This window comes from Centruroides vittatus, unplaced genomic scaffold, assembly GCF_030686945.1.
Source record: "Centruroides vittatus isolate TY-2023 unplaced genomic scaffold, ASM3068694v2 contig_549, whole genome shotgun sequence".
In the NCBI taxonomy this organism is placed as follows: Eukaryota; Metazoa; Arthropoda; class Arachnida; order Scorpiones; family Buthidae; genus Centruroides; species Centruroides vittatus.
In genome coordinates this window covers 1,953,495-2,081,096 of record NW_027122325.1, presented here as the reverse complement: position 1 = coordinate 2,081,096, position 127,602 = coordinate 1,953,495, and the positions used below count along the sequence as shown (strand labels likewise).

General features: G+C 32.6%; 2 protein-coding genes across 2 annotated transcripts; both read left to right on the top strand.

Annotated features, from left to right (window-relative positions):
- Positions 1-19,751: 19,751 nt before the first annotated feature.
- Positions 19,752-28,077, top strand: Rpp30 (ribonuclease P protein subunit Rpp30). Its single transcript, XM_067274378.1, is given in 3 exon segments — positions 19,752-19,772; positions 27,193-27,828; positions 27,830-28,077. Coding segments are annotated over 2 exon segments (804 nt in total). The 5' UTR covers positions 19,752-19,772; positions 27,193-27,267; the 3' UTR covers positions 28,073-28,077.
- Positions 28,078-45,169: 17,092 nt separating this feature from the next.
- On the top strand, positions 45,170-112,428 carry dtn (transmembrane protein 132C dtn). The gene is made up of 10 exons (XM_067274457.1): positions 45,170-45,563; positions 68,684-69,533; positions 79,523-79,675; positions 85,479-85,680; positions 91,566-91,709; positions 95,812-96,014; positions 98,521-98,626; positions 99,952-100,182; positions 107,671-107,862; positions 109,738-112,428. The coding sequence occupies exons 1-10, from the start codon at positions 45,509-45,511 to the stop codon at positions 111,052-111,054; spliced, it is 3,453 nt and encodes a 1,150-aa protein (XP_067130558.1). The 5' UTR covers positions 45,170-45,508; the 3' UTR covers positions 111,055-112,428.
- Positions 112,429-127,602: the final 15,174 nt, after the last annotated feature.

The following is a 127,602-nucleotide window of genomic DNA, read 5'->3' as shown; positions in this document are numbered from 1 at the left end:
AAAAATGATGCACCACTTTTCTGCTCATTTCAATTCAATAATTTTGTTTTTTTTTCCTCATTTAAATGTCGATAATAAAGTGACGAGTTTGTTTAGCATTCGTACGACGAATATACAATGCAATGTTACGTCAATTTGATGTCATCACACACTTCCATTACAAAGAAAAATGTAGGAATGACGTCAACAGTACGTAATATTACATTATTCTGACAAAACGGATACACCTATAATATTTATAGTGCCTCGTCTCGTTTTTTATCAATCAGTTCAGAAATATTTCATTAAATTCGGTGTAACCTATTTTTCGCTTTTTGCATTAAATTATTATTATTATTATCAATATTAATAATTCCTAATAAAGGAAGCAATTAAATAGGTTTTAATTTTGTATTTTAAAATTTTTAAAATAAAATTTAATGTTGTTACTCATCGAAGAACTACAGTAGGTGGCGACATCTAGCGGAAACTTTTACACAATTGTACGGTATTTATTTATTATAATAGGAATTCTGGCTGTGGATCAAACTTCTACACGTTACAAGAATTATATATAATAATAATTTTTTTATATATAAATATCGAGTGTCATTCCATATTTATTGTAGATTAGGAGAAATTAATAGGACGTTAAAACTGAGATTGCAAGACGTATCAGGGCCATAAAAATAATTATGTATATTATTTAACTACCAGGCATTGCATACTTGAATAATATACATAAATATCGAATATTTATGGCTTGAATATGGGAGATGAATTGAATTCATATAAAGCAAAAATTCTGGAGAAAGAGTGAAATAACTTAAATAGAATATTAAAGGGTCATTTACAACTTTTGTGATATAGAAAAAATATTTAATTGTATGAATGAAATTGATGATTTACAGTTAAATAATAATAATAATTGGCCATCTTTCATATGTACTAGGGGCGAAACTAGTTCTAAATTTCCATAGTCGAAAACGAGTGTTAGAAACCTCACGTAAGATTGAATGTAGTTTTTGGAAATGTTTAAATGTTGGCTTACGTGTACTTTTTTATTTTAACACTCATAACTTATCACACCCAGGAGCCCGTGCAACATGCCGTCCAACCAAGCTGGTCACTCAGAGATACATCTGGTCAAATATGAACAAAGACTGTCAGATGTGGGCACGATCTTGTGTGAGGCCCTGGATAGGTCTGAACCTCACTGAAATTCACGTTAAAATCATTTATTTTTAGGAAAAAATTATAATTCTTTCTTCCACTAAAAACCTTCGTAATCCAGCAGTAGGTGTTTCTACAACAGCTAACGTTTTCAACCCCCCACGGGGTCTTCTTCAGGCACAGTACACAAAAAATAGTTTCAAATTCCAGTGAATGGAACAAAAAACCGAGACCGAATTCTATTCCCTAATTTCGAATCATGAAATTGGAAGATGAGATGGAACCTAATAACCACAAATAACCTAATATTGGTTTGATTCAATATATATTTAAAGATCGGCAAACGTAATAACACGCATACGTAAACAACATCCGATCTCGAGCATAATGTTCCATCTCATCTTCCAATTTCATGATTCGAAATTAAGGAATAGAATTCGGTCTCGGTTTTTTGTTTCATTCACTGGAATTTGAAACTATTTTTTGTGTACTGTGCCTGAAGAAGACCCCGTGGGGGGTTGAAAACGTTAGCTGTTGTAGAAACACCTACTGCTGGATTACGAAGGTTTTTAGTGGAAGAAAGAATTATAATTTTTTCCTAAAAATAAATGATTTTAACGTGAATTTCAGTGAGGTTCAGACCTATCCAGGGCCAAAAGATATGAAGTTAGAAATAGTTTTTCTTAATGAAAACGATGCGAACTTTTAAACAATAGAACAATGGAGAAACGTAGTTTGTCTATCTCTGAATGGGAATCAAATTAAACTTCGATTTTGACCTCTCCCGCGCCCCCGAAAGGTTTCGAATTGTCACCAGGTGATGAGGTGAGACCAATCGGAAAGTGGAATCGGAGGAAAACAGATAAAACCTGAGAATTCAAGGACGCGACGGCTTTTTCTCCCGAAAGTTCCAAGTGACGGATCTATTGTTGTGTGTGTGTCTCGTGCCCATCTTCGTCTCTCGTCTCCCGACCTCGGATCGACATCTTTCCATCAACGGAAGTCGACAGCATCGTCCTGGAGTCGTCGAGACGTCTAGGGAACTGGCCATTCGCGACCCAGGGATACTCCTTCGAAATGAGACTATATCGGAAAAAAGAGGAAGACCCCGAGACTGCTACCGACCTAGAACTTCCGAGATCGCGGAAATCTTGTAAGCTTCTTTCGTGTCAAATAAACGGTTTCTTGTAGAGTCTGTCTCAGTGCCGATCGCCCACATACGACTCTTCGCGACCGCTCGACCCTCTTGACATAGTCAGCACCCTGTCGGCAACCCTACACTTGCATGGCCTGCCAAAAAGCGAAAATCCACCGACATACACGTGCACCTCTGTCGAAGTTTCTTGTTCCAAATTCACGATTCGAACAGGTCAACATCGACTTAGTCGGTCAATTACCACTCTCAGAAGGATCGAAATACCTTCTCACTGCAGTCGAGCGATTTTCTAAATAGGTGGAGGCAACACCCTTACCAGACCAGACGGCGGACACAGTCGCCAAGGCATTGATCCACACATGGTTTGCACGTTTCGGCGTCCCTACAACGATTACAACGGATCAGGGCAGACAATTTGAAAAGCCAGTTGTTCAGATCACTAAGCAACTACCTAGGCTTCCAAATCAACCATACCACTGCCTACCACCCCCAGGCCAACGGGCTGATCAAGAGACAACAGCGCACTCTGAAGCCAGCCCTGTCAGCGCATCTGCAACGGTCAACCCCTTAGACGGCGGCCTTACCGCTCGTCTTCCTAGGCTTACGCCATCAAAGAGGATATTGGAGTATCCCCAGCCGAGCTGCTGTACGGCTGCCAGGCGAACTTCTGGTGGATTTCCCAGTGGTAGAGAAGACAGAATTCATGCGACAGCTGCAACAATTTCTCCGCACGTTAAGGCCGTCTCCAACATCTCAACATGGGAAGCAAACAACCTTTGTCTTTAAACGGCTATCAGACTGTTCGTATGTCTTTGTGCTCAATCCAGCCGCACACCCTTCGCTTCGTCCAGCCTATCTTGGCCCGCACCGTGTACGCCGCCGCTTCGGAAAGTTTTTCGATATCGACGTTGCGGGCTCTCCTAAACGGGTTTCGACAGATAGACTGAAACCCGCATTCCTTCTAAGCGAAGACACCGCTACTGGAACTTATCCTACAAGCACGGCGACAGATCAGACTGCCAACATACAACATCACCCGCCAAGACGACTGGACCTCATAAAGCAAACTCTTGCCCTGCCCCGCCTATTGGCATTACAGGGTTCGAAGAGACTATGCCTTAATCATAGGCTTTGGTCTCATACCATTAGGTAGTCTTTGACTCTTTTAGTTGGGCCGCCAGGTACTTCTTTCGGGCTCCCATCCGTTCCTTTAGGCCCAACGCTCTAACTCTGGCATAACTTTTGTGTGTATATATGCAGCTTGCGCCGCATTTTAACTTTGCTCTGTCATATTAAAATATAAATCGTACAGACACCTAGATATAATTCGTACAGACTTTTAGATAATAGAAATACGAGGTACTTCTCCCTATGGAGAGAGAGCACCTCACCCAGTGTGGCTGCTGGGTTCTAAAGATCAAATAGATCTGAAATTTTTACCATCAATTCCTTTAGTTTCTTTAGGTTTCCTTTACTAGCTGCTAGCGTTCTAAGCACTTGTTCAGGGGGCATACTCCAGTTAACCTGGTCGGCCCCTAGGCGGAAGTCCTCAGTGAGAGGACAGTCAAGCACATAGTGCCTCGCGTCTCCGCGAGGACACCCACAGGAGCAGCTACCATCTCCTTGTCCCAATTTGGACTTGAAATGGGGAAACCTCCCGTGTCCGGTCAATATTTGCGTCGTATACCAACACAGACTCACTGGAGTAAGGCCAACATCAGGCACGAAGGCATAGGTTGGCCTACCTACTGCACTCTGAGTCCAGCTCTCTTGCCAGCATGTCATCGATCGTCGCAGCAAAGTACCTTTTATGTAAGTTTCCGAGGGTTCTACCGTCCTCGTTACAAATGGGCCTCTGGCCCCCGCCTTGGCCAGATGATCGGCACGTTCGTTACCCAGGATCCCGGTGTGGCCTCGGACCCATCTCAGAGCAACGTGTCGCTCGTGCCTCGCCCTCAGTACCTTGCCTCTGATCTCCTTTACCAACGGGTCTTTGTGGTATCCATCGCTCAAAGCCTGAAGCGCGGACTGGCTATCTGAGTAAACCGTGACCGGCTCTGGACCTGGATGTAGTAAGATCCACTGGGACGCCCCCGTCAGGGCCACCAGTTCTGCCTGGAACACGGACGCTTCCTCGTTCAGTCTGACTGACTGACAGTGCACTTCTACTCCGTCAGAGAAGACGCAGTACGCAGCTCCTACTAAGCTACCGTCTTTCGAGCCATCGGTGTATATTTCAACGCCGATATGTGTCGGTTCACCGACATCCCAGTCAAGTCCAATCCGATAGGCCGGATGGACCCTCAGTACGTCTGTCCGACGTCTAAGTCTGACCGGGTACATCTGATTACAATGCTTTGCCTCAACGCCCTCCACAGTTGTCCTATAGAAGGCTGCCTCTTGACTTACGACCAAGGGCAACGGGAGCAGCCCGGCCAAGACCAGGGCCGCCTCCGTTGACACAGTTCTGTATGCTCTGGTGATCCGCAGGGCAGCGGGTCTTTGAATGGTTAGCAATGTTCTGCTCTGTTTGACGTTGGTGGAATCTTTCCACCATACTCCACAGGCATAGCAGATAACGCGCTCTACACTCATCTTGTAGATGGATCGAAGCGCTTCTCCACTTAGCCCGTAGTCCTGTCTAGCTAGCCTCGATAGTGCCGCTATCGTCTGGTTTGTTCTTTCGCGAACACTCCTAAGGTGTGGCGTCCAACATAGTGTCTGGTCGATGATTACACCAAGGTACTTTAACTCGTTCACCCTTCTGATGGGGTTGCCCCGTATTCGATATATCGGTCGGCGAGCCAATACACCGGTCCGGGCCACCGTCAGGGCCTCTGATTTCTCAGGGCTGAAGGATAACTTGTGCAGCTGTCCCCAGCGAACGAGTCGTTCTATTGCTTCGTTGCCGCGGGTCTCCATCCCGCTACGGCTGTATCCGGCAACTATTAGCAACAGATCGTCGGCATATGCTTGCAGCTGGACGTCGTCCGGTAGGACTAGTCGCAGCGCCGTGTCTGCTAGAACGTTCCATAGTAGGGGCCCAATACAGGACCCCTGCGGACAGCCCCTTTCCAGTATCCTCTCATACTTGTTGCTCTGTGTTTCATAGACTACGCAACGGTTGCTCAGAAAACTTCTGGCAAGTGCAATGAGGGTGGTCGGCAAGTTCGCCTTCCGCAGCTCACCCACAATGGACGGCCACCAGACGTTGTCGAATGCCCCCTCAACGTCCATCGAAACGAAAGACGTGTGGAGGCCCTGCGAGCGATTCTGGTGAACCAGATTGATCGCTCGATGTAATGCACGGCAGGTCGACGTGTCCGGGCGGAATCCATATTGTTGCGGGTGTAGCATCCCTCCCCGCTTTAGGTGGTAATAAATTCTGTCACTGAGGATTCTGTCGAGAACCTTCCCCAGGACTGGCAACAAGCTGATCGGTCTGTAGGACCTAGGTTCGTTCTTCGGGCGCCTGCTCTTATGAATAAACACAAGACGCGCCCGCTTCCACTGCACTGGGAAGTGACCCAGGAGTAGACACTTCTGATATAGTACACGGAGCAAGCCAGGACGTTCATGTTGCAGAACTTGTACCATTTCGGCCGTGATTCCGTCATCGCCAGGTGCCTTCCTCTTCCTTAGGTTGCCGATGGTGTAGGCTACCTCAGAGTCAGTTACCGGCTCTGTCGACACGGCCTCAGGAACGGGCAACTCCGCATCGCTACGAAGCCGCCTCTGTTCCTCGGTGTCCTCTGACTGCTCATCGCATGGGAAGTGCGAGCGGAGCAGTACCTCTATCGACTCCTCCTGTGTGGAGGTTAGGGTTCCATCGGGCTTTTTGATGGGCCCCAAGACCGTACTACGTTTCAACTTGCCCACCACTAGCTTATAGGGTAGACAGAACGGATTTTCGTCACTTATTTCCTGACAGAATCTGAGCCATGAGGTCTTTTTAGCATCGTTTAATTTGTACTTGTACTCGGCATTGGCCCTCTGGAACTCCAGTTTCCTGGTTGCCCGAAGGTCATCATCCCTACAGCGCTGGAAACGTCGGCGGAGCGCTCTTGCGCGCTTCCGTAGGACACTCAGCTCCTGGCTCCACCAGGGAACTGACCGGTGGTTGCTGGGCCTACACTGCACGAGTGTGCGGTCTCCCGCTCCTCTGATTGCAAGTGTGAGTTCGGCCACAGCTTCCTCCAGATCCTCGACGCTCTCTACCGCGGAAACGCGGTTGATGAAGTCGGCGGTTTTCTCTACGAGGCATTTGCTAAATCGATGGCGGTTTCCTTCAGTTAGCTTGTAGCGCTTGCTCAACCACTGGGGCGAGCCGCACCCCACCTCAAAAGAGATGAAGCGGTGGTCACTACAGCTTTCTGCATCGATAGTTTCCCACTGCGAGGTCAGTCTAAGCATTGCTCCACTCACGATGGTAAGGTCGATCCAGCTCTCACCCGAAGGAGAGGAGAAGGTAGCTATCCCGAACGGATCGTTCAGGACATGCATACCCCAGCCCTCCACCGTATCCTTCATCGCGTTCCCGTCAGGATCGTCTACAGGTGAGCCCCACAGCGAGTGTTTGGCGTTAAAGTCGCCTGCCAAGACCAATTCACTGCGGAGCGAGACAACCCCTTCGAGTTCACTCAGAAGGGCTCCCAGATTTAATGACGGTGGGCGATAACTGGAGACCGCGACCCAAGTGCAGGTGGGCGACCGTATTTCTACGGCCACCACGAGCCGCGAGACGTGGAGAGCAAACGCGTCGACGTCTCTCCGTGTTAAAACGACTGCCGCTCGACAATCATCACCTTCTTGGGCGAAGACGCTCCATTGAAGTGATAGGCCACTAACCTTTCCTTGTACTAAGTACGGCTCTTGTAGCAAGAGAACATCTATCTCTCGCTCGGCCACTTCCACCCTGAGTTGGGCAGTTGCGGCACGGCACTTTTCGGCATTAAACTGCAGCACCCTGCAGTAACGTTCTTTGTCCCTCTGTGTGTATGAAGGTGAGGTATCGAACGCAATGATTGTTTGTTATCCCTGTTTACTGACCGTAGTCAGTCCTGGCCCGAACTCTTTGGAGTTCCCGCGCATAGCACGGGCAGTTGGCACTCATTGCTGAGTGGCCGGAATCCAACTGCAGGCCGAATTTTCCGTTAGCACTAGTGCAATTAATGCACTTCGGGGGATTCTCTTTGCACTCTTTGTACGAGTGTTCCCCCGAGCATCGGCTACATTTTTGAGTTGCCGCCGTACAACTCTTAGCGATATGCCCGAAGGCATAGCACTTGTAGCACCGGGTGCAAGCTATATATTCCCTTACCCGGTTGCGGGTCCAGCCCAAGTGGACTCTCCCCCTTTTCAGGAGGGTGTGGAAGGCCTTGGGAGTGGCGTCAACCACCCAGTTGACAAGCCCTCCCTTTCCCTTCAAAGGGAATTTGACCTGCAGGTCGTCACTCTGCAGGTCGAGGTCGTTTTGACCTCTTAAGGTCTCCACAAGACCTGCTTTTTCGATGTCTGTGCTTACATCGAATATTATGAGCCTCGGCCTGCGTCTTTGGGGCAGTCGGCAAGTGACTGCCTCTCTTAGCGCAGGTGGCCCCTCCGTCAATTCCTGCTTTAGTTTCGCGACATCCTGGCTCTTCGAAACCTCTACCAGGATGCCGTTGTTACGCACTCTGCGCACGTTCTTTATTCCAACGCCCAACTTCGCTGGATTAATGTGCGTCTTTAGGAGTGATCGAGTCTGATCACTATTCATCGTTTTCTCCGACTTAGGGTATACCAGGAGCGTGTGCTCCACGGATTGTCCCCTTTGGGCCTGTGTCGCCACTCGCGGCCGTTCTTGCCGTGGCTTGGCAGCCGAGCGAGCAGCAACAGTCGCGTAGGACGCGCGACTCGGTGGAGCCTCTTTTCCACCTTCAGGCGATGTGGATGGTGGGCGTCCATCCACTAATCTCTTTAGGGTGGCGTTCTCGGCCTTCAGCGAGGCGATCTCAGCCTCTTGTGCGCCGAGGATGGAAGACACCCTACTGAAAAGATTATAAATGACCGCGCAGGTTGCCTTTTGGCACCTGCTGTCCTGCTTTGCCAGCAGTTTGGTGAGATCGTTATGGATCCCATCCAAAGCGGCCCGCCTGCTCTCAACCGTCTCAAGCTTATCCTGTGTCACCACAGGTGCCGAAGTAGACGGTGTTTCAGCTTTGGAGGCCGGACTTATTTTCCCGGCCACCGCTGCGGTAGGGTCTTTTTTCTTCTTAGACCCGCCTTTAGTTTTGGCAGCGGGTTTCCTCGCCGCCATGGTCACCGCGGGCTGAGCAGCTACCTCTTTCGGCTTGTCGCCTACAGATTTGGCCGCTTTGCCTTTGGCCGCCAGTGCCCGCCTTTGTTTACGCCTAGTTCGAGCGTTACCAGGCGCGGGCTGCCACTCGCCATCTTCGCTAGAAGAGGCGGTTTCAAGTATCTCCCCACTGTCGGGCACAGATGAGTCCGAATCGGACTCACTGGCCGCAATGGGGATCGACACCTTCAGGGTGTCTTTGGCCTGTCCCTCTCAGGCTCCCGCTGGTCATTAGCGGGCTTGCGTTTCCGCAAGGCCCGCTTTTCCTGTGGGGGGTCCGTGCACCCACCTTCAGCGGTTTTAGTTTCCTCAACTTCTCCCTCCGAGAGTCCTTCTACGGAGAGTAATGCCACAACAGCTTTGGTTTGCTTAACGACATTTTCGCTTGGCACACCAGCACACAGAGAATCTGCACAACACAAATTCTTAGCCATTGTAATCAAATAAAAATAAAAAGGAGAGAGACTTCGGGGTGGTCCCGACCTTTCATGGGCGCCCCGACTCCTTTCAGACTTCAGGAAATGCGTTTAAGAGCCTGCTCTGGCTTCGGACTTACTGATGGTTCCATTTTGGCCATCTTATTGCCGGGCCGTCACTGCTTGGCCCGCTGCCGGGACAGCTACCCATTTAAATGGCCGCCTACCCAAGGTCACCCCAGCCCGGCTGGTTGCTTGGCTTGGGCCGCCCCATCCGCCCTACTAGGAGACCTTCTTCCCACTTCCAGTCCTCCGAGACCATATACGGCCATCCAACGCACCGTCAGGCCTTTAAGCACCGCTCCCCCCCCAGGACATAGGGAAGTTGGCCCTATGCGCCTGGAGAGCGGCTCTGCCGACTGTCCGTCAGGATAGACATCAGCTGGCGGGACCCTACCAACCTTCTGTAGGTGCATACATCCCTCCGTCACTCGCACACAAGACTTCGGCTTGGGAGCTCAGCTCCTCGTCTCGAGGCATGGTCATCAATGCAGTTCTAGACCCCAAGGCAGTACCCAGGGTGTGTGTGCTGCACACCGGGGCCTTCACCCTGAGAAGCTGATTCTTCTTTTACCGGACAGAAGGTATTTACGTGGTCTGCGCTACCACGGGCAGGGACGTTGCCGACTGCATTCGACCGCCCCTTTTTTTTCTACTTCAGGTAAATTTATTCCAGTTTTTTTTAACTCTTTCCGCCCTGTGGGCACTAAGAGAGCCTCTTATAGACGGCCCATTATGGGTTCGGCCAGGCCCACAATGGGGCGACCGGGTGGTGAGGGATGGGGCCCGACATATCCGAACGGATCACCCCCCAAAAAATTCCTGATTATTCGACCCGTTCGGATTCGATCCCGGGTCCCCCAGAGCGGTAGGCTGCCACCTTGACCGCTCGGCCATCCGACCAATTTATTCCGGTTAAAAGAATAAGACTTGGAAATTCTTGGAAGCAAGCGTATTTTTGTTGCTCCAAGCTTTTAGGACAGAATTGGCTTCATGAGCACTGTTGTTAAGCGAACTTTCGTATTTGCAGCATGTTTAATGTCATGTATTAAGGCCATATTTTGAATAAAATTTAGTGTTAATTTGATTTAATTTAGTAAAATTAGGCAAAAAAAAAAGTTTCGATCTAATATTAGACATAACGCGATTTCAATTTATGATTCATTGTAAAAAAAAAATTAATCAAATGTGAAGTTGCATGACATTAACGACCAAAATACGACTCGGGATCTGCATGTGCAACATCTCTGACTATTTGAAGATTCTGAAAACAGCTTATTTAAAGTTACTATTCTATGTCAAAACCAATTAAAACGTTAGAAAAGGTAAATGAATGTCTACTCAATAAGTAAATTTAATTTTTTGCCAAAGAACAAGCTATAACATTATCATGGTACCGTTGGGCTGCTTCATCATTGATTTCTATTGACGCTGACTACATCAGCACAACTTTCCATGCGTTTGTAGTTTTACCCAATGTTTGTATTACAACTGCCCCTCCTTTTGAGCGGTGGATACGTTGCAAAGAATGCCGCGTAATAAAGTACAGTACGTGCATCCTATAGAAAAATTCCCGATAGAAGCCACAACTTTAATAGTACGTGAAAATAAACAATTAACGAGCAATTATTTATTGTGACATGGTCACAATAAATAATTGCTCGTTAATTACTCGTTTGCGTTACCACGGGCGAGGCGTAATCGACTGCATTCGACCGCCCCTATACGACATCGTCCCGCGCCACCAGGTCCGATGCGGGAGTTCGTTTTGTGTGTCTTGGATTCCAGATTGTCTCCGGTTTCCTCGCTGACGCGGGAATTGAATCCAAGAAGCCCAGCAACCTCTGTGGCTAGTCAGAGGTAAACTCGTTGGATAAGTTCGACGATCATCTCGCTACAAGCAGACGATTTGACCGTTGCGAGTAGGGGGACTCGGGACCGTAACACCGAGGTGTAGGGTCCCTACCACGTTACAGCAGCGCCCCTATCGAGTGATGCCGACCAACGAACGCCAGAACTTCCATCGGCAGGACTACCAACTTTCGTCGGACAAGTCCAAACGACTACACTCCACATATCTCATCCGAAGACGAGGCCTCCTGAGACTCCTGTTCGTAGCGGTTACAGCGTTCATCGCCCAGCTCTGGACTTACTGAGGGCTCATTTTAGCCCTCTTATTGCCAATACTATTATCGATAAACCCGTGCCACGATCGCACCAGTCTCCCTTCTGTCTCGATGTGAGTCTTTGTGTTATAGGCCAATTCACAGCTTTATTTGCCATCCGCCCCAATCAGAAATAGGTTCCAGATAGAGAGAAAAATACGGAAACTCCTTCGGGGGCCGCGGGCGAACCCACTGCACTCTGGACGGCTTGCTGCCATGAGGCACATCACGCAGACCCAAAGCCTCTGATACTCTGACACCTCTGGAACCTTCGGCCCGAGTTTTAAAACTCCATCGGCGATCGAGGCCAAGACGTTGGTCTTCCGTCCCTATTTGCCTCTCTGAGACCGAGACTTCGGCCCGTGTCTCTCGCCGCTAGGCCCCCCACCGCGACAAGGTCGGCTTTCCCTCCGGGGGGGAAGACGACCGGAAGACAAACCTCATCAGGGCGCGCTATCCGACTACCTGTACGTTTCCTGGATGTGATACGTTCGCCCACTGGGGGTAGTGTGTAGGGCAGAGGGCGCCACCGCGATTTTGGCGCGCTGACCGAACTTGGTTCTCGGACGCTGTCAAGGAGAGACGTTTTTCTTTTCGTTCCGTGCCGACCTAACCTACTGTAAATACCTCTTAATAGTGAATGATACTACTGTATATATCTAGCAAACGTGACGAATAAAATAAGATACTTCGCGAGGATCAGTGTCTCCATTAATCCTCATAGACGAGCAAAGGACGCGCCGTCGAGATCGAAGCGATCATCATCCAAGGTAGGACAAAACTCGAACCAATTTTACCGAAACGCGCCGACGGATTTTAATTACATCGGTAAAAGCAATACACTCTCTATCGAGAACGAGAACGAGGACACAAATTAATCAAATTCAAATTTATTTAAGATAAAAAAAAAATACTTATGATTAATATGGTGCAGAACATATTTTATACAAAGGGTTGTTACACATTGTACACAATTTAGCTGTTCTTTTTCAATTTTTTGTTCTAAACGTCTTGCACACTTTCTTCTGATGTTTCCTTCAACTGAATGTGATCTCATATTTTGCCCATTGTTTTCCTTAATTAAGAAGGCTGCACAGAACATTTCATACGTTCAACTTTTCTTACAGCCGTTAGATTATATTCCAAAGAAACGAAATGTCTCAACAAAGGCATATCTTAGTTACGACCAGGGCCGGATTATCGAATAGGCAAAGTAGACAAATGTCTAGGGCCCATAATTCGGTGGGGCCCGGCTTCAGTGCAGAAGATTTCTCTGTTTCAAAACGAGTTTAAAATTATTTAAGAAATTCGATAGGACAGAAAAGGCTGTATTTAACAATTCCTACTAAGCTCCGCTCGACTAGCCATTACCAAAAAAGAAGAAAAAAAAAAAAAGGTCAACAGCCACCCGTGCGTCAGAAGTAATGTGCGCCACGAGATCTCTCGCGCCATCTAGAAATATTCCTAGAGCCGCCTCTCGTGGTAGTACTGATGTATGGTTATGATTTATTTTCCAAATCTAAACTTATACGTTGCGACATTGCATATTCGATGTAGCGTTCAAGTTGCTCGAGTGCGAAGATATTACAATTCAATAGAGTTTTATAAAAGAGTTAAAAAAGGTGACACTACGGTGTGACTTGGGGTGACACCACGATATCCGCACCGGGTGTCACCCATGGTAGCTACGCTAATGTCACATTATATAAGATTTGTTTAGAAGCAACTTATTTAAATGGGGCCCCAATTTAAATTTTGTCTAGGGCCCGCTAGAGGCTTAATCCGGCGCTGGTTACGACTGGTCTGTTTGCAAAGGATCCATGTGTTTAATACTGCTATCATAAGCAGTTCATAAAATATCTTTTTCCCACAAATTTTGACCTTACAATCGAAGTTATAGACACTGACACATTGGTCAGACAAATCCACTCCTAACTCAAAAATTGATTATAAAATGCAATTGCCTTTGGACAGGCTATGTAAACGTTTTTAGCAATTTTTTGACTCCTACTTACAGATGTACTTTCTGGATTGTGGCAATTGCTGAATAATACGACCTTCTTACTGTCCATCCATCGAGATGCTAATATTCTTGCATCATTATACAAAAATTCAAATTCTTTCTTTTAAGTTTGCTTACAAGTTTCCTGCTCATTTTTCGGTTATTCATAAAAGTGCTAGCAGCAGGAAATCTTATTGTATACGTGAACATTGCAGTTGTAGAAAACGGTCGAACTCTGAGAATACATCAGGATTGTTTATAGTAGAAAACAGTTTCGGGAGTACTTTCTGGGAGCAAAATGGTTTCAGATAATAACATTTTATTTCTTTGATCTTGAAAAAATTTTTAGTCTAAAAATAAGTTCGAATTGAATGAAAAATTACATTATAAACAAAGTATTATCAGAACATTGTGATAAGTATGTTCCGCTTTGAAATGTTAATGCGAAACATTTATCACAGATGTGAAATAAAGTGTATTATTTTCTTGCCATGGATTTCAGATTACGAAGAATTCTCGTCACAAGCGAACTCAGAAATATCAATACGAAATTCTAACGGTACGAAAAACACTTTTAATTATCGCAGAAAAAACTAAAAATGCATATTCAGACGAAAACAATAAGTAATTCAACTATGGCAGTTGCATTAGTGGTGAAACCTCTATAGAATTAATAGATAAATATATATCTAAAATTCTTAACCTTAGTGCATCCTAGTAAGATTTACCAGTGTCTGAGACATGTGAGTCGTTGGTAGCAAATAGGTTAAGGTTGAGCATTATTTGCCTTTTTAGTACAGAAAAGAACCAAAGTGCGTAGCGTACAGAACGTGATGCACGAGGTAGCGCATATGATGCAAAGGCGCCATGCTTTACTTAACGACTGACTAGAGCATCCAATAATGTGAAAATGTTTTATGAAATTAGAACGTAAAATATTACTAAAATACAAGCTTTTATACCACAGTAATTGGAATTGAAAAAACCTGATTATTACTTATTAAAATCCTTAAATTAAATAGTACGATATTAAATGAAAAGAAGGTGTAGAAATTATGCTACTCATCCTGATTCTACTGTCTGGCGTCGGGAAGAAAAATGTCCAAGTAAAATTCCAAGTTGAACGTCGTTAACCTGAAAGTAATATTCTTGTAAACATTTGAAAAAAGTTCTATAAGACAAAAGATGATAACTTACACAATTGATTCTACTTAAATTATAAATCAATTGATGACACTGACCCTGGCCATAGTGTTCCTTTCACTCTTTTATTTCACTTCGATACTGAAATTAGACTTAACTGATTAGAACGTTCCTTATTTTATTTATAGTTGACAGAATTTTGCTTCATGTATCGATTATATAATCAAGACGTTGCTACAGAAGACGCTTTCTTTTATTTTCTGTTTCGTGTTTGATTAACAATACGAATGATTTAATTAACAATACGAACAATATGTTAATCAATACTTCGTATTGTTAATCAAACCCGAAATATAGCTTAGAAGTCTCGGAATCAAACTACACTGCATAGAAAATTATAACGTACAGTACATAAAATATGTTAAGAGAACTAAGATTATTTTTTCAACTGATTTCTGTCTAAACAGCAGGGGTTCTCAAACTTTTTCGATCCACCGCCCCCTTTGTTCCATAAAGTTATACCCAACGCCCCCTAACCTATCAGTGACCCCAACTTTTGCCTTTGGTCACCGTTCAGTACCCTGCCTCCAGCGCCCCCTAGATTTACTCACTGCCCACAGGGGACGGTAACGCCCACTTTGAGAACCCCTGGTCTAAACTATTGCACATTTACCGCACCTTCATTTTAATAACTTGAGGGTAATTATCTCAATTTGAACGAAAAGAAGCTCGAGTCTAACAAAAATCTGTCTATAAATCAATCTCGCTAATTTAATTCAACAATAATTTGTATAAATATCTTAACTTGAAGACATAAATATGTTTCGGGTCGATGCTCTATTAGAATTTATACTGAATAGTAATTACATAAACAAAAACAAAGGATTACTTACTTCCGTGAGACTTGCCGAAACAGAATTCTGCCGAAAAGTTTCTGAAAAGAAACAATAATAAAAATCACATTTATTTTGGCTACAAACAATATGAAAAACAACAATTGTTAGTCGAGTATTACGTCGCATCAAGCGCGCCACTTATTACGTCGAAATTTGTACGATAAATCATTTAAATCATTACTACAAATATTCAATAAGTTTTCAATTTCGTATAATTCAGATACAAAGGATTATCTGTGCACGACATTTCAATCATGTTTACAGTTCGTAACGTCGTAAGGAATAGCGTAACGATAATTTTACGTCCCTTCTGTTAAAAACTTGTAGGAAATGCACCGGTCAAAGGCAATAAAAGCGTAATTTGTTTCAGAATGTTATCAAAAACGAAAAAGACAAATTGTTGGCGTCGGACTGTTCGGAGTTCGAAAGTTTTCGGGAAATATGTCACTGTGACTAAGGTTTCGAAATAGCAGTGTGACAAAATGTCGTCCTGCAACACACGTCGTGGTACACATATTGTCCGATAGAAAGCATAATGATATTGTAATATTGTACTTAAGAAGAGATTGTAATTGGAAGATAGTAATAAATTTGCGAAAAAATGTCAGTGTGAGTGGTGAATTCGTGGAAAATCGTATGCATTATAGAAAATTACAAAAATATCTATGAAATTTTGTTTCAAATATAGGTTACGTAGTTATATCGGAAGAGCCCAGAATAGGTCCCCAGGGGACCTATTCTGAGCTCTTCTGGTAACTCAACGAGAGCGATACACGGGACATTCGATAAGTCCCCGTAGCGAAAGGCAGTTAACAAACCTTAGACAAATCGCTGTTCTATGCTCCACGTTAAGTGAGTTTCGCTGCGGGGTAGTCGGTCGAAATGCGTCTGGGTTCCATGCTATCGATAGCTATTACGCTTTAACCAATCACAGTTGCAGCCGGATGGCCGAGTGGTCAAGGTTAGCAGCCTGCCGCCCTGGGGGACCCGGGATCGAATCCGGACGGGTCGAAAAGTCCCCAGGAATTTTTCGGAGGGTGGTCCGTTCGGATATGTCTGTCCCCGTCCCTCACCACTCGGCCGCCCCATTGTGGGCCTGGACGAACCCATAATGGGCTTGCTATAAGAGGCCTTCTTAGTGCCCACTGGGCGGAAAAAGTTACAAAAAAAAACCAATCACAGTTTAGTTAACATTGTATTTTTGTTATGTGACTGGAACCCGCCATTTTCAAAGTTTTTAGTATTCTGTAGCCTAAGATTTTGTTAAAATGTCATCAAAGAAGGGATAACACAGCCAGCGAACTACAACTTGTCTGTTCGAGATATTAATTAAAACACTTCGGTTCTAGCCAGGGTCGGATTTAGGTATTTCGAGGCTCTCGAAACCGTGTGAGGCCCCTTACCAACCCTTTACAATTTTAGAAGTCGATCACACAAAAAAGATAATTAACATAAACATATTAATTTTAATCATAAATGTTTTATTGTTAAAAAGTATTTGCAACATATTAGAAAATAAGGTACAATCAAAAAGGAAAACACTAAAAATTTCGTTTTCGTCACTTTTCGGTGACAAAAAAGCTGCTGAAAGTTAAGAAAATTTACCTATAAAAATTAAATAAATTTTATATTAAAAAGATGGGATCACTAGAAATATAATATAAACAATATTAGTTATTAATATAATTAAATACTACACAAAATAAAAAGTAACGTATATTTTGTTGGTTTGTGGAAAAACAAATTACAAAATTTGACTTCAATTTTCATTTTGTAGAAATTTTTGAGCTCCTTTGAAACTCGAGGTCCTAAGCTGTAGCTTACATAGCTTACTTGTAAATTCGGCCCTAGCTCTAGCTTTTTTCGTAATTCATTGCATAAATGTAATAATAATGGCTTCGAAAAACGACAAAGTTTTTTAAAGCTTGTATTATTCAGCCGAAAAGCATTATCTCGAAGACGAAAAACCAAGATTCATGACGTCCAATGCTAATTTTCTCTATCTCCAATTGCTCGTGAAGTAATATCATCCTTACACCTAAAGTCGCCATGTTCTTTTTACTTTCGTTACGTTCCTAAAAACTCCTCGAGAGTGATAAGAAAAGCTTAGTCATCGCACGTGGCTATAGGAACCGAAAACGAAACGTACGGTACGACTCAGAATAGCATTTTCACAGTTGATTAAATGCCAATCACGTGGTTTCGATAGAAACTGGTTTTTATCGTATTCGTTGGTTTAACGACACAACTCAGAATAGGTCCCCTGGATAAAAACATTGGAAGTGTTATACGTGTGTAGCTTCCACCAGCTAAACCGTGTGAGGTTTGGTGCTTTGTAAAGCGCATGGGCGAATGCGCATAATTTGACTGCTTGGAAGCTGACCCGGTTTCGACAATGCAGCGCTTCCATTCCTCCACTGATATTCGAATATACAATAGCAATCTTATCGTTTATTTCACATATAGTATAGAAATATAGAGTTCAATGTTTTGACTTAAAGTAAGATGGCGGTCGATAGTACTCGTCGTCACCACCAATAACGCTGTAATCATGGTCACAGCCACTCTTTGTAGGGTACGTTCGTTAAGTCAAACGAGTTAAACGAGAATGACGTCATCGTTATTCTTGTTTCGTTAGACTTTTTGAACGATTCGTTATAACTAAATGGCTGTTTCTAAAATCGAAGATATGAATGTTGCTAATGCAGCCTTATCCAAAATATTTTCTTAGGTTGCTTCGGATGGACAATTACGCTAAACAAAACAATTGCTATAAGCTGTCCAGTTAGCATTAATTAAATATTGAACAGTGTAGGAATGCGTAACTTTATTACTTGGAGAATGTGCAAATCCAATAGTGTTTTTTTCTCCTTTATATGAAAGTGTTCTTGGTGAAATCATTTCGTATGAAAAACCACACTGATCCGTATTGAATATGAAGTTACGCGAATAAGATGGCAATAAATTTTTTACTGTTGTTTGAAATTGCGCAGCTTTTACTAAAATATCCTTTTCGTTCGCTATTTCTGTTTTATTTACAAGTTTTGTAATCTTTCGAGATACTAATCTATATTGTTTTTTAAATTTTGCAACCCAAGAATCACTAGCTGTAAATTTAATTGAACTATTCAGTTGAAGAAATTTCTGTAATGCCCATATTTTTAATTGATTTCCTTTAACAATTTTATAGCTGCCTCGAGCTTCGTCAAACATTTGTTTAGTATGTTCTTTAATGATTTTTAACGTTTCAATTCTATGCTTTCGAGATTTAAATTGTTTTTCCCATTTATATAAATCACTAAAACGTTTTAATTCTTTAGCTCCTTTCCGCTGTAATGTGTGTAATTTCCATTTTGGATGTTTCTTATGCAAGTTAAGAATTTCTTCTTTTCGTTTTGTTGAGATTATATTCTTATCGAATTTTTCATCATCTGAATATCCTGATTCGCAGTCAGTGTCTGCGTTATCAATTTCTTTCTCTAGAAGCAGACGTGTTATTTTATTATCTGAAATAGGCCTATCTATAATCAAATTATTATTTTCCATCTGACAAAACTCTTCGTTATCTCTACTTACATAACTACTTAAAATATCGCTAAATGCATTAAAAAGCAGTTTGGCTACCTGTTTATCAACGTCTGAAATATTAGGCCTACAAATATTTTCTGTAGGCCAAACATTATCACATAAACGTTTAAATTCTGCTATAATGTTTTGAATATTTACATTTAATTCTCCCATTTTCGAAAACTACAATTCATTCATAAATGTAATAGCGCCGTCTTCCTCCGCGACCGTTTCACTACTAAAAATTTGCATGTTCGTGTTAACACTTTTAGTAAACATTACAAATTTGATATAGAGTTTGTATACTTTTAACGTAATTAAACTAAATTTTATTAATTCTTCTCCCATTTCCGAAAATTCCAGCATTTATTCTAAATGTAATATCGCCGTCTTCCTCCGCGACCCTTTCACTTCTAAAAATTTGCATATTTGTGTTAAACCACTATAAAATAGTACGACATTTGATTGCTAATAACTCTGATTAACACTTTTAGTGAATTCTAGAAATTTGTCATAGAGTTTGTATACTTTTAACGTAATTATTAACTAAATTTTATTAAAATCTATTAGATGACACTCCGACAGTTCCCTTGTTAGTGTCTACGGGACAGAAATAGTTAAAAAATAAAATAAAATTAGTGGTTTTTTCTTGTTGTTACCAAACATAATCCCACAAGTTAAAAGAAGCTAGAAAAATTGATAATGTACATATTTGAGATGTTTCTCTTTTAATTTTGATTTTTCTCGTTTTTCCGTCAGCTTTGAAAAATTTCTCCAAAACGGAAATGTTTCATTTCGCTGGCAACACTATTTAAATCTTATGCATCCGCTAGAGGGTGTTACGTCGTTACGTTTTTGGTGAGCGTGGAATTTTAAAAGTATTACTTTTTCGTCTTAGCAAATTATGATTTTTAATAGCTTCTTCTATGCGTAATCAGCAGGTAATAAATTGTAAGTGTAATATATGGCTATTATAATAACAATAATAGCAATAACAATTTTTATTTGTTACAACATCCAATTTTCCTAATGTAATAAATTAGAGGTTAATGTTACCTTAGGTAGCCAATGCCAATGGCGGCTCGTCTCTGATTCCAGCAAGGAAACAGTGGGACGCACGTTCTAACCTAACCTCTAATTTATATAGTGTATTTAATTTCCATTCTTGGAAAATGGGTATTTGTTTATTAACTATACACTAATGTTCTATCTTTTCATTTTATTTGCAGATGAGACACAGTATAACTTTGCTTAGATAGGTAAAATTTTACCCTTCCATCATTATCTTATTTTGAATTTGATTTAAACTTCAGTACAATCTTGGTAATCTGACAATAGTTGGACTCTCAAGTATTGAGCTAAGTCTTACAAGTTTCTCACTAGTACATAACTCCAGTTTCCATTAAATTTGAACACTTTCCCTCTGAACACAGCATGATATTGAGCTCAAACTTGAACACTTAAGCTTTATTACGATATTAAATATTGTTAGGCTTGTGAGGAAGTACGCGATCTTAGGAGTATTCCCCATGCGGGAACAAAACAAAAAGAAACAGAAATAAATCATACACTCCGTGACTCCAATGCAAGGAACTTTAAGTTTATCTTACTTCTTCCAATCACTACTCTGTCCTTCCACTATAAAAGACACAAAAACAAAGGAAACAACACAAAAAAAAGAATCTTGCGACTCTATCGTCTCATGTCCTCACTCCCTTTCTTTCTTCCCTCAAAGTCCTCTTTCTTCTGTTGAGCATGCACTATCCACCTTCTTTACCCTGTAGCCCACCCAAGGAGTTGGTTACGCAATATAACACGTGATCTTCAGACCACATATCTCCCCTTCTCCCATTAACTTTTACAACAACAAATGGGGAACTTTTACACTATGAGGGTCCATCCCTCCTTTACTACATGAACCACCCAAGGGGCTGGTTACAAGCGGGTTACACAACAGAACATGTGGTCTTCAGACCACAGGCTTGTCGCTGTAGGCTGCTTAAAAAGTATAGTATCTCGTACTCTTTGATTAAAGAAACGCCAGTTTTTTACTGCTTTTTTAGTGAAATTGATACTTTATTTCATATTTTATACATATTGAAATAAATATTTATAAAATAATAATAATAATAATACAAAATAAACTTTCTACAAAATTAAAGAATTACAAAGAAAAACATTCTGAAACATTTGCCATATCAAATTGGTGACACAAACTTGTATATGTCATTTAATATTGCTGTAAACATTTCATTTTTGGAATATTGTCTGTGCCACATAAATTCTATTAGATACAAATCTAAATGGTTACACGAAGATCTACCATGAACTTTATTTCTCCATTTCACTATCTCCCACAACTTTTCTATATTTTGAGTATGACAGCCTGTATTAGGGTCTGCAAAGTTATACTTATGATTTACTTGAAAATGGTCATATCCGGCTTCTACTAACATGTTTTTTTATAAGCTTTCCAATAGTCAAAATTAGTGTTACCACCCGTTCGGTTTTCACCCAGACAGTCCGAGTATTGATTCACTGTCCGGATGAACTATTAATTTTGTCCAGGAATTTTGTAGAAATTGTAAAATTATGATGAAACAAAGTTCTTGCAAATATTTTTATAAATTTACACACATTGTGAACTGCGAAAGACCTCAGCACTCACCGAAACTCATTTGCCATTACCGCCATGTTAGTCTGTTTACGTCGACATGTGACGTGCAACCTGCCTCTCGATCTTTTTTTCTTTGCTTGTACAGTACGTCCATACACATCCTCTATGGAGCTAAATTATCTGTTCTTTCTTTCTTAATTTAGGTTACATACGTTACTCCTACACACGTCCCTAGTCCCTAACTGTAACAGATTTAGAACTGGCATGCACGTTTTCCTTTACATTGTAAAATGACATTGTGCATGCATCAGGAACTTCTGTTCGAACAAAACTGACCTGCTGTCTGGGTCAGTGATTTTTTGTAAAGGTGGCAACATTAGTCAGAATATATGCTTCCTTCTTTAATGTTGTTTTGAATTTCCTTCATCAATGTTTTGGCAGAACGATCATGTACGGCTACGAAAAAAACACTCTGGTATCCTGGCATATTTCACTGAAAACCCACTGCTGCAGAAGAATGTGTCCCACATTATATTTTCTACATGTCTATAGATTTTCGTCTATCTACTATTTTGTTTCACCATCTATTTTTATGTTAGTTTGACAGATTAAAGAGTTTGCAGATACCTCCCACATATAGTTGTTCCAGTATACAGTTGTGCTGGGATTGATTCTAACTGCATTTGGCAGAAATCTTCAGAGGTTAGTTCCAAACATCATAGGTAAATGAACCTTACAGCATTCAAAAAAGAAATACGTGATCCTTCAAACCAATTATTACTATCTGTAACTGATTGTAGATTGCTACCATCATCATAATCCAACTCACTAATCTTAGTGACTTGGATTATTATGATGGTGGCAATCTATGATCAGTTACAGATACCAATTATTACTTCTAACACCCTTCTTTTCATGACAGGACTGGGTATGGCATCTCCATTTTGGGGCTTTGGAGGAGCAAAAATACAATGTCATTTTATGTTTTCTTGCACAGTATCTTTCACAATGCAAAATTTTTTTTTTTTGAAAAAAACAAAAAGCACTTTCTTTATCATTTGGTAGTTTCCAAAGTGTAAAATACATTATCAGTTGAAAACAAAAAAGTACATCAAAAAGAAGAATTACTAAGCCCATTGAACAAAATTATGCAGTTTCATACTTTGAGTTACTTCACTCCTAACCATAACTGTAATTTACATAATCACATTACATTAATGATGCAAATATGAGTCGCAGAACTATGCAAAGTAAGATGATAATAAATTACAAATGCTGATTTTAAATTTTATTAATTTTTTACTTCAAAATAATAATAATAAAAAAAACATTAATTAACTTGTTATGCATAAAATAAACAAAAAGATGGGAAAAGTTTCATTTCTACAATTACACTAATGTCAAAATATGCTAATAGTTTTCGATATCAAACATGTATTAACAGTCATTGTTTAAATACATAATTGACTTTTATATTTTTTATACAATCTTAAGGAAAAGGGAAAGTTTTCAATCTAATTAACTATATATACAATTTAATGTAAAATAAAGAAAAATTTAGGATGTAAACATGAATCAGATTTCATTGATTGACTGGTGTGCTGTTAACCAAAGGGTACCCAGTAACTTATAACAAAATACTGTATAAATATAATCATTTCCCTGAAATTTCCACCAAAAATACTGGATTTTCCAAGAAAATTTCCTGTGGTTACTTTAATTTAATTTCCTACCAAATTTAGTGGGAATCCACCAACTTCATTACAGGCAATTGCACTGCAATCAGATGTTTTGATCAGTAGTCCAACTTATGTTTAGCTCATTGTCAACAGTTGACTGTACTTGTTGAACTTGTTTGTGTTATTGAATTCATTTTACTTTCAATAATTTGACACTGCATATATGTCCCATATGTAGGATTACTGAAACTGTACTGTAATAATAATTAGATAATCATCTATGCATATATCCAAAAGAAGATTTGTATAATATATATTAGTACAGGTACTGTACACCAGGGGTGGCCAACAAGTCGATCACGTCGATGCTCAATTTTGGTCGATCGCTTGCGATGTCTTGACTTAATGTGTTACACTTGTAACTGAACGCAACGCGTGAACGTAACGCGCAAAAGCAACAATATGCATGCAGTTATGACTGGACTCGTAGAAAACAGCCATTTAGCTTGAATATTTGATACTGTCATGCGGTAGCTTCTTTTCTTTAGTATTAACAGTATTATTATTATTAATCAATATTATTTATCCACAGTGACAACGTTGAGTTTCAATTTTTCATTTGTTTAAAATGTAAGTACCTGTTCTTTATGTTTTAAATTAAATTATGGCTTTTCTTACCTATCTATTTACTTGATAAGTGAGCGTTTTCGGCAACAGACCTCTATATTTTTGGATTTTTGGAAATACATCAACTGAGAAAAATATCCCAGTATCACCAAATGTAGCAAATATATTTATTCCTGTTTCAGAACTACATACCTGTGTGAATTGGCATTTTCATACTTAAAGTTAACGAAGATTAAACATTCTGTCCGGACTGATTTCCATACTGAAGAATCATTATTATTATCTTTGTCAGGATATACACCTAATTATGTTTCCTTGGTAAGAGACGTGCAAACTCAGTCCTCCCATTAATGTAACGTAATAAAATAAATTCTAAATCTGTCTTTATCAGTAGCTAATTTGAATTAATAAATATTGTTAATAATTACTCATGTTGTTTTAATTTCCCTGGACATGAGTTTTTTGGCCCGTTAAATAATTACGTTGTTTTTTACGTAGGTAGATATACAGGGTGTTTCAGTACAAAGAGCACTCCTCCGAGCTATTGATAGATTAGCAAAAAATAAGTCTAAAAGTCTTATATCATTCTTCCATGATAAATTTCCCTCGCCCAAAAAAAAATCGCAAAAGTAAAATCTTATAATCAAATTATCAGCCGTACTGTGCAGTTTTATAACCACTTTTTCAAGTTTGCGAACAAATAGTACCACAATTTATACATTGTAATTGATTTAAAAAAAATTAAATTTATATTTTAAGTTAAATAAAAATCTATCTTGAAAGTGTCGAAAAATCGATTTTTTTTAGGTTGCCGCCTGTACGGAATGAACTCGATAACTGCAAATATCAAAAGTTGGATCTGGAAATTTATTTTCTTTATGAGCCTATATCTTGAAAACTTAATAAGTGATTTAAAAAATAAAAATAGTTTTGGAACATATATTTTCCTTATCTACCCATAGCTCGCGGGAGTGCACCTCGTACTGAAGCACAGTGTATAAACATAGTATGTATTTCACACCCCCCTCGCCACTTAGACTATGCCTACGACAACAAGTCGATCGCGACACATCTTTACGATAAAAAGTAGATCTTATGTACACAAAAGTTGGCCACCCCTGCTGTACACTACTGAATTTCCAGCACCTCTTTTCATTCAGACAAAATTACAAGAGAACTCAAAATTTCCACAGCCACCAAACTAGTTTACTGGACAGATGGCAGATGGCATTGTATGTAGAGTGCATTTATATACAATACTTACACTGTACTTGTTAGTGATGATACTAGGAGCTACAGAGAGACTATTCTTGGTTTCATAGATAATATCAACAGCTCTCACTAGCAGTCCTTTGCTTTCCAGTTCAGCAATATGATTTGGAATATCTCCAAAATAACTTTGGACATATGCCAAATCTGCTTTAACTTTTGCATCTCCAATTGCTGCAGCTTCATCAGAATCAAAAATTTGAATCATTTCGAAATGAAGTAAACAAAATCTAAAAAATAAAAACTAAATTATCAATATCTGTAAAATAGTTATTGATAGTTTAGTTTTTTGACTGGTAAAAATGCATAAAACAAAGGACACAGTAATTTGTAATTTAATAATTGTGAGAATGATTGTTCTATTTAATAACAGTGAGGTTGAGGCTGAAGTTTTAAATGCAAAAACTTGTACATTGGACCGCTTTCCTGTAAGCCTAGAAGTTTGACAATGGTGTTTGGATAGTCAGTGGAATCATGCTCAACATTCCAAACACCATTGTCAAACTTCTAGGCTTACAGGAAAGCGCCACAAAACATCCGATGTACACGTTTAAAACCTCAACCTTGCTAATAGTTATTGTCTCCATACTTAGCTTTGTAAATAACAAAAATAAAAATTTTTGTTAAGAAAGTATCTAAATATTTAAGTATATTAAACAACCTGAAGCCTGATAATAGATATGTAGCCAAACAATTGCCTTTAAATACTCAGGCTATAAATCTGCTATTTTTAATAGAGTATTTAAAGATGATCATTGGCTATGTATCTAAATATTTTATGATGTTTTTAACAGTGAACTCTTATTTTTTAATGTCTACAATTTTAATAAAGAATTGGTATTATATTTAACCATCTAGATCAGCAGTCACAAACTGGTAGTCTGCAGGCCAGATACGGCCTGTTAAGGCTTCATATCTAGTCCACAGCCTTGATGATTTCTTTTCTAAAAATCAATGTTTCCAACATCTTGCGGGGATTAAAACAGAAAAAATTCAAATGTCTAAACTGTTTACAAAGTCGTAAAGGCCTGGCAACAAAAGGACATTTGTTAGAGCTTTTTTTTTTTTTTTTTGCAGTAAGTTTTAGTTTACTGAATATTATTGATAAAATCCACGTCAGATTTACATCTATTTGACTGGCCCTTTTGCTGCATTTGAGTTTGTGACCCCTTATCTAGATGGTTTCATCTTTTGATTTTGTCATTTCAAAATTTTTTTTTACATACCATAGATAGATATAGATATATATTTCTTTTCTTTTTATCTATATAATTTGTAATCTAATGATAAAATTACAGCTAATAAATTAGAATGGTCATTGTTAATAAGTGAAATTCTAAACATACATTTTTGATCTAATGAACTTGGATAAAATATGTATTTTTTAAAATATAAATATTTGCCTTTTTTTTCTCCTTGCTACATCGTTTTTTCAGCTTTTGATGACAACATTTTCATATAAATACCATATTTTACTAGCAGAAAATTATAACATTGACACAAATTTTCATTGTGCATTATGAATTGAAGTGAAATTTGATTAATGAGCTAAGTGTTCTCATTAAATTTATTGTTTAATGAGAACACTTGGCATAATTTGATGTTAATATCAAATTATTTTAAATTCAAAATTGTGGAACAAAATAAAACAATGATGAGTAGGAGCTTTTAAGTCATAATTCCTGACTGTTCTTGCAGCAAGATCTGCACAGGTTGCTTTATTACTTGATGCTTTTGCTCAACAGAGCCCGTGTGACCTGTGTTGTAAAGTGAAAATATGTGTTTCTCTGAAAGACTAATATTTTTTATATGCATTGCACCTGGAGAAAAACTATTTAGGGGAACTTAGTTTTAGGAGAAATTTCAGGTTGAGGATTTTCACAACAGGTTGTGTCCAGTGCAGTGTCCAGTAAAGGACGTAATTGAACGAAACTTCCAGGTAATCATTTTGTCTGTTTTCCAATAAAAATTGCATTCAAATTGACTATGAGTGATTAGGTGAGGAGTTATAGTATCTATATGATTATTTCAATTTTCTCTATTGTAACAATAAGATATATAATCTATTTATATTTAATTAATATTTATTACATGTTTATTTTTTAGGTGCTGAGTTAAAAATTTATGGGCTAAATAATAGCATTTTTATTAAAAATATATACAATTTTCAACTCTTATATAATGGACTTAAATATTATTGTGTCCCAAAATTCAAATAATATTGATGAAGACCTCTTACAAAGAAATATAAAGACAGCAGTGACATGGGGTTATTCTACTGTTGCTTTGAATACTATTGTTGATTTTAAAATTATCAAGAAACCAACAGAAATTCCTAAACCAATTCAGTTTGTAGAAGTTAAAAAGGACAATGAATCAGTTAGAGTTTTAACACGTTTAACTGCCATTGTGTCAACAGAAATTCATTGCCATTATTTAATGCATTCTAATGTACTAAAGTTATATGATATTTTATCAGTTCAGCCTGAAAATGAAAAAATGTTCAAATATATTCTTAACAATATGAATATTGATATAATATCTTTAAACTTAGAAATGTTGCCATTTTTAATCAAAAAGAACCATATTAAGCAAGCTGCAAACAAAGGAATGCATTTTGAAATTGAATATTCACAATTATTAAGAAATCGATTATGCAGAGTATGGACAATTGCAAAAGGAAGAAATTTAGTTTCTAATGGTTGTAAAAAGAATCTAATTGTTAGTAGTGGTGCAAAAAAATGCTATGGATATTAGACAGCCTGAAGAAGTTAGTCATCTCTGTTTGCTTTTTGGTTTGACTATACAACAAGGAAGAGATACTGTGTTTACAAACAGTCAAAAAGTTATTGAGCATGCTTACATACGAAGAAAACCTGGAAGTGAAGTTATTTCTATAGAAGATGTAGGAGATATTTCTGAATCTGAAAGATGGTTGTTAGGAGCTTGTAGTTTCCCAAAACGTTTCAAAATAAACACTCTCTGAAACAATTTGTTGTTTTTAATTAAAATAGTATTAACACACTTCATGCCAACTTAAAGTAAAGAATAATTATCACATTTGTGTTGCGGGGTTATTAACAGTTATTTGAAATAATTCACATATAAATGCAAGAACTTTCAACAACTTATGGTTGTCATCTTCAGGCGAAATCGAATACTATGATTTTTGAACAAATTACCTTTTTTGACGGATTATTTAAATTATGTAAAGCACGCGTGGAATTTATTAAAAATATTGAAACGCAATAAATATTATGGATGTAAAAACATGCTGTTATAACATACTACTACTAATATAAAATAAAGATAGAGGTGCTGTATTTGTGGTGTACCTAATGGAGACAATTTATAATCTAGATTGTTTAAATAATGTTACCCATAATTGCGGAATTTCTAATGTTGGTGCATTACATGGTGTTAAAGTGGCTATGTAAAGGCTTTCCTATATGAACACCTCTCTTCGATCATTACAAGGCTTAAGCATTTTTGTATGTCCCCAAAGTGGAAGATAATCTTGATTTAGTACTTTTTTAGCTAACACTGTTGTTAGTCTATTATTTCTGATATCTTCTTGGTGTTCGAGAATGCGGGTATGTAGCATTCTTGTGGTTGCTCCTATGTAAGTAATTTCTTCCCCTGGTAATGTGTGTTTTAGTAAGATTTAATTTCTCATTTAATGTGAGAAAATCTCTATCATTGCACAACATGTGTCTTAAAGTTGGTTGAGGGACTATGGGCAATAGAAAACCCTGTTTTTTAAATATACGTGCTATTTTTAGGGATAAATGGCCGAAAAACGGTATCGGAGGCTGTACTAGAGTGAGTTGTTCTTTGTTGCAGAGGAAGGATTTTGGAAATAATTTATTCTTGACCCGGTTAAGAAGATAAAGAAATCTGGAGGTAGAATACCCAGCATTACGTACTGCCTTGTTGATAAGTTGTAATTCTTTATCTATTAATGTTTGGGTGGATGGTAAGAGGAGCGCTCTCCGAATGAGAGAAGTAATGGCAGAATTTACAAAATTTGTAGGTTGGAAGGCAGTTGTAGGGATAATATATGGTAAGTTGTTATTTTTGTGGTGCACTGAAAAATTAAGGTCAGGAGATCTATATATTTCAAGATCTAGAAAAGCGATCTTGGCATTTTGTTCCTCTTCCACAGTGAACCTGATGGTAGGATATATAGAAGCTAACATTTGAATAAAATTGTCTAATTGCTCTGCAGAACCATCCCATGCAAGTAATATGTCCTCTACATATCATAGATACATGAGAGGATAGTGGATTGCTAAAGGGGCTTGGAAAATGCGAAATTCTATATTCCTCTGCTAAAATGGGTGACGGGGGAACCCATTGGCACACCTTGGGTTTGTTTGTATACATTACCATTAAACTGAAAGTAATTATTTTCCGTGACGAGTAAGAGGGCCTCTTGTAAGTGTAATACATGTGATGTTGGATAACCAGAGTTCAGTAATAAGGCATATAAAAGCATGACGGCTTCAAAGTGTGGAACTGATGGATATAGGGAAATTACATTTATTTTATACCACCGGTAGGAATAACTGGGATAGCTATTCAACTCGGAGATTATGTAGTCTTTGGCATTCAGAGCGGCTGTAGTTAACTGTATTTGTGTTGCGGCTGTTAGTAACGCCGCGACACAAATGTGATAATTATTCTTTTGTTTTTAATTTATATGTTACAGTAATAATTTATTTAAGTCATATTTTATTTACTTTTTAGCATTTTACTAACAACAATGAAATTATAATTATTAAAATTATTTGAGATTTATCCAAATTTCTGTATTCCATTTTATTTAAAAAATCAATACAAAACAAGAAGCTGAAATTTAAAGGTTGACATTCAAAAATCTGGTTCCTTCGATTTCTGGCATGGACTTCAGAGTGCATTTTCAAATTTATTGTGTTGGCACATTACTGTTTTCTAGAGATGCTATACTCCAGAATCAGCTGTTGAGTGTTTTTTGTACATGCTAACAGGTATGCTATACTCCAGAAACAGCTGTTGAGTGTTTTTTGTACATGCTAACAGGTATTCCTGCATATTCCTTCTCGTTTTATCATTCATTTACTGCTGTATAGCTCCATTATGGATTCAGCAAAGAAAAGAGATGGTATAAGATGTAAACATTGTGCATTGTTGATCACAGAGAAAGTGGAAATGCTAAAAAAAACTTGAAAGCAGTGTGTCTGTGTAAACCATTTATGAAACCTATGACATTGGCTCTTCAACAGTGTATGATATTAAAAAACAAAGAAAAACAGGTTCTTTTCTGACAGTGGATAAAAAAAAGCAAATATTTGTAAGGAAGTCAATGATGGAGGATAAAAGTTTGGAACTGGACAAAGTTCTCATAACCTGGTTTAATCTTCGTGTAAGTGAAGGTGTGGCGATTTCTTGTGATTTATTAAAAGAACAAGCCAAAGTGTTTCATGAAGAGTTGTGATTGCAACACAAGTGTGAATATTCAGAAGGTTGGCTGCATCATTTCAAGTTTCAACATGGCTTACAATTTCATGTGGTGTGTGGTGAAAAACATTCAGCAGACTGATGAAGCTAGTGCATATTTGATGAATTTGCAAAGTTAGTTAGTAATGAACTGTAGTGCCCTCGTAGAGCGAGATCTGCAAAACTAGACAAAGAAAAATTCAATGGACAAGTCGGCTTAACAGAAAACTGGCTTTTAATTTAATCACCGTTTGGTCCAAATACAATATTTACATAGAACGCGAACAATCACAAAATTGACAAGATTTTGTGATATCCAAGTCGTACAATCAAATGCTAAACACGTTTACACACTTCCTCTCTTTTCTTCCACGACTTGGGGGTTTACGACAAGTGATAAAATGGGACAACAAATGGTGCGTAACAAGGAAAAAATTAAAAACTAAGTTACTCACGACAATTTTACACCACATACATTGAAGAAAAAAAAACTAATCTGTTCAGATGACTTGTCCACCAATTGTTTCTCTCCTGACTAACTTGTAAATTGTATATCGCTTCTACACTGTCCTTGGATGGATGCAAACGGATTTTTCTATCTCGTCTTCTTTCCGTCCTCGGGCTTCTCATGCTCGGCACCTCAATCTCATATATCTACACGTGGCCAGAACACCGCAATCCAGAACAAGCAGAAACCAAAAAGTGGCTCCTACACATGGGTCTTGACCTTTTATATAGTACCAAGTGGATAACCTCCTCACGTGACCTCTACTGGCCAATCTGGCTGCCAACATAAGGTGAATTGGGAAAGGTGACACCACAAACAAAAACAAAGGGAAAAACCAAAACAAAAAAAAATAGTTGCGAAGCACTACAGAACATTTAATTAAGTCCTGAACAAGTGTGTGACTGCCTTGTTTTGGAGATGAATGCCGAAGAAAACTCTGACAACTGAGGATGCAAAATCACCATTGAGGTTTAAAGCTTTGAAGGATCGTGACATGGTAATGTGCTACTCTGATACTGCGGGTATTCATAAGTGTAAGTTTGTCATCATCAGGAAATGTTTACATCCAAGGGTCTTCAAGGTAAGGACAGTTTCCTGTACACTACTGTGCCAACAAGAAGGGGTGGGTTACCACTATTACATTAAATTGGTTTCAAAAATGTTTTGTTCCCGAGGCTAGGGCTCACTGTAACTCGGTTGAACTAGATCCTAAATGCAAGATACTTCTTTTAGACAATTGTTTGGCACATCCAAAAGCCAATCTTCTAGTGAAAGATAAGGTTTTTGTTGTTTACCTCCCACCCAACTGCACATCACTAATTCAACCACAAGACAATGGTATTTACATTCCATGAAGTGTAAGTATTGATCCCTGTTAATGAGGTGCCTAGTGAGTTCAGTTAATTCAGGCATCCCAGTGCAGAAGTTTATAAAAGAATTCAACATTAAGCATGCAGTGTACTGTGTTGCCCAATGCGTGGAAGTCTGTGAGAACATCAACACTGGAAAATGGTTGGTATAAATTATGGCCAAGTTTAATGTTTACTTTTCATTCTAATGAAGACACTGAAAATAATTTTGCAGAGGTTAGGGTTTTCAAAGAAAAGCAGCTCAAACGAACTTCTTACTTATGTTAAAGATGTAACTAATCTTGATGCCAAGGAGCCTTCATCGAGGATAAATGAAGATGTTTTAACAGGATAGATTGATTTAACAGATGTTGATGATAATGTGCCTACATTTCATAATTACAGTGATTCTGAAATTGTAGATATGGTTAAAAGTCCAGAGAGAAATGCTTATACAAGTAGTGATGAAGGTGAAAAGCAGTGACGAAAACGAGGATGATATGAGAAATAATCTCTATTGGCAGGTTAATTACATTGACAACTGAACTGCTGGTTGGACTTGAGCAACGAAGTTCTGGAAGTGAACAAGAAATCATGAATGTTTACTTGCTAAAAGATAAACTTATTAGAGAGACCCAAGTACATGAAGCAACAGATACTGCATGATATGTTCAAGTTTGTCATCATCAGGAAATGTTTACATCCAAGGGTCTTCAAGGTAAGGACAGTTTCCTGTACACTACTGTGCCAACAAGAAGGGGTGGGTTACCACTATTACATTAAATTGGTTTCAAAAATGTTTTGTTCCCGAGGCTAGGGCTCACTGTAACTCGGTTGAACTAGATCCTAAATGCAAGATACTTCTTTTAGACAATTGTTTGGCACATCCAAAAGCCAATCTTCTAGTGAAAGATAAGGTTTTTGTTGTTTACCTCCCACCCAACTGCACATCACTAATTCAACCACAAGACAATGGTATTTACATTCCATGAAGTGTAAGTATTGATCCCTGTTAATGAGGTGCCTAGTGAGTTCAGTTAATTCAGGCATCCCAGTGCAGAAGTTTATAAAAGAATTCAACATTAAGCATGCAGTGTACTGTGTTGCCCAATGCGTGGAAGTCTGTGAGAACATCAACACTGGAAAATGGTTGGTATAAATTATGGCCAAGTTTAATGTTTACTTTTCATTCTAATGAAGACACTGAAAATAATTTTGCAGAGGTTAGGGTTTTCAAAGAAAAGCAGCTCAAACGAACTTCTTACTTATGTTAAAGATGTAACTAATCTTGATGCCAAGGAGCCTTCATCGAGGATAAATGAAGATGTTTTAACAGGATAGATTGATTTAACAGATGTTGATGATAATGTGCCTACATTTCATAATTACAGTGATTCTGAAATTGTAGATATGGTTAAAAGTCCAGAGAGAAATGCTTATACAAGTAGTGATGAAGGTGAAAAGCAGTGACGAAAACGAGGATGATATGAGAAATAATCTCTATTGGCAGGTTAATTACATTGACAACTGAACTGCTGGTTGGACTTGAGCAACGAAGTTCTGGAAGTGAACAAGAAATCATGAATGTTTACTTGCTAAAAGATAAACTTATTAGAGAGACCCAAGTACATGAAGCAACAGATACTGCATGATATGTTCAAGAAAATAGCTAGGAAGAAGGATGAAGCAGCAGTGGTAACAAATTAAATATAATTCATTCAAAAAAAGGATATAATTTAAAAAAATATATATTCACTTGATTACTGTGATGGGTAACATATAGCACTCGCATGCATTGAGTCAAAACTGTTATACTGTGAAAACTATTCAAGTATTTGGTTTGCCACATCTAATAACTCTTGTATTTTTGACTTACGAACCTAGCAACCCCTGGTGTAATGAGCTAGAACTATATTTTAATGTAAATTAAACAAAAAAACTTTTTCCATATGTTGTTGAACATTTTATATTCTTCATATGGTGGTGTTTCCTGCAAAAAGTTGCTAGAACAAAAATAATACCTTTACATATCCCATGTCCCTATGGGAATAGCCATTGTTCCATAGGTGCAGGTTTATGATTACAATTTAAAATCTACATATAACACACATTGACACAACCCACACTGTTTCAAATTGTACTGAAAAACAACCTGCAGATTATATGCACAAAATCAGTAAATGGCAGTAAAGAAAGTTAAGAAAGATGCTTGGGACAAAAATAAGTTATATTTGACTTCTTGCAAACATTTATTTAGTAAAATCAGAAAGAAAAAATAAAGATATGTTGTTTTTAAAATATTAAATATAGGTAGAAAATTTTTCAAGTTTATAAGTAAGCCAATGTATGCTTATTAACAGATTAAAAAATAATAAAAGTTAATAAGGCTGACTTAAATGGAAAATTGACTGTAAGAACCCTATTTAATGTCATCTCAGAGGTTTTTCACTAACTTCATACATCTATATACAGTAAAATCTCATTTATGTGACCACCTTGGGATGTACAATTTCTGGCCACAAGTTATAAAATTGATATACAGGGCATTTCTGTACTGAATCCTGCTAAAATTTTAACACATTAAAAATATAAAAAATGAAGGAATAAAAATTTGCAGAATACTATTTAGTGGGTGATTGGTTAATGAACATAATTCATTCAAAGACAATGTTTGCTACCCAAATTGTTCATTAACCAATTATTGATTTACCATAGATTTGTTTTATGGGAATTTGATTAATTCATTCTGGAAACCCCAAAAAATAAATAAATTATATAATTTCTTACTATGTTTGTTTATATATAATAAACTAAAAGCAATCTTTCCATTTTTTTCGTGGATGGCACATCTTTGTTTCTCAGATGTGTTTTGTTACTCCTTTATCTGCTTGAGTTTTTTTGATTATATATTTCTTAGCTAAGATTGTGTTTACTGTAGACCTGTTGAAGCAATACTGCCTAACATCAGACATCCTCTGCCCACTCTCTACCTTTGTTATTATCTTTTGCTTAGTTTCCATAATGAACACAGTTCTTGATAGTCCACTCTTTTTAGGTCCCATAATAATAATAGTTTTTTTTAAATAGAAAGTTTAGAAAAGCACTTACGAAAATTCAGAGAACAGAAGTCAACTAGTGCAAGAAAGGTTATGTATATAACTGAAAGTCTATAAAGCATTCATAGGTACCAGTAAAATATAGTTTTAAAAATCTTAAATGCAGTGTTGCTTCTTGTGTTTCTTCAGTAAAGTGTTTGTTTGTTATCCGAACATAAAAATCTTTCGTGAACGTATTCGTTGTCCGATTTGTTCACAGTCCTAACTGTTTGTTAACAATCACCCATTGTATGTCTTTTGCAATATACAGTAATTCAAACTTTTGAACAGTGTAATGTACAGTACATGGTGATCATAATTCAAGAGACCAGTGTGTTCTGTAAAAAGAACTATTGGGAAAATTTCAACCAATCTTGGAATGCAAACTGTTCTGAGTATCACCAATTTTGGGAAAAATATTTTACTTTATAATTCAATCATTAGGATGAAATTTGTACATAATATATGCCATTAAGTGGACCTTAATGGCATATATTATGTACATTTTCTAACAAATTCTGGGAGTTAAGAAGAAGAAACAATTTTACTTCATTTAGAAATGTGAAATTAATGATTAATGCACAACCAGGCGAAGTGACATCACCTGTCAAAAAATAGTGAAGGATTGTAAGGTTTTTGTCTCCAACGAATTACTTGTTTACTTAATTATCTCAAACAAGTCCGACAATTTGGGAAGAAAAGTGTGAATCCTGATTACCAATTCTTACCTGGAGGAGTTGCTGTTAAGTATAGTTACAGATTCATTTAACACAGGGTTACAAAAGGGATTGTTTATGTGAACTATAAATCTGTAGATTAAATTGAAGAAATTGTAGCTTAGGCCAGGGGTGGCGAACCTATGGCACACGTGCCCAAAGTGGCACTTAAGGAGAAACCTTTCCTAGCTATCATATCCAGGAGCGGATTTAGGGAGTGCACAGGATGCAGCTGCATCCCCTTTGAGGGTTTTTCTCGAGTAAAGCCGAAATCTCACGTAGTAACTTTTGTAAGGTATGCTATCTTTCTGTACCCCCCTCAAGATTTCTGGATTCACTATTAACCTCATCTATAATCTAAGGTTGACAAGTACGAATAAAACAATCGATGATCTTCCCAGGTACAGAAAACTGGCAATATAACATTAACTACTGTTAAGAAGAAACATTTAACAGGAAAACAAAATGGAAACTGCTATTCTCTTAAATTTCTGAACAGAATAGTTACATGAGCATTTTCGTTTACTCGAACAGTTTTTCTACACATCAGCATGTCCTCCTCTCTTAGCTCACAAGAGGCCTAGTGGACAAACCAGTGATCACATGCTTTCAGTGGTACACTCAAGATTTAATCTTGGGGGAGCTGGGTTAAACGAATAAAAAATTTTTAAAATGCGAATTCAGGGACATCCTAGGATATTTGGCACCCATGGGCTATTAACAATAATGCACCCCTCTTCATAAAAAAATACACAGGAGGAGAAGCAGGAGTGGGGTGACCAGTGAAGTTTCACAAAAGTTTCAGAACTAGAAAAAGTCAATATATTACCAATAAACAAATAAAATTCATACAAAATTCAAATAACCTATATGAACAAAAAACAAATTATATAAATAAAAACAACATAAATTAATCTTAAATATTTATTTTCCTAGCTCTTTTTTTGGCAAATTGGTTAATAGGCCTAATATCACACGTATTTAAACAAATAAATCACTCTCTACGGACAAAATACTTAAATTGTTCAATTTTCCCTGTCTCAAAGATTAGCGTAACAAATTTCTTATTCGTTTAGGTGCTGAAAAAGATTCACTGCTGCAATTTGTAGCAGAAATACTTTTTTTTCTCTCTCCACCCTGTGGGCACTAAGAGGGCCTCTTTTACAGGGTTTGTCCAATAAGTATCGGGACTGAAATCATAAAAAATTTATTGAAGACATATGTACAGTGAGCTAATAATTTTCTAAATATAACCCCCCTGCGTCAATACACCGCTGCCAATACTTTTTCCAGTATTCATACACCTCTTGGAAGGCGGCAACTGCATGGCCGTTCAGGCACCCTGTCGAAGCCACTTGGACCACCTTAATCATCCCGAAACAACGTTCTTTCAGGCTCCTTTGATACGAGGGAACAAAAAGAAGTCGGGGAGCCACATCTGTACTGTAGGGTGTTTGGAGCAGCATTGTCACGTGTTTGGCCAGTGCCTCCCTCTCAATTAGCGACGTTTGACTGTTGACTGGCACATTGTCGTGATAGAGCATCCAGGAATCTGCGATCTCCTTTCGGATGCGGTGGACCCTAATACTCAAAAGTTCTTGCACTTTGGCCACATTTTCATCAGTTCAGGTCGCTGTTGGGGTGTCCAATGCATTGCTCATCTTCGATGTCGGTTAATGTTACCCTAGGTATACAAAATGGCGGCTCTTCTCTGACTCCAGCATACAGAAGCCAGGAAACAGTGGGAATGCATGTTTTCTAAACCTAACCTATTCTAATAAATTATCATAATTATTAGCAACTAAATTATTAGAATAGGTTAGGTTTAGAAAACGTGCGTCCCCACTGTTTCCTGGCTTTTGTATGCTGGAGTCGGAGAAGAGCCGCCATTTTGTATACCTAGGGTAACATTAACCTCGATGTGTGTCGGCCATCTTTGAACTTTTTTATGCCAGCGGCGTACAGTGGCATTTGATGATAGGGAAGCTGTGCGAGCACTGGATAGAATCGTTGGAAGCATTATTTTGGTGTGTAGCATCCACGAGCTAAATCGCGTGTGGTTGGTGCTCTGTAAGAGCCGCCGCAAACTAGCACTTTACGAGAGCAAAATGCTAGCAAACGTGCCCTAGCACAACCGATGACGTCAAAGGCTCCGCCCCTCTCTTCTTGCTCACGTGGTTTTTTCTTTGCTAGGGCAGCGATACGAGAGTACTCTCGCTGTTCACAGAATTCAACAACGAGAGCATTACGCTAGCAAGAGAGAGCAGCGGAAAATGGATGACTACATAAACATGCCACACGTCGAAAAAGAAATAATAGAATTTTATCGATGTACGTAAATTACATGATTAATACATTCAGTATTGAAAAGAAAATGGTATAAACGTTGTATATTAAAATAGTTATTTATAAATAGGCTTAAACCTTTTTTTTTTTTGAACTCTTTCCGCCCAGTGGGCACTAAGAGGGCCTCTTATAGCAAGTCCATTATGGGTTCGGCCAAGCCCACAATGGGGCGGCCGGGTGGTGACGGACGGGGACCAACATATCCGGACGGACCACCCCCGAAAAATTCCTGGGGATTTTTCGACCCGTCCGGATTCGATCCCGGGCCTCCCAGGGCGGCAGGCTGCTAACCTTGGCCGCTCGGCCATCCGGCCTTGTAGGCTTAAGCCTAGTTAGGCTTAACTAATAGGCATATTTTTCCCATTCTGTTTCAAAGTTCAGAACGAAAACTGACAGATAGGTTCCGTTATAATAACTGACGGAACGAAAACTGACAAGTATAGGTTATAATAAAATCTTTATTCTATAGCCAATCCACACCTGGATTCCACGTCATGTGGACTAGTTACGCGAGCAAACGTTGTGTAGTTTGCGGCTGCTTCGTGCTTGAGTAGCTTACCTAGCAAAAATGGCCCATAGCATCATGGGAAAAAAGGCGGAGCTTAGGAGCGCGACCGAGAGTACGCTAGCTTTTGCTTCCTGTAGTTTGCGGCGGCTCTAAAGTGCATGCGCGAACGCGTATACTCTGGCTGCTTTACACGATTCAAATATTTTCGCCGTGGAAGCTATTCCGTATTCGACAATACAGCGCTTCCATTGGGAATGTGTACCAGTATATACGAATTTATATTCGAATGTACGAGTACAATAGCAATCTTATCATTGTTTTTCACATGTAGTATAGAAATTTGTAGTAAGATACATTATGCGGTTATAACAAATTTTAATCAATTCAAAGTACGTTAAATATGAAAATAATGGCACAATATGTATTTATATTTTAGAAAATACAAGGGAAGCGGTGCTTCCATAGACAGCACGCCACTGTTTTATGCCACTGAAAAACACGTGTTTTGGACATGGCTTACAAGGCCTTGTGAGCCTCGCGGATTTGTTCAATTTAACGCAAAAAATTTGATGGCAAAAATGCTCGATGGTTGCAACTTGACACGAACACTAAACACACTTTCACTTCGGTCGCGATCTACAACACTCCAAAGGCTCGGAGACAACTGAGCCGGGTCTCGTAGCTTACGTGACATTCCACCACCGATCCCGCCCTTAGAAACTGTCGTCCACCCCTTCCCATTGGCAGGAAAAAATCACTCTCGATACTTATTGGACAAACCTTGTAGAGCCTATTATGGGTTCGCCAAGGCCACAATGGAGCAACTGGGTGATGAGGGACGGGGCCCGACATGTCAGAACGAACCACCACGAAAATTTCCTGGAAATTTTTTGACCCGTCCGGATTCGATCCTGGGTTCCCCAGAGCGGTAGGTTGCCGCCTTGACCGCTTGGCCATCCGGCCTTAGCGGCAATACCTAAAAAAATGCGCATGAAGAAATGTAGACTCAATTTTTGAATCAATTATTGTCCTCAAACTAAGTTCCGCAGTAGGTATAGTTTCTTAATCTTCACATAAATAAACGTGTTTAAAATGGAGACATTCTTCAATAAAATTATTTTCTAGATCGTCAACATAAGGGTGCGACTATGCAGACGCGAATTTAGAGCGAGCGAGAGGTTGCGAGCGATTTAGTTTTCGCAAAGGAAAACCATGCACAAGCGAGAAGCGAAAAATAACGCTGGCGAGAGCGAATTTCTGGTTCTCGCACATATCTAACAGGTTTTGATATTTATCGCGTCTCGCTTCTTCTCGCCACATATTCTCGCTCGCTCGGAAAATTCGTTCGCTTGCGTCTGCATAGTCGCACCCTAACTCTGCAGCGTTCTCTCTAATTGTCTTCATTTAAATTTTTGAAATTGATAAGAAAGCCAAATTTGAGTAAATGTCATTATAGGCACACTTTCTCTTTTGTACTTCTGATAGAAGTTTATCAATAACAACAATGTGTATTTATGCGAAATTCGGCATTGGCATCAAATTCAACTTTTTCCGAAGTATTTTCGTCGTACTGTTTTTTCTTTTGCTTAATCGTTGGTACTTATCACATTCGAACAATTTTATACCTTTGTAAAAGCTAAATGATTCTGTATTTTGTTTTGACTTAAAAATTTTTCTAAAGAAGCGTATAATCTAACTAGCGGGTGGACCCGGCGTTGCTCGGGCAAAATTAATGATAGTGAAGATTAAGATTATTACATTATAGTCAACCTTACCCGTTTTCACAGAATGCAAGAACTGAGATCCCCTGTTTCCAGACTAATTAGAGAATTTTTAGATGGGTCTAAAAATATGTTCGATTTCCCGCAAAAACGAAAAAAACTGCATCTGCGTCTTGCACGTCGCTTTCTCTTAACAATTTCATTGTTACGTAACACTTCCATTGTTGATGGAAGTGTTAAGCCTTAATCCTGTCCCTCTCCCCGTGGGGAGGAATTTCGAAAAATCCCTTCTTAGTGTGCGTTCTCGTGACGTATCCCTGTGTACCAAATTTCGACTTTCAACTCCTAACCGTTTGGGCTCTGCGCTGATTATTATTATTATTATTATTATCAACTCGTCTCGATTATATCCCGGTAGGAGGTGTATGATTTGACAATTCATTTGGGTCGCTGCGTGTCACCTCGACCCGCATTTTAAATATAAATTTATATACTAGATACATCCAAATTTATATCTACATATAAATTTATATCTTAACAGTTTAACTTTTTTTCACTTTTTTCTTCTAAATATTATTTTCCATTCTGTTTAGTAATTAAATAAACATATATGTTAACTTTGTAAGCCTTAGTTAATTATTTATTAACATTGGAATTTACATGTTAAATTTTGGGGAAAATTTTTATAAGTATCTGAAAAATTCTATTTAGAAAAACATGAAACAATTAGTGATAATGAATGTTATTTTTATCATAGAAAAGATATGTTACTTCATGATTTAAAGAAATTATATTTATTATACTTACATTACATTAATAATTCAAATTTACGCAGAAGTAAAGGATCGCTCTGGGTCACCATGACACCAAAAAGCCATTATCTTTTAATGCATTCTGCAAAACTGAGTAATGTCCATGCATTCCGATAATAACAAAGAATATAGGAAGCTACTGTGAGTCACATCAGTAAAACAAAATTATTAACGATACAGCAAATCATAATATAAGGTGTGTGGGTCAGAATCGGACATGCGACCCCTCCCGGGATATATATAGATAATGCTTTCACTAACGTGAATTTTATTCAAAGTGTCTTTAAAATTTGCATAACCAAAAACCACTGCTTTCACTGAATCAGCTCTTTCTGACCAACGAGTGTCGCTTAACTTTTTGAAAACTGTTTTTTGGTGCTAACATATTTTTTTAAAATTTCCTATCTTGATGTTGACGCGGCAAAGATATTGTATAAACTCTGTAGAAATAAAATAATTTGGTCGCTTCTAGACAGCATTACGCCACCGATTCTCCAATTAAATCGAAAGAACGTGCTCCACAGGGCACGTAAATAGCAAGATTGTTTTGAGATTTAATGCGTGCTTGGAAGCCCTTGTATATAGGCTCGCCGTAAGCGGGCGTGCAAGGCGTGCACCGCACGCGGGCGGCACGTCCAGGGGACGGCAAATTGGTATTGCTGGCAAGCTCAGCGTAGTTAGTCGTAGTTAAACAGGGGCGGCATAATCGGTATTGCACACGGGCGCTCAAACAGCTAGCGGCGCTGCTGCCTGTATATATCCGACATATTGGAGGTATTATCATAAAATTGCCCTCTACAATCCTGCAAATTAATATCTAATTCAGATAATAGCTTTAAAATTCAATCTTCCAATTTCCGCGCTCTTATGACCATTATTTTCTAAAAATTTTAAAAACTTTTCCATGGGGGTTCCATTTTAATTGACATATCTAACCATAATACCTAATTGATCCACATGGGAAATATCGTGCGTCGAATCTACTGTAATGGAATAATATTTTGCTTCTTTTAATTCCAAGATGATAAAACTTCTAGCATTGCTACTCAATATTTTAATAAACTCATCGGAAATATTTGCTGATAAATAAGAGACATGCCCAGTACCTTTATTTGCAAAATTAAATAAATGTTGTAAGATGGGATCAATTTTTGCTAAAAGTTCTATGCACCCTAAATAATTTCCATTTTGTTCATCTAAATATATAAAATTACTTGTCCTGACTGACTGAGTGACTGGGTGATTGATTCATCATCGTCCAGAGCAAACCGCTGAACCTAAAGAGGTGAAATTTGGTACACAGTTAGGGTATATCATGAAAACGCACACTAAGAAGGGATTTCTCGAAATTTCTCCGCGGGAGAGAGGGAGAGCATTAAGGCTTAACTGAAGAACGGCTTCTACTGTACTATTTTAAATGCGATTTTTTGTTTTCAACTATGTTTAGTCTTTATTGAGTACATAGGTGTATTAAATTGATAACATTTCAGACATTGTTATAAATATTTTTATATATTTCGATTTTTTAACCAAATGTTCGAACCGTTTTAAATTCGAATTTGTTATTGCATTTTGGTTCGATTATAGAACGATTGTAATCGTTCCAGAAAATTGATCAAATTTAATTTTGATAAATTTGATATTTGATATATATAATTGATAAATTTTGAGCAATTATTGTAAACATTGCTGTAGAGACGCACTTGTCAACGATACTGTAAGCCAGTGGTTCTTAACCGGTGGTCCGTGGACCACTGGTGGTCCCTGAAAGCACCCGAAGTGGTCCGTGAAGTCATCTTAAAATTATTAAATAAATGACGACGAGTTTTGTCAGTTCAAATTTCAAATACATTTTGCTTATTTAGTGGATTTTTTTGCACAAACTAAATAAATTGAACCTTCAACTGCAACGGTCAGGAAATATGAAATTGGAAGGCACTAGCAATATATTTGCATTTGAAGATAAAATCAGTACGTTTATCGCTAAAATCGACCTATTGATCAGCAAAGTTGGAAGAGAGAATTTTTCTGCGTTTGATACATTGAACCCAATTATTGACAGACAGTGTGCTGAGATGCCCACCAGTGGCCGAGCGGTTCTGTCGCTAAACACTGAGAGTTTGGTCGCAGGTTCCCAATGCGTTCGGATGGGCTGGCACGTGGAGTTCTCCGGGTTTTCTCCACGTTTGTAACACCTGAATAGGGGCCAGTTTTCTTTAAAAGTCCTCCTGGAAGGCATTATTCGGAAACTGATCCACAATCCTTTCATAGTCAACATTTCTGGGGTGCTGGATAAAATACAAGAAGAGTTAATTGAAATGTAACACGATAGTAACTGCAAGGATACTTTCGAGACAGGAATTAATCTTGAAGATTTTTGGAGCCATAAAGCTATCGCTTTCTCTAAAATTCGAGAAATTGCTTACGGTACCTAACTTTATTTTTAACCACATATTTATGCAAGCAAGGATTCTCAGTGCTTTTGATAATTAAAAGTAAACATCGAAATCGGTTGGATGCCAGTGCCGACATGCGTTTGGCTTTGAGTAGCACTGAACAAAGAATCCAGCAGTTGGTAAACACTATGCAGTTACAAAAATTGCATTAAAATAATATAATTAATGTAACATTTTTGCAAATAATATAATACTCTTGGTTTCGAATAATTTTATACATGTTTAATTTATAGAACAACCTTATAAGAACTTATATTATTGCCAAACAGCTCGTGGTCCATGGCAAGAGAAAAATTTTGATAAATGGTCCGTCATCACTAAAAGGTTAAGAACCACTGTGTAAGCAAACAATTTATATATATATTTTTTCATATGTTATTTCTTGTTTTTGTGTCTGAACACGTCACTTGCACCCATACTTTCCTACACGCAAAGTGTTTTTTGTCGTGTGCTCTACCGTCCTTTAAAGTTTGTCACACGACAGCCGGATGGCCGAGCGGTAAAGGTGGCAGCCTACCGCTCTGGGGGACCCGGGATCGAATCCGAACGGGTCGAATAATCCCCAGGAATTTTTCGGGGGGTGGTCCGTTCGGATATGTCGGGCCCCGTCCCTCACCACCCGGTCGCCCCATTGTGGGTCTGGCCGAACCCATAATGGGCCTACTAAAAGAGGCCCTCTTAGTGCCCACAGGGCGGAAAGAGTTAAAAAAAAAAGTTTGTCACACGAGAATTACCCTATATAAAAAAAGGCAGTTAAAGAGAATGGATTATAACGATATCAATTTCGAAAATATTTCGATTTATAAAGCATTGACCCTTTTTTCCAGAACATCTAATGCTTTTCGGGGGGGGGGTCGTCCGGATATGTCGGGTCCCGTCCCTCACCACCCGGCCGAATACATAATGGTCTTGCTAAAAGAGGTCATCTTAGTGCCCACAGGGCAGAAAGAGTTTTAAAAAAAATCTAATGCTGTCGACTTTATTATTCTATTTACCATCCTAATTAATTTTTTTTGAATAATAGGTTAATTTAAGTCGAATATCTTATATTTTGTTTTATGACTATTATTTCGAAATATTTATAATAAGGTAGAAACTTTTTTTAATGTGAGCTATAAAACGCGTAAAATCGATAGTTGTATATCAGTCGAAAGTTGACAAGTGAATGTTTAATTATGATTATTAATTATAATATCCAAAATAATCATCGTTTCTTGTTTAGAAGCTAAATTGGAGTCATTTCCTTTCACTGATAAAAATACACTTACTACGATACTATCAATACAATTTCTGTACGCACCGTACTTGTATACGTGCAGTACATCTGTGATTTACGCACCTAACATTTGTTTTTTTTTTAATTCGAAACTGAAGATTTATTATTAAATTATAAATTATATAGATTATAAAAAATTAAAAATGATTTTGAAATCTGATGGACGCGATTAGTAATTGTAAATAAAACGCAGCAAATAATAGTATAGATTATAAAATATTTACGATTAAAAACAAACTGTCTGAGCGTAAGTTCATTAACATGAGAGAGTTACGTGTGTGCATTGCGAATCGAGCACGCATTAAATGTAGTCGATAGGAGTCATGACTCTCATCATGAAGCCAGTTGCACTAATAAGCGCCGGTCTAGCATGCGCAATGCGATTCCATTCGGGTTTGGTTATCGAGAATTGGAGTGTGGCTACTGTTTCTCGGTGGTCGCCATCCGATTTATGGTCTTTTAGGAGTATTTACTCTCTCTGATTTATTGTTTACGTCACAGATATAACGACAATGTTTCGATACGTAGACGCAAAGGTTATTGAATTTTGTCATTTTTAACTCGACCCGTCATCGCCATGACAGTTTCTCCAAACATCGGAACGAGCGTCGATTGTGATCCTTATTTCCATCGATGATAAACCGGTAGCGAGAGGAGGATGCTGGATCGTTGGCTCTTTTTTATTTGCGTTTCCTTTTGGGGAACGTTATCAGGTATAATTACATCTCTTTTCCCGTATCTTTCAACTGTACTCTAGTATAATAAATGTGAATGCGAATTTTCGATAAATAGATGTAAAAAAAACGTGTATTAAAATATCAATAAGCGTGATTTTAAGTTATTACAGATTTCTGTCAATATTTTAAATTGACTCGAATGTATTCTTTGACATTCTTCCAATATTTACAAAATGTAAACAGATTTTCTTCTGCATTGCCTGTATTGAACATTATATATTTTAATCCTTCGTTCCTTTCATTCGTCTACTCCTTTTTTTTTTTTTTTTATATTATCTGTGGCTAAAATAAATGATTTTGGTAATTTTAATAGTTAATTGAATATCTTTTCTATTCATGTTATTTATAAAAAATATTTTTCTTATTTACTTATTTATCTTTTCTTTTTTTCCAATGATAATTATGTCTAGTGTTATTGAATATGTCTTCTATTTCAGTCAAAATTGATGTAAAGATCAATCTTACTTTTATTGATATGTTTTAAAAATTATGAAACAAAAATAACATTTCTTTCTTTTTTTAAATTTAAATTTACATATTCTAAGAGTAGTTTTAAAATCTGTAGATTTTAGATTAGATTTAGATTAATATTTTGTGTTATTTGATGGTTTTGTTTGTTAAATATAATATGTTTAATTTAAAATGTAAATTAGTTATGTTTCGGCAATAGTAGTAGTAATTTTTAAATTATATATTTACTCGTAGTCGAATATTTAATAAAATGCATGCTTTGACAAATTAAAATTTAAAAGTTAAACTGAATTAAAATTTGAGAAAATTAAAATTTTTAAATGACTTTTAAAATTTCTGTAATTTAAAATTTATTTTTATGTAAAAATATGAAATAAATTTATATAATGTAAAGATAAAAAATAAAAATTAATGTTCTATCGTGCAGATAAAAAAATTAGTTAACTGAATCTTAAGAGTTAATGTAGGAAACTTCCTCATTTTGTTAAATTATTTTTGATAATGAAGAAATTTATTCTTGTATTTGACACAAATTTGTAAAAATAATGATCAAAAATATATTATAAATGTTTTCACCTTACGTAGGAAACTTACACTGTACGTGAAAGAACGTTTTTGTGATTATCAATGAAAGTACAGTTTATGTATTGATTTTTATTATCTTATTTGCAATAATTTTATTAATATATTTCTTCAAATCTAAAAAATTGCTGTTGTCAAGTATCTTGATTGATATAATACGCTTTTAATCCTTTCTGTCAAATCATTTCGTATCTATAGATTATGAAAAAAAGAATCGTATTATTGTGTCTTAATATATAGGCCTAGCTTTATTTTTCTAATAAATTCAGTTAATAGTTAATTATTTTTCTATAAAAATTACACTACTACACTACTACTGCAGATATTTTATTAGAACTATACAAAACAACAATTATGTAGTCTGATTATTAATCCAAAAATAGATAACTATTCAAAGTTTAATATCTATAACTTAACTTATCAATGTTACTTATGATATCTTAAAATAATTATTTACCAATATTGATGCCGGAATCATCATTTACTCCCATTATTGTTTAATAAGCAAACATTATTGGAGCCAGTTTAAGATGATAACTGATTGTATAAGATTTTGCCTATATAATACTAATACATTTTTTCAAATTTTTTTGAGAAACTAGAGAAATCAATGAATAATGATTAATATGCTGATAAATCAAAAAGTAAATAGAGCATTAATGGCTGTATACAGTGAGTCATAATCATGGACACTTTTGTCATTAAACTAATTTATACTACTAATTTTAACATAAAAGTAATATTAAACAAAACTTTCTTGTTATTTTCTCTATTGTAATTAAATTAATTATATACTATTACATTATTGACAATATAACAGGAAAATTGACACATAACCAATAAAGTAATTAGTGTCCTATAATATCAAGGTCACAAAAATTAACCAGACAGCTTAAAGATATCATTATTATTTGTGATTTTTATGAGATTTAACCCATAATTCTATGGTAGTCTGTAATGGTCATATCAGTTATAACAACCTTGAATATTATTTCTCACATTCTGCTTTCATTTGGCAAAAATGGAAAAAGTTTGTAGGGAAACTACATTAGATATCAGAAAATTAGTAATAGACAATTGGAAGTTAGGTATATCAGTTAGGGATATTAGTAATATTGTAAGAAGCTCAACAGTACATGATATTACAAAAAGATACAGAGATGAACATAGAACTGTGAATAAATGAAGATCTGGACACCACACTATTAACAGTACAAGATAAGTACAGTATAATCTGAAAAATAAAAAATAGTCCTAAAACAAGTGCACCAAAACTTGCAGTTGAGTTGGAAAATTACACTAGAGTTTATGTTCACCCAGAAACAGTAAAGAGTCATGCAGGAAAAAGGATATAATAGTAGCGTGGCAGGGGTAAAATTTTTTGTTAATGAAAGAAACAGGAAAGCTTGCTACCAGTTTGCAAAAAAACATGTTGGATAAAGATTATGAATACTGGAAGCATGAATTATTTGCAGACAAAAGTGAATTTAACATCTTTGGCTCTGATGGTTAAACCATGTATGGAGAAAGCCAAATTGTGAACTGAATAGAGGTAAACCTTGTGCTAACAGTAAAACATGGAGGAGGAAGTGTTTTGGTGTGGGCCTTTATGGCAGCCTCTGGAGTTGGAAGACTTGTGTTTATAGATGGAACTATGAATGCAGAAGGATATTTAAATATTTTAAAAGAAAATCTAAAGACTTCTGCAGAAAACCTGGGTATCTCAAATATTTTCCATTTTTATTAGGATAATGATTCGAAACACAAAAATCTCATAAAGTTCAACAATGGCTACTGTACAATTCCCCAAAAGTGATTGAGGCACCAGCATAGTCTCCTGACCTAAATGTAATTGAACATTTATGGAATGAACTAGATAAAAGATTTGAAAACATAATATTTGTAATAAAAATGATCTGAAAAGCACCTTTGAACATGAATGGGCAAAAATTAAGGTAAATATCACAGAAAAACTAGTGAAATCATTGCCAAACAGATTGAAAGATGTGTTGGAAAGAAAAGGAAACTCAACAAGTTATTAAAATATTTACTGCTATGTATAATTGATTTTTAATTTACAATATACATTATCTGAGTTTGTTTCTTATTTTGTCTCTACTTTTTTCCTAAATTGGAATCCTTAACTGAAATAAATACTATATATAATTTTTATTGTTTTTACAAACCAAATAAAAAACAAATTCTAATCACTTTTTGCTTTTTTGTAAAATTATGCTTGAGATTGGTTTCATTTGCTTTGTTTATTAAAAAAATATTTGTATATACAAGAAGGAAAGAAAAAAATGATAAAGAATGTGGAATGAACAATTAAGAACAATTGTAGAAAAGAAAGTACTTGTATAAAAATTCGTGCAAAATAGGATAAAGGCAAAAATATAAATGCAGAGCCATGATTAGACATACTATTAATAACTATGCAAAGAAAAAAGCTGCAGGAAAAGAAAGGAATAAAAATCAAATTTTTAGAAAAATATCTTCTCAGAAATTTTGTTAAAAATTTTAATAACTTCATGAAAAAAATAAATAAAATTATTATAGAAAAAATACACATTAAATTTTGAAGACAGATGAAGAGTGAATTTGTGGAATTTCTTGCTTTCCTAATTTCTTGCTCATAATTAAACTTTTTCTTATATCACTACTTTTTCATCCAATGCTAACTATTTTTTAAATTCCATTTATTGCTATTTACATACAACTTATGAAGAATTGCAAAATGGAGTTATTATCTGTTCTATAATCTTTATCAAAAGTGACAAAGCTGGAGCTATGATTAACTTCAAAAATTTCAACATTATCCTTGCATTTCCAGCAAATATACCAAAAACATTTGTGTTCTTAATACATGTGTTTGCTCAAAATGCAAGGATGTTATTGAGATTTTCAGGTATAAAATTTATCTTTGAAATAATTTAAAAAAAACGAAATTATAACTATATCAACAATGCAAAGCACTTAACTACAGTTTTTAGTATACTTGATAAATATTGCTCTTAACTTTGTTGTCTGCTTGTATTTCTGTAAACTTTAGTTATAAATTTTGATATTGATTATGCCAATTATGTTTAATTATGTTGATCATTAAATGGAGCACTAGACAAATTCTATATTAAAGCAAAGCTCTCCATTGGAAATGTAGTAGACTCTGCTTATCAAAACACACCTGAACCTGTTACCGGTGTTGTCGAAAAGACGAAAAAACAAAAAACTGTGAACATTTTCAAACTTAATAGTTCTTTTTCAGACAAAAAACGGAAGCGACGGAACGCAGAAAAATAGAACATCGAAGTTTAAACGCTTATTGTAATTATGTTGGAACTTATCTAAATTGATAAAAAAAAAAAAAAGAACCTGACTGATAACATTATGCAAAGTAAGTAAATAATACCACAATTAGAAGAATTTTGGTTCCTTTTTAATTTTGGAGAATCCTATTTAATCCTATTTATTAGGATTACTAATTCAATCTAATTAAAGATGTGGGCTAGAAGCATTATTTATTATTATAGTTTTATCTAATTTGAAGACTCAATGAATAATTTGACCAGTATTGTTTCTCTTCTACCAACTTAAACAATAAATAAGTGCTTTAAATAAAAGTTTAGGTGACTTAATACCAACAATAAATTGTTGGTGTTATGTCACCTAAACTATTTTAATTTAAAGCACTCGTTAGACTAATAATATGAAATCTAATAACATGACTAATAATACTAATAAATTAAGCAAAAATTTTAAATTTAAATTTAAAATATATGTTCTCCACCTCAAATTAGTAATGGCTAGCCCCTGTACATCATACTTTTCCTTTAACAATAGAGTTGTGCTGGTCATCTGTTAACTGCTTTCAGGAGAAAAGTTTTGAATTGAAATATCATGGCTTCCAGTGTGCATTGAAAGTTCATAGTTAATCAGGACCTCCTGCCCCGAAGCTGATATGATTTCATCTATCTAACTGTTCTTGAGATTAAGGAAAGATGGACGGACGGACGGATGGATGGATGGAGTGGAAATTTATAGATCTATGATTTTTTCAAACTGCAACCCAATAAAACCAGAAAACATTCAAATGTTTTGAATGTTCAGAAATATTATAAGACGCAATGCTCTGTAAATATAGCTGATATTAAAATGAAAACTTTTGAGAGAACTTTTTCTATTAAATACACCAAAAGATCTGTCTAAAAACTTTCTTTTGGTTAATATTTTTTTTTAAGTATACAATAGATAATTCTGCTACAGTGGACCATGCTTATTGTAATTGCAAATAATATCATTGGTCAGTTAATGTGATCAAAATCAGTGGGTATCAAAACATACATTGTAAGAACTTTCTTATTGTAATCAAAATTTAGTTATTGTTATCATTATCTTTGAGTAAATAAATCACCAAATGATTGCCTAAATAATCGGACTATAATTTTGCTAATTTTAATAATTAATACTAAGTAATTTGCTACTAGATGTAGATGTTAGGTGCTATTTTTTAACTAAATTAATAATTTTAATAATTTATTAAATAATTTAGAAACATCTGGGAGAAAAGAACTGACCTAGAGCAGGGCTTGAACCTGCAGCCTCCGCTTGCTGTGCGGTGCGCTTGCCAGTTGCACTACCGGACCTCGAGCAAGCCTTTGCTTCCAGATATATTTAAATTTAGATATAACCTTACGTGGTTAATCACAGTGCTGGCTAGGGATGACTTTTACACCTACAGTCTAAGAACAACTCCACAATGGCATGTTTCTATATACATATCTGGCTTTGTGTTGGGTGTAATACTTATGTAAATACACCTTTATAAGTTTTTTCATGCTAGCAAGCATAAGTTTTCAGCAGCATCATCATGTAGCTGAGGATGCAGCTGAAGACTTATGCTTGCTAGCATGAAAAAACTTATAAAGGTGTATTTATGTAAGTATAACACCCAACCATATATTATAGGTTTGCCATTACTACTCATGTAGCTATTACTACTATTTTCTCTACATTCAACTGGGATTTCATCAATTTTAATATCTATTAGTCTTATTGTGAATACAGTGTTTATTAACTACAGATATCTTTGTGTATTTTGGATATAAAGAATAACTTTGCATAATATAAGAGTACATTTTCATTGATATTTGGATGAAAATTTATTTGAAGGATTTAAGAACTGATATGTTTCTCACTTTTCTATTTACTTTTGGAGTATATAAGAACCAAGAGTGTAAGATGATGCAATCAGTTTTACATTAGAATTTCTGTGCTCTCATTAGAAAGTAATGTTCAAATATCAGAGTTTTAGTTTTATCTGCTGTCAGAAGAAAAGATTATTGTAAATACAGTGTTTATCATAATTTGTTGAAATTGTATATCATATTTATAGCCTCTTAGCAAAACTGCATAAATCCTGCAAAATTAACAGTTTCTGTAGTACAGGTAATTCTAATGTCTGATTAATTAAATAGCCTCATAATAGCCTGATAATAATCCAGCTGTAACATTTGATTAATAATTCAAAGTTCCTTCTGTGGTTGTTATCCATCATAGTTCTTCTGCAAAATTTTGTGATCTAATTTAATAAAAATTATTATAGATATTCAAACAAAACATGGAATAATTAAATATATAGACCTATATATATATATATTTCTTAAATGTATTTATAAAAAATCATACTGCTTATATGGAATGAATAGAAAACTAGAATACAAACTTCATGAAACATCTGTTTCAAATACAGTACACTCCTGTTTTAACAGAGCACTTGGGCCACTGAAAATCGTCCGTTTTTCCATATCATGAACGATGGATTTCCTGCATATTTAGGAAAATATCAGTTGTTCAAAAAAATTTCCATGTTTTTAACCCTCTTCATACAAGAAATACCTATATTTGAATTATTCAGTCTCTTGAGATATGTTCTTTATTCTATAAAAACACATATGTTACAAGATTTATTATGCACTGTGTGTGTGTCAGAAACAGTATATTCTGTACTCACAAAAAGAGGCAAATTATGTATGCTCATTAGCACTTCACTTGATTTCACAATTTGTTAAAAAACTCATCTATCTTAGTTTGTTTTGATGCTGCTTTTCTGTCTATTGAATACAACAACCACTTGATATTAGCAATGTCATGTACTGTACAGGTACTATACATCTTATTTGTTTCTGCTGAAACTTTTCAGGAAGATCTTCATGACTTGGAAAGACTCAACGGTCTCATTAAATTTCAGCACTATGCTTGGACCAGTGCCAGAATGTTCACTAGGTAACTCCTCCTCAATTGAATCAGCCTGCTGACACTTTTTGTACAATTCTTCAATTGTACATATCCCAGATATAACAAGTGCATCATTGAACTCTACAAATTTAAGGAAGCATCCATATATTAACTAAATGTTGAAAAAACATGAAGTTTACAATAGATAAGGCTAGAAAAATGTAATTTCAAGTTACATATCTGCTAAAAGGAAGTAAATTACATTGATTTGATATTACCTGGAAAAAGAAATCCATTATTCTTTTTACCATTATTATTGCAATCTGGTAAACAAGATTCTACTGTATTGAGAAAATAAAGTAAAATGTATTGTTTTGAAAGATAGTACCCAATAAAGTAAAATGACAACCATATGTACAATTTTGACCATCCAAGAATAAATAACAAACCACCTGCACAACACTGACATTGTAACACACAATTACCAACATCATAACATATTTCTTTGGAAATTTTTCAATGTTTGGAAAACAAGCTGTTATATAAACATCCCAAGAACTCAATGTATTAATAATCAGCCAACCATCAAGCAAATTAATCAGGCAGAAATTATGTTACAAATATTGATTAGACATTAGATAATTAGAACAACTAGAGAATGACTAATTATTAATACATTTGGTTATTGGGATGTTTATATATATACATCACGCCAAGTAGAGTAATAGCTATCTGAGTGCCATGGCACTCGGATAGCTATTACTCTACTTGGCATGGTGTAACATGGCACTCAGATAGCTATTGAATATGTCCCCAGGCAGTGCTGTGGGTAACTGTTGGATTGTTATATCTAAAGTTTAAATAAATGTGTCTGGAAGGTAGGAATTGCTCAGGGATGGTGTAACTGGTACACTGGTGTAACATTGCACAGTAAGCGGAGGGTACAGGTTCAACTCCTGCTCTAGGCTGATTCTTTTCTTCCAGATTATTCTAAATTTAAAATTAAAATTATAATAAAAATAAATAAATTATTTAAAACAATGTAAAATTATAATTATTACTTTCATTAAGAGCTAGCACCTAATGTCTTCCTCTACTAGTTTTAATCATGTAATGTTTAATTAATATTTGTAGCATAATTTCTGCCTGATTAATTTGGCTGATGGTTGGTTGAACAAACTTTTATTTTTATTTCAAGTAAGACTATAGACTTTGATTATTCAGTCATATTCTTAGTTTCCTTTTAAAGAAACTCATGTTTGAATATACTTGTTCAGACAAGTAAGCATAAACAAATATGGATAGAATGCCATAAGCATGTTTTTCATATTTGATTATAGATATTTGGTATATATCATATCTCAAGAACAATTGGTTTCTATTTTTAAATCATGATTTACTGACTACCATATGTTTGCTGAAGTGCTTTATTTGATTTCCTGATTATTTGAATTCAATCCCCAAGCTTCTGAATTTAGTTTAGATCCTTGTTTCTCAATATATTCAACTGATCCATCTGGCCTCAATCCAAAACTGTAAATGCTAAAAATTTTAAGAGAAATGTATTGACTTTCAGAGATTGCAATATAAAAGATAAGGTTTTCTTTCCTTTTTTAAAATTCTGAAGTTATATAAATTTTGTTTCTTCATTGTTTTCTAAAATTCTAAATAAATTTTTTGTTTTCCTATTAAAAAGTATTAAAACGTAAGATGATATCCATCATAAAATAAAATGTTTTTAACCAATGAGGATTTGAAAATTTTTATAATCATAACATTTTTTTCCTGCATTTAAACTTCTTTCAGAAAGGCTGCAAAACACTAAAGTATTATGCTCTTCCTGATAGCCATAGTATTATTTGTTTTACATAATAAATTCTGCATATTGTTGACTTCTTTGAGAAGTTCACAGAACTCCTTGTGAAATCTTTTGACATGATTCTATTGGCCATTTGAAATACTAAGTTTTGTTACATTTGTAATCTCAGATAAAAAAATGTGAAAAAGTGCTCTTGATGGACTATGCAGTGAAATGATGATGTATTATGGTATTCTACAAAAGTGAAATAAGTTTTTTTTTTTCTTGTCTTATTTAAATTTTATGTTATGATTGTGATAATAGTAAAATTTTCTTTCTTCATAAACTGACAATAATAGCTGATAAAATATAGTATTTTTTTTTTTTTTTTGTCTTTGAAAGGCAGTAATTTGCTAATATCTTCTTTTAATAAGTTTTTTTCCAGAATTAACATATTTGGTCATAAGAGTGACTTAGGGTATTTACATCTAGGGTTGCCAGATGTCCTTTATTTCAAAGGATAATCTTTATTTTATCTAAACTATCCTTGCCCTTTATTAAAACAAAAAAGGACACAATTTATTGTTTATTTTCATTTTTTAATGCTGTGTTTCATAATGGTGAGCAGATTTCCATAGTCATATGCTATCTGTATATATCTTTCCCACAGTAAGCTATGGTTTACCATTAAATATTTTAAATTAAAATTTGCAACTATTTATAGTCAATGCAAAAACCATAATTTTAAAATCAAAATCTAAAAAATATAAACAATGCTTTTGTTTTTACTCTCTCTGCCCTGTCTGCACTAAGAGAACCTTTTTGGGCTCACGTTGGGTTTAGTTGAGCCCACAGTGGGGGCAACTGGATTATGAACAATATGTATGTGACAGACCATCCACAAAAAATTTCTGGGATTTTTGACTACCAGTATTAGATTCTGGATCTTTCAGAGTGGTAGCTGACTCTTTAGCCAGCCAAATGCCTAAGGTGTTTAAAATGTTTCCATGCTGGAAATTGATTCTGGGCCTTCTGAGAGAAAACCAGATATCCGATAACCTTACCACTACATCTATGGGAAAACAATGTTTAATTATTAATTAAAAATTTATTCATTTTTACTTTTTTAGGTGTGGAATAAAAGTTTATTAAATCCAAATTGAAGAAATGCAATATTAACACTAACTGTTATCTTCAATTGATATACATTAATCACAAAACATTTTCACCCTTTTTTTAGGCTAACTTCAGTGTAAATTTTTCTGTGATGAATAACTGAACAAACAAGCAACCAATAGATGGAAGAGAAGTTTGAATTTTGATTGTTCATTAGTAGAAATATTCTTCTAAAATTCAAATTCATAAAAAGAATATTTCTATCCAAATGTTTTATTGAACTTTTGAAGGATTTTTACCCTGGAGCATTCAAATAGAGATTTACAAACACATGTCCCAACCCAAAGAAAAAAATTGAAATGTAAAAAATAAAATAAATATACAATGGTACATCATACTTTGAACAATTCTAGGTTCAAATGCAAAATTTGACAAAAGTTTGCATTGGAGTTTGAATGATGCTTTAAAGTTTGAACTGTATTTGTAGTGAAAAAATGTGCTTGAAGTGTTAATGCAATCTGTTATGCTCAAGTCATTGCAATACGCTCAAATGTTTTCGGTGCTTTTTTTGTTTTATTTTTGGTGTTTTGGTATATCAGTGAAATTTAACACATTAGCAATTAATGTGTTAAATTTCAAAACTGTTATAATTAAATCATACATCTATGTTAAGTAACAAGAATGGTTAAATGTATGCAAAAACTTTGTTCAACCCAATATAACCTTTACTTATTAAAGTCTAAGAGGAAGGTCTACTATTGAGATGAAAAACAAACTTATTGTGAAGTATGAAAGCAGTACACATGGTGAATCCAGTGGCCATGTTTAAGATGCCAAAGTTGATGGAGTGAAACCAGGAATGGAATTTTCATTTTATTACACAGTATTTTATTTTATTATATACATATTATATTTATTGTTTTCATGTTTTAATTTATTATTAGGTTATTTAATTGTGTTATTTTCCCCTTAAATCATATGTATTTGCTGTTTTAACTTTATCAAAATGAGTATTATTTAGGTTCTAGGAATGGATTAATTCATTTTCTATTATTTCTAATTTCAAATTAGTTTTAAAATTCATTTGAAAGTTCTTGTTTATGATATGTAGTTGTGAAAGTAATAGTTAATAAGGGTAAGGTGTTTAAAAAAAAAGTGTTTAATAACAGGATGTTAAATTAAGTTAAAAAAGGACACAAAGGCATAATAATTAGGATGTTAAATTGTTTAAATTATTTAATTTTAGAAATAGTGTGCTACAACAATAAGGTTAACAGAAGCTACCATTAAATAATTTTTCAAGTTGGGTGATAGTAGTAAAATAAATTTTCACATAACTATTTCTAAATAATAATTGGAGTAATTGGATGAACAAAACATAATTTCAGTATCCTATTCATTGCAGTAAAGTTGTGTAACTTACAAGTGAGCTGATTCATAGGGCTGACTCAGTAAAATAAATCAATGAGTTGCCTCAATAAAGTAAGCTGATGTGACTCAGTTAAGTTGGCTTTTCAAGTGATCTTGTTTGTGTAAGAGATTCCATCATCCACACTTTTTCCAGCACCAACACATTAATATACAAACATTTTTGGCCACATTTATGGGTCTGTATCAGGTTTGTGTACATCAGTAACAAAATACAAGTTTGGAACAACATTTGTGTTCTGTTGATGTCAGAAGCTTTGAAAATAGCTATCTCCTAACAGTACATTTACATAGATATAATTACATAAATAACAAAACCAACTGATTAAATATTATAAACAAATGACATAAATAAAATAAATAATATATAAAATAGATATTGCCTAACTGTACATTTACATGAAGAGAATTACACAAAAAATAACAAAATAGGTTATTAAATAAGTACTTAAGTTAATTAAATGGCATAAAAACAAAAATAATACATAAAATATTGGAATCTTGTGAAATATATATTCTTAGCTAATTGTTGCCATATTGCTTTGTAGAGTCATCTAGTATGGATTACCATACTGAGGAAATGGATATGGATTCTTTGTTATTGATTTCCTTTAAGAGTTGCCACAAATATCTTGACAGATAGTAGTGATAAATTTTTATAATTACAATATTAACAATAATCAAATTAATCAATCAAAGGTACTTTATCATTTTTTAAATTTATAAAAAAAGCAATTGGTGTAAGCTTATTAATATGATAGAATGATTGTGTAAAATGTTGGTGAGACTGATTAACTGCTTGTTTTTTGTTGAATAGTTCATTCAACGGACTGTTCAACAGTTCGTTGTACAGTCAGCTAAATGATTCTTTAAAAATTCATGGCTCAATAAGAAGCAGTTTCTGTCTTAGAACCAACTATAGCTGCAAGCTACATACAGCTAATCAGCTGTAACTTGTTCAATCCATTTATTGTGGTATTATTTCTCACTATAACTATCAGGCAATTAATGTGTTTTATAACATTTAATAATTATATAATTAGTTAATTTTTAAAAAGAAATAGAAATTATGATGTTTTATAAAAGATACTGCTCATAGTCAGAAATTCACACCTTATTAATTCCAGTAATGAGTTCTATTAAACCTGTTACTGCTGCAATATTTTTTATAGAAATAACAATTTATTTGAATAAAATAACATAATATTTTAATAATAATAATAATAATAATAATAATGTTTTTTTTTTAATTACTGCTGGAATGCACATATGGTGACTGAATGAATATTGAATTTTTATTGAATGACTACCAATACTACGTTCCAGCTATCAATATTTTTTATGTTGTCTGCCAGGACAGTATACTAGTTCATTCCAGCTGAAAAATAGTCCTGAGGATAAATACTAATAACACAGATGAATGCAAAATACACATTTAAAGCAATCAACATGTCCCAGTACTGACATACTCATTTGGAATTATACATTTGTCACAAATGCAATTAGAACAACTCCAAAGGAAAACAAATAACATTAATAAAACATAGCAAGCACCACTTTAAATTCTCTGTAGAAAGAATGACTCTTCCTTGTTCTCCTTCTTTACAAAGGAGAACAAGACCTCAGTTATTTTAAACTTGCACTACAAACAAATATAGACACTGCAAGCATTTTTCTATAGGAAACAAGAAACATCACAATTACATGAAACTGTAACTATTGTAGACAAAAACAGTATGCCTTAACACTAATACAACACAGATCTAACACAGTACACAAAATGCATAGACACAATTAGGCAGTCTTGTGCTCAGAAGGAGTTCCATACTAGACATCCCAATGATTTAAGCCAAAATCATGTTGACTGAACTGCATCAACTGCTGGCTAATTCAGGGATGCTTCTTTGGAGAGACAGAAGAGTTGTTTTTGCCATACAAGAAACTTGTAGATCTGTAAGATTATCGAAGTATACAGGGTTGTGGATTGGTAAGAGAAATTAAAGGCCAACAAAATAATAAAACCACACAAATTCCTTTTTATACAACACTAATGTATATTTTAACAGAGCATTGAATATTTCCACCTGAGTGGGCTACAATAAGATTACAAGGGTAATGGATAAAAATTTCACGGTTTTATAACTAAACTCTCTAATTACTTATATCTAGTGATTTACAATAATTACATAGGAGATCGTGTTCAGATGAGTCTATACCCTTCACCATGTATTAATAGACCTACACGTGGAGTCAATCGTTGAGTGTGAGTTTGTTGAAAATAATACTCTCTACACGTATGCTTCCTTGTCTATGTCACGATCCAACACAGTAGTTATCCCCTGTAGTCCTCGTAATGTCAATGCAGATGGATTTCCTGCTCGCTTAAACCGTCACCTTCCTCAAAACAAAAATGGCGGCAACTCTTACTTCGTCCTTCCTGGCTTATGAACGTCTCGTATTCAAGGGAACCAAAAAGAAAAAGTCCTTCTCCCGTATGGCAGTGCCCTTTTTATACCTCCTTCTAACCGAGGGTCACGTGATCCAACCTGTAACTTGGCAAGGAGCCAATCATGATGTGTTGGCGTGACATCCAAAAATGTGATTTGCGACAACAAAAAGGAGCATATAAAGAAGGGAGAAAAACAAAAAAAAACCCCAATACAGTAACAATTATACAACAGAGAAAATAATATCAGATAAATAGTGTCAGAGCACTACAAACTACAGGAAGCACAACTTATAAGACACAACACTCAGTGACACTTTAGGAAATGCTAATCATGTATGAGACTATGTAACACATTACATCAGGTTGCAAGCTTTTAACACAAACTTTCTATTTATATCAACATAACCATATAACAAACAATACATCAGAAGTTTTTCACATAAACACAAACTACTATACCTAGGAACCATACTACAAATTCACACTTCAGATGGTCATAGAAAACAACACACACATATATTATGATTGAGCTTTAATTAGACAAAACAATCCATTACAATAAACCAGACATTGCATTCATTGACAAATAAAACAAAAATCACAAATCACAGACATAGCTGTACAAACACTCATAACATACAAAATACATACACTGAAAAATAAGTAAATACTCTGAAATCACCCATGTCATAAGCGTGTGGAGAATGGATAACATATGTATTGGCCAGTGATCTTTTCTTGCACAAAACCATATCACACACTACACAAGTCTTGAAACATTATGGCTTCACAACAGCACATACATAAAAGTACAAAAAGCTACCATACTAAACACCTGTCACAAGAGTTTAGTCAAGAAATACTTAAACAGACTGGATACATATAGGAATAGCAGGTGAATAAAACATCTGTTTTCTGTAGTTATGTCTTTACTTTTGTCAGGTGTAGAACTGGACACCAGTATATAAGCTGTTAGGATACTATCTTCCACCAACACTACCATAATAATAGCAACTTCTAGATTACTTTAGTTAAAACACTTCATCAGTTTTTAATACTTGTGACATCAAATGTTAAATGACTAAAAGAATCAATGAGTTAAAGCCAGCTCCTGAGTGTATTCTTTAATGTAAATCAGAGTCAAAAAGAAACAAAAGGAATCATTTTTTCCATCTCTACATTACAGTCTGCCAAGTCTTTACTACACAAGTAAGCTCATATTTGAATGAGTTGGCTATTGAGGACAATTTTTTAATCATGCTGTTTCATTTTTGATTTATATAAGTATATCAAATGTGAAGTTTTATTTCCATTGTAGCAATTTTTTCTGGGGTCTGTGCTGTTGCAGCTTCTGCACCAGTGTTGCTTATCTGCATGAAATTATGACATAAATCTAAAAGACAGTTTGGGATAAAATCTAAAATTAATGGAGATACCATGGATTTTATTCATGCTGGAAAACAGTGACACAATTAAAAAGTATTGTGTCTGATATTGCTGAACCCAGTGTGTAATACTCTCACCTATCCAACAATTCAAATTACTCAATTGATTTTAAGCTAATAAATCTAAAGTTGAAAAACAAATTAAATTTTCAATCTTGATTTGTTGAAGAATACAATGTGCAATATATCAGTGTAGAACCTCAAACCTCTCTGTCTCACTCAGGAAGCACTGCTCTAGGTACAGATTAATCCAGAGCACTTAAAAATCTCTAATGAATCATGTTCATATTTGTTGATTCAAATTTGCCATGTTATTTGAGTTATCTTTATACTGTAATTTCCAATTTAAAGGAAGCTTTTAGTGAATAAAAACAGTATTTATATATAAACATTGCTGAACCTGATCTTTTTTAATATTAACACCAAATAATTGCTGTATTATATGGGCTATACTAATAATTAAATGTTAAATAATTTGGTCTAGAGGTTTGTGTTATTTATTAAATTTATCAAGAAATGGCATGTAATGCCTACTCCTAGACCAAATTTAATATTAAAAGTATCATTAATATAGGCCAATATAATCCAGCAATCATTTGGTATTCATATTAAAAGATTGGGTTAAGCAATCTTTATATTTGTATACATATATACCAGGGATGGGCAAGCAAGAGTTCAGGGGGAGCTGCAATGTAGGTTTTGCAAAATGCATGGGAGCTGCAGTTCTGTACTGTTGTGGCCGATAGTATGGAAAGGTGTGCGATTTTATTATATAATATAAATATAATATAAAACAAATATTGAATTTTTTAATAAACATATTTTCACAAAATTATAAAAATAAAATAGTAAAAATAATAATAAAAAACAGAAATTAACACTTTCAGCAAGAGCCGCATGTAACTCAAAAAGAACCGCATTTGCCCATGCCTGATATATATATATATATATATACCATGCCAAGGTAAAGCAATAGAATGAATGCTATGAAGGGTATTACAATCTGTGGGCACTTAGTATTCCCAGTCAGTGCTGTGAGTAACCAATATGGTTATATCTAAATAGTTCTAGAAGCAAAGATTGGATGGAGATCCTGGTAGTGTAACTAGCAATGTGTATGGTAAGCATGAGTTGTGAGTTCAAGTCCCATTTTGGACTGATTCTTTTCTTCCAAAACCTTCTAAAGTAATTATTAAATTTATCAAGAGATGGTGCCTAATGCCTACTTCTAGACCTAATTACTTAACATTTAATTATTAATAATAGCATTAATATAGCCTGATATAATCTAGCAACCATTTGGTGGTCTTTTGATATTAATACCAAATGACTGTTGAATTATATTGGGCTATATTAATGATACTTTTAATAATTAAATTTGGCCTAGGGGGTAACCATTTCTTGATAAATTTAATAGTTTAATAAATAACACCAAATTATTTAACATAACATAATAGTTTAATAAATAACATCAGGCCAAATTATTTAACATTTAATTATTTATAGTAGCATTAATATAGCCTGATATAATACAGCAATCATTTGGTGTTAATATTTAAACTTTTTATTATGAGTCCTTATGACAACAGAGCTTATTAAACAACAGAGCTTAATCCAGGTTACTTTCTACCATAACGTGGAGGCATCAACATGCTTAATTAATGTTGCTAGCTCAAAAATCAGAAAATAATTTTATTTTATTGTTACCTTAGTTTCAACATATATCACTAATGGCTGTTTAGATGGCTGAGTGGTTAAAGTTGTAACCTACCACTCTGGGGATTCAGGATTGAATCTGGATGGGTCAAAAAAGCCCCAGGAATGTTTTGGTGGGGCGTAATATATCCAGGAAGGATATGTTAGGCCTCATTCTTCACTGCTTGGACATGTGCTATTGTATAATAGCACATGTCCAAGCATAATAGCTTTGCATAATAGATTTACTAAAAGAAGCCTTCTTAATGCCCAAAGGTGGAAAGAGCAAAAAAAGAAAAACTGATATTCACAACCAAGGATTAAAAGTTTAAATTGTAAAAGTTGGTTTTAGTTATAAATTTACAAGTTATATAAAAAATAACTGTTGTTATATAAAAATGTACTCACTAATGATGCCAAACTTAGAATAAGAATAAACTACACTGTCTTTTGGCATTAAAGTTATTTATTTGTAAAGTTTTTAACTATAAGCAAGAACTTCCTACATTTCAAAATGTCATTTTGAATATTATGTACAGTACACTTTGCTTAAAGAAAACATTTTGAAATGTCAAAAGTACTTGCTTGTAGTTAAAAACTTTACAAATAAATAACTTTAATGCCAAAAGACAGTGCAGTTTATTCTTATTGAGAATTCTTTTAATAATAACTTTTTATAAATATTTTGGGAAATCTCCACGACTGTCTACATGAGGGTCCTGAAGGCTTACTCCAATGATTATGCAACATAACTATACAAGATGATGTTTATTTCACAGTTTGTTTTTGAATTCCTTTTTCCATTCATCAGGATTGAATCTTGATTTCTATGAGTTTCATAACTTTCTCCTCTACATCACAGAATTGGCTAAGCATTATATTGACATTCTTGGAATTCGCCCACCTCATTTGTTACTTTTCCTTTTTTTATCTTTGAAAGGGTTACATCTGTTATATCTTTTAAACAAGAAGTGTGCCCCTGGGTAGCCCACTTTACACCACAACCAGTATGCATGGTGGTGTGAACTGGTCGTATGATGTTTAGAAGAGGTTGTCCTTTCTGTCTTTGAGGACTGAATCTTACTTTATACAAGATGATGTAGATGTACAGTACTAATTATAGGAACTGCAAGTCCAATGCAGGAATTCCTAGCCATCATCAACAGCAATTCCTACAACTTACTACTATGCCCTGAGTAGGAGATTACCTATCAGGCCCATTTTCTTGATGATCTTATCATAATCAATAATGGTCTTACTATGGATGTTTTATGAAAAGTTCTTATTGGTCATTATTGGTTCTACCATCATTCTATGATTCTCTTATAAAGTTGCTGATTTTAGAGCTCTTATAATTACACTCACTGTTCTATTAGTTCACCTCAGGAACTGGGAACTGTGCCATATCTACAGAATACCCATGACTACTCACAGGGTATTATTAAGAGCCTACTGCATCATCATTGCATGCAAGCAGCTATCAAGAGGAACATCAATAGGTCCTATCCTCATAGGGTCATAACCTTCAATAAAGTTCTATACAATAATACAAAGAATTAGCACAAGACTCCAGCTTTAGCATTACTTAAAAGGAGTCCAACTAACTGTCTTTTCTTAGAAATGATAAGGATCCTTGTGAGAAGTTTACTCACAACAATGCTAGACTGTCAGTATGAGTATATTATAGTGGCATACAGATTGAACATCATGATCAAGGAATATGATAAAAAAGGGCTTATATACAGCAACACTGGTGTCTTTTGCTTGTGACAACAATGTTGATATATCTTTTGATAGGGCATATTTACTACATCACATATCTCAAGTATCTCTGGAAATCTATAAGGTTATCATGAGAGCACTGTAATCAACTATAAGGATACATCATCTGTCACATGCTTGGAAAGCAATTTTTGAAGTTTATAAAGTTAAAGTTCTCTAGTTTCTTTATTTAATTTTTATTTCTTATATTATTTAATTTGGTATACTTTTTATTTTTTATATGTTTAATCAGTTTGTTAATATTAATTTTTATTTTTTATGGTATTTGTATATTATTATTTTTCTAATGCAGACAACTATGGATATATATATATATACACACTTGAATTTAATGAGTTCCAATATCTTTAAGTTTGTATTTCATGTTCTATATTCTATGTTCCATTCCAAAAGCCTGAAAATGACTGTTAAATACGGTTGAATACATTCAATATTGTAATAAATTTTAACTTTTTGCTGGATTACTTTTTTTAAAGTTAATTATACTAATTTACAAGTATTTCAGACTAATCTTAAAGCTTAACTTGTGAAGAAAAGTACTATTTAAAAGTTTTGTAAACAAAATTGTTAAGCTATTTTTACTGTTACATATCCCATTGTGATATTCTTATCTACTCCTTATAAAATGAAGCTTAATATTGATAAGGTTTGCTCTATGACTATTTCCACATCCATTTACAATGACAAGTTCCCCTGTTATCTTCATTAATCTTTATACATATTGTTTCTTTAATTTCAATTTCTTTTAATAGTTCTTGCATAGTCTTTTGAAGGACGTCACTGGCATTTTTGATATTTTGCCACCAAGTTCCCTCCTCTAGTTTGTCTTATGTACTTGTACATAAAGTTTTACTTTTCAACATAACATTAATTAAATACTAATCCAAACCTAAATTATACATTAATAATCAAAATATAATGCTGGATTCATTATTGGACTATAATCTGGCTAAGTACATCTATATATGCTGACTTAATTGCCTACTTTAATCTAACTTACATATTTATACATTTAATTAGCATGATTATAGCCTAATTATGAAAATTTTTTCTTTATTAAAATGAATAGTTTTAGTATTCATAGAATTTGTGATGAAGGGTGAGTAATGATTGCATAATAATTATACTTTTTCGTCAAATATGTTTTATGGTGATATATTATATTTAAAGGTAAAATTAACTTAAGAAACACTTCACACACTTTTCCAGCTGTATAAAATTTCTTGTACTCCAAAATTATATTCTAATCAAATGTTTTCAGCTCTATTCAGTGCCCACTTCAGATTTATGTCCACAGAAAGAAAAAGAAAAAAACTAGAGCAAGCTGAAAATTCTGTTCTATTTCTAAAATATTTTTAAATATGTTTTTCTTGCATCACTTCTATAATGGACTTGATTGAAAAGTTGGCTACCAAAAATTGTCATTGTTAATTCTACAGAAAATGTTATTCTTAATTCATATAAAATAAATATAGAATTTAAAAAATTTATAACTGCTAATAGTTCTAATGGTTTGTTGTATCCACCATAAAATCATTTTTTACATTGTTCCAGTTTATATGTTGTTATTTTATGAATTACTTTTGAGCAATTTCTAAGCTGTGGACAGACAAAGCTGTAAAATGAAATTTATTTTATATATTATTCTAACTTATTTTTAATATTGCAAATTTTGTCAAGTAACTAAATGAAAAATTATAATGTTCAATATGACTAGTTCATCACTCCATTAGATTCTATAGCCAATTACTAACTGAGACTATCAAAAATATGAAATGGAGGCACCAATTATTAAATAGCTTTATTTTAAAAAATACATATTTAAAAAAGTTCACAATAAGCATTTTTGCCAGATACTAGGTTCAGGCCATCTTTGGTTGTTGTTAACAGTGCCAGATTTAGCAATCAGAGGGCCCTGGGCACAAATACAGTGGGGGGCCCCCTTTAAGAGTAGGCAAATTTGATGATTTAGAAAATTTACACAAAATGCTGTACTTTCAATTAGATTTGAACAAGGAAGTTGTAAATTTCATTTAAAAATAAGGTTATTGTAAATATACATATATTTTATTGTGTAAAACTCATTATTTTAATTTAACTGAAAAATACCTATATGAAATTTTTTCCCGAAATTTTCTGATATTTCATATATTTTTTCCCAGGTTTGGTTTTTTTCTGCATGTGACCCTCATGATGAGGCCACACTACACTGTCGTGGTGGTAGAAAAAAAAAATTATGTTTAAACATAGTTTTGTGGGGGCCCTGGGCAATGGCCCCAAATGCCCTTATGTAAATCTGGGCCTGGTTGTTAAATGTGTGACAGGTGAAAAAACTTGGTCCTCAAGTCAGAATCTGACACCACCTGTGGACAGGAACAGTTTTGAGCACAAGCAGGCAATAGCATATGGGGACTTAGGGTGAGAGAACAGAGGAAGTTCAGAGACAGTGACCTGGAAATGGTATCAGAGAGGAATAGTACTTACATAACCACTTCTGAGTAAAGCAATGAGTAGGATTAAATCATCCTGGGACAGTGTGGGGGGAGCACAGTGGGAAAAAGATGCACTTAGAGGATGGATGGCCAACAAATCAACTCTACAAATGGACCATGAACAAACTCCCTGACTTTTTCTCACATTCTCCTTTTATTCTCCTCTTTTCCGCTGTTTTCATGTGCCCAAATTTGATTAAGATTATGCAGGGAGAGAACTATTGTTCAATCTTAAGAATTTCTACTAACTTCCCTGGGTGAGTCAGACTCAACAGATGATATGTCACTCAGGCATGAAACAATATCAAGATAAGATTTCATGAACATCCTTGTATCCTTGACTTCCAAAATCTTGGTTTAGTTGTTTAGTTAAATTTTCAACTATTAAATAGTTATAATTTTAAAATTAAATTAGCAAATATAATAGCACTGATTCTCACATAGATATACAAGATGTCCCAAAAGTTCATGACTTTTAAAAAATTCTTAAAAAATCAACAAACTGGCATATTACAATGGGGTTTGCATCGAAAGACTTGTCATAGAGGCAGATGTTTTTTGACATAAGAAAAATTTTTAGTGCAAATTTTTGCCGATAGATGGCATTACATAAAGATGCAAACATAAGTTGCATCTTTATGTAATGCATAAAGATGCAAAGATGTAATGCCGTCTATCGCAGTAGTTTATGCAAATAAAGTTATTACATGTGTTAAACTCAGTGTTGACATTGGTGGATAAGGCATATCTGGTAAAACTGTTTTGTTTGATTAGTGAATTGGCTATAGAAGCTGTATGAAAGTTTAAGATGCAAAAAAATGCTGGGGGAGTAAATGCCAAACCACATGCTTGCAAATACAAATGAATAAATGCTATAAGTCTTGAATTTCTTTTTTTTCTTACTGTTCTAATTGTGATGATGATGATAATGCGCTATATTGTGAAAATTTGAACTAAAAAATTTTTCTTATGCCAAAAAGTTTGTTTCCATGACAAGTGTTTTAGTGCAAATTCCACTGTAATATGCCAATTTGTTGATTGTAGACTTTTTAAAAATCATATAAAAACTTTTGGGACACCCTGTATATCATTTAATACATATTGAAGTTTTAATACCATAAAACTTTAATATCTATTAAATGATTATATATATATATATATATATATATATATATATACACCTTCCTTACCAAATAATCCCAATTAATAATTAATAGATACAGTTTTATTGATGAGATATAAGAAAACTAACTAAAAAGTTTTAAAATAAGCACTTTCATTTTTTTATTTAAGGACTTCTGATTAAAATGTCATTACAGATTGGAGCATAGTTAACTGAATAGATTTTAAGAATTGTAGTAAATTTCTGCATTTGTTAGAATATAAATTATAAATATTACATATTTGCATGAAACTAATGATTAAAAATAAAATATGAAAATAAAGATGAAATAAAATATGACTGAAAGGCCTTTAGTTATTTTAATTGATAGATTTAATAAGATGGAAGTTATTTTCAATCTATTAGTTATTGGAGTTTGATAAATGTTTTGAAATTGATATATTACAGATAAGTTTAATAATTAGTTAATTTATCTTTACAGGTTCTTTGGCAGGAATAGATATAACTCTAGATAGCAGGGACTCTGGTTTCTTTCTTCGACCATATTATTCAGAGTCAAACAACAAAGATGATATTATGGAACGTTTTACAGTTTTACATCCTATGATACCAGTGACAGTTAAAGCATCTTATGGACCTTTTTCGGTTAAACAAACTGTTGTACCATCATTACTCATTCCAACAAATTTGCCAAAAAATGATACCCATGCTGCAAATGGAATATCTCCAACAGAAATAGTTCCTCCATTTGCTTTCCCATCAAGTAGTGATGTAGATATTAGTGTGAGTTTAGTCACACATGAAATAAAGCATGACAGACCAGTTTTAAGAGTTTTATTTCACAGTAGTCATACATTAGAACCAAAGTCTCGTCAGCATTCTTCAGATAATCAGAAAATATCTCTATGTGCTATATTATATGTTCATCGAGGAGATGAACATGTGATAGCTAAATGTGACCCCACTGATAACAGAGACGGAGTGTGTCTTGCTGAAGCTATTCTTCCCTCTCATTGGTGGCCACCACTTGAAGCAGGAGTTTGGAAATCTGTAAAACAACAGAAAACAACAGTCAGAGTAGAATATGCTGTAATTCACAGCAGAAGTCAAGATTGTATTCTAAAGACTGCACCATCTCTTTCTTCAATATCTACAACTTATTTAGCAGATGTTCTCTTATCTACAGTTCATGGAAGTTATGAAGAAGTTAAAAGTGATGATATAATTAGGATACTTGTTCCTCAAGGACCAGTTTACCCAAAATCAAAAGTTTATGTCCCAGTCTATCTTCAACCAAATCCAATTTATCCTTTATATGTTTTCATTATTAGGTAAGTTTTTATAAGTTTTAAATATTTCTTGTTATATGAATTTTAACATCTTTTCTAAATACTATTTCATAAAATGGGTAAATGTATTTAAAATATTAAATATATTTACTAATCGTTTTGAGTTAAGATCAGTTCCCACTTTATGCCACAGAAAGAAAAGTAGTTAAAACTATCATGGATAACCAGAACAGAAAATTTGTCTAGTAATTCTCATTGACAGGATTTTTGTTTCATAAATTTTTTCTGAAATCTTTTAGTGCATTACCATGACTATCAAAAATGATTCCAACATTTAGAAAGCACTTGTGTTTTTACAGTTTGTTACAGCTGCATTAACAAATGAAAATTATCAATTCAAAGCAATGTGATTGATCAAATTCTCACTTGCAACAGAAAAGGTAAGATGAGGTTGACTCCAAAGCAGCAACTTTTTTTTCCATTGTGGATTGTCATCAAAATTACTCTGTCAATATTATCCATGTATTTTCTGTCATGGTTCCATGCAACTAGTCTGTGCTCAAACTGTTTAAAAATAATTTCCTTTTAATAGTAGAAGTTTGATATAATTTCAAAACTGCTATCAAATTAAAATCATCAATAAATAGTACTTTTTGTTTACATTTTTCTCATTGAAATAATTAAATTCAGAATTTCTAACATTTAAATGGTAGAAGAATATTCACTGATACAAATTATTTTTCAATGTCAACAAATGCACTAAATCAGCAGTCCCCTTATAATATGAATATTAACTTACTGTTACATAAAAATTGTAACAATTTTTGTGACAATAATTATCATTTGTTATGTGTATGTGTTTAAATAATAATTCAAATTTAAAAATATTTTTTATTAACTGACATTCTTTGCAGATTAAAAAATTTTTAATTTGAAAAATTGTTAATTTTGTAATATAAGAAATGAGAAATTTAAAATACAGAACAATTAATTACATTTAGGTTTCTAATTTAAAACTTTTTGTTGGATGGTAATTAATGTTAAAATTGAAGACTGATGTCCTTATTCACAGCCAAGGACCAAGTGTATTAATTGGCTAACTTCTAACTTATAATCCTTGGTTGTGAATATGGCTGTAAGTCTGTTGAGGAACAGTCATCATTTATTTAATTTCACTGTTTCAGAATACATTTCTTGATGACTGATCATACTTTGTAGGCTACTTTGTTGCCAAAAATTTCCAAAACTTCCCTTTAAACTTTCCTTTAAAACTTTCACTTTAAAAATCAAAGCTGGTAACCACAAGATACCTTAGAAGCGTTAAACACGAGATCATTAGTAACAATCACATGGCTTTTTCCACTTTTATTTAGTTGATACGGTATTTCTCTTACATGTTTTGGGCTTTGTGCCCCTCATCAGTCAACTAAAATAACAAGAAAATAGTGTATACAGCATCTAAATATTATTTACAAGTAAATTGTACAAACATTTTTAAAACGCATGTATATAACTTACACATACCAGTTTTCCCCCAGTATGGCACTTGTACACTGTAAGTTTGTATATTACAAACCCAAGAATGAGAAGGTTATAAAGACACAGTAAAATTCTTGTACATCTATTTAAAATAATAAAATGATATTAAAAATACATTAACTATTGGGTAATAGCAGAACGGGTTCTTACTATTAATTATCTTCTTTCTCCTATCAGAGACGATTAATGTACATTTTCCAAGTTCATTTAAGCACTTCCGTTAATACATTTGTGTTGGGATGAATTTTAGACTTTTTCTTTTAGACAAATTTCTAGACGAATCTTTTGAATATAATCCTTAGTTTGGACTTTCTGCTATCAAGCCGTGCTTGGATTGTGCGATGGTTAAAATTTACATAATGACGTAGAGAAAAGTTGAAATGATAAATTCGTTTCACCAGAGGGCTTAAATAGCCCTCTGGTGGTGTTTTTTGGATAAAAATACATTAAGAAGGTTTTAATGTATAGTATAGGTTATAGTATATTTAGCCAGTTTTTATTTATATTTATGCTTACGTTTTTATTTATACAATTTTTTGAGTTGAGTATAGCTAGACTTTCTTTGAACTTTCTATTATGTTTGTCTTTTTCTTTGTACAGAATTCTGCTGTTATCTTTATCAAAATTAACAAGATACCTTCTTTCTTTTCAATTTATGCCATTTTGCAATTACTTGAGCTTTTTATCTACTGGGATAAGTGCTGATATATGTGGATCTTTAGCTTTCCCCTGACAACATTTTCAAAAGATTTAGATTTGTTTTAAGTAATTTTATTAAAAACTTTGTGAGATATTATATTTTTATTTTTAAATATGCTTTGATTGTTAAATGATTTATTGTTAGTTAAGTATTTATTAACTGATAAAACTTTCCATATATTATTTGGAATAATTGAAAGAAAAATGAGTAATGCAGTTTCAAAATATCAGTTATCTAAGTTTTAGTTTGTTGATATAATTAGAAAAAAATGTGAATACAATAAGACCCAGCTTAGTGTGGACGATATGTTCCTAGACGACAAGGCTCTAAATGAAACAGCATTAAACGAAGTCATTTTAACACAGAGTAAATAGGGAATGGGGAACATGCGACCAAATGTTTATTTTTGGTTGCATGTTCCCCATTCCCTATTTTGACTTGAAGCAGATTCTTTTCGGATTGAAAACATTTGTCATAGCATATTTATATTAAATTATATTTGCTGGTATATTTTTGAAGGCTTTGTTTGTGTTATTGACAATGTATTTACTTTAATTTTAAGTTATTTTATATTAATTTGCATAATAATATATGTTAAATAACACACAAACATATGCACACATAAATGTAAAGTTCATTTTTTGTGATGAAGGTTCTGGATCTTCTGAAGTCATCTAATGTCATTTGTTGTTTTTTTTTTTTTCTTTTCTTTCCTTAAGCAAATGTCAGTAGCAGGAGATTGCATCCAAAACACCTTGTGTTGCTTTTGCACTCCTTTTAAAATCTGGATCATTTGTTACAATCTGATCAACAATTTTGGTTATTGTTACCAAACTTTTACAAAGGAAATCTGTAGAGAAATTCTTTGGGTTCTTTGTTTTCAGAATCACTATATTCTAGTTCTACAGGAATTCCTTGTTCTGCCAGTTTTTGAAGATTGTCATTGGTAAGGCTCTCACCAGAAATCTGCAGTAACTCTTCAATATTCTCCTCATCTTCGTCTCCTAGTCCTGCTGTATCAACTAGGTTGACAATTTGGTCACAATAGGTTTTTCTCAGTGAGAATTCTTGGATATTGTCAACCATACTTTCTTCCATACTTCGTTTGTGCATTTATCAGTTAATTCTTGCCAAGCAAAGTCAATATTGCGTATGGCATTCTTGATGTTATATTTTTCAAAACTTGCACCACTCAAACATGGATTTAAGGAAAGTACAGAGCTATGATGAATTGCCACCTTTTGCTGATTGGTTCATGATTGGGAATAATTGTATTATATACGAATCAATGAAATGCCGTGATAATTTGAATCGGCATAAATTTTGAGCTTTTTTTAGGCTTCGAGCAGGCTGCATTATATTAAATCATCGTTAATCAAGGTAGGGTTAAATGAGGTCTTACTGTATATCTATTCACACACACTAATGGAAAAAAATTGCAATTATAAAGGATAATGTAAATGTAGGCATGGATATAGCTTATTCTTGCTGAGAGGTGGTAGATCTTCTGATTAAATTTTCAATGTTTATGGCCATCATGTGATGTTGTATCATCAAATCATTGTGTTATCTGTGTATGAGCTTGTGATATTGACATGGTACAAGAAAGTTTAGCATACAGTGGTGCCTCATATAACATACTTAATTCGTTTCAGGTGGAAGTCCGTTAAGTGAAAAGTCTGTTATACGAAATGCATTTTCCCATAGAAATACATGTTAAAACATCTAATTCGTTCCACTGCATAAAATAACCATACTGTACCATAAAAAAAAAAAAAATGAAAATGGAGCAGTCACCAATTATGCCGGGTTCTGACTACCCGGCATAATTGGTGACTGCTCCATTTTCATTTTTTTTTTTTTTTTATGGTACAGTATGGTTATTTTATGCAGTGGAACGAATTAGATGTTTTAACATGTATTTCTATGGGAAAATGCATTTCGTATAACAGACTTTTCACTTAACGGACTTCCACCTGAAACGAATTAAGTATGTTATATGAGGCACCACTTATATGTTTCATGGTACAGTATTTTTTTTTTATGTTGTGAGGAGGAGGTGGAGGAACACTTTTTTTTCACATATTCATACAGACACACACTTTTTACATATTGCAGTAGGTCTCTTTTTTATTGTTTTTAATCGGAATCAGATTCAAGAGAGGCTACCAGGACTTGCAGGGTCAACTCCTCTTGTTCCATCCTTTGTATTTTGGCAGCTGACTTCTTGAAAAACATGTCCAAGGTGGTCTGTTTCTCTCTCTTCTTCAACACCTGTCAGAAATGATGGGCAAGGGTATTATTGTAGAGATCATTGATCCTGTTGGTCTCAGCTGTGTTTGGACAGTGAGTGTTGGTAAACTCCTGAACTTCTCCCCATTTGACAAGAAAGTCCTTGATGGCAGCAGTTGAAATTAGTTGATTGGATTGCTCCTCTTCCTCATCAGATGAAGCTTTCCTTTCAGTTTCATCATGTTCCTGGCCAGAAGTGCTTGGAGCTCTTCAGTTGTCAGCTCTTCTTGGTGTTCTTCAATGAACTCCTCCACATCCTTCATTTCCACCTCCAATTCCAACTCTCGGGCCATCGAGATGATCTCCTGCACCACTTCTGTATTCTCAGCTGGTTCTTTCAGGGTGCATTCAAGAACAAGCCTCTTCCAGGCTGAATTGAGGGTCTTCTGCATGACTTCTCCCCAGACCTTCTGGGTGAGTCTGATTGCCACAAGAACATCAAACTTCTCTTTCCAGAACTTTCGGACAGCCATGTCGCCACAAAACTGACATTCTTCAAACACCTTCATGGAGAGAGCTCTGGTGTACAGTTTTTTGAAGTTGATAATGATTGCTGATCCATTGACTGAAGGATGGCAGTGGTGTTTGCTGGCAGATACTGCACCTTGATGAAAAGATGGCTTTCTTCAAGGATCGCCTCCAGGTCTTTTGGGTGACCAGGGGCATTGTCCAATATCAGTAGGGCTTTGAGTGGCAGCTTTTTGTCCAGCAGGTATTTCTTTACAGCAGGAGCAAAGGTTTCCAAGATCCAATCCTTGAAGACAACCTGGGTCACCCAGGCTTTTTGGTTAGACTTCCAATGGACAAGCAGGTTGGACAAAGAAGAAGAAGGAAAAAAAAAATGCTTACTCTTCTGCAGCCAAAGAGCAGCTGTTTTCAAAGGCTCCCAAAATACCTACATCAAGAAGCTACTTTGGGAAGCCAAGAAGGGGAAAACATCTAAAAATAGCAGATTGTCATTGACAACGGCAAAAGAGTGGAAACATCATTTGCACTTGTTTGCAGAAAGTCCATTGCTCGAGTCACGTAACGGCCAAACAGAAAGTCCGTTGTTCGCAGCATCCGTTATTCGAGGCGTACGTTATACAAGGCACCACTGTAGTTGTAACTTTTATGTAATAGTGAAGTGAAGCAGTTGAATAGTAAAACACTTCACTATTCACTATTCACTATTCACTGCTTCACTTCACATAAAATAGTGAAGTGAAGCAGTGAATAGTAAAACACTTCACTATTACATAAAAGTAGCAACTATTACATAGCTGATGCCATAGCAAATACATATGCTTCTTTTGTGCAGTTATAGTCATTATATAGCAATTATATTTGAGAGGGGGTGTATGTAGGTTTTTGAGAGGCTGGGCAGACATATCAGGATTGCTGTATATGTTGAATGCGATGTCAAATGTTTCAGTGTTGGCAACAGTGGTCAGTTGAACATTCCTACACATGCAATACAAGGTTCTTGATTGCCACATAATGCTGAGATTGAAACATTGTAAGGACAGTTGTAGGAAACCTTACAGCATCTGCAGCACATATCACATAAAATGTGACATCAGTTGTATCAATATGAACATTCCACTAACACTGATCAGACTTCCACTAACACTGGCTTGCACAGCTTCAGAAATGTTGATAGGACCACTGCATATTATGTACAGTACAGTACATGTGCATAGACATGATTGTGTGCATGTAAATGTGTAAATGTGAGCTTGAGGAAATTGAAACACATTCTTAGGCTGTTGCAATTTCTTTGTGTGTAAGCATCATTTTATGGTAGTGTTAAAAATTTGGTTTGGTAAGTAAGTAAATTATATAAAATAAAAACAAAATACAAAATAATTTGCATATTTAAATTAATTTGGTTGTTTAAATATTAAAATTGTCATAGTTTTATTGTATCATTTTTTTATATCATTGTTAGAAGACTAGTTACTTACATTGTCAATAATTCCAACAAAACCTTCAAAAATATACCAGGAAATATAATTTAATATAAGTATGCTATGACAAACGTTATCGATCTAAAAAGGATCTGTTTCAGGTCAAAATGTAAGATAGAATTAGAATTCTATCGAACATCCTCCAGTGCAACAAAAACCTGAGGGGAGATAGTTTTTTGTTGTACTGGAGGATTTTTAGCACAATGTCCAGAAAAACTCTTCAATAGAATGAAATTTTTGTTATACTAAACTTCATTATATTGGGAATTCTTAAACATCAATCTAATAAGTGGCCAACAAGGTCTTTTGAAATATTTTCATTATACTTGGAATTTTGTTACGTTGGTGCTTACTATACACTAATGAGGTTTGCTTTACTCTCTGATGGTGATATAGTTGCTAATTATACTTTCAACAGAATGGTTCACATTCCACTTCCATTTAATTTTAGTTAATTACATTAAGCATTTAATTTAATTACTTAATTTTAGTTCAGTTTTTTATTTTTGCTTCTTTTATTAATTATTTTTGTTTTAAACAGAATACATTTTTACTCTATGAGAAATGTTGTTCATGCATAGGTTTTCACACTTTGGAATTTTTTATCAAATTAACATGCTTTGTTTTAGATTTTTAAAATTATTTGAATAAATATGATGAACTATTTTTATTTTTTTTATTCTTTGACTAAACTATACTTTAATTAAAAATGTTATTCTTTAGTAGTGTAAAAATTAATACTCTATATAATTCTGCAAGACTTTTTAAAGCTAATTAAACTGTATTTGTCAAAGGATTAGATTTAAAGATTAGGTTTAAACACTCATGTCCATCATTAGTATAATCAACTTTACAATAAATATACAATAGTTTTTTTTTTAATTGTTGAATGAATTTAAAAATGCAGATTATTTTATGAAGCATTATATTACATATCTACAAATAATTTTATATACATTTTGAAATATTTTATGGTGCTAAAAATTTAATTCAAAATAAATTGAGGACCTGTTGCATTAGTAGGTTCTCGATTTAATAGGCTTCAACTTAATGGAAAAAATTTCTGATCTAAAGGAAAAATTTAGAATTTTTTTTTATTTGTGAATAGAACACACCAAAAATAAATCCAGTAATGAGTTGCCTAACTTTTTGACAAAAAACACTAAGACACATCAACACAAAATTAAAGTTGTTTGTGGTGCCATCTGTTACAAAGTTTTATTTAAAAATTTTTTATGTTATAAATTATTATTATATGGCAATTGCTTAATTTTGAAGATAGAGTTGAGTTTTATTTAAAAATTATAAATGTTAATAATGAGTAAAATCTTAAGTCTAACCACATTTGAGATATGACACATGACCCTTCTCTATTTCCCTACCCTGTTGACTTTTAACAATCAAAATTTCAAAATTTAATAACATCAATGCCCTTATACACAAGCTACTATGCCAAATTTCATTTTTTAATCATTACCCCATTCTGAAGTGAGATATTAAACAAAATAGATGCCAACACACACACACACACACACACACACACACACACACACACACAGACAGATTACCATTTTTTGACATTTTTGGTACAGTATCTCAGAACATTAATATTTTAAAAACATCTGAGAGTCAAATACTTTCCTATGCTATATGTTACCTTTAAAGTCTGTAATCTGTTATTCCATAGAATATCTAAACAGGCTCGTTAAAGTGTATAATGTTTTAACATTCTATACTTTCACTAGGTATCAAATAGAATTACAACCACCACTTCATTAAAGTATGGAATGAAAATTGTTTTTGTTTATAAAGGTCAGGGAATAATATCAATGATGAAGATAATGCATTGAGGCCATCCCAATCAGTGTTGTTGTAGTTCATTCAAGTTATCAGTTCAACCAAATGATAGTCTTAAACAATTGCTATAAATTAGTAATGATTAGATACTAAGTAATATAATAATTTTATTATACTAAGTAATTATAATTTAATAAATTATTATAATTATTAATTTAGATAAGAATGGTGCCTAACATCTACTACAAGTACCAAATTACTTAGTATCTAATCATAGCGGATTTATAGCTCAATTGTTTAAGGTGATCATTTGGTTGAGTATCTATGTATCAGGCTTTGAATGTTTAGTAAAGTTATCAGTTGTTTACTGTTTTTTTTTTTCTAGTTTTGCTCAGTGTTCAGGCAATTGTTAAATTTTTATACTTACATTTTTTTAAAATTACTTTTTATATAAATTTTTTTGTGAAATTGATAAGAAAGAGGTGATGAAAATGAAAATCCCTTCTAAGTACGTGTAATGTAAAAGACAATAGTTCTTTGCTAACTCATGAAAAATTATGATGATTTATATGGGAAGTGAAGACAAGGTGACTGACAAGAAAAAACCTAGAGATTACTGGTTACTTCAACATTATGATGTTTTGGAAGTTCATGGAATAGAGAAATTAATAGTTTCACTTAAAGGTACAGAAGCAAAGATAATATTTATTGTTCAAATAATGATCTGTTTGATATTCTATAAGAAACACATATTTCTATTGGACATGGTGGTAGAAATTGGATGATAAAAGAACTGAATCATTGTTACAAAAATATTATTACTCAAGGCGATATCAAGATGTTTTTGAGTGTTTGTGAGTCTTGCCAACAAAAAAGAAACATGGGGAAGAAAGATGATGTTGTAAAGTCAATGGTATTTTCACATATGAATTCAAGATGTCAGGTAGATCTGATAGATTTTCAGTCTCAACCTGATGGAAACTACAAGTTTATTTTAGTGTACCAAAATCATTTGACTAAGTTTGTTGTTTTAAGGCCCTCCAAACAAAGAGGGCCAAAAAAGTTGGTACACACTTACTTTATATATTTCTGCCTCTCAATCAGTGCTCCCTGCATCCTCCAGTCTGATAATGGCCACAAATTTTGCAATAAGCTCATAGAAGATGTGAAAATAACTTGGTCAGAATTTAAAATTGTACACAGGAAACCCAAGGCACAGTCAGAGTGAAGGAAGTGTAGAGAGGATCAACCAAGACAGAAAATATACTGACAACCTAGATGCAAGACAATCAATCTACTTCATGGAGTAATGGTCTAAAATTTATTCAATTTATGAAAAACAGAGCTTTCTATTCTGATTTAAATAGATCTTATAAAGCTATGTTTGGGTATGCAGCAGAAGTGGGATTGTCAGCAACACCCATTCCAAGGGAAGCGTTTGATTCATTGAATAATGAAGATGGTTTGCAAGATGCAACATGACATACATGGGAATGCTGCTAGTATAATGAAAAGAAGAGGAAATAACTTTTCAAATGTATTAATCAAACATCTCTAGTTCTAATTTCTGTAAATATTATGGTTGTGTACTTGTTGCTGTTTTTTATTGTAATGTTTTTGGTCAAAAAGTGAGTTGGGAATAGCATTAATAATTATTCTGATATTAAAATTTTATTTACTGTATTTACTTAGTCAATTTTACTAAGTTATATATTAATCATTTTATTTACATTGTATGTATTTTTACTTTATAGGGCTCGTGTCAAAAGTGGTCTAAGAATTTTAGGTGCTCAGGTATCTCAACCTTTAAATTGGCAAATTTCTGTTGATATGAATTCAAAACAAACTGTGGCTACAGTGACAGCATATGTTAAAGATACTGAAAATGTGGAGAATATTCCATCCAAGTAAGGGTTTTAAATGTAGTAGTAATAGTTTATAATAAAAATATGATTGTTATATGTGTAATAAATTATGAAATAGTATTCCTTACCTATTTATTAGTAATTTTTTTACCATATTAATAATAGATTTTGATATAATCTATCAATAATTGAGAAGCATTGATATAGGAAAATGTGCACAGTATTACCAATTATTACCAATATTTATAAATACAGTCTAGTGGCAAACCTTTTTGAGCCACATGCTATATAGTAAGCATACTTAGCTTTAGAGATGCTTATGCATGCCAGAGTTTTAGACCTCGAAAAACGATATTTAAATAAAGTCAGTTATATAGGTATAATTCTAAAAGTTTAAAAAAATTTTTTTAAATTATTTGAGTATAACTCAATCTACACCGACTTCAAGGACAAATTATGACAAGATTAAATTAAAACAGTTAACAAATCAAAAAAAGGTATTTATTTATACTTTTCCTAATAAATCCATATGCATTTTGCCAATTAGGCCTCCTCAGTGGATACTGACATCAAGTTAAAAGTTCTTTTATAGGCCTAATTGATGAAGCTATCCCAACATGCATCGACGCTCATACTGGTATTTAAATTTATGTTATTTACATAATTCCTAATACTGTAGTGTTCTTTTATATGAAGTTTAACAAGATTTTTTTTCTTTATACAAAATTTTTATATTATTTTTCTTTATTATACAATTTTAATTGTAATAGACAAAAATACTGCAATGTTGATACCATGGAGATTCTCTGTATTTTAACCATATGGCTGCTTTGTGTTCTTTAAGTCTCTTCTCTAATTTTCACTTTGTTTCTCCTATACAGTGCTTTGGTTGAGAACACGTACATAGCATTTTGTATATGACTCCTGCAACATCCAGTTAAACTTGTTCTTTGTCTTCTTTATTAATAAAATTCAATATATTAGATAATCTATTTTGTTGGTTGGCTACAATACGAACAGAAATAGCATTAAGTTGACTTTTGTATTTTTCATATAAGCAATTTATGTATAGGAAAGGAATATAATGGCAATTTATTTTTTCATTTTTAGCTTTGTATCTATTAAACATATAATTATCATATCACTTAATTAAAATTTTTCTTGGCTATCCATTCAATAAATATTTTCTAAATAATTGTTTTTCTTCTAATATAATATCTTCTGATAACGAGGTTCTTGTTAATATTTTTCTCATTTCCATTAGGAAGGTATTTCTTTTAATGTCTACAGGGCAATATGATTTATAATTAATTGTTTTTTGAATATTGCATAGTTTTTCATATGGAATTGTAATATTTTTTTGTTTCTCTTTATAGTTATATCTAGAAAGTTAATTCTTTTTTATCTTCATCTTCATACATAAAATTTAAATTATTATTTAAAGTATTGGCATATTCTTCGATTTCTTTTGCTGAAATTTTTTGTGAGTCATATATTAAATCCTCTACATATCGAGCATAGAAGCATTTAACTGTTAATTTGGATATTTTTTCATCTATAATAACCATACATATTTCTGCTAATTTTGGGCCAATGACTGATTCCATTGAAATGCCATTTTTTTGTCTATAGAATACTGTTGAAATTTTAAAGTAATTATTTTTAAATACAAATTCTATTAAATCCATGATGTAATTTGGAGTATTATACATACATAAGTTCCTTTTAACCATTTCTAATGTTATTGAAGGATACATTGATTTTATATTCAAGTTCATCATTCTATACGACAGTTCAATTTGTCATTTTAATAGTCTTGTAATGAGTTGATCAGTATCTTTATACTATATCTAGATCTCGGTATGACCTGTAAATAACTTTTGAGAAATATTTCTAAATTATATAGAGGTGAATATAATTGATTTTATAGACATTACCGATCCCATTGCTGAATTTTACTTCATATATTTTTAATGATATTTAAATAAATAAAGCAAATATGTTTTAATTAGAATAAATGTAAAAAAACTGATTGAAAAGAAGGTGATCAGGTTGAAAGGATGGTTGAAAAAGGTTTGCCACCCCTGGTCTAACCTAACTACCCTAACTAGTCAAAGCATTCAGCATTATGTAGAGAACTGTACAAAAGTTGCCGTAATTGGATATAATTTCGTTACAGCCATAAAATAATGTAATAACAATGCATGTAGATATATCCAGTGATAACACAGGAAATTTTATTAGATAATTACAACAGTGCATGTGAATGATCTCATAGAAGATTCAGAAGTGTATGTAAATTTGTAATATAACAAAATCAAAATTGTTAGCCAAACTTAAGCCTAAACTGCCAGATTTTTTAGAGCTGTTACCAAAACTGTTGATCTGAAACAGGAGTTCAAATACCATTTCAGATTGATCCCTTCTTTTGGTATTTTCTAAATTATTTAAGTAAAATTTGCATTTAATTTCTAATGATTTTTACAGAGCAATGCAGCTTAACTGTCTTTCATCAGATAATTAATGCTATAATTTTTTGTATGTAATGTTCAGGGATACTGCTCTATTGCAAATTGCTAGAATGAAGATAAAAATGTTGATAACAAATTATCATTAACCCCACATCTTTGAAATTATTATTGAAAATGTATATGTAATTTAATCTATATGCAACTTATAAGTTTATTCTCATATATTATGTCTTCCATTTGTTTTTTGTTTTATTTCTGTTAACAATTTATTATAGATCATCATCAGTATCATCATTTATTTTTCATTAAAAATGTAAAATGTATGTAGTTTCCATTTTATAAGTCTCTGGTGACAGTCGTATTGGTTAGCATGTTCTTCCCTACAGTTTGATTTTGAGCTGCATCATAGATGGATTGGAGTTATGCACTTTTGATGCTTATGACTTGACTGATGTATTGCTAGAATTGGGTGCTTGGTCTTTTTCTCTTCCTGTGTCCATTTGTTGGGCTAAAGAGAATTAATATATCAAAGTAGAGGCTGTGTGAATGTCAAAGAAGGTAACCCAACATCAAACTTGGAAATCATGTTGTTTATTAGAGAAAATGCTTGGCTTTCATCTAAAATTTCATTGTTAAAATTTCATTTATGATGATGTCAGGTGTGGCCAAGGACAGTCTTTAAGCAAGTTGTGTGGAAAACTGTTGATAAGGTTAACAGATTCTTTGGTGACTAGGTTCCATGGAGATATATAGTTTTACTGTGTACTGATGAGGTCAAATTTCCATATTTTGTTTAGGTTTTTGTGGTGTTGTAGAGCTATCTGCTTTTATATGGGTTGTGACTGAAGGGTCAACACCACGTTGGGATGTCTACATCAAGACTGACGCCACTGCATCCTTTGGGACTCAGAACCTGCTATGTTGCATTGCTTTATGTGAGTAGTCACATGTGTAGGTGGTCAGATTCAGGATGGAGGAGGTTTAAGAGACAGTGTGCAGAAGGAATGCACTCTACTACAGATTAAAACAAACAAATACCTGTTTATTTATACATAAAGTTCTACATTTCCTACTATAATAGTGATTTATTTAGGAGTCTTTAATTATGGGAGAGTGAGTTTACACTTGGGCATGAGATGATAAATACCTGGGGCTATTGGTTTTCCTTGGATTGTACACTTGATAGGAGATGGCTGACTCATTTGATAGGATGTTGAAGTATGCATCAGGTGTGTAGGTTTCTTACTCATTGGCAACAGGTAGATGGACTCTTAGTTCGTACGGTAGGATGTCAGGTAGTTTGTTGTGGGGACCATCTGATGATAGGTAGATAGGTAGATGAATATTGTTGGATGGACTTGTAAACAGTAAGTTGGCCTAGTCAGTGATTGGCAATGATGACTTGATAAGCAGCAGTGTGTGGCTGAATCCTCTTGAACACAGAGACTAGTTGCAAACTCTAAATGACTATAAACTCTCTTGTCGTCCTGCCATTCTCTCTTTTATTTGAGGGTCCTCTTCTTTAATTCCTATGCCCATCTTTGGTAATGTCAGGGTTTTAATCCAATAGGCTAATTTTAGGTATTAGATTCCTTGTGAACTCATTCGGAGAATGTGTCACTTTTTGAAAGGAAATGAATCCAGGAAAGATATGATCACTTCCTGTGATCTTTATGGAGTGTGGAAAAAATTTTCTTTATAATTTTAACATTTGTTTATAATTTTTTAATGTTATTTCTTTGAAAACCTTTTTTTTACACAGGAACAGTTATTTGCAAAAAATGATGGTAATTAAGGAATAAGATTTTGTTTTATTTGGGAAAAATAAAATGTGTGTGTATGGGTGTGAACCCAACTTGCATTACTCCAAGATTCAACAAATCTTGGAGTAATCCAGAAATAAGTAAATCAAAACATTCATTAAATATAGTTAGGTTTGAATTAATTCACAAATGAATTTTTAACTTTTATTTGCACTAAATAGAACTTTAACTTGATTTTTTAAGACTTTTATGAATGAATCTATCAAACTTAAAAAAGCTGACTCTATAGCTCATATAAATTGGAACTGGTTCAAGAGTATTCTAGATCAAAAACATTCCCTAAACAAAATATTATTAAACTCAACATTTTAAAAAAAGTAGAATTTTGTTAGTAAATGGACAAAATATTCCATTAATACTTTTTCTAGAATTGTATTTATTAATGTACATCTGTAATTAATATGTCTGTTCTTGTTAATATACATATCATATATTATTAAATTAATATAAATCAGTTTAGAATAACTCTCCAGCAACAAAAGACAATAAATGTAAATCCTTCCAACATTGTTAATTAATTCTTGAATTTATCATACAATGTTTTATAATACATAAAAAAAATATTTCTGTATATAATGTCTATTATTTGATATTTATCCATAGTGAATTAAGAATTAACCTGAGATTAGTTGAATCTATTTTTTTAAATAATAATAATAATACATAATAATTTATTGAAATATAAGTTAAAACTAAATCAATCACATAAATAATTTGATTAAATACAATGAATTATTATAACAATTACATTTTTAAGTTCATTCAAATCTGGAAAAGATCTGATTTAATATTTAGATGCCATAATTGACGATGGTTATAATCATGTAGGATTTCTAATTGTAATTTAACTATGAATTATTTGTTTCTAGGTGTTTCAAAATTATTTTTATTAAAATTATTAATAAACCATAACTTGACAATATTTTAAAATTATATATAACTATTTATAACTAACTATAATATATAGTTGAATCTGTCTATCTCAAACATGTTTATTTGGAAAACCCCTTTATCTTGAAATTTATTTTTTTTCCCCTGCATTTTCTTCCTAAATTCAATATATTTTCCATGTTTGTCTCAAAAAATTTTCTCCCAAAGCCTCTATATCTCAAATTAAGGACTGACGTATCAATTCAAAGCTCAGCTTTGAATTGATACGTCAGTCCTTAATTTGAGATATAGACAGACATCTTTTGCAATACAATTCATAATTGCAATTAATGCTGCTTTTTTCTGATTGGCTATGAGTTTGGTTACATCTTATTGGTTGAAGAAAGTCATGCATCAGAAACTATTTACAAGCTGTTTCTGTTATGACAAAAATGTACTGTACTTGCTATTGTATTAATAAAATACTGTACTTCTAATTAAATCTGTTACTGTTTACTGTGTAGGAACCTCAATATCTCAAAACCTGTCTATTGCAAATTTTTTCTTGTTCCTGTGAGATTTGAGATAGACAGAGATTATGTTTATAAATTTTTAAAATATTAAATTAACTTGTTTGTGCAAAACTGATATATAAAATATTGATTTTAATGAATTTTTAAGTGCTCAAGAAATATTCACATGGTTGTTTGAAGTTGATGAAGATGCTAATTTTCATGATAATGGAAGAATTATTTGGTTATTACGTTATGTATTAGATTCTAGAATGGCTGAACAATATGATTTTGATGATGACAACATGAAAATGACATCTCGTCTTGATATTCAAAAAGATGATGTGGAAGCAGTTTTACCAATTGCAAAAGTAAGTTGTTTTAATTTCTAATTTATAACTTATTGATCTTCAATATATTTGTGTATTTACTTTTAGATGTAATCTACAGTAGTGGCCAAAAGTAGAGCTACCCTTGACATCTATTTCATTAAACATAAACCTTAAACATAATTAATATTGTGATAGTTGAAAAGAGCACAAAAAAAGAGTCAAAATACTCAGTTGAATCAAACAGATTTTATTTTAAATTTGATTTATAAAAGAAAAATGAATACAGACAGACCCAAGGTGGGCCAATGGATTCTTCCCTCTCACCCATTTTGGCAGAGCTTATCATGAGGAACATAGAATATAATATTTTCAATGCCCCTTTGGCTGTCAGCTAACCAATCCTGTACTTACATTACGTAGATGATATTTTGCTTGCATGGGATGGCTCTGCAGACAAATTAGATGGCTTTATTCATATGTTAGCATCTATATATCCATCTATCAATTTTATTGTGGAAGAAGAAATAAATGCCAAAATCTCCTTTTTAGATCTGGAAATACATATATTACCTTAACTGCTATTTTCTGTACACTATAAAAACAACAGGGTGCCACGTATTATCCCTGGGACTGCATTCCAGCCTTCACACTTTGTAAACTCTGCAATTACTTTGTTTATTCGTAGAGTGCTTCTTCTCCCATCCACCCGGACATTAATAAACAAAAGAATTACAATTTGTTAAAAGAGTGGTGTGCAATGCTGGTTATTCTCTTTCCAGATTTTGATATCTCTATAACTGAGTCAAAAATAACTTGTTTCCACAGTCTTTCCTCCTCACCAAGGATGAACTGAGGATAGAACAGTCCCAATACCATTTACCTATATTGCTGAGAATAGCATGTCTTTTTAGAAAGCATGGCTTTCCAACCTACACTACAAAGAGTGTTTTGTAATGATAGAGACACTCTCACATTAAATGAAAAATTGGGGTCTACAAAATTCCATTACAATACATACTATCAAGGGACAAAATTATTTACATTGGGGCTACTACTAGAATGCTACAGTCCTATATCCTGGAACATCAAGAAGATATTAAAAACAACAGACCAGCAACTGAATTATCTAAAAGGATACCAGACCAGGGTTATCTACTGCTTTGGGCACACACTAAAATACTTAAAGAGTGCAATGATCATAAACAGGTATTTATATGGGAGAACTGCTATATTTCTGCAATAACACCGTTCAATACACCAACTTTAGAAATCCCACAACTGTGGGTAACTTTATTCAAACAATTTAATTTGTAATTTTATATTCACACACATTTCACAACCATATAAGCAAGGCTTTGGAGCAATTATTTTTTTGAGTTGCTTTGCTCCGGCATCAAAGTATTTGCTCCGGCTCTGCTCTGTGCTTTGCTCCATGCTCCAGTTAAAATATTTTTATAAAAATTACATTAATTTTTTCTTTGATATATAAGTACTGTACATATAAAAAAACTCGTTTATTTACAACTAATTTATTTATTATTAAAAAAATTAACATAAAACCTAAAATTTAGTCATTGATTTTAATAAATAAAATGGCAGACAGCAAATCGCTCTTCATTGACTGCCTATTATCACTTAAAATTAATCTTAATCTGGAAAATAGATGCTCAACACTTGCTTGAGAAGTTGGCATGCTTGAAGCGACTCTGCATGCTTTTCTGATGCACTCTGGATAATGGTCAGTGGCTTCGAATACATTTGCCTTTAATTTCTCCACATCCTCTATTGCATTGCAGTCTTTCTCAATATGTTTGTCTATTTCGTTATCATCTTTATTATGTATGTATAGTGGAAATTCGACAACTGTTTTCTCTTCTATCCAATTCTTCTTCAGAATCGTCGTCTTCTGAATCTATATTTATTATATTACAGGTTGGTTGTTACAGCTCAACAATTGCTGGCTCTTCAGCCAAATCAATTAGTATTTGCCTTTGGATTCACTGTTGGATGTCTGAAAGACCTTTTGCTTTTAGTTTTTCTGCTGCATGATTCTATACCTAAAATCAACATACACTCCAGCAAGAAAATGTGTGTTTTGAAAAAGCTTTCTTTTCTGCTTTTTCATGGAGGATAGAATTCCTAATGCAACATATCCTCAATTCTTCCATACATTTTTCTAGTTTACACCATTCTTTCATAAACATCCCTGGAGTAAGATCGGCAGCTTGAAGGGCAATTGTCAATTTGGTTTTTCTAAAACAGCTCTGATATCTTTTACTTTATCCCATTCTGCTTTGCTAAGTTCTAGGTCTTTTGTCCCAGCAGCAGCTACTTGGTTGAAGTAGTCTTTGAAAAAAGAAGACGATCAAGCATAGCATGGCATATGTAGAACCCCACCTCATTACTGTATCTAGGGATTAAGTTTTACCATACATTTTCAGCAAAACATTATGAATTGTTGGTGTTCATAATTTTACCTTAACCTGTCAAATTTTCCCTAATATTTTTATTATTCATTCATTCTTTAATCCATCCCAAATGGCCAGTTGAAATGTGAATCCCACACCACATTACTTGAATTTTCATATTATCATTAGTCCATGCTGGGAATGTTAGAGAAGGATCTTTAACCCACTGTTGCGAAATGTCTACATTCATCTCTTCGATGTCTTCATTTTTTTCATCATCTTTATCCTGGGAAATATTTTCATGATTGCCAAGTTTATTTACAGCACATGTCATGTTCGCTGCATTATCTACACAAATACTTAGTACTTGTTTTTCATTTATTTCAAATTTGTTTAAAGTTTCTTTAATTCGATTTTTCACATAAAAAGAATCATGTCTTCCTTCAGTAACCACAATATCCAATGTTTTTACTTCAGTTTTCTCATTTTTTCATTCCAAATTGTACCAGTATTTACTATAGAAAGTTGATAGCAAGAAAATTTCTATTTCCACAGGTTGCAGCATCTAGCTTTAAATAGCATAATTGTCCATTTAAAGTTTGTTTTAGATTGATGCGAGCAGACTCTGCTATACTTATTACTAATTGACGAGCAGCATCATGTCCTGTTGATACACCAAGCTTCTGAGCCATTTCGCCAGCAATCTTTTGGAATCCTTTGTTATTTAATGTGAATGTAGTGAGTAGTGTCATACTCATACAAACCATCTCAACAAGTCCCTCGTGGAAAGTATTACTATCCATAGTGATTGTAATTTTCGATGATGTAAAATATGTATCAATTTTTGGTTGATCAGTTTTGCATTTCTTATGACATGAAAGAGCAATGGTAAAATTTTTATGATTATGTTTTCTTCTTGCAGTGGCTTTGTTTCTGTTGATCCTTCTTTTTAACTAACCTTTTGTAAATTTCAGGATAATTACACTTCACATGCTGCCAAAGATTGAATTTTTTCGACACACTAGTTCCATTTGTCTTGAAGTTGCATTGTATAGATTTGCCATTTACAATGTGTTCCATCTTGCATATAACTGACTTCTTCCCGTTATCGTATTCAAATACAAATATTTCTTTCAGCTCTTCCGTAAATAGACTGTCTGTCTATCATGGGTGACAGTTTTAAATTTTGGTCTGACACCATGGCTTAAATAATCAAATATTTAAGTGTTATTAATTGAGAAATAACACACACAAACATTCGTGCATACAAAATAACCAAATAATAATAATCTTACTTCTGCAAACAGATTATGAATTATGATTATAACAAACTGATTGCAGACAGAAACGAATGACTGTCACACTCATGACCAAGCACATGCAAAAATTGCGAGGTTGTGTGTCGCTTGACAAATTTGCCACATGTTAAATAATATCAGTGTTGTAAATTTAACAGTGCAAAATGCAAATAATGAAATGAGCCAGTGAGAATGAAAGTGGCGTAAGTTACTTTATGGCTAATTGGAGAAATTTAATTTAATATCTAATGGTTTGTTAAAATTGTTATTGAAAAATCAAATGTAAGAATTGAATATTAGTGCTGCTCCTAGTGGTGAATTTTTGTACTAATGACTAAAGCCACTTTCATTCTAAACAAAACAGAACTATGTCAGATGATTTCAAACATGGACTTAACTCAATTTTTAAATTTTATGACTTATGCCACTTCCATTCTCATCAGCACAAATATTAAAAATATATATATATACACATACATACATATCAGAGCAGTGGAGCTCTACAAATTTCTGTGCTCCAGCTCCGCTCCTGTTCCGAGTAAAAATCCATTGCTCTACCTGCTTCAGCTCCACTCCAAAGCCCTGCATATAAGGCATACTAAATTGCTTTTTAAAGAGATTTTTGAAAATATATCGTCAAATACAACATACTTCTATAATTTTTGAATATATTTCAATTTGTTCTATATTCCATTCACGTGCCTTGCATAATTTGAAGAGTTTTTTCAAAAACTGAATCTTCGAAAATTAATCATATTCGATTTATTTTTCTCCTGAAGATGATGTAAGCTATCAAAAAAACTAGCAAGTACAGTACATCTTAATTATAAATTGTGTTCATAACACTGCAACACTGAGGTGTCAATTATTTTATTTGATTGTTGGTGTGAAGTCTTTTTATGACTATTATGGAAACTGCTAGAAAACACTTCTTCACAATATTGAATAATAGAACTTTATGGTTAAAGCATAAAGCTCAGCTTTGGTTCTTACTAAAGTGTTGTAAAAACAGACTCATCCCCTAGTGCATTACTTTCAAGTATGACTCATTTCCAGTAGATGTCCAAATCCTGTTGCCTCGAATGGAATGAAGTCTCTTAGCAAAATTAATTAAGAGCAAATGGAAAGCAATTGCAGAAGAAGAAAGGATGTATCTGGCCCAGCTCTTCTTCATGAAGCTGTGTGATCCAAAAATTCTGTATCAACAACTGGATATAATAAGATATATAGCTAACAAAAAAAGCATGTGAAGTCAGGAAAAATTTGAACAATAAGTTTTATTGGTTACAGAAAACCTCCCACCATATACAAACCAAGTTATATGGAGGTTCCATATAACTTTGCAAATGCAAAGGTACCAGAGAATGTTCATTAAATATTATTACAAGGGCTGAAACATATACTCACTCCAAAGTTGGATTATTCTTGACTCATTCCACCCACCATAGCTGCTATAAAGAACACCTGCTGTCCAGAATTACAACCTAAATTGGAGCTGTCTATGATAACTAGCATAGCATTGCAATGATGTTCAAAGACCTTTCTTGGTCTTTGTTATCATGCTAGTTTAACATACAAACTGCTTAGATGGTAAAATTGTTTTTTGGAAGTAACCATTTAAATCTGTTAGTGGCAGATGAAGATAAAAGATTCATGCTATGTAAAAATCAAAACTTTCTATTAAGAGTCAATGAATTCCTAGAGCAATCTGTCTATTGTATTAAAAGAAGACTCTATGACAATTATACCAAGGAAAATATGTAAGGTGATAGCTTCATTAGCAGGGCCTTTCAATCTGCCAACGAATGTTGCTTGCCCAAGATTGTTCTTTGGGGCAAAGATGCATAAACCTGCATGGCCCTTAAGACTGTTGGTTAATAAATGCTCTCACTCTACATATATTTCTTATTTTTTAAACTTTGTTATCTGTAAATTAATTAATTTAATTCAGTTAAGAACATTTATCTTTGAATTTTATTACTTGAAATATGAAATATAATTAAATATATTAAAATATTAATTAAAATAGAATTAGTTCAAAAAACATTAGTTCTTTGATTTAATTAAAGAAATTGCTATAAAAGAGAGAAACTGAAACTTATTATGAAAGAGAGATGTTTGAAACTTATTATGAAATAGAATGTTATGAATACTTGATTAACTTACCATACAGTCTACTTATGGAAGTCTTATTATATCTTGTTTTAATTTATTACAGACTACACAACTTCTTAACACAGCAGTGCTGACTGGAAGACAAGTATCTCAACCTATGAAAGTTTTTGTTGTAAGTCAAGCAGGAAAAGTTGGCGATGTTACATTACAATCATCATGTCATTCTGCTGATGAATCTATTCTTAAAGTATGTGTAAATAAATATTAGTAATTTTAAAAAATTATACAGTTTTAATATCTGTATCAGTTTATTTTATGTAAATATTTATGATTTTAAAAGTATAAAATATCCAAAAAGTATATTAGATAATGTAAATAAGCTAGTTTTAATTGCCTTTTGTTTATTAAATGATTCTTTAATATTAAGTAAAAAATTTAACTCACAAAGATGTGAATGTTCCATCTGACCTAAAAATATATAGTGGAACCTTGTTTAATGAGCACCTCACGCAACAAGTATTTTGCATAATGAGCAAAGCAAATTGTAAAAATTTGCCTTGCTTAACAAGCTTCTCATACGTGCTTCTCATAACGAGTGATGAGAAGAGGGGAAGTCCTGATTTGTGTGCATGCGGCATGCTCCATCAGTCTGTGTTTAGCACTCGTTCCACTAGCATCATAGTGTCACTTGTGATCACATATTTTTCCAAACTTGTGTTCACACGGATTACTTATAAACATCAACAACCATAGCCCGTTATATGCTAAACACGCCAAACGATATGCCAAATTCTTGGGTCATTAAATTTAATGACAGATTCCAAATTAAAAATTAACTATTTATAATTATTAAATTTAATTCAAGATGGAAATATAACTGCCTACCTCTCATTAAATTAATTAATTTCTAATATTTAATTATAGCCTTTACATAACCCAAGAATTTGGCATATTGTTTGGAGTGTTTATCAAACATATTAGCTGTGATTTTTTTTTTTTTTTTTTTTTTTTTTGTTTCTACAAATCGAATTTCATTCCAGGATGGTTCATTCCACACTAGAAGAAAAGATGATGATGATTCATGCTCCTTAACAGTGTATATTGTACAATTTTTTTTTTTTTTTTTTGAATAAATGTTATACATAAAACATTTAAGCATTTTTTCGGCTTGGAACGGGCATTATGGTATTTTACATTAATTTATATGGGAAAAATTGTTTTGCTTAACGAGTGTTTTGCATTACGAGTAAAACTCTGAAACGAATTATGCTCGTTAAGCAAGGTTCCACTGTATTAGCTTTAGAATTCAAATTAATTTTCTAGTAACAAATATAAAAATCGTTCAATGATTTTTACATTCTATATAATTTTAAATTTGTTAAAAATTTAAATTTTAGATTCTGTTTGATTTCACATTATTCATAAGATTTAGTTAATTAATTAAGATTTGAAATTTTTTCCTATTCTTAATTACTACTGTTTAATTATTTATGAAAATATAAATAAGTCTATGGATTTTGTTAATTGACATCTTGATGTAAATAACTTCATTTATTTCTCAATAATAACTTCTTAATGTAGATTTCTTATTTTTGGTAATTTTGCAACATTTTTCAAATCTCTGTGAAAAGTTAATCATGATTTTTAGTTTATCAATTTTTGTTTATTTATTGAATTCTCTTATAGTTTTTGCTTAGCTATCTTTAATTCTTTGATCAGTTTAATTCATATATTCTTTATATATTATATCTGTATCTTTTCATTTTAAACTTTTATTTTTTCTCTTAAAACAAAACTTTGGCAAAATTAGTATATATATATATATATCCTTATGTTTTCTTTACATTATTTACCGTATTTTACGGACTATAAGACGCTACAGACTATAAGATGCACCTTAATTTTTAAGCAATTTAAAAAAAAAAAAATACCTATAAGACGCTACGGAGTATAAGACGCACCTGAATTTTGGAGGCAATTTTTCGAAGAAAAAAGTGCATCTTATAGTCCGTAAAATACGGTAATTCTTTTACTATCCCAGCTCTGTTATGTATAACAGAGAGAACTTATGGTGATCAGTCATGAGTGACCCTCCCAAGATTTTTACATTTTTGGACTTAGGACCTTCAAACATTGAGAAATGAAAAAAAATTTAGGGGTGTTTTTTGTATATATGGATATTACAGTGTGTGCATGTGTCATGATTTTGTGCACCCTCTTTAAAGCTTATTAATGCCTGTGCTTTTTGTTGAAAATTTCTGAAATCTTACAGGGAGGTTTGTATATTAGGAAGATTTATGCTATTAAGTTTTGATGGTTAAGGTCAAGGGAATGCTAAGATGAAGGGGTGTCATGGGTCATATCTTGAGTAGAGTCAGACTTAATGACAATTTTACTCATTATTAGCATCTACAATTTTTTATAAAATCTATCTCTACCCTAAAAAATAAACTTTTTATGTTTTTAATTATTATAAAATAGAAAAAAGTTTTTAAAGAAAATAGTGCCATATGCAGTTTTAACATTGCTAGGAAAGTTAAACAACTCATTGCTGGTTTATTTTATCATACTTAACATAATATTATACAATATTGGTAATAATAATATAATATTACTAATAAAAAAATTACCCTTATTTCTTTTGTTTTCTATTTTGATTTTATAAATGCCCAATTCTCTGTTTTTTCCTTTGTTTTTATACAGAAACTACAGTATGTAACCATTTTATTTTAAAATATTTTTGTAATTTTTATTTAAAAAATTTTTTAAAATGCTTTGTTAGAATAAATTTTATAGAAAATTACATAAGTTTGAATATGTTTAGGTTTGTATCATCTTTATGAATTAATAGATAACAGCATTGTAATTAGAGCAACATAACCAGGAATGGAGAGTTCATGTCAGTGTCTGTAGGAGTCTGTGTCGGTGTTTGCAAAAAATTTACTGACTCCAACTCTTTAACTGACTTCTATATTTCATAATTATTTTTACTTTCTTAGAATATAACATAGGGAAAGTTTGGTAAGAGATCAAATTTTGACCCACTTTTTTTTTTGTTTTGACACTCCATGAGCCCAAAAATGTAAAAAGACCTCCATATAAAATTCTGTGCATTTGTGGTGGTTGTTGGCATTATTGTTGTCTATTTTGTATTATATCTTAGGACTAGGTGAACCTAAAATTTTAAAACTTGGCAGGGTTGATTCTAAATATTGAACATTGCAAAGTTTTGTAATTTTTGTTTTTTGAATAAAGTAAAAACACCACTGCTACAATCCTCTATCATTAGACCACCAGTGCATTACTAATTAGTTAAATTATCCTAATGAATTACATTTCACTGATGAAATGATAGATAATATATATAAATATTAAAAAATTTGTGTTGTGTTAGTGAAGTTCTGACTTCAGTTGCTGAAAATATTGATTTTGAAGTCAGAGCTGACTGAAAAAAATGCCACCTCTCCAGCCCTGAACATAAGGATAAATATGTTGTTGTAGAAACAAAAAGTCTTAAAATATAACCAATTATGTGAAAACTAAAATAAAAAATTACAGAATTACAAATAGATTATCTGTATCTACTTTCTCTGTATAAAATATTTATATAACACTAAATATTGGGGGATATTGAGTGAAGCAAGGGAGTGAATAGACAGAGCAAAGTGATCTGGTGGTTAGGCTGCCTTGACTGAAATTGAGCAAAGGGAGTAAAACAGGTGGAGGTTGGACCACTTGTCTACATATTCTATTAATAATCACAAATTTGCCAATTTATCAATATTAAATCTGTAAATATTTTGTCAAAAATTTATAGATTGAACATATAAACATTTGAATGGACTGTTTGAAAATAAATGGTTATAATTGATAAATACATGAATAAGTGGGCAAAGTTTGTGGAGTGAGTAAGCAAATCTAGTGAGGGGGAAGCTTTTTAGTAAGGATATATAAATTTTTTTATTTTTGATAATTTATCATAGAAAGATTGGTTTTACTGACTTTAATCAACTTGGATAGTACTTCAATATCTCTTTATTGTAAGATATGAATTCTAAATTTTTTGTATTTGCTTAAAATTACTTTTAAAACTCATTTTTATTTAAATCACAGATAATTATATATTTATTTTATGAAAAAGTTTAATTGCATTATTTATGTTTTAAATTTGCAAATAACACTGAAGTTTTTGTTGTTTTCTTTGAAAATGTGATTGTAGTTGTTGTTACAATTATTAATAATTTACAATAAATTTATTTTATTTCAAATATAACACTTACTTTTAACAATATAATTTTATATAATAAGTATCTGGTGATAATTATATATGTATTAAAATTATTTTTCAGGTTTCACCTTCATGTACATCAGTTTATTTAGATGGCTCAGAGATTCGAGGCTCTCAAAATGCTTCTGTATTAGTGAAATATGGAACATATACTGGTCAAGCACACTTTTTAGTATGGATGCCTGAAATACCATTAATTGTTCGATTATCTGATACAAAATTAAGTCAAGTAAAGGGTTGGAGAACACCTCAGTTAGAAAGAAAGTATGTATATAAAAAAAATATGTTATATCTATAGTATTGTAATCAACATTAAAATTTAATTTCTGTACACTGTATATATACATAAATTTATAACTAAAGCTGTAAAAAACTAATGCAATATGTTTATCAAGCACATTAATGATCTCAATATTGTGAAAAATGCAGAAAAAATGGAAACACACAAATTTATCATAAGGAAGAACTATCTCAAGTATTATGATGATGAATAACTATAATCTTATCTAATGTCTAATGTTTGGAAATTATTATATAGTTAATATTCATATATACAAGGTGTTCAAAAGAGAATGCTACCATTTTAAATTTCTATAATTATGTTAATTACAGTAATTTGCAATGTACCCCAATAGATAGAGTAAAGGTCTGAGTTTTGTCTACCATATGCATGCAAATGTCTTTTTTGGACAGCAAACCACGTTCAGGCAGACCCTCAAGAAGCCGAAATGAGACTGTCATTGAGAAAGTGCAGACTTTTGTCATGGTGGACCATCATATCACAGTTAGAGAACTTGCGAACAAGACGGGAGCACATCAGTGGACAGCGAACCGCATTCAGGTGGTTTGCTGTCCACTGACGTGCGGCTATCTTTGAAGCAGTTGTACCATTCCTTTCTCCGTGTGTTGCTCATGGCATCATCCTTCAAAAGCCTGTTGAATCTTGTGAATGGTTTCCGTTTGGGTATCGCCAAGCTTTTGGCAAAATTTGATGCAATATCGCTGCTCATGTTGTTCAGTCATTTTCTAACTTAATGGAATCCGACAAGTGCCCACTACACGTCCTCACTCATAGGCCAACTGCCAGTGACTGATGCTTCCTGTGGGCGGGAAAAAATTTAGGAATGCACATGACTGTCCCCTCCACATCTCCACCGAAGGAGGCCTCCCACGCGTCATTGATTTATGCGGGAAAAATAAAGGTCTGATACTTTTTGAACACCTCTCGTATAATATAATGCTAAGTATATATTTTAATTTCAAAGTTATCTATTAAATATTCATGGTTTTCACTAACTGTAAGGTATGGAATCGCCAAGACGCGCGATTCCCACCTGTTTGTTATAACGAACTGTCATAACGGAAAAGTCGTTAGGATCGGCCGTTGGAAACGACCGTTAGGAACTTCCGTGGGAAGAACCGTTAAGTTTCGAATCGTCAACCATCGGACGATTGGCCGGCGGGAAGTGACCGTTGGCGGCCGTTGCGGGAACATTCAAATTTGATTGGAGCAGGGTTCGAACGCCGTCGACTATTTAAGTTCGTATCGCGATCGGCTGGGATGGTGTGATCGTATCGGAGGTGATCGGAGCGGATCGGATTAAAAGGAGATCGTCGTTATCGAGGTGCTAACTAACTCTCTCGTTGGAAGTTACGTGTTTGTGTACGAACTTGTTCCTGACTCGGAGGTTTTATTAATTACAAGTCTGTTTGTTCGTAAGGAGTTCTTTCGACGAATTTGTACGGGAATAGTCGGTTGTTGTTGGAATTAGTGGTTGTGCATATTTAATTGTAACTCAATGTGGATTATCTTGTACATTTACTGTAAATATAAAATTTGTGTTTTTCGTCAAACCGACTGAGTGGTTATTTTGAACATTACTCTAACCAAGCAATAAGTTAAATATTTAAATTGAAAAATTTGTTTACTGACATATTATGCCAAATGTAATATAAGGAATAAAATGTACTTAATTTAAGGATAACATTTTGAAATGTCAAAAGTACTTAAGCATGTATTTAATTCATCAAGTAAATAAATTTAACACCAAAAGACAGTACATTTTCTTCTTTAAATTGAAATGTTTCTTTCCTGTATTCCTGTCTGTACAGGTTTAATGTGATCAGTGTTATATTACAGATAGTCTTTTGTGTTTAACTTGTCAGTTCATATCAAGTATGCATATAGTTGAATTGTCTGATTGGTGTTAAGTGGAGTAAGTGTAGTTATAATTATTGTAATGTTCATTTATTTTAGAGGTTTTATAATTTTAAAAAGATCTTCTTTAATAATAGTGTTACTGAAAAGGGGTTATGAAATATTAACATGATCAAAAATGCATCTAATAAAGAAAGCACACAATTAGAGAAAATAAAGGATAAATTCTAAAGTTGGGGACTGTTGATTCACTAAAATAACCATTAAACACCTGTACCCACAGGATTATGGGGGAAAACATTTCAAATATAATTATAATTTGATATTAAAATTAATTGTTTTCTTTATGAAAGCAAGAATGAAAAGAATGTGAATAATTGTCTTAAAAAATTTTAGAACCATCATATTTTGATATTATAATGTATAGATGGGTTGATAAATGTTTTCATAATACTAATTAGTGTATTCTGGAATTTAAACATTAAAAAAATTGTAAATTGAACTAAATTTATAAATAATAATTTTTAAATTGATAATAAATTAATTTTAGAAAATAAATGTAATATGCATCATGTGGTTTTATATTATAACAAAAAATTTTTTTAATTTCAGAAAATCTACTACTTTTATGGGTTCTGGAGGAATAAATTCTAGTAATCGTGCTAATATTGGAAATCGCAGTAATATGGGAAGTATCACAAATAGAGAAGAAACTGAGGTGTGAATTATTATTTTTATTACAATTTATTGACTTATTTAATTTAAATTTTGGTTTAAAAAAAAAGATTCAAATTAATCATTAGAAAGCAGATGGGAAATTTGGCTATTATTATTACTATTATCATCAATATAGTATGATTTTTACATTGAATTATATTCTTATATAAATCTTAAAGGATTATTGTTTTTATTTTATTTATAATTTGAGTATAACTTGTTTCAATTGCCTTTTATTTTTGATCAGTGATCAATTAATTTTTATTTGAGATAAAAGAACTTATATTCTTCCACAGGACACTTTTATTGCTTTGTTGTAAATTATATTTGTCACTATAAACTGCATGCTTCCTAAAATGACAGTACCCAATGCATATAACCCCTGTATAACATGGTACTGCATTTGAGTACAGCAAGAGAATTTAGACAATCTTCATATGAAACAGTTTCGCTTTAACATTGTTAGAGAATAGCAATAAACCTTGCATAACATAGTAATTTTGGGTTTTCATACAGGAAAAATACTTTGTATTGTATGTAATTTTTTAACATTTCCATTTTATTTTTGTTTACAAAGACATTGTAAGAAATACGAAAACAAGATGATGTTTTAGAAGAAACCCAACAGTGTATATCCTAAGAAATGACAAAGAAAAAATGGACAGAACCAGAATTCTTGGGCTATATTTTATTCCAGTTAGAGATGATAGATTTAATAACAACTTTGAGTATATTGGTGCTACAGCATGTTCATTATGTGTTAGACTCGAAGGACCACAAGTATATCATCAGAAAACAGCTTACTGGTCATCCATCTCCTTTGCAGCATGCCATGCTGCAAAGGAAGGTATCAGGAATATAGAATACACAAATAAATAGATGTGTGGGGAGCATAATTTATACAATCCAACCAACACACATGCAAAATTAAAAGGAATGGAATTATTAGAAATATACAGATCTTCAAGGGAGCTTAAATGCATTAACAAGAAGGATGAAGAGGATCTTGCATGTGCATGGTATTGAAATACCCTGATCCCATTTCATGACATTCCATAGTCCATGTGTTAGTACGCATTTACATATTTATATATACAACTTCTGAATATTCAATACACTCATAGACTAAGATGTCAGCAAAAATAATTATAATAGAAACTTTTTCTGTGAAACAAGAACATATAAGTATTAAATTTATTAGGTCAAAATATTATTAATGATATCTTTTATTGTTTCTAAATAATGATAAAATTTAGTGTCAGTGTGAAATGTATACAATGTTTATTAATTTTTATATTTTAACTATTAAAATTAATTATTTTTCAGGAACTTGATGTTGTGTGCAGACTTCGTTATCAACAATCACATGTTGATGTATATACAAGATTTGTCAGTGTTGATCATAATTCAGGTCGAGAATCTTATCTTCTGAATCGGCGTGGTGAAGTTTGCATCACTGATTTAGTAGCACCATTTTTGAGAGTTGCAGATATGAGGATAGCTACTTTAAAGTCTTCAATTGTTCAAGGTCAGCAGAGCGGAAGAACAGAAGTTCAGGTATATTATTTAAATTCATATATTTCCAAATTTACAAAGATTATTTTGAATTTATAAAGCACTAATGCATTCAAGGGTCATTCTTTGGTAATTGATCTAATAGACATTTTCACATCATTATTAAATAATTTTAATTAAATAAAAGTGCTGAAGGAAGTACTATAAAACTATCAAGTATTAGTAATACTATAATAATTATTGAGAAAACATGTGAAATCATTGTACTGGTAGATTGTATAGAAATCAAAAAGTGTGATAACTGATGTAGCAGAAAATGGACACTAGTTCTAAGGGGATATGAAAACATGTAACTTGTTCTGAATTCATATGTTTTTTAAATCTTTTTGCTTTTATTTCTGTATATGCATGATAACTTCTGTGTACATATGGTTGAGAAACATCTATTCTTTGCTGTAAATCACATTTAAAATTGGAATTCTGGTAACTGACATAACATGGCAAGTAACTGATGTAACTTCATGACACTTTTGTTAAAGATCCAGAAGCCTAATCAAATCACTGAAAGTGTACAGACTTTCATCTTTTCTCCATGCCTAGCTTCAGTCCAGTATCAACCATTACAAATTTTATGAAGACATGTCTTGCTAAATGCAAGGTTTTCATCAGCTGCTGGATTTTCACAGTGGTCTTACAGTGAACATATTGACTATTGAAAATTGTGTATGTGAACTTATAAATTTGCTAATTTTGCTGGTTGCAACAAGATATCATTATATTTTTGAACAAACTGAAGTTTGTGTGTCTGAGTTCCATGCATCATCTGACATTCAACAATCTTGTGCCATGTCAGCAAATTACAGTAACAGAACTGTTATGCTTTAGAAGGCTTCTTTTGCAAGCTCAGCAAATTTCTTAGCAGGATTCACAATTTTCTCTTGTATCAATCTGTGAAAAACTGCAAGTTTGACAGTATCATAAACTGGATCTTTACCAAGAGAAATGGCAAAGAAATTTCAATCTAATTGTTGTAAAGCTTTGTGTACCCTTGGGGAGACAGGACAAAGAGAGAGAAAAAGTGAGAGTTTTTAAATTGGCTATGGTTTATTGGAGAAGATATGAAGCTCTGATATGCTCATGATTGTCAGCTTTATGCTCCAGAATAAGCTTATTAAAACTGTAGATGATATACATATCATGATATAGTTCATTGTTTACAATTTATTAACATGTATTTTTAGTATTTGTAGTTAAAATAGTAATAAAAACTGCTACAAATTCTGTAATTTAATGAGCAGATATGATTTATTTCTGCTATTTGATGGAAAAAGTTTCATTAGAAATGTTATTTGTAGCAGATCTGGCAGACATGTTTAAGATGCTGAAGTCAATGATGTGTGACCAGTAAATGCAATTTTCATTTTATTTACATGTTTTACTTATTGTTTTCATGTTTTAATTTATTTTTGGGGCATTTAATTGTGTTATTTTTACATTAAATTATGTGTATTTGCTGTTTTAAGTTTATCAAAATGAGTATTGTTTAGGGTCTGGGAATGGATTCATTCACTTATTATTATTTCTAATGAAAAAAATTGCTTTGGACTTTGAATAATTTGGAGTTCAAATGGCCTCCTGAAATGAATTAAATTCAAAGTACAAGGCACTGTAATTGACTTGAGCCTAAACTTGTTGAGACTTGTATTATCAGGTATTTGCATCTGGTCCATCAGACTTTCTTCATTCTCAAATTTAAAAAACAAAAAGACATTAAATATGTTCACTGGCAGTTGATAGATCAAGTAAAACATTCTGTAGTGCAATGGCTCAAATCAAAAAGCACTGATTTCTACTGGAAGGACTTAGAAGAGTGGCAACACTGTATGGAAAAATATTTTAACTTAATTGGAACATATGTTGAAAAATAAAGCACTATGAAATTATTACAAAGATTGCTTTTAGCCTTTGGTATAATTAAATAAAATAAAATAACAACCATTTCCAATTTAATGAAAACTACTGTACACAAAAATCTGGAATACCCATGGGGTCCATTATTGGACCTATTTTAGCTGAATTAAGTGTTATTGATATTGATACCTTCACTTATATCCATGGTATCAAATTCGTCAACAGATATGTTGATGACTGTTTTATAATCTACGATCCTGTTGTTCTAGACAGGGCCGGATTTACATAGGGACATTTGGGGCCGGTGCCCAGGGCCCCCACAAAATGGGCCCCACAAAACTATGTTTAAACATAATTTTTTTCCTATTACTGCGACAGCCTAGTTTGGCTTAATCACGAGAGCCACAGGAAAAGAAAACCAAACCCAGGAAAAAAAACCCATGAGACATCGGAAAATTTCGGAAAAAAATTTTACATGGGTATTTTTCAATTAAATTAAAATAATTAGTTTTACACAATAAAATATATGTGTGTTTACAATAACCTTATTTTTAAATGAAATTTACAACTTCATAGTTGAAATCTAGTTGAAAGTACAGTATTTTGTGTAAATTTTCTAAATCATCAAATTTGCCTACTCTTAAAGAAGGGCTCCCACCGAATTTGTGCCCAGGGCCCCTGGATTGATAAATCCGGCCCTGGTTCTAGATCCTAATGGTTTGGCTATGATAGTTAATAATTTTGATGATAACATTAAATTTTAAAGTTGAGAACAAACTTTGCAATAAATTATCATTCTTGAATGTTTTAGTTATAAGACATTCTAATACTCTTGAAATAGAAAATTATAAGAAACCAGTCAAAAGGCCCGATGCAGACATCGGGGCATACTAAATTACTAATAATAATAATAATAATAATAACAACAACAACAACAACTCTCCCGTGGTCACCACCTGGTTGTGGTGGGAGAGCCCAGTAATTTTACTGAACCATAGAGCAATGCAGGCTGGAGCACAAGCTCCTGGTAGGGACACCCATGCCAGTAAGGTCTATGGGGAGAAATGAAGCTAAGAGTGACCACACCCACATTCTGTGGAGATATTTATCATGATAGTAACCAGATCAAAGTGTGATACCGGCTCGGACGTCACCCAGGTTAACAAGGTCCGTGTTCGTGGGTTAGGTAGAGGCTCACGTTCAAAAAATAGACCACAGTCTCCCTTGGTTACCGGTGGTGAAAGCAGCACTGGCCCAAGCATGGCTACTGCAATGCCCTCAACAGATGTGAGGAACCAACCTAGCCTTGGTGTTTCTGTGGCAATGCATCCACAGACCACAAAGTCTGGAAAACCATGCCAGCAGATGAAATGGACAATAGAAATGAACGAGTTTATCATCCGTACTTACTACACCATCACGAAACTCGAAACAAACATGACAGCATACAGACAACAACTACACCATAGATTCACACAACAATATCCTCACCTCACTGTGACCGAACAAAGGGTTATTGATCAAAAAAGAACAATTATACACAACAACCTTATCCCACAAACAACACTCAAACTTATCAAACAACAGGTTGCTGATCAAATACATCAACAGACAGAAACATCTAACATGAATGAAGATCACGTAACCTGTCGGGATAATCCAGCATCAAGTATTGATAATAACACACATACAACAACTACCACTAATAATACTACAGACACTTCCTCATCCATCACTGATAACATAGACAAAGATTTAGTTAATATGCTCTCACTTATATTTCAGGAAACACACACTAAATATACAGGTACACATCCCACACACATCCCACACAAAGACTATGAATACAAAAAATCAGCACGTCAAATGTAGTAGGAAAAACACTAAATTATGTAAACACTCACTTACTACCACTACATTCATTCAACTTCTACACTCTCAGACATTCATACATTAATTTATGCTGGGGCAGTCACAGTAGTGACACACCATGGACTGAAAATACAATCGCAGATGGATACACACAAAACACATTTCTATCACAAGCCTGCCTGGCAGAGAAGAACAGAAACACAAATAAATGACATTAGACAGCAATTAGGCAGGCTGACACAATACACTAAAAATAACATAACACCCAAAATAAAGAAACAACTCAAAAACATTTTCAAGAAAATCAAAACACACACAAAACACGAACATCACGACACACACATTACAGAATACATCGACACACTAAAACAAAAACTTGCAGCCAAAGCATGTAGACTCAAATGATACAAAACATGCAAAACATGTTCACTATGAAAACAACAAAATAAATTATTCACAAACAATGAAAAACTCTTCTACAGACAGACAAATCAGTACCAAAACAAATACTGATACACATCACAGTGGCACACCAACAGAAAAAGAACTCACAACTTATTGGTCTTCTTTTTGGTCCAGTGCTGTTACGCACAATGCTGATGCAGGCTGGATTGAGGAGGAGAACAAAAACTTGCATAACATACCAACTGTGCCCAGTGCTGAAATAAACATACACGACATCTGCTACGCTGTTAACAGAATACACAACTAGACGACACCTGGTGTAGACAACATTCACAATTTCTGGTACAAAAAATTTACATCACTGCACCAGGAACTAGCTAAACACCTAACACACATCATCATCAATCCACAAGACATGCCAAAATTTCTTACTCAGGGCATCACCTACATGAAACCTAAAAACAACAATACCACAGATCCCACACAATACAGACCAATTGCATGTCTTCCAACACTGTACAAATTATGGACATCCTGTATCACAAACAAAATATACAAACATGTTGAAGAACACGATGTTCTTACGGAACAAGAAAAAGGTTGCCGTAGAAACCACAGGGGATGCAAAGAACAGTTACTCATAGATTCAGTCATTGTACGGCGAGCACACAAACAACACAGAAACATACACATGGCATATATAGACTACAGAAAAGCATTCGACAGTGTTCCGCACAGTTGGTTGCTACATATTCTACACATGTACAAAATACATCTATCACTCATTGCATTCTTTCAAAACACTATGCAGCACTGGAGCACAACACTACATCTCAGGGTTCATAACACTTCCATACAAACAAATCAAATATTCATTAGGCGAGGAATTTTTCAAGGAGATTCCTTGAGTCTTCTCTGCTTCTGCTTAGCCCTGAATCCATTATCCAATATGTTAAACAACACACAATATGATTACAATATCAGACATGAAAAAACAACACTGTTTACACTGTCACATCTCATGTACATGGATGACATAAAACTATATGCATCCATACAAAAACAACTTCATCAACTCCTACAAATCAGACATTCATACACCAAGGACATAAAAATGGAATTTGGCCTAGACAAATGCAAAACACTTCACATAGAAAAGGAAACCTGAAGAAAGAAGATTTTGCATTTGGAAATGGGGATGTTATTGAATCCATGGAAGAGGGTGAGTTCTACAAGTATTTAGGATTCCAACAGGCCAAACTAACAGAACATGCACAAATAAAGCAAAGATTAATTAAAGAATACCAAAGTAGGTTAAATGTTATTCTCAGAACAGTTAAATGCAAAACACACAGTTAAAGCAATAAACATGTATGTCATCCCAGTACTCACATTCTTTTGGAGTTATACATTGGACTCACGCAGATCTCGAGCAACTCCAAAGGAAAACAAGAACAACACTTACTAAGCATAAACAACATCATCCTAAATCTGCCATAGAAAGACTAACCCTTCCACGTAAAGATGGTGGACGTGGCCTGACTGACATAGTTAACCTTCACTACAAACAAATACAGTCACTGCGAGAGTTTTTCTATAAAAAACAAGAAACATCACAATTACATAAAGCAGTAACTCTAGCAGACTAAAATAACACCATTAAATTTACACTCACAACATATGGACACAACACAACATATGAAAAGCATAGACACCATTAAGCAATCGTGGGCTCGAAAGGCACTCCATGGCAGGCATCCTTACGATCTGGACTAGGATTTTGTTGACAAAACTTCATCAAACAGCTGGTTATCTCGTGGATGCCTCTTTGGGGAGACAGAAGGATTCATGATTGCCATACAGGATCAGGTCATAAATACTAAAAACTACAGAAAACACATACTCAAAGATGCAACACTCATGAATGACACATGCAGAAAATGTCACATCATGCCAGAAACTATATAACACATCACTTCTGGTTGCAAGCTCTTGGCACAGACAGATTATCTACACAGACATAATCAAGTGGCAAATATAATACACCAAGAGCTTGCAAAGAAACACAAATTATTAGACATCCACGAACCATACTACAAGTACATTCCACAGACAGTATTGGAAAACAACATGCACAAATTGTACTTTGACAGAGCCATAATCACAGATAAAACAATTTACCACAACAGACCAGACATCACACTCATTGACAAACACAATAAAATCACATACATTATAGACATATCCATTCCAAACACTCACAATGTACGAAACACATTCACTGGAAAAATCAGCAAGTACACAGAACTCACTCAGGAAATAAGGCATCTGTGAAGGATGGATAGGGTGCTTATTATACCTGTCATTCTCTCCTGTACAGGTGTGATACCACACACACTACACAAATGCCTGGGAACATTACAATTGAATAGAAATTCATACATCACACTACAGAAGGTACTATTTCTAATAGTCTGAAATGTATTTTGGTTATTTATGTTGTTTACTCATACTCATGTAGTCGTTTTTTACTGTACAACCTTTTTTTGTTTAATTAAAGGATCTACATTGATTCCTGAGTGTTTGTGCTTATCATCACTGATGTGATAAGCCCTTATTATTATCCACCTCACATTAGTAGATATTTTATTTTATTTAATAAAGCACTATATTCAATCTGCTGTCTTTTCATTTATGTTTTCAAGAAACTTTTTAAATGCCCTTGTATATTAAAAATAACAATTAACTTCATTAGAAATATTTTATATATTTTAAATAAAATTTATCAAAAAATTAGTCATTATTTTCCTGTAGAGGATATTTGTCATGCATTAATTTTCACTTCAAAATTGAATCAAGGAACCAACTTTTATTTTGTCAAAAAAATTTTTGAGAAGCATTGGCTTCTCATCTTCAGTAACTTAAAATGACCTGTTCAATTTAGAATATATTGTGTGAATATATAAGTTATTGGAGATGAGAAAAGAGACAATGCTTGAAAAAATGTCAACAAGATAAAAGTTGGCTCCTTGATTAATGATTTGTTTTTGGTGTGAAAATTAACATTGAAAAATTACTATTACATCTATTTTATATATAAAGTGTTTGTTTTTTTCAGAAAATGTGTGTTTGAAATAAAATTCAAATGTAACAAAAATTGCAATTTGTCATAAGATACATTGAATTTGTTTCAAGAAAACAAATCAGTTATTTATATATTAAAATATTAGCTTGGTTTTCATTAAAAATAGTAAATGATATGTTTGAAATAACCAGTTGTTTAATATTGGTAGATTTTACATAAGTAACAAAATAAAATAAATCTTGTTATATATATTTTAGGTCCTTTCACCTATTACTGGTCGTGTTATTGGTGCAAGAGAGGTTAGAGTTGGAAGTGATAAAGAAAGCATCACTCATTTACAAGTAACTGTTGTTACAGGCTTAAATTTATCAGTTACAAATGATGAATCTTTACCTAATGTTTTTGCTGCTGTTGCTTCCATTAACAATAAACTAACATCACAATATCAGGTATTATATTCAGAAATTTTTTAATGAAAAACTTATTATTTAAAGTGACATTTTTTATATGTTTTGGGTGTAGTTTGTGTGTGGATATGAAGGATAGGGCTGATAATGACAAACTTTTGTTTTTGTTCATCAGAAATCTCTTAAAATTTAGTATTAAAAGAATATTTACTTGTTTTTTGAAACAAGTAAATATAGAATTGATAGATTTAAAACCATGCTTAGAGTTAAGTTCATAAGTTAAAATTTATAAACTTTAGAAGTTGTATACAATAATATAAGCATAGACACCAAACAGTTCTATTTCATACATAATCTGTTTCACTGAGTTTATCATCCTCATTTAAAGAATAAGCTGGTAAAAATTATAATGTAAGATTAATTAATTAATATAAAATTATAAAATAAGAGTTTATTTAAAAAAAAAGAAAACTGAAATAAAGATGAAAGGAATAAAAAAAAAATATAAAGTAGTTATAACTTATTTTTTTTAAAATGTAAAAAATAAAATGAAATGTAGGAAACAAAAAAGTAGTGATAATGGAAGTAAACTAAAATAAGAATTACATGAAATAAACTTATTATGAATAAGTTAATAATGCTAATTTTTGATAGGAATATTAAGTGTAAATGCAAACAACAAGCACTTATATGAAAAATTGAAAACCAAGAAAGAAATATAAGTGATTAATATTTCCAGATACTTTTAAGTTTTGATTTTCTTTCATTTCCATTATTTTTTGGCTAACAACATTCCAACGATGCTAAATTTGGAAATCAAATTCATTAATTTTGTACAAATTTTTTACAACTTTAAAAATTCGTACAAAATTAATGAATTTAATTTTCAAAATTCTGAACCATATGTTAATAGAAGAATTAATAAGATTCTAATGCAAAATAACTGGTTCTATTTACTTCCATTTTTGGAAAAGGATTTTCCCATGGAAAAGGCATTAAAAATTTAATGCCATCTGCAGGAGATCACATGCATAACCAGAGGTTACAGTCAGCTTTAAGAATCAATTTTTATTAGTCAGAAGTCAAAAAAGTTAATAAAACTTTTTTATTATTATTCTAATTCAATTTAAAAATAAAGTCAATTTTGTTCAGCCAGAGTTATTAATTTCAAACATTTTCTAAATAATTGAGTTATCAATAGAAATAATTTTTGATTTGTGTGCAGGGTGTTTATTAAAGACTATTATGATTTTAATGTTTTGTTTCTCTTAGATGCAGAATACAGTAACAAACCTGAAATGAAATGAAAGAGCAACTCATGTACCTCAAGTTATAGTTATACCTCAGATAACACAAGTACTCAATGTGAGCACTCTTCATAAAATGACACATATCTAGCCTATAGCGAGATTCCTGCCACAGTCTGGCCAGCATATCTGATGTAAAGACAGGGAACAGGAACAGAACAAGGTTTTCCTTTGGTGCCCCAAGATTTCTGACCTCACTAAATATGATTTCTTTTTGTGGGGATGTGTAAAACATCATATATATGTCACAAACCACTTTTAGCTAGCCTGAATTGAGAAGTAGGATTCTTGCAGTTGTTGAATCCATTCCATCAGATATGCTGACCAGAATCTGGCTGTAGCTAGCTGGATGTGTGTCATGTTAGGAAGGTTGCCCACATTAAATACTTGTAATATGTTACAATGTAAAAACTTGTTGAGCTGCTCTTTCATTTCATGTAAGATTTGTTATTTATACTATATCTAAGAGAAAGTAAACTGCATTAAACTTTCAACAATCTTTTATAAACTCCTGTATTTAAAAATAGCATGATTTTTTAACATTATATTTACAGATTTTATTTCTTTCTTTAATATTATTTAATCAAATAATAATTATATTTAATTTCAGGAAGGATTATTGGATATAAAACTCTATTATTCTGATGGAACATTTACTTCATTATCAGATATTACAGACACAGATTATCATCTTTCTGTAGATACTTTTGATAGTGGGGTAGTTGCCTTTGCTCCAATGGCTGGTTTACATCATCCTAGAGTTATAGCTATTGGTGAAGGAAAAGGTGATTTATTGCATGTTTCTTTAGAACTTGCTGAACGATGTCAGAAACGTAGGAGTCAGCCATTGGCAATGGTATATGTATTCATTGAAGTAGATTTTAATTCTGCATCTCATACTACATCTGTACAAAATGATGCTCGTTTTAAAACTACAAAAGGCTTGGTTGACAAGCAAGGTGGAAACAAGAGTGATCGATTACCATCTGGGAACATGAAAGATGTTGATTCAATTCTTTATAAGGATTCTATAAATCCTAATGGAAAATATGAACCAACAATACAAGCAAGACAGGATTTGGTTCGTGGACAACCAGTGCCATTAACTCCATTAGAAATAGGAATGTATGCACTTCTAGGTGTATTCTGCCTTGCTATACTTGTTTTTCTGGTAAGTTGTTCTGTATTTGCTGTTCGATATAAAAGAAAACAAGTTCCAGCTACTGATAGTGGAGAATCTGTAGCTCATGCTCACGATTGGGTTTGGCTTGGACGTGCAACATTGGAAAGAAATTCCATTAATACTAAGTGTTCTCAGACATTAATGCCTATGGCTGATTTTAATGGTAATCATCCTGGAGATGGTACAAGCTCAAAAGTCCAAAGAAGAGATAAGAAAAATACAACAGGAAGATCTAGAGGTAGTGGATGTCGTGCAAGTAATATATCTTTTCCAGGTTCAGAAATAAGCATTCGAATAACTACAAATCCTCAAGAACTTCCCGAAGAGAAGGAAAATGAAATGATAGAGAAAGGTGCAGTCACAACTCTTACTAATCATAATGCTTTACATTTGCCTTCTATTGTGGATGTTAATGCAAATGCTAATTTGGCCTGTGAAAAAAAAGTACGCATACAAACTAATCCAGTGCCCCCACCAGTAGCACCTGAAACCTATACAAAACATACGCATAATCGTGTTAATTCTCCACCACCCATTCCACCCCACCGTAATATCCTTCCTCCCGTCCCACCTCATGGACGACCTCATGGAAATGTACCAGTAGATCAGAAGGGGAGTATCAGAGAAAATAGCACTAGGTCAGGGGAGCAAGGCAGCGATATGGGATGGGAAGCTGTTGCCCAAGGCATGAACTACGACCAACTCATCGAATATTTTGATAACCTAAAGGAATCGAACGCGTGATGATTACGTGCTCAATTCCTTCTCCCCTCTATGATAAAGTTTCAGTGCAATACTCAATTCCTACATATGGTATATTTAAAAAAATAAAATAAAATAAACTAAAATGAAAAATTTCATAATAGTAATGAATACTTATATTGTCAAATGTAACTCAACATTATAATGACTTGCCTTCACAACTAGTCGCACATGATCAGATTATGATCACCATTAAGCAAGTGCTTCATCCTTGCAGAAAGCATGAGTAAATTATATGTATATGAAGTATGATATCTCTTCCTCAGTTATATGTTATTTCTATAACAGATAATGTTTAATCTGTTATGGATTGATACATTACTCAGAGTTCCTATGTGAATCTGTGTAATTATTAGTAAAGCCCATTGAAACAATTTTTTGCTGTATAATCTGTCTGCCTATTACCATAAATATTGTGGTTATTTGATAAAATTCAAATTATAATTTCATGAAACTTATAATGAAAAATTTTTCCATTAATTCTGTAGCTAAATTTTAATTTTTCAATTGTAACAAATGTTAATATCAATGAAAAGTGAAGTGGAATATTTAAAATTCCTTTCAATTAGATTACTATTTATGTATTGTAATTGTGTCTATAAAATAACTTACAATTTTCTACTTTATTTTTTATATTCTCTTGAATTTTTCTCCTGTTCAGTAACACAATTAGAACTTGTTAATGTTGAATATGACAAAGAAGTATATTTCCAAAAATTTGTTTACTAGTTATCATATGAATTAAAAGTATAAGAAAATAGCAATTTTGCTTGGGTATTAGAAAAAATTACATGTATATATACCTTTCTATAACATAATATCCATATTTGTAAGCTTAGATCAATGTGTATTGTTTAGTCTCATCCAAAATTGTCTATGTTAATAGACAAGAATATGTGTAGTATGTGTATTGACATCGTGTTAGCTTAGAAACAAAAAATTGCGCATATTGTCACAAATATAAAAATAGATATAGCTGACACATGTATATGAAATAAGTTTTTCTACTGCATTCTATTTATTGAATTCATTGTCATTTTTTTAGTCTTATACTTTTATTTTTTAAGAATATTTTGTCTAATTATTTAGGATAAATTTTATTAAAAAAAATAACTATGAAATTTCACAGTTTCAGGATCCAGTTTATACGGAAGATTGAATACATGTTTATAGTCTAGTAAATGATTTATCTTTAATTCTGAAGCAATTTTTATAATTCATTAAAATATTTAAGTAATTTGAATAATGTTGTTTTTATTAGTAAATAAGAATAATTTAAAAGAAAAATTCTAATTATTGAAGATCTTCAGCCTTAGTGCAGAAAATAATATTTCTAAGTCTTATTTTAATTCTAAAAGGCTTTTCATTAGCTTTAAAGTCTAATTTGAATTATACTTTAATATCCAACTTCTTTGAATGCAGTTAATCTTATCAATAAGATAAAATTTGGCATATAATTTTATTTAGTTAAGATGATTTTGTTTAATTGGTTTATTATTAGTATTATAAATTTAGTGAAGTATATAATAATAATTTAATTTTTATTTGTTGTTATTACTATTATTATATTGGAAAATATCATTATATAATGTTCTTAAGAACATTACATGTTAAAATATAAATCTTACAAAAAGATATTGCCTTTATTTGATATATATTTGCTCTTTGACTATCAGCAGCTGTCTGACTACTCCCTTTCAGTTCAGATAATTAAGATTTAAAGATATCACAATTCTGATAATGAACTGTATTAAGAATCTTTTAAATTGGATGTATTAGAGTAAGCATACTGTAAACAATAAAATTTTGAGATAATATTACTTCAAAAACTTTGAAATAACAGCATTTTTTCAAAATTTACAGAATCATCCTCTCAAGCTTTATCCACATATGGATAAAACTAAAACTCCTACATTGTATATTGACTGAAAATTTTTTATAGATTTAATTGAAAATGATGTATTACAATTATATTTAAATTAACAATTATATAAAAAATACAAATAGCAAAATAGCTCCTATGGTCCTACAGCTGAGGTGATATGCATTATTTTACTGATCTGGGGACATAGTAGGATCCACAGAAATTTTTGTGGATGGTTAGGTTTAAATATGCTTGATTCTTCTGTCATCATCAAACCAACTCATAATTAACAAGACCGAATCTGTTATATGTATGTTAAAAGAATCCCTTAATGCTCATAAATTAAGAAAAATTAAAAAACAATTATTTTATTGGAATATATACATTGGAGAAAATAAGTGCAAGTTTAGAAAATTTGCATTTTCTGAAATGAATAACAGTTCAAAAAATCTTAAATAGAAAGTCAAATATTTAATTTAAAAATAAAGTGTAATGATATTGAATGATTAATTCATCCATATAAAAAATTTTGAAAATACATTATCTGCAGGGACATCCTCATTGCCTTTTGATATTAAGACAAAATAATGTTTAAAAGAGAGCATTCTATTTTTGTTCATTTTTTATTTTTGATATCATTTTTGAAAGTATTCATTATTTATTCCATCTTATAAAAAGCTCTGGTGTAGCATAAAACTTGAAAAACATTCATTTAAGATCCAATCATATAAAACTTGTAACTAAAATTGATTTTCATTAATATATTTTAATAGTAAAAATATATCTAAGTTTGATTTAAAAATGAAGTCATTATGAATGTTTATTGATTAAGGAATTAATTAATTTTTATTTTAAGAGATCATTACAATGCAGCAATAATTTTTGTAAAATATATTTTTAGTTTTACAGTTAAGTATTTTATTTTTGGAAAAGCTAAAATTTTAAAATTTGGATATATATTTTGAAACAAGTCCAAAAAGCATTGTTAATATTAAAGTTTGCTATCTGAATTTAAATAATTCAGCAAATAAAAATTTGTAGTTTTAACTCTAAATTGAACTTTGTATTCATTATGTATACCTTTTTTAAATGGGTATGAACTGAAGAAATTATATAAATCATACCAGAAGATATACACCTTAATTTGGAATTTTGATTTTTTAAAATAAAATACGTAAAATGTGTATTAAGTGGTTAATGTTAAGGTATTTGTTTTTAAGAAATTTATTTATTCTGCTTTTTAATTATACATTTATTTTAAGACAGTATTATTTAAATGATGCCAACAAATTATTTTTAGTTTTCATTGATAAAAAATATAATTTAAAGATTTAAAGAAAGTGTTGCATTAGATTTAATTAAATATTATATTTTTAATATATAAAGGAGATTATTACAGTGAAACAACTTGAACAGAATTCAATAATTTTAAAAAACATAAAAATATCAATATCACAAATATACAAAGAAAAATTTTTTGCTTTAGTTTTCCTTTTCTATGGTTCACACCAGTAACAAAAATGACATAACAGTGATTGAATTCTTCAATCATTTTAAATGACACAAATTTTCAAATTTATTTATTTTTTTCTTTATAAAGTTTGTTATATGTTACATTACTCATTATTAAATATACATTGCTTAACAATTGAAATTACATGATACATAGATGTATGATTTGTTAATATTAGAACAATTGCAAATTGAAATAAAACTAATAAAATATATGGATAAAGAATCAATATTTATCAATAAATATATAAAAAATAATAATATACATAAAACTCTAATTTAGTGTTTAAAACTTAAATTTTTATATATTTAAAGATCAAAGAAACTTACTCAATTTGTACTTAATTATTTTAAAACTTGATAGCTATATATTTTTTATATTACTACAGTTTACATATAAAATTAAATACTTCTTTTTAGTTTTGATATTAGAATATTTAGATTTGTAATATGATAATAGGAAATGTTTTTGTATTATTTCTTTGCTTTTCCAGAGAATAATGTTTTTTATTAAAATATTCATTTATAAGATTATCTCTGTGAAAAATTACAGTAATTATTAAGTTTATTATTGATATTTAGAAAGCAGAAACAAAAAATTAACAAAATGAATTTTTATTTTTTATTTTATTAGATATTTCGTTTCTGCTTGCTAAAATAATGAAATCTGTCAACGTATAATTTTTTAAAGGAAATAAAGCATATATAATCTACATATTTTGCTGAAACCAAATAAATTTTGGTTTGTTAAAGTTTTATTTTTGTATGGGGTATGTTTAATAAAACTTAATATATATATGTATAATCCACTTATTTAATTTATAAAAAATTTTCTGAAAAAAATTAAACTTTTTTCAAATTTTTTCTAACATTAGTGGATGTAAATTTTGTATCCAATTCTTATAGCATCAAATATTTTTATTAAATATTTGATATATAATAAAATATAGCTATGTCGAAAAATTATCATGTTTGTAAACATACAAAATAAATGTGATTTACTTCATATACAGTAGAACTCCAATTATCTGAGATAATGTGGATTGATGCTACCACAAATAACTAAAAATTCTGATAAAGTGGATGGCCATGGTCATTTTGCGTTAAAAATTATGAATATAAAAGATTTATAGGCCTATAGTATATCCATTTTAAGCCTATTTTTATATTTAATGAATTTAATTGTGTAGAAATTGTTGTTGTTGAATTATATATCATTCATTACACAGCTAATAAACATACAATAGTTTGAGAATGAACATATGTATTGTTATAAATGGTTCATCTCAGTTAAAGTTAAATGATAAAGGGTAACAGAAACAAATCATTTTGTTTTAAGAGTTGTTGTTTTAAAGTTTCTTCTATGAATTACAGCATTAGAAAGTGGCATGTTCACTTACACATGCCTTGGATAATTGGGGTTCCACTGTATTAACATTATTCAATAAGTCTTTATCAGGAAATTAATTGATAGAAAATAAACTCAATTATCTTTACAAAATGCAAAATAATATCTAATTCAAGCAGCAGAGAGAATAGTAATCAGTAGATAAAAATATAAGTTTAACATTGGATATCTAAAAAAGTATTTGATGTATTTGGTAATTTGACAAATTTTTGTCACAAAATATTTGTTGAATATTTATTTGAAATGTGACGACAAAATATTATGTAATAATATATATTTTCTATGTTATATAAATTACTACAGAGACAAACATACTTTAGTGCTGTACTTGTAAAATATTGATAAATTAAATTCATTAAAGTGTATTTAATACATAAATGGAAAAATATGTTTTTAATTCAAAATTATTAGTACAAAAATATATCTTCCATTTTTAAACAGATTTCTATAGAAATTTACTGTCCATTTAACATGCATCTAATTATCAGAATGTATTTTCTGTTTCATGATGATGACTGTAAATTTTATGAGAAAAACAGTCAATTTTTTTTAAAGCATATACTTAAACAGCTCTTCAAAACTTAAAAAGAATTTTTACAATTAAAATTCATTTCAAAAACATAATAGATTTTCAGAAAAATTATGAAATTTTGGTATTATCACAATATATATATATATATATATATATAACTTAAAAATTAAAAAAAAATAATTTTTGTACATCAGTGAATTCCATGTTCTGGTTGTTTTTTTTAAAATAAATAGTCTCGTTAAAATTAATGTTTATCAAATTAACATAAAAATTGCTTCAGAATTTTTAATATTTTTCTTTTTATTTAAATGTAAAGAAATTATTAAGTTTAATTAATTAGAATTATGAGAGAGATTTATAAATAAAAGAAACTGACTGTCAAGGCAATTAACAAACATATGATGTTTTGAATTAAAGTTTTCAAATTATTATATGCAGTAGAAAATACTGTGATGTTTCTATTCACAAAATATATAATTATTTGCCAAGTTTTTAATGAAAATGTATTATTTATTGTAAATATTTTTACATTTTATTGAAACCCTTTTTATGACATAATCCTGATTGAAAATGCTGATTTTTTTTTTCTTTTTTGTTTTGTAGATTTATTAGATTTTGTTATGTTCTCGTTATTTCTGATATTATAAATGAATGATACTCAGTCAAATTTTAAGTCAATTTATTGAGAAAATACTCATATATCTTTTTATATGTTATTTTATTTGTGTATTTCAGTAGTGCCATAATGTGATCTGTAAAAATGTCAAATGGTTCATTTGTTTTTTCATGAATTGTTTTTACACACTATTATTATTATTATTTAATTATGAATTTCATTGTAATTGTACTTGTTAATAGTGTACAGATTTATGATTAGAATATAATTTTTTTAAGTCATTTATCCATCTCATATTTGTTTAAAAATAGAGGTGTCAACTGGTAATAGTCAATAAAATGGAAGATGAATTTTATGAAATGTTCATTAAAAAAATTTAAAAAAAAAACTGTTAATAATTTGTTTTTATTTTAACAAAATTATTAAATTTATTCAAAAAATACTTATTAATCCAAATTCTAAACTCAAAATCACCATAGATTTATATAAAATATATATATATATATAAAAAAGACAGTTAATGTTAAATCTTTAATATTTTTAAATAAGATGTGCCATAATGATGATATGAAATGCTACATTTAATAGCATTAAAAATATAACAGAAAAAATATTAATTTATAATGCAATATAATAGTATGGTGTAAAAGAAATTAATTGCAAATCTTACTCAAATACCTCCAATCTAGTGACTTGTAAATTTCCATGATTGTTAATAATACCAATGAGAATTCTCTGATTAGTTTCCATGCTTTAGTTTAATTATTTTATATTAAAAATAGAAATTATATTACTTTAATATAATTAGAGTTTATTATAGAAAATTTAAAAAAATAATAAATTAATGCATCTATTATTAAAATTCAAGTGATATATTTTAATTATTTTCATATAATTATATAAGCAATTAGGCAATCCTGTGCACTATAAAAATTGTTTTTTTATAAATGAATTTATATATTTATATGTAACATTTTTGACCAAATTGAAAACTAAGTTAAAAGTAATTTTGTTTGAGAATTATGAAAGTTTGATTTTTTTAAGATGATAATTTCATATAAAATATTTTTAATGTCTTTTGTGTAGTAATAGCACATTGTAATTACATCATTGCAGTTAACTTTAATGAAATAGATAAATTCTATTTAAATATGTTGACACCACTGTTTTTAAAATAGTTACCTCTACATTCATATTATTTATCATTTTATTGTAAATAGAAAATGCACAATGTCATAATTAGTTTATTAAATCATTGGTTGTTTCAGATATACAGGCTGTTTCATGAAACAATCTGCATCATAACTTTTTTATTTTAGCAGTTTGGTGTCAATTTTGTAAATGAAATACAAGATTTGTAAGAAAATAAAATTATTATTAATGATTGAATATATTTATGAAGAGAACATGACAAAATTTTTTTCCTTTGTGATATGCTGCTAAAAATTTTTCTGAATAGAGTTCTATATTTTTACATGTGTGAATTTTTAATTTTGACATTTCAAGGAAACAAAGATAAAATTATTTTTAATATACATATTTAACATGAATTTTCTTTTGTGTTATGAACAATTTACCTTCATGAAACTTTTTAATAAATGTAATATAAAAATTTATAATAATAATTTTAGTTTCAGTGAGCCATTGAAAATATATATCACTAGATGCTATCACATGTGTTCTAAATGTTAATGTGGTTTGAAGAAAATATTTTTATACAAAGAAGCAATAATTCATGCAAAAAAAAAAATTAATTACTTTGTTTAAACAATTTTGAATCATTTGATATAGCCAAATACTATATATAAATAGCTTTAATTAGATGTTTATATTCTGATCAGGACAATAAAGTACTCTGATTTGTTAAATTGCTGTTCTAAAAACTCTCCATTTAATTATAATCCATAGATTATTGCTATTTCTTATTCTAATGGTAACAACTTAACAGGTTAACTCTATAAATAAAAATGTTAAGATGTGCAGTTTCATGAGACATTCTGTATAATGGTATTAAATCATTTAAATATTAAAAATTTTAGCTTATTCTAAATCTTGAGAAATCGAGTCAATTTGAACATCAGTTTAACTTATAGTTAATATTCAAAAAATGTACTTTTTTTCATAGGAAAGTATAAGAAAGATTGTGATAATTAATGAACAGTTGTGATGCATTATGTAAATGTGATATAGGAAGTGAAGTGATAGAATTGCCTAATTTGTGTATTGGATTTTTGTGCCAGAAATGTTTAATTTTTGTATATTGATAAATGTTTAACAGTTCTAGTCTGGTTATAGTTATAGAAACATGTTTCCTTGCAAATGACTTTTGTGAAAAATGAGTTGAAATGTTGATAGTCAATACTAATTTGCATTTCAAAATAAACTGGCTTCTTGCAGCAAAATGTAGATTTAGTTCTTTGTTTTTAATCGAAGATTCTTTAATAATACATTTGTATTAAACATAATGACATTCAATAAAGTTCTTTAAAATAAATTTCTGTAATAGTATTTTATTTACTAAAAAGTTTTCAAATTTTAATGGAACATTATTTATACAGTTTTAGAATAGGAATTCAAATTTCAAAATATTTCTTAAATAAAAATTAAGAAATTAAACTAATATTTTTTGTTCAAAATTTTCACCTAAAACAAACAAAACAATAAAAATTAAACAAAAAATACAGTATTAAAGTATTGTAATTTATTACTGTACTATGACATAGGAAATTACATTGTGAAATAAAAATTCAATAATTTAAACAATTGTTTTATAGCGGAAGCTTTTTATCTTTGTGCTCTATGAGCAGTAAAGGACATAAAACCACAAAAAATAAATAAAAAAACCTGAAGGTTTTTGCTTGATCATACGAAATTATTCGCGATGAGCCGGGGAAATGCCTTCCGGAGGTCTTAAGGGTAACTGGCTTTTATTTTAGTGTTATAAATGTGGAGAAAACCCAGAAAACTCCACGGCGCGAACCACGACCGAATTCCCAGTGTTCAGGGAACGTAACTGCTTGGCAAGGTTGCCAACCTTATGGGAGAAAATTATCATATAGCCATCTCGATCACATAGGTCGGGACACGCATGACCTACTTCTGGAGCCGCCATTTTGGGGTAGTTTGAGTCGCATGTTTTAAACAAACTTGTATCAGCTGTTAGTTATATACGACATTAAACTAAAATTGCATAAAACCAGCGATTTCCAGTCTAAAGTATTATAATAATTTCGGATGATTATTCAACCCCAATTTTATATAACTTTTTCTTTTAAACTATATGATCAAAACCATCCATATTATTTGCTGTCGTGATTGAAATTAATTAAATAGGTGCTAAAACTGATACAATTACATATATATAGGCACTTCCTAAAGTGGTGCAATAACGAAGAAAATTTAGAGTATAATAAAGAATATACAATGAAGTTATCCAAAATTTTATTTTGAAGCATTTACCAATACAATTACAATATCAATGCATTAAAAAAATTAAACATAAGTCCTCTATTTATTTATTAATAAACATTTTTGGTTTTCAAAGGCTTGAATGTCATATTTTCCAAATTACATGAAATGTATCAAAAAGCATAATAATAATAAACAATGCTATTTTTAGCATAGCTTATCTGAGGCCTCGGTATACACCCAAAATACAAATATAATGAAACAAATTACACTATTTTTGGAGGTCAGCAGAAGTACCCATAAATGAGTTTTAGCTTTTTGCTTTTGTGTCAGCTTTTATATCTAAACTTAAAAAAAAAAAAAAATTATATATATACTGTATATAGTATTAAACTTTGAAATCTTATACAATTAAACTTAAACATATATAAGATAACAGCAACATTAAATAATGTTTTCTGAGAAGCTTAAGAATATATGATTTTTTTATTGTTTTCATTACATAAAAGTATAGCCAGTTTTCCACTCGAACATCAGAATTCGGATTCATAATATACAATATCACTCCATCACGTTACAAAATAAAAGTGGGTCTAAAAGTGTTTTAAATGTAAAATATTTACATGCAGTTGTAGTCTCCTATTTTCTGACTGAAGTTGTTTTTTTATTTAATTTATCTAAAGTATCAATACTTTCTACAATTGTTTCTTCTGTCATGAAAGACTATTAGATCTATATAAAAAAAGCAGAGTCGGGCCGTGCTATGATGCAGAGAGGCGGCATAAGCAGCATTTAAGGGAGGTATTTCGAAGACTTGCATCATACTGAGAAAATCTATCGCATGGCCCTGGGCCCAACATCTCAGTAGCTTCGAGTAATGTGCAACTATGACGTTCCGCACAGTTACTGTTTGAGAAGAGATCAGATTTTTCCGTGTCATGGGCACAGTCCCCGAGACCCCGAGACAGCTGTCACGTAACTTTTCCGGTATTGGTCTGTGCACACGTGTTACGTGATGAGTCAGCTTTTCTGATGATATTTTGCTTGGTCGAATGCTCGTAAGCATTCTGATGTTTCTGGTTCGTGGTATCAAATACTATGAAATGTCTCTCCCATTGTAAATCGTCTGATAGAAAGACTGGATAGATCCCGGACAGAACTTTTCTTCATTTATGCTTATGTTCTTTTGGTAGAAATTTTGAAAGTAATAACCTTTGCCAATAATTCGAGACAAACAAATTACAATTCTGATGATTAGTTATTATTTTAGGATATTTTTTTAATCATCTCAATTTTTTTTCTAAACCTTACACGAACTTTCCTTTTCTAAATACTTCTTAAAATATGTGCAACAAAACACCAATTTTCTGTTGTAATGGATGATTTATGTTCTAACGAAGGCAAACAAATTAAATATAAACGTATTAAATATCTATTGTGTTCATTATTAACAGTTTTTTTAAAGTAATGTCAGTGACTCTGAGGTGAAATGTCGGGAAGTTGTAAAATTAAGAATACAATAAACAGAACGTATCGTTAATTGAAAGTGAACTTTGTAAAGTGTTGCAGTCAAACATCTGTAGGACCAACCCATGTTACTATTGGTAATTTCCAATGAGATCGGTCCATCTGGCTGAGGAATGGGAAACAATTTATAATAAATTAAATATAAAAATGGAGCCCAGATTGAACTATAGATTGTCCTATTCAGTCAATTCATGTTTTTACCGCTCGGCCATTTGGGTCCAAAATAATTATTCATATTAACTTCAAAGCTATTTATCATTTTTCAATAATATCGGAATCAGATATGACTTTTCGGGGTTTATTCTTAGAAATTTTGAAAAAATACAAAAATTAAGTTTTGGAATTTTAAATATTAGATGGCAGCAGTTGCGTGGAAGTGGTCGAATAGATAATATCGTGACATCTCTATATTTAAAAGTATTGAGTTCCACACAAGTTTTAAATATATTCTTATATAGATGTAAGGATACATTACTTTTAATATATACATAAAGTAAATGCGGTTAATGTTACCTATGATATTAAAATGGCGGCTCGTCCCTAATTCCAGCAAACAGAAGAAAAGAAACATGGGGACGCGTTCTAACTTAACCTAACCTATTTTAATAATTTGGTTGGTAATAATTATGGTAATTTATTAGAATAGGTTAGGTTAGAACGTCTGTCCCCATGTTTCCTTTCTTCTGTTTCCTGGAATCAGGGACGAGCCATCATTTTGGAACCATAGGTAACATCAATCGTAAATGCAATATATAAAAGAAAAATGTTCGTCACCTCTAACGGAAACTAACACTTTACAAGGAAGTGCTATAAATAGATTCTACACTGACTGGATGTTTTAAATTTTACGCATGGGCATAGTTGAAAAGAATCTGTTTCGTTGTTTCGAACTATAAACGTTTGTGGGAAGAGAATAATAGAAAAAAGAAGAGCAGAATAGATTGTGTAAGCTTTTCTAACAGTTTCAATTGTTGCGAGACACCTTATCGACGAGTTTCTTCTCTCTTCAAAACATCTTTGCAGGGTTTTATGCGCTTTGTGTATAGGACGAAAAGAATGGAAGAATCCGAATTCTCATCGATAGATTTTCTTTTGACCACCGTAAACTTCTTTTGATTTCGACAATCAGTAACTTTTTGTTGCTTAAACACTATGTAGTGTAATTAATCGACCACCAGGCATTCCTTCATCCCTTTATTTTCTATTCAGTTGATACGCGTTTTGTATACACGTTTCGGGCTCCCTCTTTTATAAAACATTTTATAAAAGAGGAATTTTATAAAACGTTTTATTGTTTTATAAAATTGTTTAGTTGGCTGAAGAGCAATACCTAATATCTGCAATAAAGTATAAATATATTAAAATCAGAAGAACTTTTGTAGAGTTCAGAAAGGACAAAATTTAGATATTAAAAATGGACAAACAGCATGCTAAGAAGTATGCGTTTAATAAACATGAGACATTAGTGAAGAAATTTGAATATCGACTACGACAGAAATAACAGAATGGAAAAATCACATAATTTTGAATAAAACGCAAGTTACAATCACGGAAAAAATCAGTGAGATAATATGCAAAGGACTTGACTTCAACGGCCCCAGATCGGTGGAATGTATTAGATATAATACCAAACCTAGACCGTATATATAATAGCCTATCTGAAACAAAATCAAATATCACAAAAATGCATCCCAGTAACAAGATCAAAAAATACGTAAAAAGAGAAAAAGGAAAAGCAATTATCAGAGAGAGAAATTATTTTCAATATAAGGACCACATTGCATAGATTTTTAAGTGATAACAGATTAGAGATTATAAAAAGCACACAAGTCGAAACAAATAGTCATAGTCACTCAAGAATGGGTAAAAAAAAACTAGAAGTAATAGAAGATATAAGATTCAGTGAATTACCAATAAGCCCTACTGAAGTTATCATACCTAGAACTGAAAAATAGAATTACTAAATTACAAAAACTAAATAAGCTAAACAAAGATGAAAAATGGTTTATCCTAAATAATGATAACGAACGAATACCGAAACTGAATATACAGTTGAAAACGCATAAAATTTGAGAAAAAGTTAGACCTGTAGTAGACTTTAAATACTGTACGCTGTACAATTTAGAAAAATGTTTAAAACAAGAACTAAAACAATACCAAAATTCAAATTTTGCTATTAAGAACACAGATGAACTTATAGAAGATTAAACAAATTAAATATAGAGGAAACTTTCAAAATGCCAGTAAACTGTACCCATCAATAACATGGGAAATGATTGAAAATAAATTAAAATGTATTAAAGACACAAATAATAGAACTGATAGAATTCTCCTACAGGAGTAACTATTTCAAAATAGAGGACAAATACTACACACAGAGGGGATCAGTATGGGGTCCGTGATCGGGCAAAACTAGCGGAATTAATAATAGTAGATATAGATGAATTAATTAACAAGATAGAGGGAATAAAATTCTACAGGAGGTATTTGACGATATTTTTATAATATATAAACAGGTTAAAATTGAAGAAATAACTAAACGAATAAACAACATAAATAAAACAATAAAATTTAAAAGAGAAGAAGGTAAAATTAAGCACAAAATAAGTTATTTAAATATCACAATAAAAAGAAAAGAAAATGAATTAGAGTTTAGGACTTTTAAAAAGCCTTGCTCAATAAAAACAACCGTAAAATATAGTTCTAATATACCTTTATATACAAAACAAAACATTTTCAAATGGAATATAATAAAATAAACAGAACTAGTAAAAGCGTTAACATAAATAATAGTATAATTGAGCTAAAAAAGAAATTCCTTTTAAACGAATATTCAAGCAGATTAATAAAGGAAAATAGACACACGAAAGATTCCAGTAGAAAATAAAGAACAACCAAAAATGAAATATATCACCTTCCCATATATTAAAGGCCTATATGAAGAAATTACCAGAGAAACAAGAAAAATTAATGTTAAACTTGCACCGAAATATGAAAAACTATCTGCTAGGCTTAAAAACAAATGCCAGCAGAAACTAAAAATATATCAGATCACATGTACAGTACTGTACCTGCAATTCTAGCAAATATTTCTTAGGGGAAACAAAACGGAAGATGAAGACAAGGCTTAAAGAACATGTTGCAGACTTAAAATATCCTAGAATCAACTCTGTTTTCTTTGAGCATTGTACATTGAACGATCAGAAAAATATAAAAATTTTGCAAAGAGAAAAAGAGGCCTAAAACAAAATTTAAGGAAAGTATAAAAATTCTGAAAAAACAAAAACAGTATAAATATAATGAAAACTGATTAAAAGTATTATAGAATAGAATTTAAAATTACAAGCATAAAAATGAATCGTAAGAGCAATCATAAATGTATTTAAATTAGATAAAAAGAACAAATGAGAAAGATCTGGAGAACCCATAAAAACCATTCAAGAAATAATAATTTTTATAATTGGAAGAATTTGTTTATAATAATATTTAATAATATAGAAATTTTTAAACAATGGTAATCAATCTTCAAAATAATTGGCTGTGGTTCGGCATCTCACTACGTGAGAATATGCAAATCAGCACGATACTGCAAAGAGACAATATAAGGACACATCTGTTTGTACTTAAAGGATTTTATCAACAAAAGAAAATAAATACGTCATCTTAATTCTAAGAGGCTTATCATTTGTGAATTTCTGAAAATGATAGAATTTAAAATGCAAAACTTGCTTCCGCATCCCATTGCCGTTGAAGGGATATGAACAAACACTAGTAACACTTGTATGAAAGTACAAAAACAGGTAAGTCATTTCACAAACAGATTTGTATACATAACATAGTGTAGTGTACATAACAATCTGATAAAAAAAACCTTTTCCAAACAAATACATAAGAACAATATTCTGTACTGGATTGGAACACCTCGTGTGTATCAATTATATGCGTTCCAAAAGATGGATAAACGAAGGTATGTTGGTAGATTGTTTATATGGATTTTGTCAATTAACGTGATGTAATAATTAGCATTGTAATTCCGTTTTTTTTTTTTAATTTTCGTTTAAATGTATAGACAAGAATAATTATCTGTGCATGTTGTATACCATTCTGTAAACATCAAATATAATCTGTTCCGAACGACTGTGATTTAGAGGTATATTTTGTAAACTATCTGTAACGTTTGTGTATTTGATGTCATTTATTGTGTTTTTTTTTATAAAAAAAATTCTTTAGTTTGATGAAGAGAGGCAACTTTGAGCCCGAAGCATGTGTACAAAACTCGTATCAACTGAATAGAAAATAAAGGGATAAAGGAATGCCTGGTAGTCGATTAATTACACTACATGGTGTTAACATAACAAAAAGCATAACTACACTGTTTCATATTAGCAATAGAGGTTTAACTTATTAAGTTTAAGGTAATGACATTTTCACGATATAAGAAGAGAATCTCGTCGATGGAAAGAACAAATAGGAAAATCACTTGTGAAGCAGAGGACAAAATTTCTCAATATCAATTCTCATAAGTAGAATACAACTTACAACACTTCTTGCGTCAATTCCGTAAGTTCAGTTTACCTTGGTTGACCTCAAGTTTCTTAAATTTGTCTAGATGTAAGTAAATTTCTACTTCTTTCCTGAAAATATTTTTAAATAGACATTTTTTCAAGAAAAACTGAAGCGTTTCTACCTTTTTCTTTTAATTCTTAGACATTATAAAAACTTTTAAAACATGAAGTTTGAAAGGAAGAAACTTCTTTCTAAAACACACAGCAATACCTGATCTTGTTTCTAAACATCGCGCATAAACTATTTTGATGAAGTGACATTTTAAGTACAACTTTCAATTTAGTTCATACGTATAAGAAATTTTGACTTTCGTTTTTTTCTTTTTCAGATTTGATGACTGAAGTTAGATTTTTGTGGTGTAAAATGCCGAAGAAAATTCATAGAATTAATTCTAATTTTGAAATATCTGATTTGAGTTTGAACATATTTGACGTCATTCTCGTAACTCGTAGGAAACTTTTTTATTTGCAGATTCACCGTCGACCAATAGAAGGCATTTCTGTGTAATAACTAAATTGTTTCCGAAAAAAAGAACAATTGAAGAATCTGTAAACAGAAGCTAAACGCAAGATTAAAGTTGAAGACACAAGAAAGATATAAGAATGATACAGAATAAGACATGTAAATGAAGGAAGAGAAGAAAATCAATGAAGATATTTTTAAAAATTATCCAAATACTTTTTGCAAAACATTCTTCACATGAATTGTTTCTAGAAAATATTCATGTGACAAATTATATTAATTTTGGATATTGTTTACGCGTGTTGGTAATATTTGCGAATACTGCTGTAAGCGGAATTCGCAAATATGGTGTGAATGATATCATCGGACTAGTTTTAACCTTTTAAGGAAACTTATGAGAAGATGCAAATTACTTTTCTGAGCACAAAACTTTAGTAATAGCGGGCTCAAATTGATTTTTATATATTTGACTTGAAATAAATTTGAAGTTTTTGTTTTTAGGCTAGGCTTTTCACTTCAGTATTTTTTTAATTATTTTTTTAATCGTATTTCCTATATTTTACAGATTTCTTTCCGTAAAAGAAAACGAAGTATTTCGAAATTAGAGGATTTACAATGGAGAAGGGCTCTTGTCT

Coding starts and splice junctions, on each gene's coding strand:
- dtn (XM_067274457.1), top strand. CDS start 45,509: ATGCTGGATCGTTGGCTCTTTTTTATTTGCGTTTCCTTTTGGGGAACG. Junction 91,710..95,811: donor CTGATGAATCTATTCTTAAA/GTATGTGTAAAT, acceptor ATTATTTTTCAG/GTTTCACCTTCATGTACATC. Junction 96,015..98,520: donor ACACCTCAGTTAGAAAGAAA/GTATGTATATAA, acceptor TTTTAATTTCAG/AAAATCTACTACTTTTATGG.